We start from the raw sequence: 124,348 nt of genomic DNA on the forward strand, positions 1-124,348 counted from the left end.
CTCTGAATTCAGTAAAATTAACTTCCAGTAGTGGCGGTTGTTTCCTGTAAGGACGAAAAAACACACTATCGTGCAAAAAATTATATTTGTAATATTTTCTCCTAAAATAAACAGGGGAGAGAGTATTTCTGACAAGCTAATTTCTCATGTTAAATCCTATCAGTATTTTCATTTTCACAGTGTATAGACCTATATGTAGAACTTTTAATATGACAGAAACTAAATTGATACAAAACTCGTCAAACGTATGATAGAAAGGTATGTATCAGCTTTATTACATTTTCTGTTAATACTGAGCCTGCCGGAACCCGAAGTCTGGCCAATTGGGTTCGTAACGCACGTCACCAATGCGTGCCCGCCGGCAGATGTGTGAGCGTTTGGTCGCACGCAGCTGAGGGATCAAAGGGTGGCGGAAATATTCTTATTTGGAAATTACACGGATCTGGCTGTTAGTAACGGTGATTGGACCATTATCTGTGATCGCAGTTTCCATGGTTACTAAGCGAAACAAGTGAAGGGGAAGTGCTGAAAGTCGGGAAAATGTGGTAGGCCTAGTGTCATACGTACGAGCAATTCCGGACTCACGGATGAATTGACACAACACTACCCAAAGACACGGATTTTATTTCCTGCATGACAGCGGAGATTTATTTCCCCGCTGTGTCCTCGGTTCTTTGCTCGTCTGTGTTGTCCATGGCCTTCTGCTTGTGGAGGTGTTGCAGTCCACGGTTTGATTCCGAGGTCAAGTAACTCGATGCTTTTAATGAGGACGTTGTGGCTTATTTATAGTTTCTAAACTCCCAAGTCTTGAATGCTAGAACTTTCTAGTCATTATTTTTAACTGTGTTGACTTTGTCGAATATGGATTCTTATAATTTCTTCTCTTCCAGTATAGTATCTTCTCACTCTAAATACGATATCTCCAGAGTCCAGGTTATTTGTTCTTCTTATTTTTCTCCCGTTAGCACATAGTGGTATTTCGGCTTTCCATCTATATAATTAGGTCTTAAAGGCCTAACTCCTCTGAAACTGGGAAAGAGAAAGTCCTAGAACTTGACCCGGTTATCTAGTTACAGAGGATGTTTATTTTATCCCGGCAACTTTCCAGCTTTGTCGCATTTCTATTGTCATCTCTCTAGAGTACACAAATTAAATCTGTTACTTGCTTGTGCAGGTACGGCGAAGATGACATGTTCTTCTTCTTCTTCTTTGGTTCTACAGCCGGGTTCCAGCCTTGACCGCCCCAACGATGCTTTTCCATGTCCTTCGATCTAACACCTTTGTTTTCCATCCTCTAACACCTGCTGCTATTATATCCTTCTCCACTCCATCCAGCCATCTTAGCTTAGGTCTCCCTACTTTTCTGGTGCCAAAAGGTGTGGTGAGAGTCAATTTCTTGCAAGGATCATTTTCATCCTTCCTACAGATATGGCCCAGCCACCTGACTCTCCTAGCTTTAAGGGGAGGCAGAGGTGAATATTTCAAAATCCACAAAATTTATCCGATTTGTTTGAAATTGATCATGGATACTAAGTATGTTATTAGTAATGGACATACCAAGTTTAAACTTTCTAAGTACAATAGTTCTGTAAATATTAATACTTTTATAAAACTTTATATCGTTTGATATAAAATGCTCCATGCACCATATTGTAAGAAATTTTCAATATTTCTTTTTATTTATATGTTCAGAGAAGGTATATAAATAATGATAATTATTAGTTTATTATGGGAATAATATAGTAATACAGTTATCTTGGTTTTAATTTCATACTTTTAAGGGTACAAAATCAAAAACTAACATCGGAATATCAAAATAAAGATAATAAAAATGGAAAAAAACAAATTTTCATTTTTTCTTCAGTTTGTTCGAAAATTTCACCTCTGCCTCTCCTTAATGACATATGTTCAAGTAACATACAAATTAATTATAATAACATCTATAGGCCTAAAGGTTATTCCCAATAATAAATAAATATATATCATACCCAAACAAAGTATGAACATTACCTTCACCGTTTAATTCTTTATTGTTGTTTTTGATATTATTAGGGTCTTAGAGAAAACATGAATAAGAAATAAACATTTAATACAGAAATAAAATTTGTCATACCTTGTATAAGTATTAACTTATTTTATGCGTTCTTTTTACTTTGTTATTTATTTTAGTATTTATTTAACTTGGGATATAGTAGGTCTAATATTGTGTTTCTATTTTTAGTTTGTAAATATTCCGACTGAAGTTTCGCATAACTGTAGTGTCCCAGTCGTAGGCACTTCTGCAGTTTTCTCCTGTATTCCAAAATAGTTTGTTTCGTTTATTGTAGACAACTGCCAAATGTGTATAAAAGGATACACTTTCCTATGATTGATATATTATAATACTTATATGCTTTCCTAAAGTCAATAAATAAAATATTTTTATGAGTAAGACATCCTAGTTCTGCCTAAAAATTATTTAATGTCTTGTCTTTCCTTACAAAACAAGAGCATATGCCATTGTATAATATTCTTAATATAGCTAATTGTAAGTATGTGAATGTATGTATGTATTATGTATGTATGTATGTATGTAATTTTAATTTAATTATGGTTTATTTAACGACGCTCGCAACTGCAGAGGTTAGACCTATATCAGCGTCGCCGGTGTGCTGGAATTTTATCCCGCAGGAGTTCTTTTACATGCCAGTAAATATCTACTGACACGAGCCTGTCGTATTTAAACACATTTAAATGCCATCAACCTGGACCGGGATCGTACCCGCAACCTCGAGCATAGAAGGCCAGCGCTATACAAGTACGCTACCGAGGCCCACTGTATGTATGTATATATTTTATGTTTTTATTTTAGTAGGTTATTTTACGACGCTTTATCAACATCTTAGGTTATTTAGCGTCTGAGTGAGATGAAGGTGATAATGCCGGTGAAATGAGTCCGGGGTCCAGCACCGAAAGTTACCCAGCATTTGCTCATATTGGGTTGAGGGAAAACCCCGGAAAAAACCTCAACCAGGTAACTTACCCCGACCGGGAATCGAAGCCGGGCCACTTGGTTTCGCGGCCAGACGCGCTAGCCATTACTCCACAGATGTGGACTGTATGTATGTATGTATGTATATACATTTAAATAAAAGCGTATTTATTTACTTACCTTTTTGTGTTATCAGCTATATAGAGTGATTTATATAGGACTAACACATTTCTTTCTTCCTTTATTTGAAAACGAATGATGCTAGCCACAATTTGTTATACATCAAATGTAGAGTATCTTTGGGAGATTACTAACCTCTATAGTAAATGTTGAAAATTCTTTATTTATTCGGCTGGAAATTCACTTAATGATCAGTTTTTAACTTCAAATTAAGCAGGAGGATTACCTGTCACGAGATGCGCAGATGTTTATTCTTTATTCTGTATATTTATTGTCATCAAAATTATTATTCTTTTAGAAATCCAGTTGTTTCCAATTTGTTTACCAGTCCCAGTATTGTTTCTTTGGAGGGATTACGTACACCAAATTCACTCTGGTATGCCCTTTGAGTAGCTGTAATAAATTCGTAATCCAGTATTGCTTCACAAGGAAGAGCCGTTGGTTTAATGTGTACTGCATTTTCATTGACTAAAACAAAATGTCGAAAACAGCTGCCAACAATAAGGAATAAAGAATTTTGAGTTGGAGTAACATGTTATTTCAGTGATATCTGATCATGTACGTACTTCAATTTAATAAAGATTAAAATCCTCTGTTTAGGGTTGTAGGCCTAAGTCTATTGTACTGATCTTTCAAAATAAAAATAAAAAAATCTATTAAATCATCAATTTCTTAAAACATCTTCAGAGCTAGAAATTCTCTGTTTACCGAGACACTTGGTTAAGAAATGGACAAGAATTAGGAGGTGGTGATAGATCTGCGCTGCTACCGACTTCTACCTCTGAGAGATATTTTATAGGACAGTGATAGAAGAACCAAGATCCCTTTCAGAAGTTACGGCAAAAAGAAAATGTAAACCCATACCTCTGCCTCGAATCTGAAGAGACAGATTAAGAGAAAAGATATGTGATAATAAACCATACTTCAAGTTCTCAAGACGTCATTTCCGCCCAGCCTACTTTCTGGTGTTGCATTCCTTGTCTCCGGGTTACGGTTCCTTTCCTACCTGTAGATAGCTCTGACGTCGCCGAGAAAGGCAGGCAGGGTCTGTGAGTCAGTCAAGATGGAGGTGCCAACGTCTCGAATTCCTTGAGTGGCCTCCAGAAATGGTGCAAGGAGTGTGTGGTTATGGTGTTGGTGCAGTGCAGTGTTGTGTAATGGATCTCTTGTAGTTATAACACCGACGAGACGTAAATCCAGAGGCTGGAACAATTTTAAGGTAAAAAGAAGAGTTTACGAATATGCATGATAGCAGATGATTGTGTTCTCAAATGTTCCTGTACAGTTTGAGAGGCTTTCATATTTCTGTGCTGGAAAGGGTCGCTATGGAAACATAAGCGTGACATTTGTTTGGTTGTATAATCTCTTGAAGTGTTAATAAGTGGCGAGAGTGTCAAATAAGCTAATTTTGTTTTTCCGTATTGTTTTCTGTTTTCGTAAAGTGAAGAGCTGAAGTTGTATTATAAATTACCGTTTCATAATTTAGTTGCAAGTTCTACCACAGCGCTGGTCTAATTGTTAAATATACCAAGGTTGGAATTCGGTACGTCATGCATTGTTGTGAGTTACTAGATTTCCCGTTATGTGTTAGTTCCCTAACTCACAACGAGACCTTCTGCAACGCCTACAACTTACAGGGGACCTTGCTCCCGATTTATACTGCTAAAGACAGAAAAAATATTGAAGTAAAAATGTGTATATTTTAATGATATATAATGGTGAATTCCACCGTGGAATTCGTGGAATTAATTAAACATAATTGCCTTACGAGATTGAACCATTATTAAGCTCTTTCATCCTCACTCTGACATGGATTACGAACCAATATAAAGAAAAATCACAAATAACAGACTTCCTTGTCATATGGTGAGCATTACGCAAGGACCGCTTAAAGTAACACCGTAGAAACAAACACAAGTAGCATAACTGCATTCTGTATGAGAAGGAATTAATTTTCCACTTTCCTATCTCTAATCGAACCCGGGTCCAGTAAGTTTATGATAGTTGAAAATCATAAAGAACTATCCATTTGGTCAGTTCCATCCTTCACTATTGCCAGGGCTGTGAACAAATAATTAGAGGGACTCGAACGCACGACCTTCGGCTCGTAACGTAGCGCCTTAAACTCTATGCTACCATGTATCCCCACCTAGTTCTCATTGGAGTGAAATATAGATCCATGTTCTTATTGGGATTCGAGCACAGGTCCTCTGTATTTAAGGCTAGAGCTATAGCAGATGTCACCCCTGAAAATACAAATAAATACAAGCGAGGAACTATTTCTCAGTACTGAAGTTGTAGGTGAAATCAGACAATATACAGTAAGATACATTTATTGCTAAGTAACCAAGTACACACAGACTCCAGCCAGGATGTGTACAGAGATTCAATTGCTCATAACACGTAACTGTCACCGAGGACAGTGCAGCACTTTCCGTTAGCTGTCAGGCTTCATTGTGTCAATAACAAAGCGAGGAGGGGAAACTTCAACGCTAGACTAAGCGACGAACACTGAGCACTGCGACCAGAAGTGACTGCACATTGTCACTCATAACTTCACGTATCATAAATGCTTTTCCGCGTTCCTAGCGACACATACAGTGGAACGCGGTTCGACTCTTAGTGGGAAGTGGACATTTATCTTCATTCCGTGTCAACTATGCTTGTCCATATCGTGTATTTGCTCAGGGTTACGCTGCGCTGAACATAGGTGTAGAGATGCTTTAGAATATCTAATTTCGTTCATAATGGTTGCAAGAGCGAAGATAAATCAGGTCAAAACTTATTATTATTATTATTATTATTATTATTATTATTATTATTATTATTATTATTATTATTATTATTATTCATAGTGTTCTGCCCAGGGTAGGTCTTTCACCGCAAACTCAGCATTCTCCAATCTTTCCTGTTTTCTGCCTTCTTCTTTGTCTCCGCATATGATCCATCTTAATATTATCTATCATCTTATAGGGCCTATCTTTTTCTGACCCGAATTTTTCTCCCGTTCACCATTTCTTCCAGTGCATCCTTCGGTAGGCAGTTTCTTCTCAGCCAGTGACCCAGACAATTCCTTTTTCTCTTCCTGATCAGTGTCAGCATCATTCTCTTCACCCACTGTTCCTAACACAGCTTCCTTTCGTAGTCTGTCTGTCCATTTCATACTCTCCGTTCTTTTCCATATCCACATTTTAAATACTTCTAGTCGTTCCTCTTCACCTCGTCGTAATGTTTATATTTCTGCCCATACAATGCCACATTCCACATAAAGTACTTTATTAGTTCTTTTTCCAGCGGTCAGCAGAAGATGCTCCTTTTTCTTTTAAAAGCTTCCTTTGCCATTGCTATACTGCTTTTGACACCCTGGCTGCAGCTAATGTTACTGCTTGTAGTACACTCCAAGTATTTGAAGCTGTCCACTTGCTCTACTGCTTCATTTGAAATTCGCACGTTTACCTTCTTTATTTTTCTTCCGATAACTATGTTCTTGTTGTCATTTATCTTCATCCCTTACTGCTCACAGCTGTCATTTAGCTCCAATAGCATACCCGTTAGTATCGTCTCCTCTTCTGCTAACAATGCCATATCATCAGCAACTCTTATGACTTTATTCTTCTTCCTCCTACTAATCCTTGCAGTGAATTTCTGTGAAGTCCGGAGGGCCTAATTAGTCAAATCCACTCTCCTCACCTCCATGCTGGGGCACATTGGGATCGTTTGAGATGCGAAAGAGGGAGTGGTGTATGGAAAGCAACGGAAAGCTACAGCATTTATATTTCCCAAGGAAAACTGCAAACATAGGCCTAATAATAACATTATTATTATTATTATTATTATTATTATTATCAACATTATCATCATCATCAACATCACTATCATCATCTTAAAATTCATGTTTTATTTTTCAGTCAAATTTGCGATCATTTATCGAAAGTAGAACGATGATGATTCGAACTTCAAACGAGAGCTGGAAAGTTCCGAATATTTCGGACTCTGTTCCAAAAGCTGATGGCTATTTCGCTCGTGTACCTATTCAGCAATTGAGTTTAAGAATCCGTTGAATTTCAACCAATCAAAGCCGTCTACCACTGCAATATTGTCGATTTTGTTTAGGTCTATCAATTTTATCTTGTCGCTGACCATTCACAATTATTTCCACAAATGAGTGAGAAACACAACAACCCTAATTATCAATAAACTCAGAAATAATCCATCAACCTCAGTTCCCTTGCCATCGAGTACACTCAATAATTAATTTATTTTTATGAATGTTATTTTCATAACTGTACATTTAACTAAATTTCCATCATTTTAAGGAATGTTATTGTTGTGGATAATTTGACAAACCTGTACTTAATGTAGTGGTCGTCGTTTTAATTACGGTGTGCAATAATATGTACAATAAGAAAGTAATGTCTTGTAATGACACTCATTTTCTTGTGTCCCACAATTTGTCTTCCCACGGGTAATTTCTCTCTTACAATCGTCGCTATTCTGTTCCTCACCATACTGCTGTGTTCATTTTTTTCTCATGCTAGAAATCTTTTCATTGATATTTATAACCAATCTTACGCAATCAGTATGAATTAATAAATATGAACAGGGAACATGCATATAATTTTTCATGTGAAAATTTCTTTGAAAACTTTAAAAACTTAATCTTTCTTCATAAAAATGCAAATATAATATGATAAAAATTGTAAAATATCACCCGGTTCGAAGACACCATTTTTGGGGTGACTAAATGACACAATATACCAGCTGTGGATTTGTTTTTCCTTCACTTATTTGTTTCTTTCATTTCAATAATTGTTTCTCCTTCATTCACTGTAGAAATTTACTATATAACATTTATTCTTGCTGAAAACAAATCTTATATATGGCATATTGTGTTATGGTGTAATAACGCACCTTTTAACCACTTTCGCAATACACTTTTGTGATTCTCGTGCTTGACTTGGACATCTCCAACAGCTTCATTCCCACGTTCTAAACCAATTTAAAGAGATGGCGAACAATTTTTTAGAGATAGCCTATTGGTAGTATGAAGATTTGCCCTGGAGTGAGCATACTATTGTCTCAAGAATTCATTGGCTGTTTTCAAAGATATAATTTGAAAATAGCCTCAAAAGTCGATTCGCAGAGTTTCCCTAATATATCCCAGTCAAGGTCAACTTCATAAAATCTTGCATGGGCCTAAGCGGTTACATCTGAGTTTATACAAAATGCATATTGTTCAAGCTTTAAAGCCAAATCATTGCCCACGGCATGTACCATGCTTAATTTGATTGAAATCTTCATCAGGCCTGATGGAGGATTAAGTACGGATTAGCACAATAGATCTCAGATCGTGGTGCTTGGTCGGATGTACCACTATTTCTCACAAATACATAAATATACAATAATCGATTGAAGTCAACGATGACAACCTCAAGGATGTGCTGTTATCAGATGGAGCTAGTCTTCACATGCCAGGCCATAATAAAATAAATAACATTCAACATGGGGCGTAGAAAACTCTCACAATATTCATGACCTTATGCGGGATATTTATAAATTAAATGTTTAGTATGGACTGATGCATAAAAAGTGTATGGGGTCTTGCATCTTTGCAGAGAAGACCAACACATGAGGTTTATCTTGTAGGTTTAACTACGGTCATCGGTAATATTTCACAAAGATGGTGCGCCTCCTCGCTGGAATACATATATTTGTTAGAGAATTTTTGACGAGAAATTTCCTGGCCGATGGATTGTTAGCGATGGACCAGTCGCCTAGTTCTAACGTTCACCAGACTTCACACCCCTAGATTTCTTCCTCTTGTGTACAGATCCCCTGTTGGTTACATTGCATCTCTTTGCACCAGAATAACTGCAGAGATTAAGAAGTCCCCCTTGGTGTACTGTAAGATACTTTCCAAAAGAAAGGACATTGTATTGACGTTTTAAGAGGTACACATGCTGCATACATTGCACTCTACTGAAGAACATAATACAATTTTTAGCCACGTAATAATTAGATAAAAATCTCGCTACTCTGTTTTTAGAATTATTGCAATTCATTATTGAAATAGGGACGGAACTTTCTGGAAACTGTACGTATATTTTCTTTGGTTAACTGAATGTCGACCTTCCACGCTCGAAATGCAGGTTCAAGAGAAATTTATTATGGAGAAAGGCGTCAGGACAGGTTTTCTAGGATTACTGTCACATCCTTTCCATCATCATTTCTTCATGATCCACAATCATTATCATTACCGATATAGTCAACAACGAGAAACTACTACACTGTATAATTTTCTAAACAAACCAATTTATGTCATTCTAAGGCTTTCGCTCCGTTGAGCAGGTAACGGCAAGGATACCGACAATCGACGCTGACGCCTGAATCCCTGTGCGGGTGACGTTGTAGTCAGTGGTGCAACTCAGTGTGAACCCAAGCGTCGCACGTGTCTCGTCGCTTTCTCTCTCGGGTTGCTTCCTCATCCTTGCGTTGAAGTCTCCGCGCCTCTGCGACAGAATTGCGTGTCTGTGCAATTAGCAGCCTTGTTGGGAACGCAGCGACGTTACTCAATGAATGTTCGCATTTTGTGGAGCAGAACTTGCCACAACGAGTAGTGGTCCACAATCCGTTGATGAGATATACCTTTCCCTCATTTTTTTTTCGAAAATGAGACCTTTTGATTCGTAGTAGCCTATCTATTTTTGTCAAATGTTCAGGTCATGTTTTTCTAAGCTTTATAATATGTATCGCCCTTACTGTATTAGTGCAACCTAGTTTCGTTCATTTGTTACCTATACCTGGTTCTAATATATATTTTTTTATATTTTCTTGTAACTCCGTATATTTAGACGTTGCCATATACTGTATATTGATTCTTCATCCTGTATTTTCTTGTAACCTCAAGCTATTTAGTTGATAAGCCTAATGTATTGGTTCCTCATTCTGTCCTTTCATGTAAACTCGAAATATTTTGGTGATGTATATTCATGGGAGGAGTGATAGTAGGAGGAAGAATAAAGTGTGTAGGATTTGCTGATGATATGGCGTTGTTAGCAGAAGAGGAGATGATACTAAGGGATATGCTACTGAAGCTAAATTACAGCTGTGAGCAGTATGGAATGAAGATAAATGCCAACAAGACGAAGACCATGGCTGTCGGAAGAAAAGTAAAGAAGATAAACTTGAGAATTCTAAATGAGGCAGTAGAGCAAGTCGGCAGCTTCAAATACTTGGGATGTACTATAAGCAGTAACATGAGCTGCTGCCAAGAAGTCAAAAGGAGAATAGCAATGGCAAAGGACGTTTTTAATAGAAAAAGGAGCATCTTCTGCGGACCTCTGGAAAAAGAACTAAGGAAGAGACTAGCGAAGTGGTTTGTTCGGAGTGTAGCATTGTGTGGGGTAGAAACATGGACATTACGACGAAGTGAAGAGAAGGGAATAGAAGCATTTGAAATGTGGATAAGGAGAAGGATGGAGCATGTGAAGTGGACAGACAGAATAAGAAACGTAGCTGTGTTGGAAAGAGTGGATGAAGAAAGAATGATGATGAAACTGTTCAAAAAGAGGAAAAGGAATTGTCTGGATCAGTGGTTGAGAAGAATCTGCCGTCTGAAGGATGCACTGGAAGGAATGGTGAACGGGAGAAGAGTTCGGGGCAGAAGGAGATATCGGATGATAGACAACATTAAGATACGAGTATATGGATCATATGAGGAGACAAAGAGGAAGACAGAAAATAGAAAAGACTGGAGAATGCTGAGTTTGCAGTGAAAGACCTGTCCTTGGGTAGAACACTATGAATGAATGTATTGTCTTGTTTTCTTATCCTGTACTTTCTTGTAAACTCCAGTTACTTAAGTGTTATACCTTCCTCTTCTATACTCCAGATATTTAGGCCTAGGTGATATGCAATTTGCCATGTTTTGAAAATTTAGTAATGGAGAACAATGTGGGCAGAAACTGGAAAGGAAACACTTCTTAAGTGTGAAGCTTATTAAGAATCGTTCAGATAATTATATGACAATAACGGAAGAATATTATGAAATGAAAATACTATGGCTAACCAATAAATATTATAGATTTTACTAATTTTTCCTACAGAATAATATCTGTGATATTGACAATTAATATTTGAGGAGAAATTAATAAAATCTATAATATTCTCATAGCTGCAGTGCATATATTTGTACAGATTACTGTGCACGTAACTGCGGAATCCCGGCCAAACAAGTCACTTAGCTGAGTGCGCTCCTAGTAAAATGGCAGTTGACATTGGACATATACGTCAACATGTTTGCCTAACTTGGAGTCAGGCCACAAAGGGAAACAATGAAGGAGAGGGGTTCGGTCCGGTGCTGTGGACTGAATTCGGCGTAGCTCAGTGGTCAGAGCGCTTGGTACGTAGAACCAAGGACCCGGGTTCGATCCCCGGCGCTGGAGCGAATTTTTCTCCTCAAATATTAACCAATAAATACTTCACTGAGAACGTATGTTGCAAGTTCTCTGCGTCATTTGCACACTTTAATTGTGTGCACGGTCTCATGTGTTTCCATGGCAACTCTGGAATGCTGTAAGCCTGTAAGGTTCGCCTCGTGGGAGTGTCAACTGATCTTATGCTCCCCGCCCTCTTGCGCGATGGAGAAAGTGGCGGCTTCTCTTGCATCATTTATGCACTAACTGTAAGGATCCTAGCGGGGCGGCAGACGCACCGGCTGGCTCGAGGCTCAAGGCCCTGCCCTTCTCTCCATAGACCACAGAGCCTCGTCTTATTTTGTCTACTGCTCGTAATTGCTATCTTCCATGCAGAGCAATCTGAATCGTTCGTGGTTCTCCCATTGCAGTACCTCACTGCAGAATACAAAGAGTAAAACTAATAGCCAAAGTGAAAGAGTCAGCGTTGCCAAATTCTGCACGTAGAGCACGTGAAGATCTGTTTATAATGGAATTGTCTTCTACAGTGTATGACTGTTGAACGGGTTACATCAGCTGCTTGTCTATGCGGAAAACGTGAATATGTTAGGAGAAAATCCACAAACGATTAGGGAAAACGCGGAAATTCTAGTTGAAGCAAGTAAAGCGATAGGGTTTGAAGTAAATCCCGAAAAGACAAAGTATATGATTATGTCTCGTGACCAGAATATTGTAAGAAATGGAAATATAAAAATTGGAGATTTATCCTTCGAAGAGGTGGAAAAATTCAAATATCTTGGAGCAACAGTAACAAATATAAATGACACTCGGGAGGAAATTAAACGCAGAATAAATATGGGAAATGCGTGTTATTATTCGGTTGAGAAGCGTTTGTCATCTAGTCTGCTGTCAAAAAATCTGAAAGTTAGAATTTATAAAAAACAGTTATATTACCAGTTGTTCTGTATGGTTGTGAAACTTGGACTCTCACTTTGAGAGAGGAACAGAGATTAAGGGTGTTTGAGAATAAGGTTCTTAGGAAATATTTGGGGCTAAGAGGGATGAAGTTACAGGAGAATGGAGAAAGTTACACAACGCAGAACTGCACGCCTTGTATTCTTCACCTGACATAATTAGGAACATAAAATCCAGACGTTTGAGATGGGCAGGACATGTAGCACGTATGGGCGAATCCAGAAATGCATATAGAGTGTTAGTTGGGAGGCCAGAGGGAAAAATACCTTTGGGGAGGCCGAGACGTAGATGGGAAGATAAAATTAAAATGGATTTGAGGTAGGTGGAATATGATGGTAGAGACTGGATTAATCTTCCTCAGTATAGGGACCGATGGCGGGCTTATGTGAGGGCGGCAATGAACCTCCGGGTTCCTTAAAAATCCAGTAAGTAAGTAAGTGTAGGACTGAAAGATCTGTTTCAGCTTTGAAGGCTTTTGTATCGGTAGCAGTTTTCCATTTAATGACGATTTTTGTTTATGCAGTGTCGAAATTTAACGTGGACGAGGAATTACCGAAAAATTTTGTCTTTATTTCTCTACAAGATACAAGGTCCTTTCAGGTGCCGTAAATCTACAAATGGGCCTCCAAGCTTTACTTCCCTTCGGGGCGAAGACATGCTAGTGATTTTGTCGTACTTTAAAATTGATCGTGCTCTGCTGGATTTGAACCCGCGATTGTCAGATCTAATAAAACCATGATAGCCCCGTACATTTTATTATTAAGAGAAACGGGTTTTGAAGTGGATGTGGCTAGGGTAAAGGCTGGTAATATTGTGATAATATTATGATAGTAATTTTTGAGAATTTTTTACAATTTTACTGAGCGAGAGAAGGACCGGTTTTGTGCAGAAACTTGTCCACGAACATTCCCTTAATACCTTGATGCAAAAAACTCGATCTTCCTCTCGCTCAGTAAAATTGTAACAAATTCTCAAAAAGAACTATCATAATATTATTATTTATTTATTTTATCTATTTTTATTGCTAGTAAGTTTGAAATGAATACAAGTTAATAATACAATGAAAGATAAACTAGCCCACTCCTGAATGAGTAAGACTCGTGCTAAGGAGGGGATTCCAATACAGACAAAAATAAAATTAAAATTGAGAGTGAATACAGATTAAATAGTGTTTAATATGTTTAAACCCAAACTATAAATCCAATAATTTTTAAAAATTTTTTTATTAATTTGGAGAGGATTCATGGTTAAAATATATTAGTATATTAGTGTCACAATATTGCCAACCTTTACCCTATATCTACAGAGCAGTCCGCATCAGTTTACATCTATGCTTCTAACTGAAATCCTCCCAAAACAAAAATTTAAGGATTTGAGTTAAGAACTTCTTCTATAACTTCGTAAAGTTGATGCACGTAATCCTAGCCTTTCTGAAGTATGACAAACAATAGACTGTATTTTTCTGAAAAAATAATTTTATCATCTTTAAATCCTCTTAGGATCAGAATTTTAGGACTTAAGGACATCTACATCAGTTACTTTGTAAAATTGATGTAACCATGAGGAAAGGGAACGAAATAAAAAGTTGTACTTTATTGGAGAAAAAGTTGCGAATGTATTCTCATTATGTGTGTTTGTTTTCAGTTGCAAATAATTTAAAATCTGGTTAGGACTGTGGGAGATCGGTCCTTTGTAAAGAGATTAGCTTCTTTTTACACACTGTTACTCAGCTGAAAAGCCGGTGGGATGGCACAGATAGGCGAACGTCTGTAACAGGCGATTGTTCTAACTTCCCCTGCAGTGATTCGCTTTCTCAATGCTGCCGGTTACTTTACAGGAAAGAATCTCACATTTAACGGCTGATAATTGTTAATAATCCTATCAGTTTTAAATTCTTATTTTAATAAATGTAAAAATAATATTAGTAGTGATTACACAACACAGAACTGCACGCATTGTATTCTTCACCTGACATAATTAGGAACATTAAATCCAGACGTTTGAGATGGGCAGGGCATGTAGCACGTATGGGCAAATCCAGAAATGCATATAGAGTGTTAGTTGGGAGACCGGAGGGAAAAAGACCTTTAGGGAGGCCGAGACGTAAATGGGAGGATAATATTAAAATGGATTTGAGGGAGGTGGGGTATGATGATAGAGACTGGATTAATCTTGTACAGGATAGGGACCGCTGGCGGGCTTATGTGAGGGCGGCAATGAACCTTCGGGTTCCTTAAAAGCCATTTGTAAGTAAGTAAGTGATTACAGTATAGAATACACGTAAATATTTATCTGAATTTTTGAAACATTATTTAACTCCGTGTATCTTAAAAGCGCAATTTATAACTATACCGAATATCTTGTTTCTTTTATTTTTAAAAAATAACTTTATATACAACGCAAAATACATATAGGCTATACAGATGACAACACGATAGAATATTGCTAATAACTACTTAAATTTTAATTTTACAAAAGAAAGTTCTACACAAAAGCCGGTGATATAAACAATACAATATGATATGAGTGATAAAAAAGTTATTTCCGGCATACAGGGTGTGACAGTAAACTGTATTTTTTATTGACACTCTATATTAACATTTAAATATTCCGAATCTCCATTAAATTTTACGTATGAATGCGTAGAAATTTTACCCATTCACCTGTTTCATGTCTTTTAACTATTTATTAAACTTGTTTCATGGACTTCAGACTTGAGACAAATAAGTATGTAAAATCATGTTGAGTAGGCCATGAAATTAAACAAAACACTTTACTAATCAAACTTGACAACAAATGCTCAAAATGAGAACCATTCACAGCTACAATGTCCCAGTCTATGTAACTTTTCGTTCTGCAAAGGAATTTTAAAATGTTACATTTTTTTCGGATCAAATCTCTGCACATTTAAAGACAAAACTAAAATTCTTTCAGTCATTTTCTAGCATAGTAGGCTACACTGCTTTCTTGAAATGACTGAGCATATTGGGAATTATATCAGCATCTTTCCAAGAACACGCTATGAAACGTTTCATATAAAACAATTTTTATCTCGAAAAGGAAGCGAAAAACTAATAAAATTGTATTAAACACTTTTTGTTTGAAATATCTCAAAGAATAACCTCTTGAAATTAATGACATTATGGTTCACTCTGTATAACAGATTGATTAGCTTAATGCACTTTAAACCTGCTTTTATCAGTTTCACTATGCTCCCATCTAGCGACTGCAAAATAAATCACGTTATAATCCTGATGGAATTATATGGAGTAATAGTACAGTCTAGTACATACAGTCACGAAGCTCAATATGTAGGAAATATGCATCCATAGATAGTTGCTAATCACTAGGATCGCTACTATCGCCCCATTACAGACAATGCGAAATAGTACCGGCACAGTCTATTGTTTCTAGTACCCTCAAAACTCAAGCTTCGTGACTATATATACTAGACTGTGGTATAATACCTTGCAGCAATACTTCCATCTAGCGATCGTTTCCAAAAAAATAATTTTCGACTGTGGAGATCCTAGTGGTTGTTCTCTTTTATATGTTGCCATTTTATAACATAGGAATAGTCAATTTGGTATACTAGGGCATTCGATAAGTACTGGCAACAATGCTGTAAATCAGCGCTCCTAGCGGTGACCATTGAAATCTTGTTCTACGTAATAGAGCAGCGATTGTTTCATAAATTTGCAATACTGAGAGTCTCGAAGTAGCTATATTTTGTAAATACAGTGACTGTTTCTGATTTGTAGTAAACAATAAAGCCCTTAAGGTACGAATAAAGGTGCTTCATAAAAATCCAAGTTGCAGATGAAAAACATGCAACTCAGTGCTTTAGGGCATTAATAGAAGCCTCTGGGAAAGAAGTCCCGCTATACTGAACTATTGCAAGTTAGGTGAAAGCGGGGCATTCGCTTTCAATCAAGAGTTGACATCCGAAGAGCTTTAGATTGATCAGTGAGAGAGATATACAGAAATGCTGCTGCAAATGGAGTCCGTCGTCTTCCAAGAATTTGGCAATATATTGTTGACATGGCAGGAGACTATATTTGAAGTGCTTAATGTCAAAGTCCTAACCTAAATAAATTTAGTGTGAAACAGTGACTATGTTGCCATTACGTTTTGAATGTCCTAGTAGGCTATATGTGATCAGGGGTGTCACTTAAAAACCTTGTGCACCAGAGCTTTAAAAATGGCACCACATAGCTGGCAAGGGCATAAAAGTGCATTAAATTTTATGTAATGTATTTTTCACATATCAAAGGGTATTTCAAAGAATTTTTTTATTTTATTTTACTGTTTTTTCACCATATTTACCATCTTATCCCTTTAAATCCCCCATTACTTTTTTCTCCATAAGAAGGGGCAAAGAGCATGTGCAAGAAGAAGTATTTAGAATTCGTAACGTGCGACCAGGAAGTCCTGACGCGTGCGCTATGCATAGCGGGTAGCGGGTACGTGACGTGTGAACGACCTCGAGGTCGACCGATTGTCACTGTGTCAGCAGCGCCTGGAGGTTCATGTCTGCAAGAGCGCTATGCTCATATCCATAGAAGGCCATGGATTCCTCTGAACACACAATTCCACCAACAAAAATGTGGTTTTGGGCACGCCATTCTTGTGTGTAGCAATTTCTGGTACTAGACGTATTTTATTCACATTCATTGTCTGACCAAAAATTAGTAATAATTCTACGTCATAACTGATGTCTACGGAACGTATGGGTCTTGGAACATACTGCTTAACTCATTTCATTTATCTCTTATAATGCAGTTTTGTTGATAAAAGATTGGGGTCTAATATATTCATATATTGTCTCCATTTTTCTCCTCTGTTACTAGTAGCCCCTAATTCTAGGGAATGAACAACATTCAGAAGAAAATTTTGTGTAATAGACTATCTTAAAAATGTTTTTGCACGATCGTGTTTTTGTTGCCTTTACAACTATTGTTGTTAGGCCTTGAAAGTTAGAATTCCCACGTAGAAACTTGTTGCTATGGAAACCATTCTTCATAATATAAAACTATACTGAAATAGATCCATTACAGTGCACTTATTGTTACTTAGTTACCATTACAGTGCAGTTTTGCGAAGGCTTTGAAATAATATTGCTCTAAATTTATTTTCAATGCAAAATGTATTGTATTTGCAATATTTTAAAAACATGATCGTGCAAAGAATGTTGTACAATACACGCTTGTGAAGTGCATTAAAAAATCTCGGAAATTGGAAAATTCGTTCTGCTCGTTTTTCAAACTTTTCCTCGATTTTGTGAAATCACTTCCCAATCTTGCATCGTAATGTAGTGTTACAAGCTTCCACAAAGACGACAAATTGCAGAATCCATACCTCAATCCAGTTAGAGCTCTGAATCTTCAGAGTGCGCAGGAACAATTTGTATTACATTCGTAGCAACACTGAACAATGCCAATTCGCATTTTATAGAGGCAAAACCATAATTTTTTGGTATAAAAAAGTACATTAACTCTTCAAAAAAATTATTGAATTGCTATTTATTTATTTCATTTGCCTTACGACAAACAACCGAAGCGAGTTTGTGTGAAAGTAAAAATTCCATGATTCCTGAATAATTCTATATTTCAACAATGGAAACGGGCATCTTTTCGTCATTCTTTCGCCTGAAATTCATGCTTTCATGACGCTTATATTGTCAGGAACTATGTGCGAAATTTTAATTAAATAAATCTGTTGATGTCAGTAGTTCATCCATTGATGGATTTTATTAATTGTTCGTACTTTTCACGCCTTTGCATTGGCATTATCTGCTACGATACTGATGATTGACTCCAACATTTTAAGTGAATGGTACTTCGCTGCAATGCACAGTGATCCGAAACTTGAAAAGCTCTACCATTTTTTTTTTCAGTTTCTTATTGACGATTTTTGCTTACGGCATTTGATTAACAATATATTGGGCTATCTAAATTCCATACTGAAATATTTCTAATTTAATAAATACGGCTATAAGAATAGCTTGAATTTGCATGTTTCAAAATTTCAATTTTTACGCTAATGAAAACAGTACTTTTTTCCAACATTTAATATGCAATTTTATTCTTAATGCATTTTAATGTTAAGAATGACCTATTTAGAACACAAAGAAATAGTAAAAATGTAAATATAGCCTTTGTTTAAGGGGTTAGGTACAGCTTACAGCAATAACATTTTTGGAAATATTTAACATTTTTTTCCTCCATTACTGTATCTTGTAGAATAATGAAAATTGGTATGTATTAAACACTGTCCTTCTGCTATATGAAAAAAAAATATTTTTACAATTTAAAAAATTGTTTATATATATATATATATATATATATATATATATATATATATATTTTACAATTTCAAAATGGTGGCAGTTCACTGTACAGTGATGAAGCGTTTCCTACATAATTCATAAACTTGTTAACTTTTTCATGTTCTCTCTCTTTTATTTTATTACTGAAACTCATGTTTACAATATCATGCTCTTTCAACTACATTCATTAATAAATAATATATATTTTTTATTTTGTGTTAGAAGAAAGTACTGATACTTGAGCATTTTTAAATGAATATTTATTTTTTATCAGACAGTCTATCAAAGGTAGAGAAGTAATATGCACTATTGGGCGAAGAACCTACGTAAAGATTAATTTTTTGGTCCTACAAAATAGATCTGTTATGGTGACAATTGATATTAGAGGAGAAAAATTCGCTCCGGCGCCGGGGATCGAACCCGGGTCCTTGCTTCTACGTACCAAGCGCTCTAACCATTGTGAAATCCCGGCCACCCAAGTCACTCACTGAGTGCGCTCCTTGTATAATGACAGTTGACTTAATATAAAATGTCAACATATATGTCGAACTTGGAGCCAGGCCACAAAGGGAAAAACACAGAAGGAGAAGGATTCGATCCGGTGCTGTGGATTGAAATTCGGCGTAGTTCAATGGCTAGAGGGCTTAGTGCATAGAACCAAGGACCCGGGTTCGATCCCCAGCGCCGGAGCGAATTTTTCTCCTCTGATATCAATTGTTACCATAACAATGTAGTCCACACCTGTGGAGTAACGGTCAGCGCGTCTGGCCGCGAAACCAGGTGGCCCGGGTTCGAATCCCGGTCGGGGCAAGTTACCTGGTTGAGGTTTTTTCCGGGGTTTTCCCTCAACCCAATACGAGCAAATGCTGGGTAGCTTTCGGTGCTGGACCCCGGACTCATTTCACCGGCATTATCACCTTCATATCATTCAGACGCTAAATAACTTAGATCTTGATACAGCGTCGTAAAATAACCCAATAAAAAAGCATAACAATGTATTCTGTTGGACCAAAAAAATTAATCTTTATGTAGATAATTATTACCAGCCAATTATTTAAAGTTTCAAGCACAAGTTTTCATAAAAATGCGGCTAAAAATAATGAACAAAAAAATATAATTGTGACAGTTGAACACAAAGGAATAAAGTAATACAATTAAAATAATAAAAATAAATACATTTTAAAAATGAAATCTTTCACACCTAAGCATTTGAGTTTTTATACTTTTTTTTCTCTCTCTTTCTCTCTTGTATGGAGGAGGGACCTGAAGGCTTGCACTGCAGCCTGAGGCTTATTGTGCTTATCACTCCTATTCTGTGGATGATTTGGTAGCCGAACGGCCGCGCTTTTGTACAAGTATAGCACGTCGCACCGTGAACTTAACCCGGGCTATTGTATAGATGATAATGATATGTGAATAATTAATTATAGCGAAATGAGTCCAAGGTCCAACGCCGAAACTTATCCAGCAATTCTGCTTCTATTGGTTGAAAGAAAACCCAACCAGATAACTTGTTCCGACCAAGATTTGAACCAGGGTCCACTCGTTTCACGGTCAGACATGCTAACCGTTACTCCACAGCGGTGGACAAGTTTTCGTACTTACAACCACGATATTTTATTCTTTTCATTACTCCTACAGAATAACTGCTAAGCAAGGGAGTGATAATTAATTATTTTAACAGTAATTTACAGGTAATTTCAACATACATAATTTATTTTTTACATAAATAAATCAACCTAAAAAGTGTGGAGACAGAGGGTCCCTTTTGCCCCATCAATGGGCGCTCATGGTATGAACTAAAGCATTTGACTCGTAGCATGCACAGTGTGGCATTCTTTGACTTCGAAAATACTCGTGTCGCGCATCTACAGTATTTTTCACAGAATAGGAATGGTAAGCACAGGCTGCAGTGTAAACCCTCGGGTCGGTTCGAATCGGGTCCCTTTTCCGTACAAGAGAAAAAAAAATATTATATTCCCCATTTTTCATATTAGATGAAGAAACAGAATGCTTAAAATATTAATTATTGATTGTATGTTGCAGAATGGAGTGGCGTAGCAACGTCGTGCAGTACCTGGTGACGCTGCTGGCGTTATGGGGGCGCGGGGTTCAAAGCCAGTCCCTCATTAACCGCGCCCCCCATTTTCTGTCCGGTGGCGACATGGCGCGCTTCTCACTGCCGGAGGACACCCGAGTCGGATCGCCTGTGTACAGGCTGCGTGGACTGGATCCCGAAGGCTCACGCGTGCACTACAGCATCAGCGGCGAACAGCTGACTGTCGATCGCGCGTCCGGCATTGTTACGCTTCTCCGACCGCTGGACCGGGAGGCTGTGGATCTTGTAGAGGTCATCATCAGCATTACAGGTAGGAACACACACACAACGTAGTAAGACACACTGATTGCATTAGGCCTATTTATTTCCATTTACAACAAAAAGTAAAACATAACAGTTTGTTAAAATATTCGGAGTTTCCTAGTACCCGTACTCGTTACTTAAGCTATTACGTCAGCCATTGTTGTATAATCATAAAAGATGTATATTTTCCGTGGACCAAAAATATATTTAAAACTGATTAGAATCACATTTAGTAACAAATTATTAAAATTCTTTTCAGAAAGAAGCCACTGTGTAAAAATAAAAACGACCTATGTAACGAGTGCAGGGTACTGGGAAACTACCAAATATTCCCTGCACCACAACTGCGCTTCATCGAGAAACAGCCGACAATCTTTGTGAAACAAACGGCTTTACATAAATCTTCAGTGGAGACTATACGAATGATGCATGGAGTAGAAAATACACCAATATAAAAGACTACACATATTTCTTGACTATCGTTGAAATTGTTGGTGCAGGTATTACTACCGGTAATGTAAAATAATTTTCTTCATCTGTCTAAAAAAAAAAAAAAAAAAAAAAAAAAAAACACACCAAAATGATAGCTAGGTTGTAAGTACCGAACTCATTTATACGAAAAAGTTGCAAGAAGATAGTGAAATGTAATTTGTACTGAATCAATATTGAAAAGGTGACAAAATATAGTTTACATAATATTCTAATTAAAACATAAGGAAAACATATTAATAAAACATTCCAATTTAAAATGTACCGGTAACAGAAAGACGGAATGGTAACATATATTTTAGTGAATAATTCAAAAGGAATCTATACTAAGACATGCATATAAAATCAACAATAACAATAAAATCTAAAACATCATATGGAATAAAAAGTTTATGAAAAAGGTAGTTTATACCAAAACATTGGAGTGAATAATTTGACACAAAATATTATTTATACGGAGACATTCATCTGAAAACAGAATAAAAATGATTTATTTCAAACTTTCCACTAATAAGTAGTTCATACCTCTAAAGTATTTCGAATGGAAACTTGCCAGAAAATAATTATAATTGGGCATTAAAGTGTAAATGATAAGAAATGTATTGTCATTATTATGTCAGTAAAATAATAGGCAAATTTGGTTTCAGATGAAGGCATTGCAGGATCAGAACCCAACACTGTATCTCTGCGTCGAGAGATTCCAATTCTGGACGTCAATGACAATGCTCCAGAGTTCCATGGCCGACCTTACTCATTCACCGTTCCAGAGACAACCCGAGTGGGCACAGTATTGTACAGCAATATGACGATAACAGACCAGGATGGAGGCGTGAATGCAGACATTACACTGACCTGTGCAGACAATGAAGACGTGTGCTCCACATTTGGAGTCACTGCTGAGAAGGTACACATTGCCACACTCAGAGTTGTCGTGATTTTCAACTCCGTTACATTTTTCGCCAAAACGTGATTTTTTATTATAGAATTTAATAACACTTGAATCTAGTAATTTGAGTTTCATGTCTGAGGTGAAGGGTGCTTCGTTGCCTTTAATAACAAAAACAGAGTTGGGCTTAAAGAAGCCATACTGAGTTGAATCTGACGCTGTTGCAGGTCAGTGAAGGCGAGTACATGGGGGTGATCACGCTCCTGCAGCCCCTGGACTATGAGCAGCGCTCTGGCTACAGTCTGGTGCTGAAGGCAACAGACATGGCCTCTGAACCATCCGTGCGAATGACAGCGGTTGCCAATGTGGCCATCGACGTGATGGACATTCAAGATCAGCCACCCATCTTCTTGAATGCTCCATTTTCTGCAACTGTGGCTGAAGGCACTCCACCAGTAAGACAAAAGTACCTTTGTATGAATGTACAGTAAGACTTCTCTAATTGGACGCTTACGGTTCCACCAAAATGTTTCCAACTTCCAGAGGTGTCCAAGATATGGAGTGGAACAAAAATTCCTTATTTCAATTACCTGAATTTAAGTTCTGTAAAATTTTTGTATAAGGGTGTTTATTTTAAATTAAGGGGTTAGGTACAGCTTACAACAGTAAAATTTTGGAAATATTCAACATTTTTTTTCCTCCATTCCTGTATCTTGTACAATAATGAAAATTAGTATGTGTAAAACAGTGTCCTTCTGCTATATAAAAAAACTATGATTTTTTTTTTCAGTTCTCTGTGCAGTGATAAAGCTTTTCCCACATAACTCAAAAACTATCCAACATTCTGTGATGAAATTTTGTGTGTGTATTTATGCATGTCATATCTACAATATGATGCAAAATCACTTCTATGCCTTTGATAGATTGTCTGATAAAAAATAAATTCATTTTAAAAAATGGTCAAATTTCAGTATTTTCTTCAACACAAAATAAAAATAAAATATTATTTATTAATGAATGTAGTTGAAAGAGTATGATATTGTAAACATGAGTTTCAGCAATAAAATAAAAGCGAGAGAACATGAAAAATTAACAAGTTTATGAGTTATGAGGGAAACGCTTCATCACTGCACAGTAAACTGCCACCATTTTGAATTTTGAAAAAAAAAATATATATAAATAATTCTTTAAAAATCGTACAAATATTTTTTTCATATAGCAGAAAGACAGTGTTTTTCACATACCAATTTTCATTACTGTACAAGATACAGTAATGGGGGAAAAAAATGTTGAATATTTCCAACAATTCTGCTGTAAGCTTTACCTAACTCCTTAATTCGATTCACTTAAATGTATTCAGTTACTCATAAAACTATTGCAGTACTTATTGTGCTCAGTATTCAGATAATAACATATTTAAAATTTTGCAACAGTTTCAGCTTCATTTGAAATTTAAATTGCTCAGATCTGAACACATACGTACATACTTCCACTCAAACATTCTGCCATCAGGCATGACCTCTTTAATTTCATTTTGGAATTTGCAAATTAGTTTTCATATTTCCGTCGTAGTCCATATAATGCCACAGTAAGTTCTGATTCGTTACAAGAAAAGGTGTAATGTCCCACTTCTTGTACAGTTCATAATCTTCAGCTCGCAGTGTAGGTACAAGTACAAGCTAATTCTCCAAGTAGAATCTGGAATTCTGAACAAATGAACTAAGGATATAACTGAAACATTTTTATCGTTAAAATCAAAGATGAGAAGATGAACCTGTCCAACATTATGAACAAAGAAAATGTCTTAAGTTACAGGGTATCGAAAATATGGAGGATTCAAACCGTGTAAACTTATAGCATTTCGACTGGTTCCAAAGGAAATCGTCCAAGATAGAAGGATGTCCAGGATATAGACCTAGATGTGTCCAACTTGAGGGATTTTACTGTAGATCAGAATTATGGATGAAATTCTTGGGTTTGTCAGTCATGTGTTAAAATGTAATTTCTCCATCTCAGAGCAGATTTTAGACTTTTACAGTGATTGCGTTGTTAGGAACAATTTGTTTTTCCCAGCCATATATTGAGATTTAATATCTCCTACGTTTTTGTAACTATTTATATAGATCAGGTATATTGTATTGAACCAATATATTTTTCTTTGTTTCCTCTCCTCTCGTCTCCTCCCCTCTCCTCCCCTCTCCTCTCGTCTCCTCCCCTCTCCTCTCCTCACCACCCCTCTCCTATCCTCTCCTTTCCACTCCTCTCCTCTCCTCTTCACTCATCTCCCCCTCCCCTCCTCTCCTCTCCTCTCCTCTCTTTGGTTTCCTCCCATCTCTCTCCTCTCCTCTTTCTTCTCTGCTCCCTTATCCTCTCCTCTTTTCAACTGTCTTCTTTCTCTCCTCTCCTCGCACTTCTCTTTCTTTCTTCTTTTCTCCTTTTCTCTCCTTTTTTCTTTCCTTTCCTACTTCTTCCATTTTGTCTTCTTCTTGGTCTTAACTTTCTTTATTTCTTTCTCTCTCTCCTGTCCTTCTCTTTCTTCTTCCGTTTTATTGTGCCTTTTTTCCTTTCTCTATTTCCTCTTTGGTATATCTTCCTTCTGTCTTCTCTCCTTTTTTCCACTCCTTTTTTGCGCCTTCCTCTCCTCTCTTACCTCACCTCATATTGCCTCTGTATTTTCTTCCTTTCTTCTCCCCCTCCTTATCTTCTTCACTGTGTTCTCTGTCTTCTTTTCCTTTTACTATTCACTCTCCTCCCCCTCCTTTACATATTTAATATACTCCTTCCCTTTCCTTTCCTCCATCCTTGACCTCATCTTCACTGTGTTCTTGTCTCTGTAATGCCACATCGCTGAGCAGTGTGTGACTTGAAGTGCTGCTGTTGCAGGGCACGTCCGTTCTCAGCGTGCAAGCACGTGACGGGGACCTGGGAGACCCGAGGAATTTGCTGCTGACTGTTGAGGACGATACTCTGGGGTACTTCGCCCTCGTTCGTCGCAGCCCTGGTGAGAACAGCGCCATCTCTGTTGCGGACCTGATCACCTCCAACAAGTCCATCGATCGGGAACACTCAGACATCCTCCAGAATGGCGGAATATACGTCTTCTCCATCAAAGTAAGTGTGACATGCAGACAGAGCACCTGATGCAGCCGGGTGAAGCGAGACGCATTATTCTGTGCTGTTGTCTGTCTACAGGCCACTGAGCTGATCAACAACGAGCTGCCTGGAGACACGACCACTTCACAGGTGACGATTGTTATTACAGACATCGACGACCAGATCCCTCAGTTCAACGAGGACAAGTTCCACATCAACGTGTCTGAAGATGTGGGTGAGTGCAGGCTTCAGGGTATTATAATGCTGCAACTTAGAAACAAACCTGTGGACAGAAAAAATTAATAGCATGGCTTCTTTTGACGTAGACTACGTCTTTCTTCACTTTAGGTATCAGGGACAGGGATAACTTGAGAATTGATCATCACATAACAATGCAGTTCCCTTCTTATTTTTCCCTTGTTCTCCTTGTGTTTCCCTTGTTCACCTTCAATTTCTCTTGTTCTCCTTGTCTTCTCCTTATTGACGTAGTCTTCCCCTTGTTATCCTTCTCTTCCTCCTTTTCTCCCTGTATTTCCTAGTTTTTTCTTCTTGTATTCCACTTCTTTTTTCTTCTTCTATTACCCTTGTTCTCTTTGCCTTCTCCTTGCTTTCCCTGTATTCTCCTTGTTCTCTTCATTTTACCCTCGTTCTCCTTGTATGTCCCTTGCTTCTCTCACTGTATTCATCTTGTTCTCTTAGTCTTCCCCTTGTTCTCCTTGCTCTCCTCTTGTTGTCTTTGTTTTCCTTTTTTATCCTTGTCTTCCCCTTGTCTCCTTGTATTCCCCTTGGTCTCCTTCTGTTCCCTTGAATTCTCACTTTTCTCCCTGTCTTCACCCTTATGGTCCCTTGTTATTACTCTTTTTCTCCTTTTATGTTCCTTGTTCTCCTTGTATCCTCGTTGATTTCATTGCCTTATCTTGTTCTTTGTATTCCCATTGTTCTCCTTGCCTTCTTCTTGTTCTTTTTGTATCTTCTTTTTCCTCCTTGTCTTCCCCTTATTCTCCTTGTATTCCTTGTATTCCCCTTGGTCTCCTTCTGTTCTCTTGAATTCTAACTTTTCTCCATGTCTTCCCTCTTATGCGCCCCCTTTATCCTTGTATTACCCTTGTTCTCCTTTTATGTCCCTTGTTCTCCTTGTATCCTCGTTGATTTTATTGCCTTCTCTTCTTCTTTTTGTTACCATTGTTCTTCTTTTCTTCCTCTTGTTCTCTTTGTACTTCCTTTTTTTCCTTGTCTTCCCCTTGTTATTGTATTCCCTTTGGTCTCCTTCTATTCTCTGGAATTCCCACTTTTCTCCCTGTCTTCCCCCTTATCAAGAAGACCATATATATAGTCCTGCCCGTTATGCTCCTTTGTTATCCTTCTATTACCCTTATTCTTCTTTATGTCCCTTGTCCTTGTATCCCCGTTGATTTCCTTGTCTTTTCTTGTTCTTTGTATTCCCATTGTTCTCCTTGGCTTCCTCTTGTTCTCTTTGTATTTTCTTTTTTTTCTTGTCTTCCCCTTGTTCTCTTTGCATTTCTCTTGTTCTCCTTATATTCACATTGTTCTCCTTCTATTCTCCTCGTTCTCCTTGTTTTCCTCTTTCCATGTATGATTCCACTAAATCCACGAATTTTTTAACAGTCTTAGTATGTAACAAAGATGTATACTTTCAAAATCATATAAAACTATTTGTCCATAGCTAGATATTTATGAATCGAGAATTCTGTTAATTACAGTGCAGTTCACGCTCATTACTGTTTCCCTCTTGTTCCACTTACAAACTATCAATAATTTTAGTGAATGCAGTCAGTCTCTCTACAACGCAGCATTACAGCCTTCATTAAAAATAGTTGCGAGATGAAATTAATGCCAGTTTGGTTCTGATTTGCAGGTGCTGACACGCCACTGCCTGGTCTGAACATGGTTATCAATGATCGTGATGTTGGGGAGAATGCCCGCTACACTCTGCGTCTGGAAGATGTATGGAATTCTAAAGGCAAGTTCGTAGTGCACCCATCGTCTGCTACAGGCCGCACCCCCATTGTGATCAGAGTGGCGAGTGTGCAGGGCCTGGACTACGATGTGCAGGACCCCGAGCTCAGGAAGATTGTTTTCGACGTGGTGGCCATGGTTAAGAACAGACAGGTGAGCACACCTTTGAAAGAACATAGAAACATATGTCTAAACTACTACTTCTTGGATTAATATAGGCTGAATGGTTAAATGGTTTTTGTGAGCTGGCTTTCATGTTATAAGCAAACACACTTCGCTTACCAACTACCGGAATTATTCAATGCTCCTAATACAGACAAAACAACAAACAGTATAAATATTAATTTACTGAAACTAAATATTGTAAAAGTTACTTTCTCGCTGAAATTGCCTGCCTTTGTTTCCCAAACTTTTTTTTGGTACATCTTTCAAAACTTGATAGGGATTCATAGCAAGCAAATTAATTCAATTTACAAGCATAAACAATTCCTGTAAGTAGTAACATGAGCTGCTGCCAGGAAGTCAAAAGGAGAACAATGCCAAAGGAAACTTTTAACAGAAAAAGGAGCATCTTCTGTGGGCCTCTGGAAAAAGAACTAGGGAAGAGCCTAGTGAAGTGCTTTGTGTGGAGTGTGGCATTGTATGAGGCAGAAACATGGACATTACGACGAAGTGAAAAAAAAAAAAATGACTAGAAGTATTTGAAATGTGATATGGAGAAGAATGGAGCATGTAAAATGAACAGACAAAATAAGAAATGAAGCTGTGCTAGAAAGAGTGAGTGAAGAAAGAATGATGCTGAAACTGATCAGGAAGAGAAAATGAAATTGGCTAAGTCATTGGTTAAGAACAAACTGCCTACTGAAGAATGCACTGGAATGAATTGTGAACGGGAGAAAAGTTCGGGGCAGGAGAAGATATTAGATGATAGACGACATTAAGATATAAGACACTCAGAATACAAATGGTGTAAGTTCACAGAAACTTTTAGTGAGATGTTCCTTGTTTTAGAAAAAATCAAATACAAAAACAGTAGAGCAAACTAAGGTTACATTTTCCTTACGAATTTAAACTGTGTGGTCTGCTCCATCTGCCAGTTCCTTCAGAGTTCTGTCAATTCTTATTCTTGTCTTCTGTTATATTCATAAAATTCTGCATGATGTCTTTTCTCAGTTATTCGTGAAATACATTGTAACCAGTTTGTCTAAAATTGAAGTACTTATCCTAAAGCTTTATATGATTTCATTTCTATGGGATGTTTTTTGCCTACAGGGAGCCGACCTGGAGGCCGGCAGGGCACGAGTGACAGTGGAGCTGCTGGACGCCAATGACAACTCCCCGGTCTTCCCTCGTTCTGCATACCGCCTCCAAGTGCCGGAGGACACAGCCCCAGGGTCCCTAATCTCCAACATCACAGCAACAGATAAAGATAGCAAGGAGTTCGGCAACATCACATACTTCATTAAAGGATTTGGAGCAGAAAAGTTCTACACACACCCACAACGAGGGGGCTTGTATGTGGCTAATGCTTCTCGAGGTAATGACAGGCTTAAGAGTATCCTCTGGATCCTTACCTGCATAAAAATGTATTTGACAATACAATTAATTATTCTCCTTCTTGCTTCCCAATATTTTGCTATAAAATCTTCATAATCTTGGAGAGATTCACAAGTCGTTAGTGGCCCATGTCCAGTTCTTCTTCCTGGTTGCATAACAACCAGTATGAAGTTGGGAATATTCCAGTCCTGTGAAGATGCTTACCTACGCAATCGTGGCCCATTGTGAGTGAACATTGCAACAGATGATTTTCTGGGTCAATCGGGATTGTTTTTGTATAATTCAAGAGGCTTGTTCACTTTCATTTTTCGTTTTTAAGCATTATATTTTGATTATAATTTAGAGAAAATTTTCTTTTAATTATACGTTTTACGCATGAAATCATCGGCTTACAAGCAAAACACATTAAGTAAAAAATATTACCTCTGAGAAAAAGGGTTTTTTATGTGTTTAATTTTCCAATTCTAAGTTTATACATATACATTATATACGCCTTTTTCTCAGAAGTAATATTTTTGACTTAATGTGTTTTGGTTGTAAACTGACAAATGAAATATATTTATGTCACAGCACTTCTTTACATGTAATGGTGTACCTTACGTTCATCATCTGCAGTGCCACCATTAACATTTATCACAGTAACACATTCTTTGCAGTAGCCTCCACACCTTAACAAATACTCCGTTATCACTACCTATATGCCTTCTTATTTCTCGGTCTATCCTATCATTCCATACTTATCCTACATTTCATTTGCTATTCTCTATTTTTTCACTAATCCTAATATTAGCCCTTTGTAAGTGTCATCTCTAATATTGTATACTACTTTCAACCTTTTTTAGCCCTAACTAATATTCACTAATATCTAAATTACACTTTTTCCTATACATTACTTACTTACTTACAAATGGCTTTTAAGGAACCCGAAGGTTCATTGGCGCCCTCACATAAGCCCGCCATCTGTCCCTATCCTGTGCAAGATTAATCCAGTCTCTATCATCATATCCCACCTCCCTCAAATCCATTTTAATATTATCCTCCCATCTACGTCTCGGCCTCCCTAAAGGTCTTTTTCCCTCCGGTCTCCCAACTAACACTCTATGTGCATTTCTGGATTTTCCTATACATTGCGATATTTTATTATTTACCCAGTTTTTTCCATTGACCTTTTCTCCGATTTTTTTCTCTTATATTCATTTAATGTTCAAATGTTTCCTTCATATCACTTGTTCAATTCACTTAACACTTTTTTTCTATTATTGGTATAGCTCTTGTGATTCACTCTTTCTATTTGCACTCATTTTCACTATCTCACTATTCCACTTAACCAAATCTTCCTCTCACTATTACAAAAAAACACTCAATATTCTTTTCTTACTATTTCTTACTCACTGTAACTAATTCCAGTTCCATGTTAGTTACACTTCCTGATCGCATTCCCACATTTTACAATCGCCTCTATTATCTCTAAAATTTTAATTTCCAAGTCCTTAGCTGTTGCCGGTTCTGATCTTTCTTTACTGTTCATCTCAACCTTATTTCTGTCTCTCTGTCTTTCTTCCTATTTATTTTTTCTTCCCTTTCAATTTCATTATCTCTAACACTCACTGAATCTGTAAATGGGTTATCTATGCTGGTACCAGTGCTGTTTTAAATGGTTCCCTCATCTGACCGTGACTATTATTATACGTTTTATTGATTCATAAGAAATATTTTGCTTCATCAGTTGAGAGATTTATGTTCCTTTTTTTGCTATAAAATCACTTTTTCATTACTTTTGACACTGCAGTGTGCTGGAGAATCTATTGTAGTACTATTGTTTTATTGAAATTTGTATCTGTTTAATCTGTAATCGTATTGTGGATTTCTTTGATCTTTCTGATTTTGGGGCAAGCAGTATTTATTTTATAATCTTCTCCTAAACAGAGCTTGCCTATGAATACTAGATATCCAGTACATAGTTAGTTTGTTATGGCTGAACAACAGTTAAAATAGACATTCATCGACTGTTTGCAGGCTTGGATTACGAGACACAGAAGTCATACTCACTGACATTTGAAGCTCGTGATGGAGGTGGCCGAGTGTCAACAGCAAACCTATTTGTGGAGGTGGCAGACGTCAATGACAACGCGCCAGTGTTCGAGCAGAGAGAATACAGCCGCACTGTGAGGGAAGGTGCGGCAAGCTTCCAGCCACAACTCTTTGTCCGGGTGAGTCTACACAGAGTAACAAACAACACGCTTCATCAGACATACATTACATAACAAATTACATCGTGTTCTTTATTTAATTATGTTTGAATGTACGTCCGCAGAGTTAGCTTTGTGGTAGTGTGTCTGCCTCCAGACTAGCCGGCCCAGGTTCGATTCCCGGCAGGGTCAGAAATTTTCATGTAAAATTTCTACCTCAGGACTAGGAGAGATGGCAGTGCACAACTTCTAATCACTAAATTGTGCAGCAATATGTCTGGATTAAATCCAAATCTCTCCGCAGTGCATATGAAGAGAAGGCATATGTCACTGTTGATAGTGATTCGTCCATCGGATGGGGACGTCAAGTCTGGCTGCTCCCTTGGTGCTCTTCGACAGGAGTAAGCTACTTGTCGGCACTGGGTTTCCCCTTCTCCCTTCCTCACCTTCATCATCATCCTCACTCACTCCCTACACTATACTTACATGAACACTTACACATACACTCACCCTAATACACGACATAATTCTTCACAGATACACATCATGCATAATGTGGCTCGCTGAAGTGGTGTGCAACTTGAAAATGAATCACAGTCCTGCCTTCTATCCACAGTATGCGGAACCCGAAACATGCAAGTGAAGTGGGTAGGCATTAGATACACACATTTTAATATACAAGTGTACACATTCTTAATACATGAAGCCAGCTTCATTTGCTGACCTCATGATGTCCCTTGTAGATTTGTAGATTTGTCCAGAAGATTTTGTTAGTCAGAATTTTGTACATTACACTCTGCTGATTCATAATTTTGCAATTAATTTATTTCGTTTATCTTTTTATAATTCATTTTAGGAATGTGTTTCATATAAGTGTGTGATCAATAATATAGGATATAAGATATAATAATTAATTTTCAGCCTTAATGACGCATTTCAATGAAATAACCTTGAATACTGACACGAATCAACTAGAACCATCCAAAATACAATGTCACAACATATCAACTTTACATGCAGATAAATGAACCACTTAATAAATTATCTAGAATTTTAACTTAAGATTATAATAGTGAATATCAGATATTACAATATATTATTTAACACATTGCTTTTACATAAGATTACTTATAGAGACTTAAAGACTACAATTCAATACTTGCAATTTAAATAAACAGATAATATAAAACCACACAATAATACACATTAAGTATATGCAAATACGAGGGGGATCCAGGAAATAACGACCGTTTTGTTGTAATAATTAAAAAAATATATATTTATTTGAAAAAACAAAGTCTGTTACATAACTGAAGCTTCCTTTACTTCTCTACATAATCACCACCTACATTTAAACATTTGTCGTATCTGTTCACTAGCTTTAGAATTCCCGTGTTATACTCCTCTGCCACCAGTTCATTAAGCCAGGTGTTCACCGTCTTCTTCAACTCTTCATCACTTCCAAAACGCGTACCACCCAGAAAGTCTTTAAGCTTAGTGAAAAGGTGAAAATCGCTAGGAGCAAGGTCTGGACTATAGGGCGGATGATCAAAGATTTCCCAACCGAATTGATCCAGCAATTCTCGAGTTGAAGCAGCAGTGTGCGGGCGGGCGTTGTCGTGAAGAAGCACAACTCCTCTCGAAAGCATTCCTCGCCTCTTGTTTTGGATGGCTCGCCGTAGTTTTCGTAAAGTCTCACAATAACGATTTGCATTGATCGCAGTGCCTTTTGGCATGAAATCCAGCAAAAGAACACCTTTGCGATCCCAAAAGACAGTAGCCATGACTTTTTGTGTTGAGAGAGTCTGTTTGAATTTCCTCGGTTTCTTGGGTGATGATGATGCCACTGACGTGATTGGTGCTTGGTCTCTGGGATGTTGTGAGACACCCAGGTCTCATCACCAGTCACAATTTGATCAAGAAAGGCGTCTCCATCTGTGTGATATCGCATCAAGAATGTCAATGCTGAGGCCATTCTTTGAGTTTTGTGTTGGTCACTCAGTTGCCGTGGAACCCATCGTGCACAGATTTGTGGTAGCCAAGATGTTGCGACACAATTTCACCAAGCAAAGAACGAGAAATGTCAGGAAAGGCAATATGCAATTCGTCGAGTGATGTGCGCCTGTCTTGCAAGATTCTGTCGTTCACTTTAGTCTTCAGGTCTTCTGTGATGAGTGATGGGCATCCGGGTCGAGTTTCATCGTGGACATTTGTTCGCCCATTGTTGAACATTTCGCACCATTTTCTCACATTTCTTTCATTCATTACAGTATCACCATACACTTCTTTCAATTGCCGGTAAATTTCTGCAGGTTTCAAATGTCGGGCATTCAAAAATCGAATCACACTCCTCACCTCACAGTCGGCGGGATTATCAATCACGTCGTTCATTTTGAAGTAACACAAAATGCACAATGGCGACTTGTTGCAACCAGTACTCACAACATTATGAGAACACGTGTTAAGGAAGCCAGTTGACCTTCAAACAAGGAAGGGGAGTCAGCTGCACGGCGGGTATGCGCGAACGATCGTTATTTCCTGGATCCCCCTCGTAGATATAACAAGTACGGCTCCAAAATCAACAATATTAAATATGATATTTATCATCGAGTGTATATTAGATAAAATTAATTAAATTATGATCAAATTAATTAAATTATATCACAATGTAACATATATTATGAGAAAGTATACTATATTTTAAGATTTTAAGAAATAATAATAATTTATTTTATAGTAACTATGATGTACATATGCTATATTGTAATTGAAATATGTTACAACTATTTTATACTATTTTAACATCACAAACAGATGTATTTAAGGTGTATTAGACTTTATGTGAAGTTTAGATATTGCTGGCACTGTCTGATGATATCTAACACGGCGAAAACGTTTACAGTTATTCAGCATATGTATATAATTAAAATACAGATTATGTGTGGTTACAATAAAGCTATTCCTTGATTCTGTGTAATAATATTATCTTAAGTCATTAAGAATGAAAATTAATTACATCTTTTATCCTATATTATTCGTTTATTCAGATGTATGGTTTAGAAGAATATCAGTTAAGGTTTCTAGTTTGCGTCAACACACCGTAACAAACAGGTGACTCTGCTGAGTTGAATCTGTGGAGATACTCTCTGTGATTGTGTGTCCAGTGCGTGCTCTTGCAGCAAAACTCTGTACTGAGCTTGAAAGTTCAAGATAGTTGCTGATATCATTTGGAATTTTATGATTTCCCTTACTGTGTTTCCTGTTCTTTCTGATGTTTCCATTTTTCTAAACAATGTTTTGCCGGTGGTATGCCTGACTCGATGGGATTATTTCGTTTGATTTTGGACCTAATTTCGAAGCCTGCCCTGCTCGTTCATTACCAAATATACCAACATGACATGAGACCCACTGAAATATAACTGTCTTTGTTGTATTGTGTTACAACGTGTAAACATGTAATTTCGTGATAGAGACAGCTTATGTAACACACAGTTAGTATTTTTGAGGTTAAGTTTGTTTTCTGTTCATTGCCAGGCTACAGATGCTGATGGACCTGACCAAGGTGGAGGGAAGATATTTTACAGCATCCAGTCGTCCAACACCAGGAACGACGTGTTCTTTGTAGAGCCAGTGAGCGGGGAGGTGAAGATAAACTCTCCTGTCAACTCATCTGACACTTCACGCGGCCAGTACGAGCTCGTGGTCAGGGCTACAGATGCAGGTATAGTTGATGCATTTCCTGCTTATGAAATGCAATGAATTACTTAACAGACATGCTGAGATTGTGGAATTTTAAATGTTATTCATATTACATCAGTGTGAATTCAAAATATAAATGTTGTTCATTATGATGATGACGACAGTGATGTTGTTATTATTAATTCATTAATTAATTAAGCAAATGCTCAGGATATTGGATTTTCTTCATTTGTTTCCTAACATGCCAGTGAACTAACACTTCTATTTGAAATGTTGATAGCTTTGCAGTTTAGTACAATATAATTCTGCAACTTCATAGCTGAATCTTCTTTTCTGCAGAGAACACATTTTGGTGATGTATAAATTCAGTTCTGAAGAGATGCGCTGCCAAACAGGCATGTCCAGTTACTAGTCTGAAGATAGCCTCTGCTGTTATTGGAGAATTAGGAAAAAAAAGTTGTCTTTTTTTGCACCAAAATTTATTTTCACTAACATTTTTATTATTATTTAATATTGCCCGTTTATAATTTTTAATAGTAATAATTTTGCTGATTAATACTAATTGTCCGTTTTTGTAGAAACTTAATTTTGGTATAGATTTCTCTCACTCCCTTCTCTTCTGATGTCAATGAAAACAATAGCCTGAATTGCAGATTTTGAATCACAAAATATGGCTGCTTTGGTAGCTTCTAATTCACCATCATAGTGTGTAGAGTGTTTTGCTAGTGTAAGGTGAAGGGAGAAAAAAAAAGAACACAATAAATGCCTGGTCAACAATATTATTTTATTGCAGAGATTCAACTGTGTAAAAGTGTAACCACTCGATTTTGAATATAATGTATCAATAATTTCTAATTCTAGTAATTTCATTATTTCTGTATTTATGTTGTTTTTCTTTAATTTTCCAAAAGTTGAAGATTGTATTATTATTATTATTATTATTATTATTATTATTATTATTATTATTATTGTTACTACTACTACTACTACTACTACTACTACTACTACAACTACAACTACAACTGCTTCTACTACTACTACTACTTTTTACAGCTGTGTACACATTATGAGTAGACTTATATTTTACACAATGACCTGAACTTTTTGAGTATAGTAAATATATTGCATGCAACACTTCTTTGAGTACGGTATCTGCATTGTCATATTGTATGAGTTTTGTTGCTTTCTGTGTATAGGCACGCCCCCACTCCATGATGACACGCGGGTTCTGATCCGTGTGGGAGTCCCAGGCAACCAGAGACCCATCTTCCGTGGGAATAGGAACGTTGTCAATGGACCATCGAGCTATGTAGCCTCTGTGCCAGAAAATGCCGAGCCAGGCACTGAGGTGGTGCAGGTGCTGGCGACAGACCCAGACGGACAGGACTCTCTTCTCAACTACTTCATTGCTGGTGGTGCTCGGGATAACTTCGTCATCAACCAGAGGTAAGCTACCTGCATATTAGAAATAAACCGACTGGGCCTAAATTTGGTTGTGCAGTCGAATATGATTATTTGAGATAATGCAATTATGGGTAATGCAATCTCTTATTGTCAGAACAACTTTTTGACACTTATGCCAGGAACTTATTCTTCACAACCTGTTACCTAGTTTGACAATTTTCTTTCTATTCGCAATACACAATACCAATGTGCGATTTGTTATCTTCTCAGAAGAAGGGATGGCTTTCTATCTCTTTTCTCGCCCTTTCTCCCCCACCTAGCATCGAAAATATTTATTTTAAATTATTTACAAAAGAATTATTGCAATGTTAACAGTAGTGAGAAAAGAAATACTACATAAATCAAATTTAATTTAACATACTGCAATGTAGATTATTTATCATCAATATGTAATATGAGCAAAAATTGAAAAGCTGTAAGTGTACAAAAAATAAATGTACTCAGTGAGATGTAATAATGATGTAATCATGTTTGAAAATATACATATTCCCAAATTGATCTTTAAGAACGTCCAATTGTAAGAGGAGGGGGTTGTAATTGCTTACCGTGTGAACTGACATCAGGGCATTAAGTAGGGTCTGTGTCTACTGGGGCAAACATGGATTCTGCTCCTCCCTTCCTGGGTTGGTGAGGGAGATGTTAGCAGTTTTATTATTTTGTTGTACATTAAATTAATAAAACTAATTTTAAATCAGTTTTTATAAATTTTCAATTTATACTTTTTAATCTTACGAGTAGATAATGTTAATTAAATTTAATTCAGTATATGACAGATTTTTAGGTTTAGGAAACAATTGACAAACTGAAACACACAATATCTTGCAACATTATTTATTAGTAAAGGAATAACAGGCACCACAAAGTGAGGAGTTACATTGCTAATTGCTTCAGAGACACGAAGATGTAGGAAGTCTATGAAGAGGTGACCTACATTGCTACGACTGGAGCATCTAAAAGAGCAAATATTGTGGTCATCGAAAGAGAAAAAAATAAGAGTGACATTTTAATTCTGCAACACGTTTTGAAACGTCTCCTGATCAAATTCTGCAGGTTGATAAAGAAAAGAAGCAACACTATGAACCATGTTGTGATTATATGAAGAAAAAATATAGTATTAATAATTGCAAAGTCTTGGGTCTCCTTTTTTGTGCTCAGGATGTAATCACAAGGTTTGCAGTGAATGTGTTTAAAAGATTTGGAGTCAAACTTAGTGTGTTGCAAGACATTGGTTGTTAAATCGTATGAGATTCGTTGCTTATTCTGCATAACCATTTCTATAACCCGACTTAAATAAATAATAAAACATGTTCATATGAGGATAGCTGCCATATTAAACTAGTTACCGCTTATTTAATCTTTTATTTGAAAGTATTAATTATTCTTACCATTATTGTTTAGTTAACTGTCCGAAGACAGGTCTGAACCTCACAAGCGATACCAGGATACCACTTATGAGACAACTAAGCCAGGAGATAAAGGGATAGGGTAGCCAGTTCCTTTCCCCCTCCAATTCTTACTGTATTTTGATTATTATCCTATAAAATGAACTAAATAGTAGGCTACATCATTTTGGTAGCCCTTTAAGAACAGCTATTTTCATATTGAATTTTTTTCTCTTTCTATCTCTCTCCCTCCTCTACCCTCCCTCCCTCCTTCGCTCTCTCTCTTTCCCTCTCTCTCTCAATTACATTAAATGACACTCTTTATAATTATAATTTGTCATCTTCAACATTGTCTGCATTTATGGCTTCACATTATAAAATATATTATCCTTTATAGGAATTATTGTAAGTGCCAGGAAACATTCAGTGCACAAATACTGTTTTGTCATTTGGCGCCCTCCCCCCAGCACAGCGCCCACTTCTTTCACATGTAATTGAGGCTCAGGCTGAGATGGAGATGTTTTGTCAGTCAGAGGGAACCATGTCGTAAATGAACCCTGTTGTAGATGAGAATCTCAGGCAAAATTTGTGAGTCATTTCTGGCCCACACTGAATTTCAGCACTCAATAATGTCTACAATTATTGCAACCTACGTTCAGTTTGGAATTAACAGATGAAATAAGTAAATCAGACACACCAAAAGAAATACAAAAACTTCTAGCACTGGAAACGATCAATACTAGATACCCTACAGAAGAATGGCTACACATATATACTGATGGAGAAAACCTTACTGGAGCTGGGGTTACATGTACACATTTTTCCTTTTATCATTCTGTTGGCAGAGACAACAAATTATGATGGTGAAATAGAGGCTATACACATTGCTCTCCGACAATTATTAAATTTCCCCTTAAATAAATATAACAAGACTGTAATTCTTTCAGATTCTAAAGCTGCAATTCAGGGAATATATTCCAATGCTACAAAGAAGTCAACAAAAATAAGAGAATGCTACAAAATGTTAACACAACTCCAAAAAGTTAATAAGATTGTCCATCTCCAATGGATTCCAGCACACTGTGGAGTCATGGGGAATGAAACCGCAGACACACTTGCAAAGAAAGGCACAACAATAAAACAAAAGCCTAAATTTAATTTCTCATATTCCTCAATAAAACGCTTGATCACTACAAAATTTTCTCATTCATACCTACAAGAAATAGAATCAAATGCTAAAGACAAAAAATGGATTACACTACTTTCCAACCCAGATATAATCCCCCAGAGACCAAGGAAAACAGCAGTTGCAGCCTTCAGACTATTGACAAATCATGACTGTCTAGCAAGTCATCTCTACAGAATAGGTATCTCAGCTTCACCCATATGTGTCCTGTGTAACGATCCAGCAGAAATGAATGAAGATTACTTGAAGACCTGTGAAGCATTAAGATCAGAAGAAACTACAGTTCAAAAGTATTGGAAAGCACGACTGCTAATGGCTTCATTGCCAGATGCAAGGCACTAGACAACAACAACAACAACAACAACAACATAATGTCTACAATTGAAACCATTGTTAAATAAACTACTATTATTGCTACTGCTACTTCAAAAATCCATTGCTCTTTTCTAAATTTGAACTCCACACCTTAGACTTAGTAACTACTTGACCATGACTGTCTGTTGTAACAAGTGCTGTGTGTTCAGGTCTGGTCAGATCAGAGTCTCGTCTGATGCACGCTTGGACCTAGAGACAGGGGGTCCGCACTACGACATCATAGTACACGCAGTCGACTCAGGCACCCCAATCAGGGAGACGGCCACTGCAACGGTCGCCGTGGACATTGTCGACATCAACAACAAGCCACCCACATTCCCTACTAATGATGCATCAGCATTCGTCCGCTACATTTCAGAGAGAGCACCAGTAGGTGAGTAGCCATGAACACTAATTATTTCTCTTTTTCACCTTCTTTCTGTTTCCTTTATTTCGTTATTTTTTTCATGGTTTATTTTTGACACATCTCTACTGCCAAAATTAAATTTGCTTATTTAAGGCCATGAATCGGTGAAAATAGCGAGGGGGCGCGGGGGGGGGGTAACATAAAAAATGTAAATTTTGTTTTTAACTCTAAAAAATAAAATAATGTTTCAGTTTTCTAAACCTGTGCTTATTTTAACCCCAATTTAAAGGGACCATCGCATCTGTGGAACTGCAGCCCTTTAAACTGGCACTTAATAATAATAATAATAATAATAATAATAATAATATTTATTTATTCTAGCGAAGTTAAGGCCATCAGGCCTTCTCTTCCACTTAGCCAGAAACAAAAGAAGCTGATACAATTTTACAGACTAATATTTAAAGAACACTAATAAAAATTTTTATGCTCGACCATGCCGAAATGTAGTAATTATACACCTGGTAGCAGCCCTTTAATGGACCTCATTAAAGTACAGGTGTTCCACCAATCAGAAGACACCATTGTAGCACTATGAAAGCGCAAGTATCGATTATTCTCGGATATGCAATCGAAAGACAACTAGCGAAACTTCACGGAGGCTGGAAATCCAATACTGTCGCAGAAGGTCATGTTCTGTTACTATAATAATTAGCGTTAACTGTAAATAATATTCAAATAAATTCAATTTGTCATCTCGTTTTTCAATGTCTAAATCAATTTCAAGGTTATATCAAGATTAAACTTCATTTTACTCTCTAGATTATATCAAGGTCAATGACATTTGTTTCTAGGAAAAAATCAATACTTTCGTGTCTGTGCACATCTCACAATTTACGAGATATTGCACAAGGTCAGTTCCGCTCCCCAGTCAGATACGAATAACATGAATACTTATGAATAATTTCAAGTTAGAAATATGGTCGAGCATGAATAGTCGTATGAAACTTGCCTATAATGGCAATTAAGACCCTCGTTTGAAAATTATGAAACTTGCTTGCGCTCGTTTCATAAACATACTCGCGTCTTAATTACTACCATTATAGGCTTGTTGCATAATGTACTAATACAGTCATACAAGCACAAGTTGAGTAAAATAATGCAAACATACTAAATAATAATTACAAAATAATATAAGGCTAGAAGTTACACTCAATGATTAATCAAGAAATCTTTGCAATGGCCAATTCAAACCGGGGAGATCATTCTGCCGGACCCTGTACTTGCTTTGTCCTTCATTACTTAAGTTTGATTTACTTTATTTTTCTCTATACTAATTTTGAAAACTAGTTTCAGGGAACTTTAAGGTAACGACACAATATTAACTGACGAAGTTATCATAAATTGTTTATTAGATTTTTTTAAAATTGCTTTTACAGAATTCCACTTGATCTGTTTACTAGGTACTGTAAAAATTTCATGTCTATACTACTCATAGTTTTCTGAGAAAATGTTTCGTAAAATTATCAAGTTTAACATTCTTGAAATAGAATGCAATGAGAAGTCGTCAGCTGCCCTGCTTCCGTCTGTTGACAGGTGAACCTGTGCTGACAATCACAGCAGTGGATCCAGATTCTGATGCTGAGCTGGAGTACTCCATAGTGGAGCCAATCCGTGCTGCCGATAGGACGGGAGTGGCTCTCAAGTCGACAACCCCATATAACTACAAGGCCGCATTCCGGATAAACTCGACGACGGGCGAGGTGTTGGTGGCGAAGTCCTTGGACCACCAAGCAGCAGCCGTCATCATCATGACGGTGCAGGCCAGGGACCTGAATGCAGCAGAGTACGTGGAGCAGCAGGTGGCCAGTGCCGAGGTGACCATCTACGTGCAGGCATACAGTGACAGCAACCCGCTGTTCATGGCGTCGACGTGGACCCCCACGAATCCAGTGATACGTGTGACTGTGCCAGAGGAGCAGGAGGTGGGCACCACCCTGCTCACACTGACGGCCAAGGACCCCATAACTGGGAACGCGATCAGTAAGTTCGAGGAGGTGAAGAGTGCTGGGCTGCAGGACGCAGAGGACTTGGTGAGGGTGGACACTCACTCAGGGAACGTGGTGCTCCACAAGAGACTCGACTACGAGGCCCTGCAGCAGAAGGTAACATACAGAGCGATTAGTACTGTTTGAAAAATTGGTAGACTTTAGAATTAGAAGTTGTGATGGTAAGATATTTTCTGTTTTCATTTATATTCCTTTTCCAAATGAACCACTTGCTAGAATACTCTATCAGTGCAAGAATGAAGCCAGAGAGACAGAGATATACAGTAGCTTGGGTTGTGGCCATCCTGATAATGCTGCTCTGCTTTACTTTGGAAGTGTTGCTAAACTTTAACCATAATATCCTGGGCTTATTTGTGTAAAACAACACGTTTCAAATACTCGTTTTCCATTTCAGAAATGCAAAATAACTGTAGTAATCATAACAACTATAGCAAAATACAGTAAAATAATCAGTATATAATTTGAAAGAACAGAAAGAACATCGCTTTTCATCCCCTTCAACAGAATAATGAAATAGGCTGTTTTCACTTCTTGATCACTTCAAAACCTCTTTCCTCGGTCGAAATTTTTTTCATTAATTGGCAATATCCAAACCTAGCAAGGTGTGAAATCAGGATTATATAAATGGATGTTCTACAGGCCTTCCTCTGGTTTCATCATATACCTTCCCTGTCACTTGAGGCTTCTTAAGTGGTCTTGCGTTGTCTTAAAGTGTTTTCCAGAAAACATAGTTTGACTTTTATTTTGTTTCTCAGAGGGCAGCATAGTGTTCTCTGTTGCATGTAAAGGAGCCCCTCGTTCATGAATAAAGATGAATGAAAGTAGGCTCAGCATTACTTCATTTTTAACTCTTGGTAATTCATGTCACCACGATAAGAATTGGGTAGATCTCTAATGTAGAAGAGTGGAAACGTGTTGATTCATACTCTCACTAGTCATTGCATTATGTGTGTAGTAATGCTGTTGGGATTTAAAATCAATCGGCAACCAATCAACAAGACTTACTTTATATTACATTACAGCCTTATTGTACTCCATTAGGCTATATTAGACTGTGTTATTTGTTGTAGTATTGTAATGATTGTATTGGATTTTTGTGTTTGTGTGCGTGCATATGTATCTTTATACATAGACACACACATTATCATCCATAAAATTAAATACATACTGAAAATGATACAGTCATAATGATGTGCTCATGGTATTCGATTACAGAAGCAACAATTGCCATACTTGAGAGACATTCATGAACTGGTCCAATAGATCCCTGAATAGATCTTACACACGCACTCGCGCACACACACACACACACACACATTACACAAAGAACGTTTTTCATGTTTCTAGTAAATTTATAATTGCATTTGTTGGCTCCATCAATCAGTCTGTGAGTCAGTAAGACTGTTTATAATAGTAATTACCATACTATAGTAAATGTTTTACACTTGAGTGTTTGTTAATATTCATTTTCAGTCACTCAGCTTCCAAGTTCGTGCCATCACAGACGACAGTCAGAGATCCAGTGAAGCAACAGTCATGATTCAGGTGCAAGACATCAACGACAACAGTCCAGAGTTTTCTCAGGAGGTGCGTACACGTGGGGAATACTTTAGTATAATAAGATATCTGATTTAAGGTGAATTAGAGACACATCATGTACAGCGTGGCCTGCTGAACTGGTGTACACAATGAAAATGGGTCACAGTCCTGCCATCTATCCGCAATATGCAGAACTCGAATCACGTAAGTGATGTGGGTAGGTATTAGATACACACACACACACACAAACATAGATTCATCCAAGAAACAATGGCAAATATATTAAGACACTACAACTAACTTCAGTAGGAAAGATTTAGTGAAGAGTTGTGAAGCATAAGGACCAGTGATGTAATCCAAGCTATACATTGAGGTCACAAATTGGGCGTACCCCCCATGTATTCTCATTTCACTTACTTTGTGAATGTTAGTACCCCATGCTACCATGGTAACCATGCAATTATAAACAAACATGGCTGACCAGAGTCCGTTTATCATCGACCTTTCCCAACTGGTGGATTGGAAGAGGATCTGCAGGTGATCAAGCTCCTTTTGCCGACCTTACAACATCTGATAATGCTCTGGTGGTTCATCAAGGACAAAATGCGAAATAACCGCCATAACACAACGACACATTACGAGCAGCTGTGGAAGATGCCTTCAACAAAGTGACTCTTGATTATCTCTGCAAAACATCTGCCAGGACATGGCGCAGAATTCAACTGTGCTATGAAAATGAAGGTCTTGGATCGTTAAACTGTCAGGTACATGTCCATCAATCAATCAACCATACCCATTGTAGTGTCGTAATACATGGGGGTACATCCACTTTGTAACCTCACTGTAGACAATGTTAAGACATTATAGGAAACAAGAATATGCCAGAACAATGACAATAACACGAAATAATGTAATGACTCAGTAACACCATAGCAACAATATATCAACAATTCAGCAATACAAATTTACAACACCCAAATTAACATGACAGCAACAATACAATGCTGCAAGCGCTGTTGAGTAGCTCAGTTGGTAGAGCAACTGGCTATGACTCAGCAGCTGAGTGTTGGTTGCAGAGCTACAAGACGCGAGTGCTGGAGTCTGCCAAGCATCCAGAAGCCATCCTGACTGTGCGGGCCAGCGATCTCGACATTGACGACAACAAGACGGGTTATGGGGCCGTGCGCTACGCCCTCAGTGGGGAGAACGCGGGCTTATTCGTCATCGACGCTCTGACGGGGATGATCCGAGTGGCCCCCAACGTGACCCTGGACAGGGAGAAGCAGTCCGTGTTGCGCTTTGTGGTGGTGGCAGCTGACACCCCCCAAGGCGGCAGCGAGCAACGTAAGACATATGCAAATGTGAGTACCCACCATAGACAGGGAGCAGCTCATTAATAAACTCTGACAATTATGGAGATCTGTATTTTCATAAGCTTAAAATGGGCTCTGCAAATTATATTATCTCACAAAAATGCATTAAAATCCACTAGCATTATAAAACAATATACATATGTGCAATACAAAATTTATACACAAATTGATTTCCTAGAGTTAAGATAGGAAAACGTCTTTCAGATGACTTTCAAGTAACAAAGGATCTATGTCAGGGTTGGTCTGTTGTTTTCTCTCGCCATTATTTAAAATAAATATATAGGAAGCTCATGAAATATTGAAGAAGAAATGTAAGGGTATCCATATAGAAATAGAAGAAACTAATACAGTATATCTATGATGTGCTTTAAAAAGGGCATAAGTCAGAAATGTGTGGTTTTGAGTTATGATCTCTATGCGAATACAAAAAATGTACTTCTTTGGGATATGTCTGTCCTCTTCCATAATGATGTAGATATCTAGATTTCCAGTTCATCTGAATGATTTTGGACATAATTTCAAAGTTTGTCTTTGCTCTACTCAAAACTTGCAATTTGTGACCTGTTTTCTTTTTATAGATATATTCTTTACAGTTTGCTGATAACCAGTTAATTGTAGCAGAAGATTATAATGATATAGAGTAAATGACCAGAAAACTTATACAAGAATATGGTACATGGGGTTTGGTTGTTATTATGGACGAAACAAGTTATGTGGATATGAGATATATGTCAGGATTTGATTTTAGAAGCTGGAATGGGTTCAATTAAACATAATGAGAAATACAAATATTCATTCATTCATAGTTTTCTGCCCAAGGGCAGGTCCCTCACTGCAAACTCAGCATTCTCCAATCTTTCCTCTTTTCCACATTCCTTTTAGTCTCCGCATAAGATCCATATATCTTAATCCATTTTGAATCTTGTATACACTACTTTTAACACTTGAATATAATTAATTGATTAACTAGCGGACTTAATCGTGTTAATTATCAATTAATCATATATCTTAATGTTATCTATCATCTGATATCTTTTTTTGCTCTAAACTCTTTTCCCGTTCACCATTCCTTCCAGTACATCCTTCAGTAGACAGTTTCTTCTCAGCCAGTGACCCAACCAATTCCTTTTTCTCTTCCTGATATTTTTAGCATTATTCTTTCTTCACCCACTCTTTCTAATATAGCTTTATTTATTATACTATCTGTCCATTTCACTTGCTCCATTCATTTCCATAATAAAAGAGGAAGAGAGGTGTTGCTTCCTTCTTTATTATCAACGACAATAAGCATGTACAAATCCCATAACGTTGTTGCACCAAGTTCGCATGTGTTGTTTCAGGTGTCTGTGGACGTCTTAGATGTAAACGACAACTCTCCTGTGTTCACAAAGAATTCTTACTCAGCTGTTGTGCCAGAGAACGTGGTGACAGGCACTGACGTCATAACCCTAGTAGCCACAGACTCCGACGAAGGTGCTGGGGGCGAAGTCACATACGACCTGTCCAATGAGGGTGAAGCAAATGGCCTGTTCGCCATCAACCACACCACAGGACAGATCTTGACACGCAGGGAGCTCACAGGCAAGGGGCGGACAGAGCCTTATCAGCTGATGGTGCGTGCACAGGATGGTGGCAGCCCACCCCTGGCGACAGATGTGCCTCTGAGTGTGTACATTGGAGATATCTTCACTAATGATGGAGTTCCTCTCTTTGTGCGGCCCACTATTAACGAAGTCGCCAAAATTTCTGAGGCAAGGTTCACTCATATTCGCTCTGTTACGGTGACTAAATTCCATTATCCTAGTTGTTTATTATTATTATTATTATTATTATTATTATTATTATTATTATTGTTATTATTATTGTTATTCGTTTAGAATGTTTGTCAATAAAAAAAAGTCTTTTATATTTAATTTCCAGTGGTGGTAATTATCTTAAACAAAGTGTAAGTTAATGTACAGCAGCATTATTATATCCATCCTTCGTGATGTGCCAAAGCCAAAGCCAAATGTCTGTTAGTTGGGATCCTGGCTTTACTTCCCTTTTAAACAAAGTCATACAAATCGATTGCACTTGACTGAGCTGAAACCTACAGTGAATCGGTGGTAGGTCCTCAGCTGCCTTCTGATGTGTTTGTATTATCTTTCAGAATTCTTCAATTGGTTCTCCTGTTTTTCAAGTGATGGCTACAGACCCAGATGATCCCAATACACCAAATGGCAGAATTTCGTACAAGTTCCTGGATGATGGATTGGATGCACTGGCCTTCAATATTGGTGAGTTCATTTTCCCTATTTTTTCTCTACATAAGATTGTTATGACAGTTATTTTAGTTTTCTTTATGAAAATCCTGTCGTTTACCGGGACCCTCACCCCCACATAAGAAGTTGTTAAGTGATATGTTCATATTTTGCAGTGTTACTTTTCCACAGTCGCTTTTTATGATGAGTAATGAAAATCCATCTTCTTGTAGCAGACTTAACAGTATTGAGTAAGTACTGTTAAACATTGGATACAGTGTCAAATACTGTATGTTATGTCTTATAAAGTAAATGTAGGACTGAAATGTTGTTGTTGTTTTCTAATGCCAGGCGTTTGACAATAAAGTCATTTGACCTCTTCCACTCCAATATTTTTCAAAGATATTATCATGGCCAGCCACTGAAGCACAGATTTTGAGGTGTTCCGAATCCATTTCTTGGTTTGAGTTGCACAATGGGCAGTTAGGGGACTGATATATTCCAATTCTATGCAGGTGTTTGGCCAAACAATCATGGCCTGTTGCCAATCTAAATGCAGCTACAGACGATTTTCGTGGTAAATCGGGAATTAACTGTGGATTATGATGCAGAGAATTCCATTTTTTCCCTTGTGATTGTGCTATCAAATTTTGTTTGTTGAAGTCTAAGTATGTAGATTTAATAAATCTTTTCACAGAGTAATACGTAGATTTAGTAACAGGTCTGTAAGTAGCAGTGCTGACCTTCTTTGCTAATGCATCTGCTGAAATGTAGTAGGACTGAAATGTAGTTTTATTTCATTGTATATGTTTTTTATTTATTCCTGTAACCATAAGTAGGGGTTTTCTAAACAGTTTTGCACATGAAAAGAATATATTTTTCTGATTACCATGAAGTAAAATTGCTTTATTGCACATTTCATGGCCTGCTCTATTATACTTATTAATCACTTGTCACCATAGAAACATAATGCTATTATTATTTCTTTTTCCGTTGTTGTTAACTCTATAGCATCTATTAGTGCTTTATGGTTGTGCTAACAGTTGGAGTTACTTGTCAACAATGTGACACTGAAACTTGTGTGCAGGTTACTGCCCAGTGACAGTCCTGATATATTGTATTTTATATTTTTTGAAGATTGGCTAATTAATATTAACCTGGCACACTCATAGGTACTTTATTGGAACTCGAACTGTTGTATATCGTTTGTTGTAAGTTTCAGTAGAGTGACAGTATAGTACGTCTTCTGTAAATAGAATAATTCGCTTATTTTATGATTTTGTGTTCAGACAGTGACACGGGACTCATATCCACTCGAAAGCTGCTGGACCGTGAGCTGAAGGAGAACTACACCCTCATCATAGTAGTGCAGGATCATGGCGACTCTCCCCAGCAAGCCACCAGGGTGCTTCAAGTACACGTGCTGGACATCGACGACCACAAGCCACTCTTCCAGAGGGCTCTGGTATGTGTGCAACGAATCTACATGTTGAAAGTATTAGATACATTTTTAGAAATCTATCCAAAAACACCTCATGGGTGCAATGCTGTGTCACCAAGAAATGATGAGCAAGTTTGACATCCATTCATATTATGATGTCTCATTTTCATTTCATTTCATTTAATGTATTCCATAGATCTTACATTAGCATTGAAACTTTGAGATGTGGAACAAGTCAAAAGTTATACAATAATATACAATACATAACAAGCACATTAATTCAATTTACAAACACATATAATTTATCAGTTGAATAGAAGGTATGATTATCCAGAAATTTTGATAATTCTGTTCCTAGTTTTTACTTTTGACCCTTCAAAGCTTTAAGACAATTAGTCAGTGCATTGATTTATTCATTTATTCATTTATTCATTCATTCATAGTTTTCTGCCCAAAGGCAGGTCTTTCACTGCAAACCCAGCATTCTCTATCTTTCCTATTTTCTGCTTTTCTCTTAGTCTCTGAATATGATTCTTACTTATTTATGGCTTTTAGAGAACCCGGAGGTTCATTGCTGCCCTTACATAAGTTCGCCATCGGTCCCATCCTGAACAAGATTAATGCAGTCTCATCATATCCAACCTCCCTCAAATCCATTTTAATATTATCCTCCCCAAAGGTCTTTTTCCCTCTGGGCTCCCAACTAACATTCTATATGCATATCTGGATTCGCCCATACTTACTACATGCCCTGCCCATCTCAAACATCTGGATTTAATGTTCCTAATTACATCTGGTGAAGAATACAATGCGTGCAGTGTTGCATTGTGTAATTTTCTCCATTCTCCTGTAACTTCATCCTTCTTAGCCCCAAATATTTTCCTAAGCACCTTATTGTCAAACATCCTTAGCCTCTGTTCCTCTCTCAAAGTGAGAGTCCAAGTTTCACAACGATACAGAACAACTGATAATATAACTGTTTTATAAATTCTTTCAGCTTTTTTGACAGCAGACTGAATGACAAAAGCTTCTCAACCGAATAATAACAGGCATTTCCGATATTTATTCTGTGTTTACATTATAATTACTAATTAATGTCTAAGACTGATGCTGACAAACCATCTTAGCTTACAAATTATTACTGGGACGTCCATAGGAGAATGTAGGAAATCCAAGTTCCACGAGCAATGGAAACAACAACAACATTTTAAAAAATAATGTTACAACTAGTATTTGGATGTTTATGACATGTCATATTGTGATTTAGAATTTTATTTTATTTTTATTCACATTATCTAAATTGACTGTCCTTTGCCTTCTCTCTATTATGTGTTGTTTTCTATGAATGCAGGATGATGACCCACAGGTCTTGACAGTGCAGGAGGAGGTGGAGGTGGGCACGGAACTGGGGACTGTGGAAGCAGTGGACGAAGACATTGGTGAAAACAGCATGATAGACTACCTCATCACATGTAAGATGGTTTTCCTATGCTTACTCCAAGTTTATTCTTGTTTCCAGTAATCAATTTCATCTCAGTATAATAATAGCAATATCTATCAGTGGTCTATTTCTCAAGGCAATAAATTTTATAAGTGTACATGTACTGGCTTGCTTTGACTTGGCTTGGTTTTTCGAGGACTGAACCCAGGACAGATTCTTGTACTTAGGCTTACACTGGCCCATTGTGCATGCTATATGATTGTCCAAGTCCAACAAGTGGCACGGGTGGTATTCATGAATACGATATTTACAAGCAGGAATCATGCCTCAGCCCTGACAGATCCAGGTTCCACTCTCAGTAGAGTACCTAATAAGCTCGGAGCCTCATTCCCTTCCCATATCTGCATCAGAAACCCGTACTACCCCCTAGATTTCACCACAGCTGATTCCATAACTTACCTGTCAGAACGGTTTGCTTCAATATCAAACTTAGGAACTGCAGTCGAACAGTTGAACCTATTTAATATAATGTATAAAGTTTATTGTATTACAAAACAACCTCCTGAATTTACAGCTTGCCAAAATGACAAGATAACAATATACAGTATTAGTGGAAATAAAAGAATAACAATTTAAATCTAATATAAAATAATACTTTAGAAAATACAACAACAGTAATACTACATTATAACTCCAATTATCCGTCCAGACTAATTGGAGATTGGGATGATCCAGATATGCAGAAATCTGGATGAATGGATCACAAGTGAAAATCAGCGAACATTTTCGCCTTTTCATAGATAATGAGGCCAGAAATAGGATTTCTAATTGACCTTTTCTGTAGAACTACATGTAAACTGGGGTTTCAAGCCTTGTAGTTGCACAAAACGTTCTGCAACATATTACACAGTTTTTTGGAGTAAAGAAAAGTATTTTCTGTTCCTGAATAAACAATTTATAAATTTCCCTAAAATTGATCCGGATATTTGGTGTTCAGATAATTGGAGTTCTACTGTAAATTGCAATACAAATAAAATATAATACAATGTAACATAATATAAGTTAATGCAATATCATATAAATTGTCATTAAACAAGTTAATGGCTGTTCTGTTACATTCCTGTTTTCTCAGGCACCCTCTCTAAAGTATTGCAATAAAATTCAATTTAAAAATTGAAGGAAGGAAACCTATTACATTAATTCACAGACGTAATAGATGAAGTCAATGCGAATAAGTTTTGTCAAATAAGTTTTTTGATATGCACAATAGTTTGGAGAGTACCGGTACGAAATGCAATGCATTGCAACAATGTAATGCTCCTTGAGGTCATTGCTTCGCAGTACAGGTGAGAGTAATCATCCATTCCTCAAAACTTGCGAGAAGAGAATGTGAACAAAAACGTCTCAAGTAGCATTACAATGTTGCAACACCTTACATTTCATGCTCTCCAAACTATTGGACGTATCAAAAAACTTACTTGACAAAACTTGTTCATATTGACTTCATCTATTATCTCTGTGTATTAATATAATAGATTCCCTTGCACCCTGTATATAATATCGTCGTGTGAATGCAAGAACTAGGTAACTTGATTTTTCGTATTTTATGACATTGCCTATTTACTTATGTATTGCACTAAGGAATATGTCTCGTTTTCATTTACCCATTTGTTATATTGGAAAATAGATGTCGCTGGTATCTTTCGATCAGTTACCTAGTTCTTGCATTACATTTTGTACGATTTTTGCTATGCTCTAAAAGAGGTAACTAAAAAACGCAAATTTCGAGTTACCTAGTTCTTGCATTCACACGACGATATATAATAGGCCTACTCTTCATACCAGTTGACACTTGTAATCTTTATTAAATCTAAAACATTTTTCATTACCCTCACTAGTCATTCCTACAGCTCGAAAACGAAACTTCTAACATTTTATTTATAACCTACAACAGTCCTAAGTTTATAACTTGACTTTCTCTTGCCATCTCACCTTAACTATAAGTAGAAATTTACCTAATTTTTTCAAGTTATTTCCCCGTACAGTTCTGCATAATATTTATATGCTGTTCTGTTGTTTAGCTTCAGAATTTTCTCTTCTATAAATAATTTCCTTAAGTGATAACTTCTTGGACATACTAATATTATGTTCATCGTGTCTTCTTTCTGGCTGCAGAAGGGACAAACATTTTTGCCAATGCTTCCTCTTCTTGAACAGTTGAACATGAAGGTCATTTGTTCCTTTTCAGATGGCAATGAAGATGGACTGTTTGCTATCAACCGTACAGCAGACAACAAGGGGATGATCTCCGTGGCCAGGAGGGTGGACCGGGAGACTGCAGCAGAGCATCTGCTCACTGTCAAGTGCTTCAAGAAGTCTGCCACTCCCCTCAGCTTGAGGAAGCAATACAACAGACAGGTATAAAGGCTAGCACCACGTGTGCTTTATTCTGCTTTATGTTAACCACGAAACTAATGCTGGGACAAGAAAGTCATTGTGTTGCTGATTGGAGGATTATCATACAGGACATTTTCTTTAATTCGTATTGTATTGTATTTATTTACATTCCATGGTATTCGTACATCACTTCACAGCTAGAATATGGAACATGTCAAAAAAATCTTTATAGTACTGGTAGGTACTAAATATCTTATGTTTTGAGTTTGATTTTCTATTCCATAGAGAGGATATTAAAAATTTTTACTGTTATATAACGCACTCCTTTTTGATAGTACGATAGACTTGCCGATGGAGTATGAAAGTCATTTTTTTAACGTGTATTTATACTATGAACTGTTGAATTAGTTACAAAGTTTTCATGATTACATACGAGGAAGTTTATTAATGAAAAAATATACTGACAAGCCATGGACATTATTTGTAGTTTTTTTAAAATAGTCCTACACGATTCTCTAGATTTGGCACCTACTATTATTCTAATGAAATTACTCTTTTTCGTAGTAGGAATATACTGTTACTGTCTGTAGAATTTTCCCAGAATATTATTCCAAAACTCATTCCCGAGTGGAAGTATGCAAATTATATTGTTTTTAAGGTATTTGAAGCTACTTGAAACATTTTTATAGACTATGACATAACATCTATTGTTAAGGTTGTGCAGTTGTATAATTTTAGCTCCCATATTCAAATTTTGTGATATTACGTTCATCTATAACAAAAGACTACTCTGTAATTTAATTTTGGAAGTTCTGTGTAGGAATTTGTAGTACAAAAGGAACACACATAAGAATATCATTCATGTAGCAAACTGCCTTTAGATTAAGATTACATTGGTGCTGAGGGGTCTTCCTTGGCCAGTGCATTTGTACTTTTGTTACTGTGCACAGATATCCATATTCATTCATGCTGGTTAGCAATAATAATGATAATATTTTTCTCATATTTTACAGGATCCATCTGAAAGACAAGTGAAGATCTTGGTAGAAGACATAGATGACAACAATCCTGTGTTTACGAAAGACAACATCACTATTGGTAAGTGCGGAAGTTGCACACATCTCAACAGCTTTACGCGCTGGAGACCTAGGTTCGAATTCAAGTGACGTTTGTGGTAGACAAAGACTATTGTGAAAGGTTCTTTGGTTACTCTCATTTCCTTGTGTTGAAGTCTTGTTTGTTTATTTGCTTGCTTGTGTCTTTGATTCTTTTCCTCCTTTCTTTCTTTCTTTCTTTCTTTCTTTCTTTGTTTTTTGTTTGTTTGTTTGTTTGTTTGTTTGTTTCTTTCTTTCTTTTTCCGTCTTTCTTTCTTTCCTCCTTTCTTTCTTTCTTTCTTTCTTTCCTCCTTTCTTTCTTTCTTTTTTCTGTCTTTCTTTCCTTTCTTTCTTTCTTTCTTTCTTTTTTTCTTTTTTCTGTATTTCTTTCCTTCTTTCTTTCTCTCTTTCTTTCTTTCTTTCTTTCTTTCTTTCTTTCTCTCTCTCTGTTTTGTTTGTTTGTTTCTTTTTTCTTTCTTTCCTCCTTTCTCTCTCTCTCTCTTTCTTTCTTTCTTTCCTCCTTTCTTTCTGTCTTTCTTTCTCTCTTTGTTTGTTTGTTTCTTTCTTTCTTTCCTTCTTTCTTTCTTTCTTTCTTTCTTGCTTTCTATCTTTCCTTCTTTCTTTCTTTCCTTCTTTCTTTCCTTCAATCTTTCTTTCTTTCTATCTTTCTTTCTTTCTTCCTTTCTTTTCTTCTTTCATTCTTTCTTTTCTTCTTTCTTTGTTTCTGTCTTTCTTTCTTCTTATGTATTATCATTACCACAATCACTCATATACTACCATGATTAAATATATATCATCATCATCATCATCATCATCATGCGTTACGAAAAGATTAAGAGATAAGTGAAATAGATTTGTAGCCTGCAATGCACTTTTCCAAGAAATAAAACACGTAAGAAAAGTAAAAACAGAATTAAAAAATCAGATTCGGATTTCATTTTGAGAACACATGTGGAAGCATTCACATGGAAACAGATCAGAAAACCCAAAATCACAGGTTCAAAGTGTCTAACCCACAGTTTGAAGGTCACTTATGTTTTACCTATGGAAATTCAGTCAAGGATCTCCTTATAATTGCTAACTTTTTGTACTGTTTCTACATTTTCAAGCTATTTGGTTCTACATAAATTATATTCCAAAGTCATTTTTTTTAATATAATTTGAATTTGATTCAGACTTGTTTTGAAATTCGTGCATTAAAAATCAGGTGATTAGGACTTTTTATAAAAATGTGGACATTTAATACATTTTCAAAAATAAATACGGATGGGAGGACAGATCTTCAAAATATGGACATGTCCTGCTAATTATGGATGTCTCGTAACCCTAGACAGAGTTAAGTCCTAACAAACAACCTTTAACACTTTTGGTGTGATATTACCAAGGAAAAATTACGTGGCGGGTCATAAATATCAAGCTTTCATCAAAATGTAAAGAATTCAACATTGCAGAATTTTATGAAATCTTGAAAGAGAGAGACAGACAGGAAAACATAATATAGAGTAATATAAAGAGTAGTAGATAGTGACAGTAACACGAACAGATAGGCAGAGTAATGACGAGAGAGGCAAACTGTAACAGAGAGAGGTAGACAATAGTATGTATGTATGTATTTATTTACACTGCAAGTGGGCAAGCACCCGGTGGCAGTGGTATATACAATATTAACAATACACAGTTAAAATGATAAGCAATACACAATAAAATTTACAATACATAATAAAATTTACAACACATATACAATTTTATACACAATACAATAAGAATACACAATACAATTTAACACAATAATAATAAAACATAAAATAAAACACCTAATTTTACAACACAACCTACATAATTATGTATAGGTCCTACATAATTTTCAATAGTCTTTCACTTTACTCTCATCTCATTCCCTGTAGTGGCACTATGACGCATTTCACTGACACTTTAGCACACATTTCACTGACACTCTGTAACACATTTCACTGACACTATAGAACACATTTCATTGACGCTATAAATTATCACTGATCGGAACTGTTCACTGCACTGTAAAACCATAACTTCACTGACTCACCTCGCTTCACTATACAACAGTTCAAATAAGTCAAATAATTGCATTCTTATGCATACTTATAAACAGAACTACATTTAAACTAAACATTTCTAGTCTAAGGCCCTCTTACACGCTATTTTTAAATAATTTACAATTCAAACCAAGGAAGTAAACTCGTCAGGCTAGATAAATACATGCCACCTTAAAAAATTAAATGTTGAATGTCACCTTAATTTTAATTTTCACTTTATACACAACTCTTTAAATTATTCTTGAATCTCCTTAAGGAAGGACAGCCCTCAAAGACCGCTGCAGGTAGGTCATTCCAATCATTTATAGTTCTATTTAAAAATGAGAATTTACCTACATCCGTTTTCTGTTTCCTACATTTGATTTTAAAATCATGATCGTTCCTACCATAGTATGTTGGCTTTTCTAACCGAGCCGTTATGTCTACCCATGCTTTCTGACCTAGATGTGCTCTATACAATGATGTTATTCTAGTTTTCCTACGTCTGTTTTCCAAAGTTTCCCATTTAAGTTCTTTTATCGTATCGTTCCCATCTTCTCTTTTACCTTTAACAAATTTAGCTGCCCTATACTGGATTCTTTCTAAGGAATTTATCTGATATATTCTATAGGGATCCCAACACGTAGTTCCGTATTCCATTAACGGTCGCACTAATGTTAGATATGCTATTTCCCTCGATTTGGGGCTAGCCTTTCTCAAGATTCTCATAATAAAGTGAAGTGCCCTCCATGCTTTGCCTGTAACATTATCAACATGCTCTCCCCAAGAAAGTTTGGAGTTTAAATACACTCCTAGGTATTTACAACATTGTTCTTGCGGAATTACAACACCACTGAATTCGTAATTTAGACTAGTTTCCTCTCGGGTTTTACAAAATGTTATAGATTTACTTTTAGAACCATTTATTTTCATCCTATGTTTTAACGCCCAGTTGTAAATGTTATTCAAGTCTGTTTGAATAGCATCTACATCTGAATTATTTCTAATCTTTCTATAGATAATGCAGTCGTCTGCAAATAGCCTCACATTTGATGTAATATCCTGGCATAGGTCATTTACGTATATTATAAAGAGTAATGGACCCAGAACGCTGCCCTGTGGCACTCCTGAACTTATATTTCCAATTTCCGATATTTCATGACCTACTCTAACTCTCTGGGTTCTACCTTTTAAGAATTCTTGGATCCATAGCACCACTCTTTTATCTATTCCTAGCCTACTTAACTTATCTATTAATATGTCATGTGGCACCAAATCAAATGCTTTCGAAAAGTCAATCACAACTGCATCGATTCTTCCGCCTCTATCTACCTCTTCAGCTAGATCCTGAACCAGCGACGTAATTTGACTATCACATGAGAAGCCTTCCCTAAAACCATGCTGGCGGTTGTAAAACCAGTCTTTCGCATTTAGAACATGACGAATATAATCCGATATCAAATGCTCCATGACTTTACATACGACAGATGTAAGGCTAATCGGTCTGTAGTTTCCGACATCTAATTTATTTCCACCTTTATGTATGGGTACCACTATAGCTGATTTCCAGTCACATGGAATAGCTGCATTGTTTAGTGAAGAGAGATGTGAGGCAAGTTTGACAGCTGTTCTTCAGAACCCATCCTAAAAGCAATGCTCGTCTGCCTGTTTGCAGGGGTGCGGCTGAATGTCCCGGTGGACACGTCACTGCTGACTCTCGAGGCTGTGGACGTTGACTCAGACTCCCAGCCCATGACATACAGGCTCATCAACTCCACGTTCTTCTCACTGGCGCCATCTGTCATCGATACTGTGCCTGTACCAGCCAATCACAGCGCAGTATTCCGCCTTGACAACAAGACAGGAGAGCTCCGCACAGCTAGCAGCATGGTGGGCTTTGTGGATGGGTTCTTTGATCTGCAGGTGTCGGCCAACAACACGGACATCGCTGGCAAGGAAGTGACCACCACAGTCAAGGTATAATTTTTTGTACTCTTTCAAGGCGACCTGTTTTACTCTATGTGGATCCCAGCATACCGTCCCATTAACGGGCAAACCAGAGAACCGTATGCTAAGTCCTTGAATCTAACACTCACCTTTTTGAGTGTTCGCATTATAAAATGTAAAGCTTTCCACTCTTTCCCAGTCACATAATTGGTTTGATCTTCCCACTCAAGGTAATGGCTAAATTAAGCTTATAAATATTTGAAACTCCTCTCTTGAGGGACCATTTCACCATCAATGTTGAGTCAAGACCAATCACTTCTCTCGTTTTACTAAAGGTTACAAATCTATCCTTCCTTACAACGATTGCACAACTGCATTCAAATCTCGACAATGGTGGAGATACATTTGTGGTTGTGAGGGTTTCTCACCGGATTCTGCCATTTTTCCTCGTCACTCCATCAGCATTCTCCACAATTCCCTTTTCATCATCATCACTATCTTGGTAAATAGGGCATCACTTATGTTTGCGTGGTGCTGAATCGATCGACTTCCATGATAGTTCTTCCTCACAGTTTGTCCAAAGATTATCATTTTAAAACCAATATGTTTTAAAATTGATTCATCTGTCTCCCTTTAAAACCAATCTATTCATCTCTCTTTAAAATGAATTCATCTATCTTCCTTTAAAACCAATGTGTGGATCTGACTTTAAAATAAATACTTTTATCACACTTTAAAACAAATGAATCCATCTCATTTTAAAATCAAATCCATCTATCTCCCTTTTAACCAATCTGTCCGTCTTCTTTTAAAATGAATTCATCTGTCTCCCTTTAGAACCAATGTGTCCATCTCACTTTAAAATGAATACATTTATCTCCCTTTAAAACCAATGTATTCATCTCACTTTAAAATCAAATCTATTTATCTCTTTTCAAAACCAATGCACAGTTGGTCAGAACACAAATTTAACTGGACAAAATTAATAACTTCTCTCCTATCCAACAAACTTTTATGAAACTTGTACACAAGTTACAGGTAGCATATATTTTTGTGTACAAGCTCTGATGGTGTTTGCATAAGAGGAACTACCCATCTATAGAGGGTGCATTTAGACAAAATTAATAACTTCTCCCCTATCTAACAAACTTTTATGAAACTTGTACACAAGTTACAGGTAGCATATATTTTTGTGTACAAGCTCTGATGGTGTTTGTATAAGAGGAACTACCCATTTATAGAGGGTGCATTTAGACAAAATTAATAATTTCTGCCCTATCTAACAAACTTTTATGAAACTTACAGGTAACATATATATTTTTTGTGTACAGACTCTGATTACGTGAACTAACCCTTTAGTGAGGTGCATTTAGAAAATTAATAATTTATCTCCTATCTGACAGATTTTTATGAAACTTCATACAGAAGTTACAGGTAGGATATATTTTTTGTGTGCGGAATTTGATTACGTTTGTATAAGAGAAACTACCACTTTAAAGAGGGTGCAATTAGACAAAATTAATGACATCTCTCCTAACAGATTTTGTACAGTAGTTACAGGTAGAGCACAGCCTACTATATACAGTCACGAAGCTTGAGTTTTGAGGGTGCTAGAAACAATAGACTGTGACGGTTCTATTTTGCATTGCCTGTAATGAGGCGATATTAGTGATCCTAGTGTGAGCAACTATCTAATGTTTGGATATTTACTACGTATTGAGCTTCGCGACTGTATATACTAGACTGTGGGTTGAGGAAGAGAACAGCTGAGAATAGAATGGGAAGGATACACAGAAAAGTTAGTAAATGATAGAAGAAAGACCTTACAGAAAAAAAAGATTAACATAAGATAGGGTAAAGCACAAGAAATAGATCACAACTGGCCGAGGAAGTCCAAAGCCGTAAAGGGGAAAGAAGAAGAAGAAAAATAGTGCCTTGGTTTCGCTTGAGCAAAGTCATTAACAAGCTTGTTTTTTGTTTTTTAAGCGTGTTTATAAAATATTTTAATATTAAGAATGCAAGTCTCACATTTTTTTTTTCTTTAATAGTACTACTCAGTTATTAATTTGTTTAATCTTAAACTCGGGGGAGGGGAGGAATTGCTCCCAAACCCCCATAAATGACGCCTCTGAGTTTGTAATTGGAGTGAGGGTGGAGAAATGACGATACAAGTGACTCTGAGAGTCAGACTTGCCCGCAGTTGTTATATGCATAATTCTGCTTTATGTGTATAGATTTTTGTGCTGCGAGACCGTGACCTGCTCAAGTTCGTGTTCAGCAAGCCGCCCACTGACGTGCGTCGCATGCTAACCGCCTTCCAGAAGGAGGTGGAGCGAGCACTGCTGCTGCCTGTCAGCCTCAACATCTACGACACGCAGTTCTATGCCAAGGAGGACGGCAGCCTGGACTTCAGCAGTACCAGGTGAGCACTCAACTGCCCACATGATTCACTGTCTATGAGAAAAATAAGAAATATGTGGGCTGTTTGGGCAATTCCTGGACAAGCCACACTGAGAAATTAAAAAATAAAACATTTAGGTCATTCCACGTCAAACCAACCAGTCAGTCAACTTGACCTCCTCAGATTTTTATGAAAGTTTCAGAGAAGTCCTTCTTCCTGAAAGTCTAAATTATTAAAATATATTTTTAGAAAAATTGTTATCTTGTTAGGTTTTGATGTAATTCATTTTCAAAATCTGCAGAAAAAAAAAAAAAAACAAGTTTTTTCGTTTGCACTAATGTTTTCGATCTTGAATAACTCCGATTCTGTAAGTCCTACAGAGTTGTTTTACATATCATTTTAAAGGGAATTTCACGAATTTCAATTCGTTATGCCACTTGACTATCGTTAGTAATACAAGAACAAATTGAAGAAATCAAAATACTTTTTTTCAAAACAATTTGTGAGATAGTGTTTTTTTTTTAATTTTGAAAAAAAAAAAGAAAAATGTTTTCAGTATTGTTACAAACTACAAAACCTGAAACTTTTAGAGTGTAATCTTAATGGGATTAGGAGTAGTGATCAAAAATATAATGCTACAGGCTTACATCATCCAGCTTCTAAGAGCTATAAAGTTTGAAGACCTTTTGAGGTAAACAGTCTTGAAAATGTGGCTTTCAAAAATGAATGCAGATTGATAATAAAATAAGTCTGTACTGAAAACCATTACAAGAATTTTTAGATGACTTGTTTGAGATGCAAATCTGGCTTTCAGGTAGAAATTCCCTGTGAAGCAGGCTTGAATAATTTCAAGGGAAAAATTGTTCCGGGGCCGGGTATCAATCCTGGGACCCTTCGTGTGCACTCAGAGTTGGGTTTCTGGCGCCTTGTCAGCCCATTTGAGTTGTGTGGATATAAAGGGAAGAATTGTGACGGTGTCGTGTACAGTTCCTGGGGTAGCTCAGTCGGTAGAGCATTCGTGCACTAAGTGAAGGGTCCCGAGATCGATACCTGTCCCCGGAACAATTTTTCCCTTGAAATTATTCAATTTGTTTGAGAGTTTACCAAAACTTTTAAGGCATTCATTTATCACTATTCAACAATCTGCCTATTTGCGACATCTGAAAGAAAATCTATCTCAAAATGAATATATTATAGTTTGTGATTTCGCTGAGAATTATTTATTTATACTTCATTTATAAATTTATGCTCCCCTTAAAATATGTTCTTGCTGTTTTCTAATGGTGATTGAGGTGTGTATTTTCATCATCCCTCTTATATCCCAGTATAATCCAGTTGGATGTCATCTTGCTTGTTTGGTGGTATCAATCTCCTTGCAGTGTGGGAGGTAGTCTTGAGTATTGATCCTGGTTTTCTGGTGGTGTGGCCAGTTGAATCTGAAGAGGTGTTCCATAGAGCAATCATGCTTTGTGGTTATATGGAACAATGCTACTGCCACTTTTCTTAGCATGTGTAGGAGACCTGTTTGTACTCTTTGCTATGTATTTATGAAGTTCTAATTCTGTTATTTACAGTTGTATTCATTCATAGCATTAAGTTGTTAAGTAGGTACTGATTTAAATACTTAATTCAACTAATTTGACAGAAAGCAATACTATTATCTACAGTGGAAAAAACGCCATATTAAAGAATGAACATATTCTGTATAGGAAAACTCTCGATATTGGCAGAAAATAAATAAATGAATCACTCAACGATATTGGAAAGCTAATATGCTTGCCGGCTACCTAGACCAAATTCATGTTTGTGTGACGAGATCTCAACTCTAACAGTTGTGTGGCTTGTTGTTTCAGCTCCTGTTTCCAGTTGGTTGGCAAGGAGAGCTATGACCTCAACGACATGCAGTCCTTGCTTCAAGATCCGAATAATGAGGACCTTAACGAAATCTATAACAAGTACAACGTGGAAGCTGTCCAGGTAACTATTAGTAGTAGTATGATTTATTGAAAACAAATCATCTGCCCCTATACCAGCAGTGACCAAGAATCCAGAAAGCCAACATTTCTATATACATAGTGAATATAAGGGTGTTTCCGAGGTGGTGTTACAAACTTTCAGGGATGATGGTGAAGGGCACATGTATCAATTTGAGATAAGGAACATGGTCCGGAAATGACTGAGTCGAAAGTTAGAAGCAAAAATAGTTGTGTGGAAATGGAATTGTAATTTGGCACCACGTGCCCTCCTTCCTTTAACCTTTGGAACAATTGTGGAAAAATGGTATGGGCCGGATATCTCCTACGTGGGTACTTGTCCCGATACAATCTGTGAGCTTGTCTACTGTTCCCATTGGTTCATCCGTATTCGAAAATCAGGTCTGCTTCTTCCGCTCTCGTGTTCTTCCATTTCACTAGGACTGATCGACTGGACACTGCAACTTATACACATACACTGCTGTCTACAGACGTGCATATCAGGACCGACCATGTCCGTTACACATTACGCTATCTGCATTGCTTTAGTGTAGTTTCCTGTCCCCACCCCTCAGACAGCGCATTGAATGGAATACTGTAAGTAGACAACGTAAACAACGTCAGATGAATACAGTATGTGTAAGATGTACAGATGAATACACATAAATAAGGTGTACAGAAGAATAAAATTATTTCATTTCCACACAACTATTTTTACTTGTAACTTTCGACTCGGTCATTTCCGGACCAAGGTTCCTTATCTCAAATTGATACATGTGCCCTTCATCATCATCCCTGAAAGTTTGTAACACCACCTCGGAAACACCCTGTATAATTGAATTGTTAACAATTTTTAATTACGATTAAAATATAAATGGTGATTGGGAATTTGAACTGAATTCTTTAATATTTGAATGACAATTTTATTGAAGTTGCAAAATTTAAATCCAGGCTTTAAAGGTTTTGTATGTAAATTCTGGTACACATTCTCTTGCGTCAAATAATAGACCAATGACAGTCCAGCTTCTAAGAGGAATAGAGTATTTAACAACAAAAGGCATGGTTCATGAATATCTTTCTTTTCACAGTCTATTTGTGTGACCTGTTGATTATCTCTTTCGAAGCATACAGTTGGATCTAAGATCACCACTTTATGATGTTATCTATTAATATGCTAGTATTAATAGCAATAATATCTGCTTTTCTGTTGGACCTATCATTGGAAATACAATGGACTTTCTCAAAAACCTTACAATCTTCTTTACTCTTATATGAAGTGGATTGAGGTTTCTTCGTTTTTATATGTCATTGTACAAGTGTAGTATATATATATATATATATATATATATATATATATATATATATATATATATATATTGTATAAAGTTTCGCAGCATTCTTTTCCTAGAATTTTATGACTTGAAATATACTGCACCATGACTGCATGGAGCTCTTAGTTACCTGACACTGGTTTGTTTTCAGCGGTGTGCACCCCTCATTGCCAAGGCAGAGGCCTCCTGGATCCAGCTGTGGGTGCTGGCAATCGCGTGCTTCATAGGATTAGGTGCCCTTATAGCGGGAATAGTCACGTGCTGCTTGTATGGAAGGTAAATATCCATAAGAATACAGTTGTAGTCAAAATTCAATGACCAGGAACTGTTTCATTTTTTGGGTGTTCAATCATGTGCTTTGTCTTAAGGCCACATTTCAACTTCACTTGGTTTCACCTTGAACTTCAGTTGCTTTTGTAGCTGTCTTACCATATACTCAGTACAAATTAATTTTTTGAGGCTTCTTGCCCATGTGTTGGCTAAATTATACTGGGTATGTTGGAGCATTTATATTACATATTACTGTATTGGTCCGTACCTAGTATAAGTTCGACCACGAATATAATATAACACCAAGTTTTCAGATGTTCTGTATGCAAAAATAAAAATATCTCAATTAATATGGTTATTAGAGGACAAAAATTCGCTCCAGTACCGGGGATCGAACCCAGGTCCTTGGTTATACGTATCAAGTGCTCTAGCCACTGAGCTATGCTGAAATTCAATCCACAACACCGGATTAAATCACCCTCCTCCAGTGTTTTTCTCTTTGTGGCCTGACTTCATATTCGACAACTGCCATTATACAAGGACTGCACTCAATTGAGTGACTTGGTGGCCGGGATTCCACAGTATATAGAAGAATTGCTGGAACGAATTTTTCTGCTCTAATAACCATTATTACCATAACAGATAAATTCCGTAGGACTAAAAATTAATCTTTACATCAATTAATAAGACCTACACTTTGAAAATATTATGAAAATATTTTAAAACTTTCAAATGTAAAGCTATTTTTCAAGTTTTCAGTTCCAGTCTTTAGCAACATCCTATTTTAGTCATCACTTCTAGTCTTCAACATCTTCATTTTCTTTCTCTTCTTCATAATTTGAATAAGTTCTTCTTCAATACATAATTTTGAAGGCCTCCTCAGAATTAGGGGACCAACAAATCTATAATACACGTGTTAAGAGAAAAGAAAATAATTTCAGGGGCATATTTCGTTAGGACTATATTTACTAGCAGAACTGTTTGACTAATTAAGGATACAGATTTATTTTAGCTATTGAATGAATGCTTCAAAATTATTTTTTCCATCCAAGTCACACATTTCATTACTTTGATGTTACATCCTTTATCCGAGGAAATCTTCAATTGGAAATCGACTTCTAATACTATTTTTAACATGTTTTATGTTCTGTAACATAAAAATATGGTACCTATGTTAAAATGGTTATTATTTTTGCTTATCACTCTCCTACATTGGAGACGTAATAGTTAATGGCTTTATTGCCAAGAACTTAGCATTAGGTAACAACAGCAAGTTTCTATGAGATTACTACTTTGATTTTTTTATTTAGTAGAAACTTTTAAATTAGTTAATCAAGATATAATCTATTCCTGATCTGATAGCTAAAATAAATAAAATGTGTTGTATGGAACTATAAAAATTGGAGATTTATCCTTCGAAGAGGTAGAAAAATTCAAATATCTTGGAGCAACAGTAACAAATATAAATGACACTCGGGAGGAAATTAAACACAGAATAAATGTGGGAAATGCCTGTTATTATTCGGTTGAGAAGCTTTTATCATCTAGTCTGCTGTCCAAAAATCTGAAAGTTAGAATTTATAAAACAGTTATATTACCGGTTGTTCTGTATGGCTGTCAAACTTGGACTCTCACTTTGAGAGAGGAACAGAGATTAAGGGTGTTTGAGAATAAAGTTCTTAGAAAAATATTTTGGGCTAAGAGGGATGAAGTTACAGGAGAATGGAGAAAGTTACACAACGCAGAGCTGCACGCATTGTATTCTTCATCTGACATAATTAGGAATATTAAATCCAGACGTTTGAGATGGGCAGGGCATGTAGCACGTATGGGTGAATCCAGAAATGCATATAGAGTGTTAGTTGGGAGGCCGGAGGGAAAAAGACCTTTGGGGAGGCCGAGACGTAGATGGGAAGATAATATTAAAATGTATTTGAGGGAGGTGGGATATGATGGTAGAGACTGGATTAATCTTGCACAGGATAGGGACCAATGGCGAGCTTATGTGAGGGCGGAAATGAACCTCCGGGTTCCTTAAAAGCCAGTAAGTAGTAGTAATATTGTATGTCTATGGTATTAATATTTTGACTATTTGCATTACTTCATGTAGGCTTATTTCTACTAGTAAGAAAAATTTATGTGTACAGCAACATGAATCAGTTAGTACATCCCATACTGAAAAGGGCTATGCTACAATATTTGTTTTATATAGGGCTCTTAAAGCAGAGAAAATGGCGACTTTATGAGGATGAAAAGGGGGACATGTAATGCGTCACTATCCTGCACCTGTTTGTGTATGTGTTAATCTAATGCTCAGGATTTAAGAGTGAAATTACCTTTCTTCTTGCTGCCCAGTATTTGGACGTAACATCCTTTGTCACTAGATTCGTAATTTTCCAATGTTGCATGTCCATATCCTCTTCCTTTGTGCATTTAGGAGAATTCAATGAGCCGATTCGATTAAGGTGTTTACTGAGGCAATATGAACATGGCACAGCGGACTTTCGAGGTAGATCAGGAATTAATTTTGTTGTTGTTGTTGTTGTTTTCTAATGCCAGGCATTTGACAATGAAGTCATTTTACCTCTTGCACTCCAATATTTTTCAAAGATATTATCATGGTCAGCCACTGAAGCACAGATTTTGAGGTGTCCTGAATCCATTTCTTGGTTTGAGTTGCACAATGGGCAGTTAGGGGACTGATATATTCCAATTCTATGCAGGTGTTTGGCCAAACAATCATGGCCTGTTGCCAATCTAAATGCAGCTACAGACGATTTTCGTGGTAAATCGGGAATTAACTGTGTATTATGATGCAGAGAGTTCCATTTTTTCCCTTGTGATTGTGTTATCAAATTTTGTTTGTTCAAGTCTAAGTATGTAGAATTAATTTTAAATCTTTAGATGAATTTTTCCATGTTGAATTTTGGTGTTCCACTGTTATATTCCCCTTGTTCTCCTTGTTCCGTTATCCATGCTGTATTCTCCTTTTCCCACACTTAGTTCTATGTGAAAATATGCAGCATATTTAGTTATGCACCTATCAACCAGTGGCGACTGATTGACTGAGGCAAGTGAGGCCGGGCCTCAGTCACTTGGCTTAACTGAAATCAAATTTTGTGTTTTTATATAATATAGTAGTTATTTGAATGAAGCATATATCGCTGTAGAAGCATTTGAAAATTTTGATGTATATATAACTGTTTTGCAGTAAAATTTGTTCCTGAGGCCGGGATCGCTCGTGCCGGGTCTGGCTTGTGATGTATGTAGACCTGTTTTGCAGTAAAATTTGTTCCTGAGGCCAGAATCGTCCGTGCCGGGTCTGTGAATGCATTTCATGTCCTTTCGCGGGCTTTGAGTTTACGCTTAAAACGTTGTAGCTGAGGCACAATTTGGCTGGCCTGGTCAAGTTTCACTCGTCCCATCCATGGGCCGGCCTCAAGGGTAGAGTGGGGTGGGAATAGTGATGGTGACTTGTTTTCCTAACTAGGCCATAAATAACAAAATTCCAGTTCTTTGGCAGGCAGAGACCCACTCTATTCTCTTCCCTTATGTCTTAGTTTATGACATAAGCGAGGGTGTTCTACTATTGTACTTCGTAGTACAGTAGTGAATCTGGGCCAATGTTATATATTTCGGGAAAATATAAACAGAAACAAATGAGAGAAATAATGCTGGAAAGTTAATTCATTGTTAGAGTGTCCTTTTTCGAGAAGAAATAATACTGAAAGAAAGGAAGTTTTAAATAAAGAGAGAGACTACCGAAATACCTACGACATCGCTGGCAATTTTTCTGACACATAATCTTAAAACGCGAGTTTCTATTGCATCCTGGTATGGACAACATAAATGGTTATGTGGTAATGTGAGGCAAAATAGACTTCTCTTGGCCTTGTTTGTTGCTGTTAAAGGAAAAAAATAAAAAGAAAAGAAAGAAAGGGGAATTTCAACACATAATATGGGTTGCTTCATCACACTGAAACAATCACTGAAACTCACAGCATAACAGCTTATTTGGTGAGTGAAATTATTATTTTTCATTGATAGTAATAAGAATAGACTAATAATAGTAATAATAATAATAATAATAATAATAATAATAATAATAATACAGTAATAATGATATTAGTAATATAATAACAATAATAATTAATATCATAAACAAACATTTCCTATCGGAAGCACTTAAACTATGTAGTTGCATCTGGCCTCACCGAGGATTTCGATCACCGGCCGCTACTGCTATCAACAGGTGTTTGTTTCACTTCTTTATTCATATTGCCTTCTTTACATACACTCTGTCTCGTTTACTGTCATTATCCTTTGAGGAATTTGGAACAGACTCGCAGATGGAATTCGGTTGTACTTTGTACTGCAGGTATAAGCGGCAGACGAAGAGATGCTTGCTGCGTGACTGCTCGAGGGTGCCGGTGTCCAGCATCGGCTACTTGCCAGGCACAGGGCCCCCCACCATGATCATCACACCTCCATCTGCCATTTCTGAAGGACCAAGGATGTATGAGTGGGCCCATGACGGACCTGTCTTGCCTCCAGGACACGACAACATGTCCTACCACAGCTTTCCGACCAGATAATGCTACGAACGACATATGGACAAATCTAGAAGAAACAAAAATCTTTGTATTATAGCAAGTCATATTTCTTCAGTACAAACCACCTCAAGACTCTTGGCAACTTCTGGTGTGATTAATTTATAATCTAATGTTGCTGGTACACTGTTCTTGCCTAGGTCCTGTAGATGTTGGCAACTGCTAATAGTGATTTTGTTGAAACTGACGTGGAAAATCATGTTCAAGATGGCTTCTTTATTATTTTTCCTGATACAGTTACATAACACAAAATGTGATATTCTCATTGCACAATTCTAATTTATTTTCAGATGCAATTAAATTATAACATGACTGTAATGCACAGAATTTAACAATGGAAGTCATTAGTCTTCATACAGTTCAGTATATATTAACAATTTCACAATATTTTTTCAAAGTTTGACATGTGCTCAGGTGTTTCTTTTCCATCTCCTCTTCTTCGAACAAAACAGATAATTTGGATGGTGGTGAAGATGACCACCCAGACAGTCACGGTCTGTAATTGCTCTGAAGTTAGCAATAGACATATTACAGGAATTAATTGACTGTGAATACCGGTAATCTGCTTCTTTTTAGAGTTTTCATTCTCATATAGTTTCTTATAAGAATAATGAACTTTGACATTACAGTTAAAGTGATTGTTTCCATTTCTTGTTTGATTTGCCATATTTTTGTCTACCCCACACTGGGCTACAGTCTATTGTAGGGTTGTATTGTTGCGTAGTTATTCGATTTGTAAAAATAATTGTTTGTTTTTCTTAAATTCTTTCTATTCTTGAGCATGTTCCTGTTGCCTGAATAGCAGCCTTTGAATCAGAAGGTATTACAACATTGTTATGTTTATGTACTTAGCTTCGAAAAGATTGTACATACATAGTTTCAAATTTCAGTCTCTCCATAAAAATTTGTGGTACATTGTCTGTGAGGAAATCTTCTGTATGGGCATATAATGGTATGCAGTCCTTTAGTGGATATATATATTTTTTTTAACTTTATGACTTAATTATTTTTTTACTTTCTTGGTGACAGTTAAAATAAGATCTAAATGTCTTCATTATCATCGTCATAATCATTATCATCATCATCATCATTATCATCATCATCATCATCATCAGCAGCAGCAGCAGCAGCAGCAGCAGAAACACCATCACCACTATTTTCATGAACTTGATTAGGTTTAGATTTATAGCTTATTGTTCTCTTTAGGTGAAAATTGGTTCTTCCATCTTGGTTTTGGTCTGCCAGTTTCCTCCTTCTGTAATCGAATGCCTTTTATTTTGCTAGTGGCATTCTGATTACGTGATGTTTCATATTTTTCTGATATACCTGAATCTTATTCACAATATTGGAGGTTCCTGCTATGTGACGGATGTTTTTATTCCTCTGCTTGTGTGGTCTTGTGATTCCACGTAATCCTCTCAAGGCGCCTCATTTGTGCTGCTTCTTGTTTTCTTCACACCCAAAGTGGAGTGTGTTTCAGCTGGGATATTGTGTACTGTATATTTAGTACTTGTCACCATTTGTTTTCCAAAATATTGTTTAGTTATTACTTGATTATACTTTTGAAACTTTAAATGAGTTTCACTTTCGTGTGTCGAAATCAATATTTCTAAATACTGAAATTCTCTTATAGTTCAATATTACTAACTGCTTTTGTTTTTGTCTTGCTACTGGTAGTGTGAAAGAGAAGGCCTCTTGGCCTTAAGGTACTTATCTTCCTTTGGGAGATAAATTTGCAATTTTTATCCAGTTCTTAAAAAACTCTTTTTCCCTCATTATTTGACACAAAATTAAGGATTTTCATAGAATATAAACCCCTCAAATATTTTTGGAGGGTAGGGAGGAGGCAGTTTTTTAAAGCGAAAACTGAAATTCGTTTGTTTTAGTCCTTGGCCCACAATTTTTATGTTAGAACAAAATTTGTTTCACTGTCTTACTTCTAAAAGAACACAGAATAAGCTGTGAAAACAATTTTTCCCTATCTTATCCCATTGAGGAAAAATGTAATTTCATTTTATGAAAATTTCAAACATAAAAATAAAAATTTAAGATCTTGGGGCTTTAAATTAACTTTCTTAAGCAGAAGGACACTGTTTGTAATTTGGCATTTAGCTACATTAATCAGCTTCATTTTGGTGCAGGAATGATTAAAATACAGTATCTCAATTTTAATTGCACTTTGTGTTAACATTAGTGTTGTAAAATGCTGTGAAACTGAACATGGAGAAAAAATCATCTATATCCTGAGAGTATGAAAAAAAGAAAACGAAACACACAGCTTCCTGACTGTATGGAAAACAAAACAGTCAAACACTACGATCAAATTCAAATTATGACACGAAAAATATGAAAAATTGACAGAAAGTGACGGATTGACACTTGCAAAACTGCACTTCCGGTTTAAAGAAAGGGTACTTCCGATCAATAAAAACTCAGCTAATTAATTAACCAAACATTTATAAAGACAGAACTGATATATTTTTGAAAACTAGAAAGTTCAAACTTTCAGATGACATAAAAATAAAGGAATCAAATCTTTGAAGGAAAATTAAAAATTAAGGGTAGATGAGTACCTTAACTCTACCGTAATAAATAAATCACTTTTTCCATTTAGTTCAAATTGTTACGTTTTGAATGCTATTTTCGTGAATTCCCATAGATTTTATTATATAGTTGAAATGCTCGTTTCTCTGTTTTTGTACAGTTAAATTAGTTGGTGAGCTGCAATTTGTAAGTTGCCTTCAGAGTCTACTAATAGTACCTGGTCCTCAGCATGTAAGATTATATCTTTTCCTAATGTAACATTGCAGCCATTAACCCGATGATTTTACCATGCTTCATTGCTTTTTAAACTTTTGTTTTGTTTTAATTCTCTTCTCTTTAAGTGAGTCTTTTTTTGTTTTCCTTAACAGTATTGCTTAAGACCGAGTTTGCTATTCTGTGTCCCAGACTGTCCATATATTCCTCCAGCTTAGGCACTAAAAAGGGTAACATTTCACTGCACAATAGGAGCAGAATTTGCACCCCAAATGAGCTGAAACTTTCACATGTCTGCCTTACATCTTGGAGTATTTAAGAAACACGAATAAAAAAATAAAGTCTTCCCTTGATTTTAGTTCTGTGTTGCACGTTTCAACATGAAGCCATATTGAACAATTTTCGTTTTTCCATTTTACATCAGTGTGCTTGAGGACTAATTAGTTTTATGTAGGAAGAAGGTGAAGTTAACTGAAAATATGTAGTGTTACTTGATCGTACTGTTCGTGTAATGCTGCAACTTTCCTATTTTCGAAGATATTAATTTGTGTGTGGGAAAGTGAGGTCAGATATATTCTGTGCTCTGTGTTATTGGAAATTCACGTTGATGCTGGACCACAATAAGCCGAAAACAGAACAAAAGTGAATTTGTGGTAATACAGTTTGTGTGGTACATTTGAACTGAGAAATCTGTGTGGAAGGTATTCCTGATGACTCGTGGTGTTATGTAATACAGTTCTCAGACAAGTCACTACTGCTACGAATCTGCAACTAACTTGTGGGAACTTTCACTAAGTAAGGCAGAATGGGATGCCAGAGAAGTGATATTACGTCATTTCCCAATCGTGATTTTAAAATAACAACAAAGAGGCAATTGCACATTGGTAAATACCGTGTCCACTCGAATATGACACTTTTTTCTGCTATTTATTGTTGAAAAGTGAAGAGGATCTTGTATTGATGATCTAAAAACGAGAAAGGAAGCAAGGTATTGAATGGACAAATATGTTACAGACAACTTAAGAATTTTTTTTTAATGCTACCAGGTTGTCTTTCGGCATTTCTGGTCTTCTTTTCTGGCAGAGGCTTAGGTGTAACCCATTTCTAATTTAGGGCATTGGAAGTCGGAGTTACATTACCCCAATGAGATGATAGGATGATCATGATTATGTGTCGCCAGGAGAGGTCTTAAATCTAAACTTAACTTAAATTCAGACCATGGACGAGCACAAGAATAATTGAGGACCGTTTTTGCAAAACTTGCTAACTGCAAAATTTGCAAAGTTGAGATTTTGATGGAGTCGTTAACATAAGGCAGGTCTCTACATGATGTAAAGGCGTCTTAGTAAAATTGGATTATTTCTTTTCATTATAGTGTGTCAAAGTGTGATCGTTTTTTCAAAACTTGCTTTCTCCTATAAGTAAGAGTTACAGCAAAATTTGCTTACTACAGTGTTTTGTCTCTCCTATAAAATTTAATTTTTTCAGTTAGCAAGTTTTGCAAAAACGGTCCTCAATTCCTTTTAAGAAAAAATTCTTGTACTCTTAACGAGGAATCGAACCCAGGACTTCATGAACTGTAGCCAGAAGCTTTGACCACTAGAGCATGATGCTTGTCAAAACTTGAGAATATATATGACAAGTTTTTATCTCTGTAGTTTCTTCAATAGCAATGATCTGTCATTATCGGTGGCATAGTGGTCTTGACTCTGGGGACAGATATCATTGTTTAAAATCCTTTCAAATAATGATTGATTTTTTTTTATAAAAATATCTAACAGAAGATCTAAATGTCCTATTGGATATAAATATAATTGGGACTTCCATATCACACCAAGTTTGTGGTGTGTAAAAATAACCTCACAACATTTGACCATTTAATTTCTAAGCAAAATTCTCCAAAATGGCTGTTGAGTCATTTTTCAAAGCATTTCCAGTTATCAGTGGTTGCCACTCATCAGGGGCGTATTTTGCGGACTACTGGGGCTACCGCCGGTAGCCCAAGGAAATTACAAAAGAAAAAGTGTATAATATAACATAATGTAATAATTTTGTATTACCATATTAGTTTTACCACAGTAATTAAAATTAAAGTAATTGTTAGATTTATATGAGCTCTCTGCTCTCGAAAAGAAACAAGTTGTCAAGGCGACATCACTGGAGAAACCGCTGCTACGAGGGGTAGCCTGTGACCGTTCCGCTCACGCTGTCCTGTTGCACAACTGCCCATCCCACGCTCCCTTCTATTTCCATCGTGCATTATAGGCCGGATGAGTTGCCGCTCTCGTGATCGGTTTCTTCGCAGGCGCGAAGCAACAATACACTTAGTACGCTAGCTCATGAATGTGATTGTGTTCTTGCAGTGCAGTATTTTAAATTTGTGATTTGTTCGAGCGTCTAAGAGTTATATTAATTATGAATTATTAAGTTTTTAATTTCCCAATTAAGTGATATTGTGAAAAATATGGCAGAACAAGTTTCTGGAGAGGTTTGTGTTGAAAATGACTGTGTAATAGAAGGTTTATTAAAAGTGCCTTTTAACCGTCGTACATACAACGAGAAAGTTGAAATTGTGAAAATGGAAAGACCAACTCCTGAGTTAAATTTGTCCATGGACGTAAAAGAAAAACAGCGTGAGTACACACTCCATTTCACTTCAACATCATATGGTAAGTGGAATTGGTTGTGTGGTAGTTCTAAACTGTCCAAACTATTTTGCTGGTCATGTTTGATATTTAGCCGCGAAACTAATGTGTGGTCAAAAGAGGGGTTTTCTAATATGAACTCCCTTCGAACGGCAGTCCTAAAACACGACAAATCAAAAGCTCATATTTATAGTAGCATGAACTTTGCAAACTTTGGGAAGACAAGAATTGATTTATAGCTAGATAAGCAAAAAGTTCTACACACCAACCAACACAATGCTCTTGTGAAAAAAAAATCGGGAGATTTTACTGCGTCTTATTAATGCAGTCTGCTTTCTAGGAAAACAAGAATTGGCTTTTCGGGGTCATAATGAGAGTGTCGAATCAGACAATAGAGGAAATTATATTGAATATTTAAGTTCCTTAAGTGAATTTGACCATTTACTGGCCAATCATCTTGAGAGTTCAACAGTATTCCGTGGTACTTCTCCTGCAATTCAGAATGACTTAATATTTGCTATAAGTGGGGTTATGATAAAGAACATAAAATCTGAAATAGAAGAAGCACCTTTTGTGGCCATTGTTGTTGATGAAACAAGTGACTGCTCTAATCAGAGTCAACTGTCCACTGTTTTAAGATACGTCGACAGTACTGCTAATGTTCAAGAACGGTTTATGGGATTCGGGCAAAACTGCTGCTGCTTTGTTTCAGCATGTGGAAGGTGTTATAGCAGAATACAATGTCGGCAATAAGTTAATTGCACAGACATACGATGGTGCTTCAGTTATGGCAGGAAATATTAATGGCTTAAAAACAAAAGTTCAAGAAAAGTATCCTCAAGCACTATTTGTCCATTGTTACAGCCATGTTCTCAATTTAGTTTTGCAACAAACTACTTCAACCATTCCAGAATGCCGCATTTTTTTTCAAAACACTGTCGGGTTTAGCTGCATTTTTCTCATCATCTCCTAAAAGATCAGAAAAACTCAAGGAATTTATAAAAAAGAAACTCCCAAAAGTAGCACCAACTAGATGGAATTTTACATCTCGGCTTGTAAATACAGTAAAGGAATACAGAGAACAACTGACTGCTTTCTTTGAAAATATAATTTGTAATGACTCTGAAGAAAACTGGGATGATGCTGTAAATGTGCAGGCTCAAGGATATTTGTATTTTTTCACACAGTTTCAGAATATATTTCTTCTTGAAGTCTATGCTAGAGTGTTCGCACATACAGATGTGCTCTACAATATTCTTCAGACAAAAAGTCTAGACATAGCATACTGCTTGCAAGAGGTATCAAAGTTAAAAAATACTATATCCGAGTTCAGACGTAGTGGGTTTCCGTCCATATGGAGTAATATGGAAAATGAAAATTCTTCAGCCAATACAATGGAACCACCATTAAAGCGAAGAAAAGGAGATAATGAATTGAAATACAGGCAGCTGTACTACAGCATACTAGATCGTATGCACATGGAAATTACTGACAGATTTTCTGATTATGGAAAGCTTCAGTTCACATATCTTCTAGATTCTCAAAAATTTTCTGCTTATAGAGAAAACTTCCCGAATGAGGCACTAAACAAATTATTTCAGTCCTATAACAGTCACTTTGATCAAGTACGTTTGAAAAATGAATTAAGTGTAATATATTCAGCAGAAGTCTTTGATTTTTCGAACAAACCTATCCATGAAATATTACCTGCCATATATGAAAACCAGCTGAACCAAGTTATTCCTGAAGTCCTTAAATTATGACAATACCAGCTACGTCAGCATCGGTAGAAAGAACATTTTCTGCGTTGAAGAGAATAAAATCCTACTGTAGATCAACTCATACACAAGAACGTTTATCCGGCTTGGCACTGATGTTCATTGGAAAGTAATTTCTACAGAAACTTCGCAAGCAGCCCAACTGTAATTTCAATGACGAAGTCATCAAAGTATTTTCGTCCCAATCAAGACATCTGGAATTCACATATAAGTAGGTAAGGAATTTTATTATAGGGATTTTAAAATATATGTTGTGTAATAATAGGGTCAGTGGTAGCCCAGACCCTTAAACCAGTATACGCCACTGCCACTCATGTTCCATGACATAGCCTCTCTTGCCACTCATTTGCTATGCTTCCTGGAGATGGGTGGATGACATATGGAATAATCTGGAAGTGTTACAGGATTGGGAACCAGTTATAACTGAATGAGAAGTGACAACTGATTTTGCGGGTATTCACTTCTGTGATGCTGTAGGTGTTAAGCAATTGGTAGTGCACTACTGATACCCGAAAAAAAAACATGTTATTCGAAACAACTTTGCTTCCTTTAGTTTTGATAAACTGTGCTTGGATTGTGACTGTAACTCCCCATAATGTGAAGCAGAATAAGACTTTTATTTTGAGTTGGTGAAAATGAAGGCAATCCATTTGCAGTAGAGTCTTATATTCGAGTAGACACAGTAAATTAAATCCAAAACTAGCGATCATAGACATACCTGAATGTGAGTGTAATACAAGTCAATTGAGGGGATGAGCCCTGGATTCCAGCGTGCCGGCCCCTGTGCTACATTGAGATTATATATTTTGTGACTGCCCACTTGTAACTACTCAGCTGTAACCTATAGAATTTATTTGTATATTTTTGTACACATGACTCCTGTAATTTAATATTGTTACACATATTTAACTATTCTGTATGGCGTCCCTTTTAACCCATGTGAAATTGGATGCAAGCTGCATCAACGCAATAAACTTATTTTAATATAAAGTTTGTGGTTATTTATTCTTCCACAGATCCGCGATGAAATAGAATCCACATCACTTCACAGTTAGGAGAATTGCATGATATTCTCCATAGTCAGAATGCGTCTCTGCTGGCAGAACTTGGCAGAAAGATATTGGTTGGTGTGAATTATAGTCGCGACGCTGTTATTTCCGGCGTGACTCCGCCTCTTTGCTTACGTCTTAGGAAGTGAAGGCTCTATAAAATCTAGGTAGGTAGTATCGTTCGCCATTTTTGTTCTTTCGTTGCCGAGCTACCATACGAGGAATCTGTTTGCCACACCGTTAAACATTATCATGTCGTAGCTCCTATGATAATAAATCAAACGCACTGTAATTCAGCAAATAATTGAGCGGCAAATAACGTCTTTGTGTGCTTTCTGCGAACGCCAACTAAAGAGCCTAAATGGTGGGCGATTATATTAAGTATTTATCGAGCCTTAAGAAATGAATAATGTCTTCATAAGCGAATCACAAGATGCACATGTTTAAATGTAGCTGACCTGCAACACGATTGGCTGCCGGAAATTAGAGCGACGGGACTATAATAGTAATATTTAGTAAAGATAAGTTCAGTTTAAGCATTTCCTTTCTCTTTGCTTTATTTTCTCTTTAAACATGGTTTATCAAGAAGTTAATTAATGACGTGCTGTCTGTCTGTGAACAGTGATTTCTCCTAACTACTGAACAGATTTTATTAAAATTCGGTATATAAGTCAATTGATACAGATAGTATGATGCACATGAATTGCAAAGAATTCACCACTATACTCAGAGTTTGAAAACTTATTAGTTATTACTAATTTACTGTATCTGTAGTGCATATCCTGCCTACAGACTAGCCAGCCCGGGTTCGATTCCTAGTGAAGTTAGACATTTTCTTGTAAAATTTCTACCTCGGGACTAGGAGAGGTGGCGGTGCACAACTTCTAATCACCAGATTGTGCACCAATATGCCAAATCTCTCGACAGTGGATATGAAGAGAAGGCATATGTTACTGTTGATAGTAATTCGTCTGTCAGATGGAGACATTAAGCCTGGCAGCTCCATTGGTGCTATTCGACAGGAGTAGGCTATGTGCAGGTACTAGGTTTCTGCTTCTTCCTTCCTCCTCTTCATCATATTGAAGTTGGAATATCTTAAAATATGAACAGGATGCTGTACTTGGTTATATGATTTATTGGAACATTCCCATACAATTTGATTACACCATCACCTCGCTTCTTTTGATTACAATGTTTTGTTTCAGACTTGGTGTGTAGAGATAAGTCATGATAATACAAAACAAGAATGTGCAAGATATTTCGGCAAGAACACCCACTGCCTGTGGCATGTTATTCGTGACCACAATATTATTTACGAATGATTTGCTATGTCCCTTTGAGCGGTATTTGGAGATTTTCAGGCTGATACTATACGGATGTACAAACGATATGGAGCATGCATCATTTTGGGCTTTACCTGAGACAACACAGGATATCATATTGTTAATGAATAAATAACATCTAAACCTTAGATAAGCTTTGAAGTCAATGGTTTTGAGGAGTTAAAGAGAGAAATTCTTATGATGATGATGACAAGTTTGTCATTCACAGGGAATCTCTTGATCAAGGGCACCAAAGAAAGTTTTCTTTCCATTTTATCATTTCTGTCTACCTACTTTTCGTTCTGTAAGTTTCTCTCTTCCACCATGTCTTTTACACGGGTCCTTCATGTTCAATATTGGTCTGCAATGTTTGTTCCTTTCTGGCATTGAGAACTGTAGAATGTTTTTATAACAGTGTTCTTTCATATACTAAACAAAGCCATGAAATCTCAATACTTAATTATTGATTTCCTTTTTCATTAATGCAGTAAGATTTTCTTTCAGTGAATTTAATTTCTAACTTTATCTTGTGGTGTCAGCTAGAAACTTCATTCAGCTATTTGAATTGTATAGTTCGTACTTATTTATTAATATCTGTCACTGGCCAAGTTACACAATATTCCTGTATAGTTTCATTTTTGTTTTTTTTTATTCATGTTTGGGTCATGTGACTTTTTTGTTAATTGTAATTTTCACATTTGTAGCCCTATTACATGTTTGCTAGTTGGTTATGATTGATTCTAAAATTTTAAATTCATTACATTTTGTGATATATCCCATTGCAATGGATAAGTCCTCTAAATTTCTGTTCGAGACATACATATACAGAATGTAATAAAAAAAAACATGGTAGAACTTGAATAATTTCGAGGGAAAAATTGTTTCTGAGCCAGGCATTGAACCCGGGGCCTTTGATTAAACGTACCAATGCTCTACCAACTGAGCTACCGTGGAACTCTACCAGATTCCGATCCAATTTTTCCCACTAGTGGGCTGACAACCGTCAAGCAACCAACATTGATCAGTGTCTGGTAGAGTTTCTGGGTAGCTCAGTTGGTAAAGCGTTGGTATGTTTAACCAAAGTCCCCGGGTTCGATGCCTGGCCCCAGAACAATTTTTCCCTTGGAATTATTCAAATCAACTTTACAGGGAGTTATACCTGAAAGCTTGATTTGCATGGTAGAACTTTATGGCTGAACATGACTTATATGATCATACAAAGAACAAATGCTTCATTCCCGTGTTACAACTACCGTATTCCTAATATCTCATCAGATGCATATTTATGCCCTATTAGTTATTAGTTTGCCAGCACAACGAGAAAGATTTTCTTTGTAACTTTATTGGTGTCTGTGGTATGTGCAGTACTGTACCGGGCTCAGTTCAGAAAATATTTTGTACATTTTCTATTTATGATTGTATCCTCCCCCCCCACCCCCGAGATTATAATTTATTATATTATTATATATTGGTGATTTGCTGTAAGTATCAACTGATGAAAACCTGTAGTTGCTTTGCAGTTTTCTGGGAAACTTTCTATGTTTCACATCCATGGAGCAAAACTAATTTTATGTTAGGCCTACCGTTAAGCAAACGGAGTTTAGTTTTTCTTGAGAATGTCTTGATTTTCCAAAATGTTATCATTTAAGTGTGGGGAATACCCCCAAAACCTTGTTGTGTATTTTAGTTGCATCATAATACCTGCTGAAATCAGCTTCCTCCAGGTCCTTTTAATGCTATACCTGAGAGCAATATAAAGTCTGAGCGATATCTATGGACAGGGAAGTCTTTCAGATGTTTTCCTATTTGATGGGTTCAAGAGTAAGGTTTGTTGTGAAATTTACGTTACAGTAATGAGTGCACATGTCTTTCAATGTGCAAATGATATTTTACATTTACATTCTTCTGGAAACTTAGCACAGCAAAGCTAGTTTTGCAGTCAGCTTGTTGAATCAATTGCATAATTTGAGTTGTGTCCTGCTAGATTACTTCTGTACCGTGCCTGCTAGGTTGCCCTCTTGGGGTTCTTGCTGTTCCTGTTATTGCTGGACTTGGCCTCACTTTGGTCGTCCCAGTCATCGCAATTCTGCATGAACAATGAGGAGAAAAAATGTTAAATCTAAAGAGAAAAAATGATAACATGACGTTTCTTGAACATTAAGTTAAACTGGGTGAGAGAAATGCTTTTGGTAATAGAACATTTAAAATTTTTGTTTCTGTCAAAATCGTGGAATTAATGTTTCGTGTGATCTCATTAGTTCTTTTATGCTCGACCATGCCGAAATGTAGTAATTATACACCTGGTAGCAGACCTTTAATGCACCTCATTAAAGTACTCCTATTCATTATAGTTCAGTTGTTCAGCCAATGAGAAATCACCATTGTACCATTATAAAACCGCAAGTATCGATTATTCTCGGATATGCAATCGAAAGACAATTAGTCAAACGTCACGGAGGCTGGAAATCCAATACTGTCGCAGAAGGTTATGTTCTGTTACTATAATAATTAGCGTTAATTGTAAATAATATTCAAATAAATTCAATTTGTCATCTCGTTTTTCAATTCTAAATCAATTTCCAAGTTATATCAATATTAATGTTCATGTTATTCTCTAGATTATATCAAGGTCAATGACATTCGTCCCTCGGAAAAAATCAATACTTTCGCGTCTGCGCACATCTCACAATTTAGAAGGTCAGTTCCACTCTTCACTTAGATAACCATAACATTAATACTTATGAATAATTTCAAGTTAGAAATATGGTCGAGCATAAAAAGTCGTATGAAACTTGCCTATAATGGTAATTAAGATGCTCGTATGAAAATTATGAAACTCGCTTGCGCTCGTTTCATAAACAAACATACTCGCGTCTTAATTACTACCATTATAGGCTCGTTGCATAATGTACTATTAGGTATACTACTTGTCTTATAATGATAAATGAAACTGTAAGTGAAGTTAGATTGCAACTTACCCTTCTGCCACGCTCTTCCAGACAGAGGGCCAGGTTCTTGGAGTACTCACAGCTGTCCCTCTTATTATCTGCAACATAAAGCTTATGAGCTCCTTGCAGTGTCAAGTGCAGCGTGTGCTGATACAAGTGCCCTACTCACCTGAATCCAGGAGCTCGAAGCAGTCATCGACGGACTCTTCAATGAAATCCCTCATCTGGGGGTCGCGGACCTTCTTCAGCATGACTCGTGACACTTTGCCCTTGTCTGGCAGGTCCGAACTGTCCAGCTGAAGCAGGCAAGAGTGTTAACCTGTGCACGTATGCTAAGGTCCTGAGTTCGACTATGAGAGGGACTTACCATTTTCATCTCGTGGAAAATGCAGTAAATGACGCACTGGAAGAGATACAGATGAATATCATTCAGGTAAGCAAATTATATATATATATATATATATATATATATATATATATATATATATATATATATATACTAGTGGCTTGTGCAGCAAATGCTGCAAACTAAGTTCATTAGACGTTCAAATAAACATTTTTCAGATTTATTTTCAATGAAGAATACCAGACATTCTGAAAGTTATTTGCTTCCATAATAATGAAAGATTCTCTCGAGCCAATACTGAAGAGAACCACGCATATAAATATCTACACCACACCACCATTGAATATATGAAAAAGACCCAACCGCACTTGATTAATAACTATAAAAATATTTGATTTTTAATAATATTATTATCTTACGTAAGTTTTATAGCTTTCAGTAACATATTCTATATATATATATATATATATATATATATATATATATATATATATATATATATATATATATATATATATATATATACTATACAGCCGCACGCAGTAAAATATAGAAATCAAAATCTGCATCTACTTATATAACCCCAAAACGTTTCACTTTCATATCATCAATATAGCATTAATATGTATAATTAATGAAAAATAGTCACATCATGGCATTAACTACAATAATATTTCATTTCTAATGGTAATAATGTCATCAAACAACCTCAAGTTTTGTAGTTTTTAATATCCAATACACAGAAGTACCCAGAATTACACACCACTGAATCTAACCTGTAAATTATTTTTAGTAAGTTAAATTTTTAATAACCAATTTAATTTGAGCTCTAAATATGTCAGCATTCTTGCAGGTCATGGCCTTCGTGTAATATTGTTTACTGTAGTGTGTGTTTTGTTTTATTCTGAAATGCAATTAGCTAGTTCTCAAAACTGACGACAGATGGATTTTGGAAAATTATGTTCAAAATTGGCATTTTACTGAAAACTAATATTTTTCTGAAAAACTTTGAGTTCCAAGCTTCAAAATGAGGGGTCATTTATTAAAATCCGTTCAGCCGTTTTCCCGTAATTTCCATTACTAGTCAAATTATATATATATATATATATATATATATATATATAGGGTGTTTAGCTCCTATATACCTAATTTGAATTGTCTGTAAAAATGAATGGTTTAAGATACACAGGGTGTTAAAAAAGCATTAAATACTTTGAAAGGTGGCAATATTCATCAAAACAAGGAAAAATGCCTAATAAACATGTGCTTCAAAAATTAAATTTTTTACGAAGCAAGGAGATTTGTTGTGCTTACAGCATCGACTTTCTCTAAAGGAGAACCATCGAGCACATCGCTGGATGTGTTGGTGTTGTTCTTGTAAGAGTTGTTCATTTTGTTCTTGCTTGCACTGCCCTTGCCTCGAAGTCCGGATCTCAGGTTTTGGCCATGTTCACTGTGGAACCCATACCCTGTGAGAACCAGAGACAATGGTACGAAATACGGGATAGATCTCAACAAAACTGGTCATAACATAGGGTGAGTCACTATGTTATACCAGCAAAGGATAACATTTTTATGTATAAATGAAGCACTGAACCAAATTACAGTATGTTTTAATATACACATTATTTTTAAATGGATTTTTTCATGAACAAGTTATTCCATTACACTTAGCTGTTTTATGTAAATTTCTACAACATCAGTTATAAAGAGTCTTCCAATAAGAGTGTCACACTTTTAAAATGAAATTAACTATATAAACAAAAGAAGTTCATTTATTTAATTACTATTATTTTGAAGCACACTTAATGTCATTACATATGGAAGAGAACGTCAGTTAAATGGTCGCCGCTGCTTCGCTGGGATGCGCGTATACGGGTCTTCCAATTTTCAATAACATTCAAACATTAACCAGACTCAATTTCACGAATAACGCACGTGATATTGTTCCTTAGGTCATTAACTGTTTCTGGCTTGTTGGCATAAACCCGTTATTTAACATAACCCCACAGAAAGTAATCCAGTGGCGTTCAATCACGTGATCTCGAGTGCTGAAACGAGACGTTTCTGAAATCCACACCTTCCAATTGAGACCAAAAATAATCCCTTATCATAGCCCGGTATCTTACACACTTCACGTAATGCACAGAATGGTTGGCGAACGAATGTCTTTTTTAAAATAACAAATTTTAATTATTTCTATGCGTTGTGTAATGGTCTAACATTCCATGATTATTTGTCAACAACAACTGTAACCATGAGAAAAATAAGATTGCTATAGCTTCATACACACGGCAGCTGTTATAATGTTAAAAGTAGGACACTCTTATTGGAACACCCTGTATTTACGTTCTTAAAGTAGGTCAGTATAGACGTTATACAAAAAAAAAAGTCCAACAGATTTGCTGAATCGCCCTGCTGTTTTAAGTACCACACAATTTTCACTAAATGGCTGTTATTCCTGGTTGACTGTCTTTTCGAGGGCAGATCTGGGATCGATGCATTTGATGCATGCACTTAGACTCATATTGGACCATTGGGTGTTCTATAATTTTAGTATGAGAAGATTGCTCCAGTCTCATAGGTGGCTCGGGTAGCATTCGTGAATCCTATGTTGACAGGTGGGCCATCCTGCCTCAGCTCTCACAGAGAGCTCAGTTCAGTACCCGATAAACACCAGTCCTATATCAGCATCAAAGCCCCAAACCACTCCGAGAAAAACCCTCAGCAAGGTCTGCTTAGTCCAGCGCCGTGGCGTCGTGGTCTAAAGCATCATGTGTAGGACTCGCGTTATGGAATGCGCGCTGGTTCGAGTCCTCATGGGGAAGGAATTTTTCTCATGAAATCTCGGCCAGCATATGGATAGCGAAATGCGGTTACGAAAACCAGCTTTTAACGGCTGGGAGGATCATCGTGCTTTACCCCCGTACTGGTAGGATGATCGTTCATCTCTGCTGAGGTATGAGGACGTGAAGCCAGCAGTCGGCTGCTCGGTCTTGGTCTTTCATGGACTCTCGCGTCACTGATTAACTTCTGTTTTTTCCGTCACAAATTGCACAGACCACGGATCAACCGGAGGTCGACCTGGTTGGCGAGTTGGTATAGTGCTGGCCTTCTATGCCCAAGGTTGCGGGTTCGATTCCGGGTTGGTCGATGGCATTTAAGTGTGCTTAAATGCGCAGGATCATGTCAGTAGATTTACTGGCATGTAAAAACTCCTGCGGGACAAAATTCCGGCACATCCGGCGACGCTGATATAACCTCTGCAGTTGCGAGCGTCGTTAAATAAAACATAACATTCGAACCGGAGCTATCTGGATAGAACACCGGTGCACCAGCTTAGCCACAGACGGTTGCCTTGACAACTGAATGAAATGAAGCATAATGGGAAAGTATTTATTTGTTACTGTTTATTTAAAACAACAAGAAGTTGTTCAGAGACGATAACAAGGTCGTCATTGAGGAATAATGGAGTAATAAATATAGGGGAGGCCGAAGTACTTGTAGTAAACTGTAACACCACTTTATTAATAGATAATGAGAGAGCAACAGATTCAAAGACAAACCAATTACACGCCTGAAAAACTTTTTCTGCATGAATAGGCCTAATACTGAAAGCGATTATCTATTTGAAAATCTTTAAATTTTTAAGTTTTATATCATGCTATTATAGCAGGGACAGGAAAGAGCCACTCCCAAAGAGCTTAGCTTCTCCCGCTACAGTTGCTGTTGTACTTAGGTACTCATGCTGACTGCTCTGTTTACAATACGAGTTTCCCACTCTGCATTATAGTCTCTTTACATTCCCATAACTAGAAGCTAGAAGATCGGACCGTCGCCGTCGTCCAAAAGTAATCAATCAAAATACACCCAAGTTGAAAACGTAAATAGAAAACTAATTAAGGACCTCAAATATTTAAATAGCAGAGAGGTCCTTACCTCCATAGCCCTGCCGATTCCTCCAGTTGCCTCTGTCCTGGTAAGACTGGTCACCGTCATCGTCTTCGTAGCCGTCGCGGTCCTTGTCCTTGCCGCCCCGTCTGTTCTGCGTTGATCGAGGACGGTCCCAGTTAGTTGCGTTACTGAGGCACGACGCCGCGACCTCTGAGAACTCGTCCTTGCCTTTGTCCTCATCAGAGCGACAATTCAGACCCTGCAAAACAGGAGCCCCACGCTGAAGAATGAACTTGCAGCGATTTTCTTATGTCAGTTTTAGTATTATCACAATTTCGTATCCTAACGACCACATATAGTTAACATAGATTGTGTTAATGCCACATAACAAGACCGACTTTAAGATTCAATTGTAATTAATAATGCACATAAAATGAACTTAACAGCGATTTCCTGTTTAAGCATTAGGAGTTCGTATTCTAGTAGTGACATGCAGAGTAATTAGAAGAGGTAAGATCGACAAGCAAGGAGGTGACTTACATTGTTGTCTAGAGTAAAAAATGTGACGGAAGGTTTATGAAATTCCGACAGTGTGGAAAACCTCGATACATTAAACAGAGAATGGAGCGAGACGGACTTCGTGGAAAACATGAGGCACGAATTTGTCTTACACTTCTGTTTTCATGGTACTACGACTGACGTCAGAGTTTATAGAAAAATCTTTAATGTCAAAACGTTACAATTTGTCTCTCCTTGTAGGCAGAGTATAGAAGTTTCACTTCAAACGTAAACAAAACTTTCATGTACCGGTATACATTTCTATAGAACGTGATTTAATAATTTTTAAGAATTGGATACAAAGTGTTGTTTGATTACTATCTAATATTCATGGGTAGAGATACCTAATTTCCGTAAACCATGAATTCGCGTTAAAAATTTTTTTTTTCAGCTGATGAAAGTAGACATGTTATGTTTCAAATCCTTCCAGGTCAAAATATCGTAAGTTAAAACTCGCGAAATAACGCTAAATTTTATGTATACGCAATTTTTTTTGTTTTTAGCACGAATATATTCGAAATTAGTGTTTTTCAAGATACATTTTCATTTTATTTTCGTACCAAATTTTAATTTAAAGTGCTCAAAAATATATTTATTGAAAGTCACATAAATATGTGTATGAATTAAAGGGCTCGGGCGTAAAACATGGTAACTGACATTTTGGTAAAAAAATAATATGTTTAGCGTATAATATGGTATCATACATTCTGCGTTTAATGCAGTAGTTAGTTTTCCAACATCTCAACACATAACAGAAGTATACAGATCTTACTTTCCTGGTAAAAACTTTTGCGTGTATAAATGTTTACCTACCTAATAACTTCAAAACACTAAAACGTTACTTACCATGTTTTACTACCGAACCCCTCAATTAATACAATAAGCTTTCTTGAAGCCAGAAGGTAGTGATTGGAGTTATTTGGACTGACGATTTTGTTTTAATTAGGTGGTGGAACTTTCTTAAAACTTATGAGTAAAATATGTGTTTTTCATTAGCATTTTTATGAAAAATGTTTAATTTAATATTCAGACTCTATCTCAAGGCAGAATTTTGAATCTAATATTTAAACCTTATTTCGAGTGACTTTATTTTTAAATATAAAATAGAAATAGTCTGAATTTTTTGTGGTGCCTATTAATTCATATTATTCACGTACAGAATGGGAGACTGTTACACAACAGATAAGTGCCGATAGAAAACTGTGAATATTGTTAAAATGTACAGAGATCCTTAAGATTCTCTTGATGATACAGATCTCTCTCTAGTCTTTGTAAGAATATTCAGTAATGTATTGAGCTACTGCCAGGAAGTCAAAAATAGTAAAGGAAGCTTTTAATAGAAAAAGGAGCATCTTCTGCGGACCTCTGGAAAAAGAACTAAGGAAGTGCTTTGTATGGAGTGTGGTATTGTATGGGGCAGAAACTGCCTGCTGAAGGATGCACTGTAAGGAATGGTGAATGGGAGAAAATTTGGGGTATAAGATACCAGATTATAGACAATTTTAAATTATGTGGATCATATCTGACGACGAAGAAGAAGGCGGAAAAAAGGGAAGATTGGAGAATGCTGGATTTGCAGTGAAAGACCTGTCTTTGGACAGAAAACTATGAATGAATGTATTTTGTACAAGAGTTACAAAGTTGTATATGCAATGTATCTTATTTATGTCTTTTGTGCGAAATAACTCCGAAGTTATTCAAGTTTTTATACCGAAATGTAACATTTTTATTCACCGTAAAATGAGCCATTATTGGAGGAAATTTTCAAAATGTATTCTCGTAGGCATAGGCGGAGAGAGAACCGTTTCCTTGAGGAGGGGGGGGGGGCAAAGCAAAACCATAGAATCCCGATATAACGAGGTTACGGGGGATATCATTTACTTCCTCCCCCGTTACAGCTTGACCGTCCGATATACTGTAGTATATCGGACTATGATCATTTAATGAAAGTATTTTTGGATTGCATGTTTCTTACAGTGTTACATCCATATCCACGATGTTTCGGACCGAGTTGTATAGGGCTTCAACTGTAGATCTACTACAAATTATAATAGGGCATAACCATAGGCAGAGTTATGGGAGGGTATGTGGGGGCACTGCCCCTCCCAAATTTATCTGAACTCTTTTTTTTCTATTAACATTGCAAAATATTGAATTCAAAAGACTTTTCTTGCTTTTGTTTATGAATGGAATATTATTAATTTGTAAATGCTACCATCGTACCATCTTCCTGGAAAATGGCTGTTTTCACAAAAATATCTTTGGACTATGGTTGTTTTATGAAAACTACCGAAAATTTCCACTCCTTTGACATGGGACTATGGTGTTTTTTTTTTTCACTAACACCTAATTCAGTAGATGCCCGCTGCAGACTTCTAACACATGAGTACAGGCTGTTATAAAAGAAACATTGCAGTGCTTCCATTCCTCAAATGAGGTATAGAAACTCTTATACATTCAGAAATTTAAAATAAATATTATAGTCCAGACACATGATCTGAAGACATTAATTCGTCAATTTAAGCATAGAAACTTAATCATAAACAAACGCAAGAAAAGTCTTTTGCATTCAATATTTTCTAATGTTAATAGAAAAAAAAGAGTTGAGACAATTTAGGGGGGGCAGTGTCTCCCCTGCCCCCATAACTCCGCCTATGCTCGTAGGTATGCAATGTGCTTCAGTAGCTATGTGCAGACCATACCGGGTGTATGTGTTTTTTTTTTAAATAAAAACGTATTCAATTTACTAAAATTATTATGTTTCATGTTCGTCATTCCCGGATAAATTAACTCGATTATAAATGTCAACAAATCCCGTTCAATGGTTTGACAGAAATTGCTATATGCAGTAATAGGCTATCCAGATAGATGGATTAGACGTGACTAAAATCATATTTTGGGCTTTAGCAAGTAAGCAAACGTATTAACTAAAGTGTCCTGCTATTTTGCGTTTGATAATAAATTGTACTCACATTGCTTGTCGAAACTAATGCCATCACGGCAACCACCACGCACCAGATTGGACTCCTCATTTTGGGAGAAAAGTAAGGACGCGGGCTCGGTTTTTAATAGTGGCGTCGCGGTCCATCAGTTGCGCGAGGACGTGATGACTGATGACAGCCGGAGACAGTAGACAGTGATGCTTTGGGGTGTGTCGTGCTGACTGATGTTCCATGACCACGAGCTCTGATCGCTCAGGGAAATTATCATTCCTCTTATTTACTACGCGATTTGAATTGAATTGTCCTATTTCTATTATATATTCCTTCCGGATAAATACAGGGTGACTCAAGAAAAACACCGAGTATTTTTAAATAGGGAAATCAACTCTGCCGATGACTTGTTTTGATATTGCGGAACGGTAAAAAGGTGAACTGTAGATCACGAAACTTCAAGCTATGAAATTATGTGAATTATCTTATTCTTATTATTTCTCCCGGATATACAGGGCAGAAGTGAAGTAACCCTGCAGATTTTCAGAGAGAATAGCTCATGTTGTATGAAACAAAAAAGTGTAATACCATATTTGTGGGAAGTTCGTAGTTTTCTCAGAAAAAAAGTCCCTCCCCCCGTAAATGCTTAACAACCTCTTATTCGGTAACTATTGCGAGTAGGATCGTGAATTTTGCCTTTATCGATAAAAAAAATTAATAAGTAATAATTGAGTATTTCAATAGCGTGGACGGTTTTCGTGTAAATTTAATATAAAAACCATTAATTTCAAGTCACTGAACGATTCAACCTGATTGCAACGTTGTAGCCAGAGAGCGAGGTGGGAGGTAGTTCACCTAGGCAGACAGACCTGAGTTCGTTGACCTCTTACATCTGTATTACGAGAAGAAAGAGCAGTGTGTTAGCGGCGATGTTGCCAGACTGCTAAAACTTCTAACTTAATTTTATAATTAACTGCGCATTTAATCACAAACCGTAATATAGGGTTTATATTCATTTAAGTGTACCCTATTGTCCCTTTCAGTCTGCAGGATCATTTCACTTCCACCCTGAATATATACCGGGTGTAATTCTTGCTCCTTATTTACTTACTTACTTACTCACTTACTTACTTACAAATAGCTTTAAAGGAACCCGGAGGTTCATTGCCGCCCTCACATAAGTCTACCATCGGTCCCTATCCTGTGCAAGATTAATCCAATTTCTATCATCATATCCCACCTCCCTCAAATCCATTTTAATATTATCCTCCCATCTACGTCTCGGTCCCCAAAGGTATTTTTCCCTCCGGCCTCCCAACTAACACTCTATATGTATTTCTGGATTCGCCCGTATGTGCTACATGCCCTGCCCATCTCAAACGTCTGGATTTAATGTTACTAATTATGTCAGATGAAGAACACAATGTGTACAGTTCTGCATTGTGTAACTTTCTCCATTCTCCTGTAACTTCATTCCTCTTAGCCCCAAATATTTTTCTAAGCACCTTATTCTCAAACTTCCTTAATCTCTATTCCTCTCTCAAGGTGAGAGTCCAAGTTTCACAACGTAACCCTTGCCCCTATTTTTTTTAAAGTTATGTAGTCCTGCACATTCATGGGCAATGCCGTAAATACAAACCTGTGCTCCTTGATGCGGTGTGCACGTCATTTGTGGAGGCAGTTCCGTGCATACAATTAAGTGTTCTGTTGTTTATCAAAGTCACCGGTAGTGTAGGGGTAAAGCGTCTGTCTTGTATGCAGGGAGATTTCCCTATACGAAGATCACCTGAATTCTATTGTCACCCCTTAAAATGCAGTGTTGCCTACATCCCGAAAAATAGGGATAAGAGATACAGATTGTTATAAATTCACGTCATAACAAGAGTCACAGATTCAAATTTTGCCAGCCACAAAACACATTGCACTTTTCTTTGGACATCCATCTTGTATAATTAATTGTAACAATGAAAATTATTGCATTTGTTCGATTGTTACCGTCTTTTGTTTCCTTCAGTGTCTCAAACCTACAGACGATAAACTTTGAGGGTTTTATTTTCTTCTGGCACTAATATTACATTTCTAGCTCTATTCATTCAAATAATATAATCCTCTGAAACCTCACCATGACTTTTTAGGACACGGTGTACTTAAGGATATATGTATGTGAAGGACCACAAATATTATCAGAAAATGCAGGCTCTAAATTTCTAAAATTTTATAAGAAAATGAACTCACAATTGGACAAAAATTACAAGGTACCACAACAAGACTTATTAGAGCTTAAATATCTGATAAAAGTATAAAAAAAAGGTTACTAATAATATTTTTCAAACCAGTTTTGTCAAAGTATGAAAAAAAAAATTCTGCAGTTACATCATTTGGTAACCATAACATTGTTATGGTCTCTCTGGCAGCTTTATTATTTTTCCTGCACGTAATAAACACTTATTTCTGAAAAGTAGACTACTCTCAGACATGTAGAGATGTTTATGTCAATACAATTAATTTTTTATTTGTCCTATGTAAAATATATTAAAATTTACATAATGTTTCGTGACCTAATTTTTCTATTTTCAAAGATATGGACATTATTGTAGTCTATCTTTTGCATAAATGCATGTTAAATCAGTGCACAAAATTTCAGAATTCTGTCTCTAATGGTTATGAGGTTGTGAAATAATGTGTAAAAATTTTGAAATTTTGGACAATTTAATTTAAAGTAAAAAGTGAATTGTAAAAAATATTATTAGTAACCTTTTTTATACTTTCATCAGATATTTAAGTTCTAATAATTCTTGTTGTGGTACCTTGTAATTGTTGTCCAATTGTGAATTCATTTCCTTATAAAATTTTAGAAATTTAGGGCCTGCATTTTCTGATAATATTTGTGGTCGTTCACGTACATATACCCTTAATAGTGTTCCCAGAACGTTTTCAACAAACTTCTCTATACACAGCGGGCAATTTATATTTCATGCCAAGCTGATTTTTATACAAGAAGCGTAATAATACGTATTCTCGTCCTTTCGGCTGACAGCCCCCGCGGGCGGATCCCCTGCTTCCGCCTCATCGGACATCCGTCAGCTGATTGGCAGCTTGTTCCGCCCGGTAGTCGATACAAATACCCTCGGAGCGCGGACCGGGTGTCTCAGCATGCGGCACTCCGTGGTCCTGTGGCTCCTGGCCGCGGCGTGCGTACAGGTTCGTATCAGTCCCTGCTGGCTGCTGTTTAATGGGGACGATAAAGTCAGTCCCTTATTGCATAAACAATCACTGAAATAAAAAGGACTGAATTTCAATTTATTTATATTAGCCAACATTGTTAAATCTTTAAGATGTCGAAGAACACTGGGAAAACGTGATGTGACAGTTGGCAGTATTGATAACCTAAAGTCTTTTACGTTAATTTCATTAACGTCATTGTCATAATGTCAGTTGTATATTATCGGCATTATCGCTATTATTATTAAAATCAATTGTCATTATAATAATAAATCACTGCTATAATTATCTTCATTGTCATTAATATCGCCAATATCAATTTTATCATCACCAGTACATGTTATTATATTATCAAGGAATTGCATCTTTATTCTGTTTATTAACAAAACACAACCGTTCTCATGGCAACATCTTAACAATTGCTTGATTACGCACTCATGATAACTGATAGAGTTATAGATTTGCTTCTGCAGCTGTTTCCGACAGTTTGCAACAGTCATGACGTCATGTGCATGTGCACATCGAATTTGCTATGTGTAAAATTGAAGTGCGCATGTTAATGATGGTTTCAAACCGTTGGAAACTGCTGCAGAAACAAATTACGGATGAAGTTTGTATTTTGAACACAAATTTGTTGTGAGGAAAAATGTACCTATACTCTGAGATTATTATTAAACTTAGAATTGAAGTTAAATAATAAACATAAGATAACCTATACATGTGCATGATACGCCATTTGAGATTTAACTAAATTACGTGTTTTATAACAATTATTGTTATTATTATTTTTATTGTTGTTATAATCACTGCCTTTACATTATTTTGTTCTCAATTTTTATTATCATTATCATTATCACGATTATTAAATGCCTAATCATTTTCACAGTTATTCTGATAATCATTTTCAACATTATTACGATCATTTTTATTATCATTATTAAAACATTATCATCATAAACGTCATGTTTTGATGCAGAATACTCCTTCCTCCGCACCGAATATGAGCACCAGTTCTGGGATCTGTAATGAAAGAAAATAAAAGTCAGAATTTCAAACGCTCATTGTAGCAACACTATGGGTCACTGCCGAATGCTAATATTATTAGTAGTTAGGCCATGAACCAATGTAACTTGTGTGACCAAGTCCAATGACACTACCTCCCCTTGCTTCGGGCATGAGGGCACCGAAGTTACATATAAAATTAGCCGCGCCCCGCGGTCTCTCTCAGTAATATCTCGGCATCGAGAGCAGCTAGAGAGCTGTGCGACCACACGTTTGATTTGTAATCGCTAGTTCTGCAATCCTAAATAAAATACAGTATCCTACACCTACAGAATTAGAGAAAGTTCATATTAAAGTATTTTATTAATGTAATTCGAGTATAGATTATTCACGCATTCATTGCGCTTTCCTTGAATCCCTTGTCATTTTTTGTTTCCTTCAGGCTTTACCGCACGACAACGCGGTACCGGTCGTGCCCGATCTGGCCGCAGCACTGGAAGATTGTTCCAACCCCCCTCACCTCGCCCTCCTGAAGGCATCTCGGGATTCGAGCGGAGACTATGACGACTACGGCACTGAAAGACGAAGCTCGAAGAGACGATCTGACGACGACGATGACGACGATGGCGATTCTAGCGGCGATCGCATGAACTCAACTCGAGTGACGCGCAGCAAGGGGAAAAATACTTCCGGCTACCAGTCGGAGGAATCGGACATCAGGGACAGGTTGCCTAGCAACGGCTACAGCGGCGCCAATAACAGAATGAGCAATTCCAGGAGCAATACCAACAGGAGCAGCAGCCTGAACCACGTGGTTGAACGACAGCGAAGGGCCACCTACAACACCGGGAACGACTCTGTATCGGCGGTGAGTACTGCATGGCCTGGTGCATAAGCACAGATGTCTCAGTCTAATGTGGTCCGTCTTTCGTGTGCGTAGCAACGGTACACCTATCGACCACGCAGTGCGTTCAGTTGACGTGGTAATATGTTATGTAGTCACTCAATTCAACCTAGAACATGCTGAACTGCCCGCTGTTCTTTTCTATACACTTGCACCAAAAAGTAATGGCACACTCAATGTTTTCCCTATAAGATCTGTATAAAGGGCAAGTTCAAGCTAATAAAATGTTTATTCCTTAATATAATGTAAAACTAAAAATCTTTCACAGAAATCACAACAACAATAACAAAAAATAATTATTTTGCCTGCTCGAAACTTAGGTACGCAGCGAACCTTACAAGGGAAGGGTTTCGGCTCGAACAGGAATTTTTGGTTAAAAATTTGTATAGAGGCTTACCTCACAATGGTGATGAAGACCATAAAAGCATTCATTTGTGTAACTCTCCGTTTGGTTGGTATTGGTCAATACACTTCTTTAAAAATGTACATGAGGATTTTCTATAAAATGTATGAAACAGCATGAGTAGAGCAATAAGCACAACACGCAGAAGCAACACCTGAACAATCTGCTGAACCACACTCCAGTGCTGAAAAATCAAATGCCACCTGAATTATATTTTTGAAGTCCGAGACTTGTTCAGGATTCACGTAACCAGGAATACTGAAGCATAGGGCGATATACTGGAGCAGACAACTGGTTATGAATAACAGAGTGCATTCTCATTATAAACACTCGATTTTCCAAGTTAAGTTCTGGATTCTCAGCAAGAGTCCTTATGTAATGTGTTATCCTCCGAGCATATATTTTGTATTGTCTAAGGAAATAGATATTCAGAGGCTGGATATGTTTAGTTTTTTTTTTTAGGTGGAATGACCATACATTCCATGTCTTAGCCTTGGAATGATTCATTTATAAAGGTTGTGTCCTTGTGCGCATTCAATGAATCACACAACAGTGTACGCTTTTGACTAGCTGCAATATTTTCAGACAGAACGTTGGAGAAAAATGTTCTTAAAATGGGCTTTAGACATTTTACCACTCGCACTCGCACTAGCTACTAGGCTAGGCTAGGCTAGGCTAGCCTAGGCTTACGGGTAAGGTGTCCCATCCCCTTAACTTGTGCAGTGCTCTCCCCACCCCTCAACTTGTACAGTGCTCTAACAGACAAACCACACATTACACAAACTAATGCTTTTGGGAGCTTTACAGAGATGTAAAGATGGGCCTGTATACAAATTTTGGATACGAAATTCCTGTTCGAGCCGAAACCCTTCCCTTGTTAGTGTAGTCAGCCGGTGTGAGTTTTGGAATGCGTCTAGCTTGAGGGTCAGCGCAATAGATCTTGAAAGGTCGCAGTGCTGGGTCGTAGTGCTCCCTCGAAATTCCATTCCATCTGTCCATTGAAGCGTATAGTTACACAGTAGAAGAACGCGAGCACGGTTGTAACATGCAACAGGTTACTTTAAGAAAAGACTAGTCAGTGTTCTTCGCTGATGAGTTTTGTGTTGGGATTAGTTAAGGTTAAAGTGTAAACCAGCGGCGACCAAAGCGGGTGTCGTGATTACATCGTGTAATCAGACATTCAAACGGGTACGAGGAGTTTCCTGTACATTGCTGTGTGTTTCATTCACGTACTGAAGGCAAGCAGTGGCGGTATCATGTCGCTCCACAAATTCTGTCTCTACAAGCAGTAAGAGGTGGTTTCGTAAAGAATGAGAAGGAGAACTTTTTTGTTGTTCTGTCGGACAAAAGTAATATGTTCACTTTGCTCAACGCTTCAATTAGGAGTATATAGAAACATTAATTGCCACGCTGAATAATGTATTATTATTATTATTATTATTATTATTATTATTATTATTATTATTATTATTATTACTGACCACTAAGTATGTGTTTCTATAGTTCTTCTGTACGTGCATGAATATTAATATTTTTAGATCTTCTCCCTAGAACGATACAATTATTAGGTTTTATCTCAGTTTTAATCTTCTTAATCTATAGATGAGGGTAACTATTTATTAGTTATTCATTTAATAATAAAATTATAGAAAAACTGATTCAATATTATGTGCCAACGAACTGTTGGCCAGGAATTGACATGTCGTAAATCATAGCCAGGAAGTGAATGTAAGTTAGCTACCTAATAGGGTTTGAAATATCTCGTGCTCTAGAGTCTTTTAATAGAACAAAATTTCTCAAAACAGTGATGATTAAAATAGCTTAAATAACTTGTCCATAAGAAGTTTTTAATTTTGAAAAACTACGAATTTCTCGACCAAGTATCGAGAGAAGAATTTAGAAAATTCCTGATTATATTCAAGAGGAAGGTTAAAAAAGAAGCAAGAAAAATCGTATATTATTCACTGGCTCTAGATGACAGCAGTGACATTACTGATACAGCAAAGCTTGAGATTTTTATCCGCGGGATTGATCAAGATGTTAGTACAGGAACCACCACTGGTTGTAGTTTTCATGCCAAGTACCTTTCCTCCGTCTGCTTACTTCATAGGCTGTCAGTCGCACGTAATCACTGCAACTCGAGTTTTGGTCGCCGCTGAGTGTAAACCAATAGTTAAACGAACTGGAATCACTAAACCCTTACATACACAGTCAGCTAAAATCATTCACAATGCATATACTGTATAGTGATTGCAAAAAGTGTTCGTACTCTTAGAACATTCAGATTATAATACACTTTAAGGGGAATCGCAGGATCTGAGAATACAATAATGCACTAATTATGAACAGTGAATTCTGACTCTCACGAAATATACTATCTATAAAAATAAGGAAATTAGTACAATATAGTCCACACCTGTGGAGTAACGGTCAGCGCGTCTGGCCGCGAAACCAGGTGGCCCGGGTTCGAATCCCGGTTGGGGCAAGTTACCTGGTTGAGGTTTTTTCAGGGGGTTTTCCCTCAACCCAATACGAGCAAATGCTGGGTAACTTTCGGTGCTGGACCCCGGACTCATTTCACCGGCATTATCACCTTCATTTCATTCAGACGCTAAATAACCTAGATGTTGATACAGCGTCGTAAAATAACCCAATAAAAATAGTACAATATAAGGAAAATTAAATTAAACTCCATAATGATACATAAGTCAGCGCAACAAGTGATCGTACGCCTGAAGTAAGCATACTAAAAGAAGAGGTGGAGGGGGAGGTCTTGTCAGTACTCGTTTGTGTGCCTCTGTGAGTGCAGCAGTGACGGGGAGAGAGCTCCGTCAGCAGTGAGTGAAGAGCTGAACGTCAAAACGGGGAGCAACCGTAAGGAAGCAGGTGAGGAGACGAGAAAAGTTATTATTAAACTGCATAACCAGTGCAAATCGTTACGTGAAATATCAGAACTTATTGGGAGACCTCGGTCTACCATCCAGTCAATTTATGATAGATTCTGCGTATCAAAGACCACGAAAAACGAGGCAAGAACTGGACGATCTAAAGTTCTAGCCGAACAAGATGAGCGCGTGATCATTAGGGAAATTAAAAAGGATCCCAAGATTAGTGCAGTAGAGATTGCCGCGGATCTGGAAAGACGAGGTGTGAAAGTTTCCGCAATACCTGCAGAGCAGAAGGTTGTCATGGTCGCGTAGAGTTGGATGAGTAAGAAAAATCCCATAAAACGATTAAATTTCGTGAAATACTACCGAGATAAAGAAATTGACTATTAGAAAAAAGTACTTTATTCGGAAGAAAGCAGATTTAATGTTTTTGGTTCGGTTGTGAGACGTAAGGTGTGGCGACAGAAGAATACAGAGATGGATCCTTAACACTTTGTGCCTACAATAAACATGGAGGCGGGTCAGTGCTAATTTAGGGGTGTATGAGTGAGGCGTCGGTAGACTGCATTTTATCGATAGTGTGATGGACCACAAGATGTATAGAGTTTTCAGTCATAATATTGTTATTTGTAAACTTTTCGGACATCTCATTTGTCTTCAAAAACTATTTTTAATCACGTTTGTAGATGTATGAACACTTTTTGTACTCAATGTAGGTATTTTAAGGAAGACAATGCCATGACTGACACACCGTAGCTGCCACAGTACCAGTTGTACTGACGTCAGAAACACAGATTGCAGACCACGTTGGACTCTGGCATGCAGTAGGCATGGATAGCCAGTGAACGTATACATTTCCATTCGTTAGGCTAGCGCCTTGCAGACAGCGTCATTAGTGAACAGTTATTACAATAGCGAAATAGCTCAAATGCACTTTGTTCACCATAACAGGTACAATTACTTAACTTTGACGAATAGTGACCTAACATGCCTTTATTATTATTATTATTATTATTATTATTATTATTATTATTATTATTATTGTTGTTGTGCTAAACTGTAATTGGCCTTGTGCTGTTCTTTTGCACGTTAATATTCTAAATAAAATAAATAAATTATTATTATTATTATTATTATTATTATTGTTACTATTATTATTACATTATTATTGTTATTATGATTATTATTACTGTTATTATTATGATTAATATTATTATTATTTTTATTATTATTATTATTATTATTATTATCATTATTATTATTGTTATTACTACTATTATTATTGCTATTATTACTGTTATTATTATTATTATTATTATTATTATTATTATTATTATTGTGCTAAACTGTAATTGGCCTTGTGCTGTTGTTTTGCACGTTAATATTCTAAATAAAATAAATAAATAATTATTATTATTGTTATTGTTATTATTACTATTATTATTTTTATTATTGTTATTATGATTATTATTATTACTCTTATTATTATGATTACTATTATTATTATTGTTATTATTACTATTATTATTGCTATTATTACTCTTATTATTATGATTACTATTATTATTATTGTTATTATTACTATTATTATTGCTATTATTACTCTTATTATTATGATTATTATTATTATTATTATTATTATTATTATTATTATTATGATTACTATTATTATTATTATTATTGTTATTATTACTATTATTATTGCTATTATTACTGTTATTATTATGATTACTATTATTATTATTATTATTATTATTATTATTATTATTATTATTACGTTATTTTGTATTGCAGTGCTTCGTCCAGTGCGTGCTGTCCAGGATCAAAGTGGTGAGTACAGGTTTAACTGAAATGGTTGTTTTACTTGGCATCAGCAATTATTTAATACTTGTCACATATTTGAATGAATACCAATATACAATTATTAAGCCTTCACACCTAAAATTATTAATAATCATGGTATTTGAACATAAAGCTGAAAAAAAATCTTCATATTTGTCATAATTATTTTCAGAATTGCTATGTTTGTCTGAACTTTTTCGATTCCGGTAGTTATTTGCTTTAGTCTTTCATTCCATGTGTTTGTCTTTCTTTCTTTCTTTCTTTCTTTCTTTCTTTCTTTCTTTCTGTAGTATAGCCTACCGTTTATTTATGTGCCATTCTATTCTTTTCCAATCGATTCTCTGTTCCATTCTTTCTTTGTTTTTCTTTCCATTTCTTACTTGGTTATTTAGCGACACTGTACCAACTACGAGGTTATTTAGCGTGGATGGAAATTGGTGATAGCGAGATGATATTTGGCGAGATGAGGCCAAGGATTTGTCATACATTACCTGAAATTTTCCATATGATTGGGGAAAATCTCGGAAAAAACCAACTAGATGGAATCGAACCTGCGCCCCAGCCCAACTCTGGATCGGCAGGCAAGTGCCTTAACCGACTGAGCTACGCCGGTGGCTTCGTTCTTTTTCTCCTTGTTCCATCTTATTTGTAAATTCTATGGCCCTCCATGTTATGAGTTGTGTGAGAGACTGACAATTCCTCCCAATAGAAAAACTCCTATTTATAAGTTTATATTTATTCCTTGATTCCTTTCATTAATTTATTCTGAAATTTATTATTTCTCTGTTATCATTTCTTTATTTCTGCCTTTTTCTTGTGTGTTTATTTCATTACTTCTTTCTTTATTGCTATATTTCTTTCTATGGTTTTTTTCGTCCGTTCTTTCATTATTCTTCTGTGGTCCTTTTTAAATTTTCTTTTTACTACTTCCTTTTCTCTTTTCTCTGTTTCTTCCATTCTCTCTTTCTTAACTTGAAACGTTTATGTAATTGATATTCAAGAAATCTGGTCAAAATTTTTGTTAATACGGTGACTTCACTAATCACGGTAGGCCTTGGATGACTGGAATTATGATGTGTTTGAAAAAACGTAGTTTTGAATCCAGCCAGCCGTGATAAAGCATAAAAGCGAACCAAATGAATTTGACATCATTATGAATTCATTATCATTCGTACACAAATGGGATGATTAATAAATTAGTAAATTATAGACACGGAAATAGTTAATTTTAGCACAGTCTAATTTATTGTTAAGTACATAACTGTGGTATTAATTTACAAATGAATTTACCTGTAATGGCATATTATAATTCATTACGATAATTTCAAACAACTCATTGGCGTCATACCTGAGATGTGTGAATCGTTTCGACTGTCAACTGCATTGTTGTCTGGAGACTAGGCCTCATAGAATGAGGGAGCGATTATGAAGTAGTTAACGAGAAGGCTCTGCCTTGTTAAATTTAAATGCGGGGAGTATGAAAACAGAAATGAAAAGAAATATCAAATTTTTATTTGAAATCCCAAACATTCTTACAATCTCAACCATGCTCACAATAACAATCACGAACAGCATAAACGTTTCACAAAATGTTTGGTATTTTACTAATATCCTGTTATTTTATATGTTTATTTCATTACCTCTTTTTTAGTTATCTATTCCTTCCTATGATTTGTTATCTTTCGTCCGTTCATTCATTCATTCTTTCTTAGTCTTCCATTTTATGTTTTCTTTTCTAATTCTTTGTTTCTTCCATTCTGTGTTTCTTTAATCCTTCTACTTCGGCACTTATTTTATTTATTCATTTCCATCTTCGATACTTATTTTATTTAACTTTCCTTCTTTATTCCTTTCTTTCTTTTATTGCTTCATTCGTAGACATTGCATTTCTTTTCTCATCTCTTTCGTTACTCTTTTTCTTTTACCGTGAAACGTTTATGTCCGAATGTCAAATGTTTAAAATGTTACGAAAATTTCAACAACTGAAGTCAGTTGCTTGGCAACAACAATGAATAACATCACACTATTTCCCTCCCCTCGCTGTTATTTATACTCGCTTTAACATCTTTGGTCATATCGCGAGATCACACTATTCTGACGGATGATTCAGATAAAACAGAGTAATTTCATTGAAAATACTTGTAAAAATATATGGTATACAATATTCAATAAATGTATAAAGGAAAGTAATTATTAATAATACAACACATAAGTTTTATTAAATTCATTTCACTCTCAATCATATTCACAATCCTTATAAATAAGAAACAATTCCTTAAAAATCTAAATATCATAATAACACTCAATCAAGAGCATATACGTTTTAGGTAACTGCAGGGATGCTATGAATATCCTGTCCACTCCTTTTTTTGGCGTGAATAACGCATATCTTTAAAATCAGACCGACACATGGGGTACCAGGACGGAAACGGCGATGTAACGTTTGCAGGGTGATCCATACCGACACTGTAATTCCGTGACTAATAACACGATTGAAATAAATGTGGTCTCTTCGATCGGATATACGACTAGGATGCGAGCATGAACTTGGCCCGCGGCGACTAGCGGCCATTTTGGGCGTGGGCGAAAATTTCTGGGCAGTATATCTCGCTACTCCGATGTGCTAGGGTCCTGAAAGATCTCGTCTAAATCTGTCGATTTAAGCCAGACGGATTCACGTCTATTTATCTCATTTCCTTTTCTTTCGCTACTTCCATCCCTTTCTCTTTCACCTTCCCTTCTTTATTAGGGCATCTCCATTTCTTTTATATGACAGTCCCTGTGTTGTCGTCTGCGTAGGTGGATGATCGTGGGTTCCCATCGCAGGCCACCCTCGTCGAGTTCTTGGAGGACTCGCTCAAGGACGAGCGGCGTCGCATCGCTTCTGTTCGGAAGACACGTGACTGCTTCCAGCACATGCGCTCTGGTAAGTGGCCTGAACACTAGCAGACAATCATTAGCATCGTGTAAGACCATTTCATTCGAGTCCCATGTCCATCGAGTTTTAGCGCAGATCAGGGGTCTGTATTGTTTAATCAGCTTCCAAATCAGCCGTCACATTTAGCATGAATACATTAAAATAATGCGAGTGTCATTCTTCAGTTGATAATTCAATATTGATAGGATAACTAAATACTGGGTTTGAACTTATCGTTTCATTCCGTCGTTAATTGAGCCGGGATTTGTGAAATTAGATATGCTTATTGATTGATTTATTCAATTAATTAATTTGTTTGTTTGTCTATGCTGATGACGTGAATATGTTAGGAGAAAATCCACAAGCGATTATGGAAAACACGGAAATTCTACTTGAAGCAAGTGAAGAGATAGGTTTGGAAGTGAATCCCGAAAAGACAAAGTATATGATTATGGCTCGTGATCAGAATATTGTACGAAATGGAAATATAAAAATTGGAGATTTATCTTTCGAAGAGGTGGAAAAATTCAAATATCTTGGAGCAACAGTAACAAATATAAATGACACTCGGGAGGAAATTAAACGCAGAATAAATATGGGAAATGCCTGTTATTATTCGGTTGAAAAGCTTTGGTCATCCAGTCCGCTGTCAAAAAATCTGAAAGTTAGAATTTATAAAACAGTTATATTACCGGTTGTTCTGTATGGTTGTGAAACTTGGACTCTCACTTTGAGAGAGGAACAGAGATCAAGAGTGTTTGAGAATAAGGTTCTTAGGAAAATATTTGGGGCTAAGAGGGATGAAGTTACAGGAGAATGGAGAAAGTTACACAACGGAGAGCTGCACGCATTGTATTCTTCACCTGACATAATTAGGAACATTAAATTCAGACGTTTGAGATGGGCAGGGCATGTAGCACGCATGGGCTAATCCAGAAATGCATATAGAGTGTTAGTTGGGAGACCGGAGGGAAAAAGACCTTTAGGGAGGCCGAGACGTAGATGGGAAGATAATATTAAAATGGATTTGAGGGAGGTGGGATATGATGATAGAGACTGGATTAATCTTGCACAGGATAGGGACCGATGGCGGGCTTATGTAAGGGCGGCAATGAACCTGCGGGTTCCTTAAAAGCCACTTATAAGTATTTGTTTGTTTTTTTTTTATTTGTTTGTTTGTTTCTTTCTTTGTTTATCTACATAATTTGCCGATTTTAGCTACATGTTTATGTGCATATTTGTCACTTTCACATGATATAAAATCCAGACTGTAGTCTTTAAAGTGTAAAAAAAAAACCTGCAATTGTTGCAATTTAGAAGGGACATCTATTAAAGACCCTGTCAGCGTGTGGGTAGTTTGTAATCAAGTGGCAATGCTTTTAAACAAAGTGCACCTCGTTTTTCCCGGCCTTGTATAGTTATTATTACGTAGGCTACCAGTGTTGTGTCTAATGCACAACAACGCGACTCTTTCTCACGTCCGTTCTTGCTTCAGACGTCGAGGAGGACAACTGCGAGTACTCCAAGAAGCTGGCGGACTGCCTGGGACTCATCTTCACGAAATCGGAGGTCGTACAGTAGCAAGCTTTTTAATTTGCCTGTCGTAGTTCAAGCAGTTGGTAAACTGTCTACCGCAAACAAGCTATTTTACTACTTACTGTTAGCAACCCATTACAGTGAACGCAAGATGTCTCCGAGCCTGCCCTACGTCAAAGAGGAAAGTGGACGAGATAAGGGAAGGTGTCAAAGAAAATGGTCAAAATGTTGATGTTTAATTTTGTTTTTATTTTATTCTCTGATGTTTAAATATTATATTTCCAAAAATTTATTTCGAAATTTCATCATGAAGTGCTCCAAATTAATTATTAAATGCCATGGTCGCAGGCACTCTTCTTCATATTCTTAGTTAAAAAACTAACCGTGCATTTGGACAGACGTCTCCCTTTAAGAAGAAACAAGAGATGCTGTAGCGCGGATTGTTTTGCGTATATGTTAAAACTGAAAACATTGACTACTCACTGCTGTGTTACTCTTATATTCCTGTGAAGTAAATGAGTCTGACAGCGGCACATGGTTTTCATAACGGTCGTCAGGCTCGGAGATATTCTGTGACCACTGTAACTTCTCGCCTGTTCCCAGAGCCAGTGTTGCCAACTTAGCCATTCTGTGACTAAATATAGCATTTATAAAGTGACAGCCATAGAAATTCTAGAAACGCTTATAGCCTGAATAGCCTGAAATATAGCTTATTTTATATATAATTGTCTGGCAGAATATTAATGTATTTAAATTGTGATTATGGTGTTAACAATTATTCTGGAATTCATTGAGTGTTGTAATTCTTTTGTAACATGATTACTTCTCTAATAAACCAAGTCTGTGATATTAAATTTGTTCTGGATTGGAAGCAGCTTCTGCAGTATTTATCATGTGGCAGAAGTATTAATTTCACAAAAAATAAAATATAGATTTTAAATTTTCAAATAAAATAGGATCATGTTCTGTAATAATTTACATGTCTGTTATTGGTCTTGACTTTATAATCTCTGGTGATTATCTATTGTAAATAAAAGTACAATTTTTTGTCAATTGATATTAGATTTCTTTATCATTAAATTTCATTGAGGTTCTGGCTGATAACATTTATTTATCAGGCAATACAGTACATCTCATTTGACGATATGTGTCAGAGAAAGAACAATAATGTTTTATATATCTGGAGTCTGACTAGTGTAATATGTTACTAGTCAGCGACGTATGCAATGAGGGTGGAAAGGAACCATTCTACCCATTATCTTTTTGCTTATTGCCTCATCAGTGATGCCTTATTGGTGTCACTAGTGAGAAACTTGTGAAGTGGACAGACAGAATAAGAAATAAAGCTGTGTTGGAAAGAGTGGGTGAAGAAAGAATGATGCTGAAACTGATCAGAAAGAGAAAGAGGATTTTGTTGGGTTACAGGCTGAGAAGAAACTGCCTTCTGAAGGATGCGCTGGAAGGAATGGTGAACGGGAGAAGAGTTCGAGGTAGAAGAAGAAGTCAGATGATATACAATAAAAATATATTGATCGTATGCGGAGACAAAGAGGAAGGCAGACAATAGGAAAGATTGGAGAATGCTGGGTTTGCAGTGAAAAACCTGTCCTTGGGCAGAAAACTCTGAACAAATGTATTAATATAATTGTGCGTTTAATTGTTCGTACCTACATTATATTAACAGCAAGTGGATGTAAATTACGTGTCTTATAAGTGGTGTAATAATAATAATAATAATAATAATAATAATAATAATAATAATAATCCGTGGCGCTACAGCCCGTGAAGGGCCTAGACCGACCAGCCGGCTGCTGGCCTCACGCCCACATGCCGAAGCAGAGGTGGACGATCATCCAACCAGAATGGAGGTATTGTGTGGTTAGCACAATGATCCCCCCAGCCGTTATAGCTGGTATTCGCAACCGGATTTCGCTACCTATCGTAGCTCCCCAAGTGCATCACGATGCTGGGTGGGCACCGGTCCCATACACTGGCCGAAATTTCATGAGAAAATTTCTTCCCCCATGAGGACACGAACCAGCGCATAAGTGGTGTACAAAGATAAAAATAATATGTGTGTGTGTGTGTGTAACTGGAATATGAAGTGGAATAACCGTCGCCATAGAAGAAAATAAACCGTAATAAATAAAAATAAATATATAATATAAAATATTTTATTAATATTATTACCGGTAAAAAATACTTAATAAATGAAAAAAAATTAAATATATCAAATGCATCCGATTTAACTTAAATCGTCATTTTTCTTATCGCGAAATTTACACCAGAGACCAAGTACAGTATATCCCAATTTACGGTATGTGATATACTTCTGTTCAAAAGAAATGAGGGGAATACACCACAAGACATAATCTGTACGATCCTGTTTAAAATATCTTGCATCCCCAAGAAAAAACTGAAAAAAAAAAAAAAAATTGCCACACCTCACACAAAAATGGGCATTCTGACCACAAAAATCTTCAATTAAATCCCTGACATCTCGACAACCAAACATCGCTGAGAGGCATGCTTGGCACATCTACATTCCTAAGGACTTACTACAGGTAAAGTAATTCACAAAAATTAGATCACCCACAAATGTTGATCTCCGATCGAAAAGAGGTAAGAGGTTTTGTTTAAACTTCTCCTCCAATATTCATACTGCAAAGAAATATCACCGGCAATCGGTCTCTATACATCACACCACAATAAACTCACAATGATTAGCTTGTAAGCACTGGAAATTTCTGAAAATCAGTAAAAGTGGCCTTCAGCGGGAGAATTTCTCGCAATAAATGAAGAAATAGCAACACCTGCAATGGATCAGATATCTTCCCTGTTCACTGTGATCATACAGAACCATCAGTAAGCCTACTGTGAAAATACTGTAAAATTATAGCAGACTGTTATTCAGTGTAGTCTTGGAGGTTCATGCAGGAGTTAGGGCCTACTATCATACGCTTTACTTCTGGTTACCAGTACCTGTATCTTATATATGAAAACACTGAAAGATTATGGCAGGCTGTTATTCAGTGTAGTCTTGGAGGTTCATTCAGGAGTTAGGGTCTACTATCATACGCTATACTTCTGGTTACTAGTACCTGTATCTTATATATGAAAATACTGAAAGATTATAGCAGACTGTTATTCAGTGTAGTCTTGGAGGTTCATGCAGGAGTTAGGGCCTACTATCATACGCTTTACTTCTGGTTACCAGTACCTGTATCTTATATATGAAAATACGAAAGATTATAGCAGACTGTTATTCAGTGTAGTCTTGGAGGTTCATTCAGGAGTTAGGGTCTACTATCATACGCTTTACTTCTGGTTATCAGTACCTGTATCTTATATATGAAAATACGAAAGATCATAGCTGACTGTTATTCAGTGTAGTCTTGGAGGTTCATTCAGGAGTTAGGGCCTACTATCATACGCTTTACTTCTGGTTACTAGTATCAGTATCTTATATATGAAAATACTTCAAGATTATAGCAGACTGTTATTCAGTGTAGTCTTGGAGGTTCATTCAGGAGTTAGGGTCTACTATCATACGCTTTACTTCTGGTTACTAGTACCTGTATCTTATATATGAAAATACTGAAAGATTATAGCAGACTGTTATTCAGTGTAGTCTTGGAGGTTCATTCAGGAGTTAGGGTCTACTATCATAGGCTATACTTCTGGTTACCAGTACCTGTATCTTATATATGAAAATACTGAAAGATTATAGCAGACTGTTATTCAGTGTAGTCTTGGAGGTTCATTCAGGAGTTAGGGTCTACTATCATAGGCTATACTTCTGGTTACCAGTACCTGTATCTTATATATGAAAATACTGAAAGATTATAGCAGACTGTTATTCAGTGTAGTCTTGGAGGTTCATTCAGGAGTTAGGGCCTACTATCATACGCTTTACTTCTGGTTATCAGTACCTGTATCTTATATATGAAAATACGAAAGATTATAGCAGACTGTTATTCAGTGTAGTCTTGGAGGTTCATTCAGGAGTTAGGGTCTACTATCATACGCTTTACTTCTGGTTACCAGTACCTGTATCTTATATATGAAAATACTGAAAGATTATAGCAGACTGTTTTTCAGTGTAGTCTTGGAGGTTCATTCAGGAGTTAGGGTCTACTATCATACGCTTTACTTCTGGTTACCAGTACCTGTATCTTATATATGAAAATACTGAAAGATTATAGCAGACTGTTATTCAGTGTAGTCTTGGAGGTTCATTCAGGAGTTAGGGCCTACTATCATACGCTTTACTTCTGGTTATCAGTACCTGTATCTTATATATGAAAATACGAAAGATTATAGCAGACTGTTATTCAGTGTAGTCTTGGAGGTTCATTCAGGAGTTAGGGTCTACTATCATACGCTTTACTTCTGGTTACCAGTACCTGTATCTTATATATGAAAATACTGAAAGATTATAGCAGACTGTTTTTCAGTGTAGTCTTGGAGGTTCATTCAGGAGTTAGGGTCTACTATCATACGCTTTACTTCTGGTTACCAGTACCTGTATCTTATATATGAAAATACTTCAAGATTATAGCAGACTGTTGTTCAGTGTAGTCTTGGAGGTTCATTCAGGAGTTAGGGTCTACTATCATACGCTTTACTTCTGGTTACTAGTACCTGTATCTTATATATGAAAATACTTCAAGATTATAGCAGACTGTTATTCAGTGTAGTCTTGGAGGTTCATTCAGGAGTTAGGGCCTACTATCATACGCTTTACTTCTGGTTACTAGTACCTGTATCTTATATATGAAAATACTTCAAGATTATAGCAGACTGTTATTCAGTGTCGTCTTGGAGGTTCATTCAGGAGTTAGGGCCTACTATCATACGCTTTACTTCTGGTTACTAGTACCTGTATCTTATATATGAAAATACTTCAAGATTATAGCAGACTGTTATTCAGTGTAGTCTTGGAGGTTCATTCAGGAGTTAGGGTCTACTATCATACGCTTTACTTCTGGTTACTAGTATCAGTATCTTATATATGAAAATACTTCAAGATTATAGCAGACTGTTATTCAGTGTAGTCTTGAAGGTTCATTCAGGAGTTAGGGCCTACTATCATACGCTTTACTTCTGGTTACTAGTACCTGTATCTTATATATGAAAATACTTCAAGATTATAGCAGACTGTTATTCAGTGTAGTCTTGGAGGTTCATTCAGGAGTTAGGGTCTACTATCATACGCTTTACTTCTGGTTACTAGTATCAGTATCTTATATATGAAAATACTTCAAGATTATAGCAGACTGTTATTCAGTGTAGTCTTGGAGGTTCATTCAGGAGTTAGGGCCTACTATCATACGCTTTACTTCTGGTTATCAGTACCTGTATCTTATATATGAAAATACGAAAGATTATAGCAGACTGTTATTCAGTGTAGTCTTGGAGGTTCATTCAGGAGTTAGGGCCTACTATCATACGCTTTACTTCTGGTTATCAGTACCTGTATCTTATATATGAAAATACTGAAAGATTATAGCAGACTGTTATTCAGTGTAGTCTTGGAGGTTCATTCAGGAGTTAGTGTCTACTATAATACGCTTTACTTCTGGTTACTAGTACCTGTATCTTATATATGAAAATACTGAAAGATTATAGCAGACTGTTTTTCAGTGTAGTCTTGGAGGTTCATTCAGGAGTTAGGGTCTACTATCATACGCTTTACTTCTGGTTACCAGTACCTGTATCTTATATATGAAAATACTTCAAGATTATAGCAGACTGTTATTCAGTGTAGTCTTGGAGGTTCATTCAGGAGTTAGGGCCTACTATCATACGCTTTACTTCTGGTTATCAGTACCTGTATCTTATATATGAAAATACTGAAAGATTATAGCAGACTGTTATTCAGTGTAGTCTTGGAGGTTCATTCAGGAGTTAGGGCCTACTATCATACGCTTTACTTCTGGTTATCAGTACCTGTATCTTATATATGAAAATACTGAAAGATTATAGCAGACTGTTATTCAGTGTAGTCTTGGAGGTTCATTCAGGAGTTAGGGCCTACTATCATACGCTTTACTTCTGGTTATCAGTACCTGTATCTTATATATGAAAATACTGAAAGATTATAGCAGACTGTTATTCAGTGTAGTCTTGGAGGTTCATTCAGGAGTTAGGGTCTACTATCATACGCTTTACTTCTGGTTACCAGTACCTGTATCTTATATATGAAAATACTGAAAGATTATAGCAGACTGTTATTCAGTGTAGTCTTGGAGGTTCATTCAGGAGTTAGGGCTTATATGTTGTCACCCATCATTTGCTCTTAATGTTTTGTGGGAATATTGCGGGAAAACGTCAACCAATTATCTTCTCCCATATACACGATTTTGTTATGTTGATTATGAAGACGTACGTCCAGAATTGTATGACTTATCTGAAGAGGTAACTGAAATCGATAGGAAAGGACTTGTTCTGAAATATTGTGTCAACAACAACGCTAACAATAAATTGTAATATTTGTGATAAATAAAAAATATATTAAGTAACAAAACTTTTAACAATGGACTGCAGGTAAAAACTGTGAAACTTGAACATTTAAGCCTCATACCAAGGACAGATGTAATACATACATGAATAATTATAGTAGTTATTTGAGTGGGGAACATAGCGGCGATTGTCTTGTATTTCCTGTTGTCAAGGCAACAGTTCTAGTCTCCCGACCAGAATCTTTCCGTTCCCTTAGCGAATGCTCGTCTGAAAACTATGGCATTGGTCTGGATGTAAGATTACATGTTGATTTACTCTAGTTTTTGTTCGCTATTCAATATCCCTTCAAGCTAAAGGCTATTTGAAGTCGACAAGAAGATCGTTTGTCTACGATGTACTAATAGTAAGCGCAAAATAACTATTGCTATATTGTATAACTTTTGACTTGTTCTATATTTGAAGTCCACAATGCTGATTTAAGATATACGATATGCAAAATTAAAATATCTATATACCTATCACTCTTTGTTCTCTCATGAGATGTCCATGTTAATGCATGTTTTGTCATTTTATACTATTACGTAGCTATATTCGTAAGCTCCGCTGAGCCTGTAAAGCGATTTGCCCCCGAAACTACCGCATATCTTTCGATAATAAAATATATATCAGTATCGTACTTCTAAGAAAAATCTAAGGGTTGTTATGCAACATGTATTACAAGGTCAGTTACTGTTGTAGATAATAATTCTAGTTCGAGAAATAATAGTTGCTTGGTTGCTAATATTTAATTGAATGTAATCATTCTATTAGTTACATGTTAGTAATTTATGTGTGGGAAAGAGTCGATACAAATGAGAGGACATGCTCAGTATGACAGGGTTATAAATAAAAAAACGGATCAATTTTACGTTAATGCTCTAACAGAAGAGAAGTTAGGTTCAACTAGAAGTCCTTATCCCTAATTTATGCCTTGTGATTGGTACCTGTTAGGAAAACCTACGGAACGAAATGGACGAGAAAAAAATTCCTACATTTTACAAGAAATTAAAGATAATTGTCCGCCCGTGGTGCGAACAGCCCATAAATGGCTACGTGAATTTGCTTCATCAGAGGTGAACGATCATCGAACCAGAATAGAGGTATCATGTGGTTAGCACCATAATCCCCTCAGGCGTTATAGCTGGTTTTTGAAACCAGATTTTCCAACCTATTTCACATGTCCCATACTCTGCCGAAATTTCGTGAGAAAACTCCTTCCCCACGAGGTGTTGAACCAGCGCGCTGAAAGATAATAGCAAAAAAAATTATCTCGTAAGCCACCTAGAACTTTTTCGTGTACATTTAAACTTATTACGGAGGTGTTAATTATGACTAGACAGATAAAGAGAACACTTCCAGAAACTTTTATAGAATGGGTGAATACTGCTTCTAAAATATCGCGTGTTCTTCTGAGTATAGGATACATTGGTTCAGCATTGCCGTAAGAAACATATTAATGAAAACAATGAAGAAATAACTTAATCTGTGGGCCATGTTTAGAAATTAGCAGGCTTTGACAATTTGTAAAACAAGAGAACATCGGTTGCTAAGTCGAAGCCAGCCTATTCCTACCACGGCCCCCTGATTAAGTTCTTTCTTCCTGTTTTTACACACAGGTTTCTTATAGCAATGTTAACTCACCATTCCCTATACCCAGTAAAATACGCGGTAGGGGTCTAAATGAATGAGCAACTTATCTAAATCTGCACCGACAGTAATGCTGTAGTTTCGCGGGCGATGCAATAGTCGCTTGCTATTAAGTGGCTCACTTGCAAGACATTGGGCGCTTAGAGATGTCGCTGCAGTTGCTTTTCGTCTGTTTTTCTAATAGACATCTGAGCTCAAAAAAAATTCCATTCAGTCCTTAATAATTTATTTTATAATTTTTTAAGTTTCGTGTAGATCCTACTGTAACTTTCTAATACGTACACCCATTTTCTACAGCAATTTTGTTAGGATGGTTTGCATATGCCAATCGTGAGATATATAAATGTAAATACTTTTGATTATGTAGGCCTATCTTTCTTCTTTCACTTATCGGTTTGCTTAATGAAATGATATTTAGCTTTCGTCAAAATTCTTCTCCTTTAGTCGAACCTTAATATGCGAACTTTTGCAGCTGTAAATAATGCCTTCATTGTTCTTAAACTATTAGAAAAAAACACATCAGCTTTCACTAGGTTACGCACGAATGAGTAACCCTTACTATATCTCACAACAGATTGCAGACTGAGGTGAACTGTATGCATGTAACACCCGACAAATGACCTTGAACCACGGGACGTACGACAGGCGCACGTTTCTGTACGTCTCGTGGTTTCATATACTGGGAACTCTGTAGTTTACTGGTTCAGAGGAAACCTACCACAACGATTGGATATTTATCAAGCTGTCCTTAGTTTGAGGTCAGGTTAGTTTCGTTTTACCGCCAGCCCAGCGTTCACGTACAAAACAATACAAAAACTCAACAATAAATACACAGAGGTTCAGGCGACGCCGTGCTTGCCGTAGTTGCCGTCAGCCTGGAAGCCGTGCTCGGGGTGGGCCGAATAGTTGACGATCTGCAGCTTGCCGTGCTTGTTGTAGAAGCCGTAGTGCCCCCTCACGTGGCCGTGGTTGTCGCGCTCCTCGTACCGGAACTGCCTGTTGTGCCTGCAGAGTGTTTTATTTGCAGAGTAGAATAGGCTTGTGAATAACTAACTTCAAGGAAGAAAGTGAACATTTCATTTCCCTCGTCAATTTAAAATCAACACTACACATTAGAGAAAAGATGTAGGTAAATTTTTCCTTCGAAATAGAACTATGAAAATTTACTTGAGTTGCCTACAGTGACTTTTGAGGACTGTCTTTCCGTAGGGAAACTCAAAAGTAATTTAAGGTGTTATGTAATTTAGGTAAATAAGTTGATATGTAACTAATTAAGTTTGCACGTAATTAATCAATCTGTTACGTAGTCCTAATTAGAATACGTATTAAGTTAACATGTAACTAAATCTATCTCCAGTTAATCAAGTTGATATATAATTAACATAATATGTTATTAATTAAGGTAATATGTAAATAAGTAAGATAATGTTTATTTAATTAAGTTAATACATAATTGACTAAGTTAATGTATATTTAAATACGTTAATGTGTAGTTAATTATGTTAACTGGTAATTAATTAAGTTAATGTCCAATTAACTAAATTAATATGTAATTTATTAAGTTAATATGTATTTAACTAGTAAATGTGTAAATAATTAAGTTATATACAATTAATTAAGCTAATAACTAATTAAGTCAATGTGTAGTTAAGTTAATGCCTAAATAATTAATCCAATGTATAATTAATTAATTCAATGTGCAATTAAGTTAATGTTTAATGAATTAAATTAATGTGTAATGAATTAAATTAATGTATAATTGAGTCAATGTGTAATTAATCAAAATTAATGTGTAATTAATTAAGTCAATGTGTAATTAATTAATTTAATGTGTAATTAGTTAAGTTAATGTAGAATTAATGTGTAATTACCAAAATCATTTAAAAAGGTAGGAAAATTGAAATGCCTTGGAGCAACAGTAATAAATATAAATGACATTCGAAAGGAAAGTAAACGCAGAATAATTATGGGAAATGCCTGTTATTCGGTTGAGAAGCTTTTGTCATTCAGTCTGCTATCAAAATATCTGAATGAAACGCGGCAATACACCACGCTACTTTGTGGAAATTTGGAAAGTCTCGGACTATCCATTAACAAAATTAAAACCATTGTTATCTTTGTAATTAGGGAGTCCTTGCATATATTAAAAATCATTTATACAATAATTTTAGAGGTAACATTTAAATGTTATTTTGATTTCTTGTTCATATAAATTTGTATTTTTTTTTTCAATATTTATTGTAGGTATACTTAAATACTACATTTTTAATTCCCGCTGTTACTATATTTTTGTATACCTTGTATTTTTCGGCAATCTGTAAATTCAGTAGGTTGTTTAATAATAAATTATATAAGCTATACCGGTTGTTCTGTATGGTTTTAAACCTTGGATTCTCATTTTGAGAGAGGAATAGAGGTTAAGGGTTTTCAAGAATAAAAATACTAAAATGTATTCCAGGGAGTTGGGATATGATGCTAGAGACAGGAATCTTGCTCAGCATAGGGACCGATGGTAGGGTTATGTGAAGGCGGCAATGAACCTCCGGGTTCCTTAAAAGGCATTTGTAAGTAATTACCGATAAGTCAACGAGGGACAAATACACAACAATGGAAAAGAGAAAAATATCATGTTTACTTACCTCACCACCCGCAAATGCAAGCACTTAACCATACAGTACGATAAAGTAAGTGAATGAATGAATGAATAAATAAATATAAACTAAATATATAAATATAAACAAATAAACCAAAGAATAAACGAGTGAAAGAATGAATGATTGAAAGAAAGAAGGAATAAATAAATAAATTATTTAACAATTAGATAAATAAAAATAAGCAAACAAACCAAAAAATGAACAAGTGAAAGAATGAATGAATGAATGAATGAATGAATGAATGAATGAAAGAAAAAAGTGAATGAATGATTGAATGAATAAATAAATAATAAATAAATAAAAATAAACGAACAAACCAAAAAATGAACGAGTGAAAGAATGAATGAAAGAAAGAAAATGAATGAATGAATGAATAAATAAATAATAAAACTGACTAATAAATAAATAAACAAACAATCAAACAATTAAATAGTATATAACTAAATAAATATTTGGATACATTTCCAGTTGATCGCTATTTTGTATTTTTGTTTAAAATAAAGACTTAGTGGTTTTTTACTATTTTTTCGCTTGTATAACTCCGGGTAAACAGATTCGCAGGTATTGAATATTAACATAAACGGACAGACAGATGTCATGTCCAAAACGACTTTCTTGTATGCGTAATTTAGCCTGTTAACGTGTATTACTGCAAATATTTTGAAATAAAGTAATTTACAAGGATCACAAAACTCCCTGCAACTATTAATATGATAAAATAGTAAATCCGTAAACGCCGTATAACTCTGCAACCAGCGCAATAAACTTGTAGAAGAAGTTGCCGCATGAGCTTGGCGCATTACATCAAATTCTATAGCTTCAAGGCCCAGCCAAATACGATTAATGGACTTGAAGAGCGCCTTATAACGTTGCAACTTGCACAATGTATGAGTAGAAGAAGTTGCCGCATGAGCAAGGGACATTACATGAAATATCTTCCACGAACAGATGTTTTCTTCACCTGACATAATGAGGAATATTAAATCCAGACGTTTGAGATGGGTAGGGCATGTAGCACGTATGGGTGAATCCAGAAATACATATAGAGTGTTAGTTGGGAGATCTGAGGGGAAAAAAACCTTTGTGGAGGCCGAGGCGTAGATGGGACGAAATTTTAAAATGGATTTAAGAGAGGTAGGATATGATGGTAGATACTGAATTAATCTTGCTTAAGATAGGGACCGATGGCGGGCTTATGTGAGGGGGGCAATAAACCTGCGGGTTCCTTAAAAGCCATTTGTAAGTAAGTGGTTACGATGTTTACTAGATGATTTTCATCGAGCTGTGGCCCACGATTTATTTGAAAGCACACAACCACCAGTCACGTAAACGTTCCATACAATTGTGATTAATCTACGAATGATTTATCATATTATTATGTTATTACATTTTGTTTCTTACATACGATGGTCCCCCCCCCACTTTATGAGCTAGCTAATAGTTACGGCCATTTTCGGCTTTTCCATTCAAAATTTTCTGGGGTTACTTCAATGGAATAGCGAATCTCGTAGTGAGACAAATGCCCAACAAGCTTGGAGTTCGCATATTCAGATTTTCTCAGCCTCGATCTCCCTTGCAAGGACGCGTTTTGACGTACTTTTTAATGTTTTTCCTCCCATTTCGAATTCTAATTGAGGCAGTAGAGCAAGAAACAGCTTAAAATACTAGGAGTGTACTATAAGCAGTAAAATGAGCTGCTGCCAGAAGGTCAAAAGAAGGATAGCAATGGCAAAGGAGGCTTTTAATAGGAAAAGGAGCATCTTCTGCGGACCTCTGGAAAAAGAACTAAGGCAGAGACTAGTTAAGTGCTTTGTGTGGAGTGTGGCATTGTATGGGGCAGAAACATAGACATTACGACGAAGTGAAGAAGAGTGATCGAAATGTGGATATGGAGAGGAATGGAGAGTGTGAAATGTACAGACAGAATAAGAAATGAAGCTGTGTTGGAAAGAGTGGGTGAAGAAAGAATGATGCTGAAACTGATCACTAAGAGGAAAAGGAATTGGTTGGGTCACTGGCCGAGAAGAAACTGCCTACTGAAGGATGCATTGGAAGGAAGGGTGAACGAGAGAGAAGTTCGGGACAGAAGAAGATATCAGATGATAGACAACATTAAATAAGATATATGGATCGTACTCGGAGACTAAGAGGAAAGCAGAAAATAGGAAAGATTTGAGAGTGCTGGGTTTGCAATGAAGAACCTGCAGTCGGGAAGAAAACTATGAATGAATAAACCCTATTGCATTCAAAACATTACTTTAACACTGAAGACGAAAGAGTCTTCAAAGAAAACTAAACCCTGTAAATAATATGACTGAACAAAGTGTGTGAATTATGAATTCCCTGCAACACGCATGCGCGTGTGCCCAGTGCTCACCCTTTGCCCGTGTCGTATCCGAACTTGTAGGAGTGAGGTCCATGCTGCCCGTGCATCTGGAACTCCACCCTGTCTCCGCCTCCACCGCCCCCACCGCCGCCGCCGCCGCTGATGTCATAACCTCCGGCGCCCGCTGTGATCCCGCTGAACCCGGTCTCGGACGCCACCTGTAAAATCGTGCGTGCTCTGTTATGAAGAAAACTGTTCACGTATCTGACATGTAAACAGCTGTTAGTCCATGCTGTGCTTCGCGCTGCACTCGGTGACAAATTGAGTGCTGCTTAGCAAATACTCGTATGTGGCTTGAAGTTTGGAACGAGTAGTCCTGTGAATGTCAAATATTTAGTCTATATAAATCTTCTAAAATTACATTTTTTGTTTACTTATTTATTAATTCATTGATCCATTCATTCATTAATTTATTCAATAATCATTTATTTATACATGTATTTACTTATTTATTTATGTTTGTTTGATTGAATGATTGATTGATTGATTATTGTTTATTAATTCATTCATTCATTTCTTGTTCGTTATTTCATTTATTCGTTTATTTACTTATTAATTCATTAATTTTTTCTTTCATTTACTTATTCGCTTTCTTATTAATTTATTTACATATTTACTCAGTTATTTATTCACTCAGTTAATTTGTTACTTATTTACATATTTACTTATTTATTCATTTATTTATTATATTTATTTACTGTCACTTGTTTATTTATTTATTTATTTATATATATATATATATTTATTTATATATATATATATTTATTCGCTTTCTTATTCATTTATTTATTTACTCAGTTATCTGTTTACTCAATTATTTTTTTACTTATTTATATATACTTATTTATTTACTTATTTATTTATTTATTCGCTTTCTTATTAATTTATTTACATATTTACTCAGTTATTTATTCACTCAGTTAATTTGTTACTTATTTACATATTTACTTATTTATTCATTTATTTATTATATTTATTTACTGTCACTTGTTTATTTATTTATTTATATATATATATTTATTTATATATATATATATATATTTATTCGCTTTCTTATTCATTTATTTATTTACTCAGTTATCTGTTTACTCAATTATTTTTTTACTTATTTATATATACTTATTTATTTACTTATTTATTTATTTATTCGCTTTCTTATTTATTTATTTATTTATTTACTCAGTTATTTTTTACTTATTTTTGTATTTACTTATTTATTTATTTAATAATTTATTTATTCGCTTTCTTATTCATTTATTTATGTATTTACTCAGTTATTTTTACTTATTTATTTCACTTATTTATTTATTATATTTATTTACTGTCACTTGTTTATTTAATTAATTATTTATTTATTCACTCATTCATTTACTCAGTTTATTTATTTACTCAGTCATTCATTTATTTATGTACTTTTTTATTTATTTACTTATTCGCTTACTTATTGATTTATTGATTTATTTATTTATTTATTCTATTTATTTATTTACTCAGTCACTTATTTGTTTATTTATTCATTTATTTAGCCTATTTATTTACTCATTTATTCATTCATTCATTTATTCCATTTATTTATTTACTCAGCCACTTATTTATTTATTTATTTATTTATTTATTTATTTATTCATTCATTCATTTATATATCGTACTGTATGGTCAAGTGCTTGCATTTGTGGGTGGAGAGGTAAGTAAAGATAACCCTTTTCTTTTTTATTGTAATTTGTCCCTTGTTTCCGAAGATGTTTTTGAGCTATGATATACTGTGAGTTTGTAACACTGCGATTGTGAATGTCTAGTATTGGAAGAAGAATATGAAGAAGAATAAAAAAGAGGAGAAAAAAGAAAGAGAACAAAAACAATGTTAGGAACAGTAAATGAACGAAAAGGAAAGCGGCATAGAAGAGGATGAGCGCAAGAACAAGAACTTAAGAATCATAAGTGTAAGAAGGATGTAAAAACAACGAAAACAAACAATAAAAATAATAGAACATTTAGGAGAAACTAATAAAAACAATACCAATAGAAACAAATATAAAATCAACGTTGAATAGAAGAAGGAGAGCAAAATAAGAAAAAAGAATAAGAGAATAAAAAGACAAAAAGGAATGAAAATACAATGAAACCTACGAAGGCAGTAATAATAAAAAGAACAAAAATGATAACAATAACGATAAATATACAGAAAAAACATGAAGAAAAATAAATGGTTACCGATAAGCATAAATGAAAGAAAGGGACAAGAAGAAAAATAAGGAGAGTAAAAAAAATAAAAGGCTGTATGAACAAAGTAGAAACAAGAACGATCGTTAAGCAAACAATAAAAGGTACAAAGGATGAACAGAGTTAATAAAGAACAGAACGAAAAAAAAAGGAAATAAGCAAATAGAACAAGAAGAAGGAGAAGAAGAAAGATAAAAGTAACAAGAACGAATACAGTATGAGGACAAGGAGAATATGAAAGGGCAAAGAATAAGACGAACACAATAAATAACAAAATATACAAAAAGAGCATAATATCAAGAGAAAATGTGAGATGGAGGGGAAACAAGAATAAAATGAAGAAAAAAGGTAATGAAAGAACTAAACTAATGAACGAACGAGAAAAAGGAAATGAAAATAAAAATATGGTAAGAAGAAAAAGAAGATGATCAAGAGTCAGGAGAAAAAGAGAATAGAAAGAAAATAAAAGTAACAAGAAGAAATATAACAGAGAATTAATGCGAATATGGAGACACAAAGAACAAGCGGATGGAAAAATAACAAAATTATCCAAACCTAGAAAACATATGAAAAGCAATATAAGCAACAAAGCTAACATTAATAAAAAGGGCAAGAACAAAAGAAACAAAGAAGTACAAAAAGGACGAGAAGAAAAAATAAGGAAAAAATGACAAGAAAAGGAAAAATAGAAATAACAAGAACAATTAGAATAATACAAAGAACAAGATCAAAAAGAGCAATATAAGAAAACAAACATAACGAAAGAAGGAGAACACAATTATTAAGTTAAGAACAACTAAAGAGCAAAAAAATACAAAGAATGTGAATAATATAAGAATACAAAGAATAAACATAACGAAACAAAAAGGTAAAATAAACAAAAACAAAATATGTAAAATGAAAAGAACAGGTTGGAAGAACAAAAAGGAAACAAAATGAGCGAGAACAAAAATAACAAAGCATTAGAAGAACAAGAAGAAAAGAATAAGAACAAAATCACGGAACAAAAAAAAACAAAAGTAACATAAAGAACAAGAAAAATAATAATAAGATAATGGAACAAAAAACAAAATGAACAAGAACAAAAATAACAAAAAAATAAAGATAAGAATAGTATTCGAGTTGGAAGAACAAAAATAATGGAACAAAAAGAGCAATAAATAACAAAATAATGGAACAAAAAACTTAATTAACAAAAGCAAAAATAACAAAAAAAAAAAGAATAAGAATAGCATTCGAGTTGGAAGAACAAAACTAACGAAACAAAAAATGAACAAGAAAAAAATAACAAAAAGAACAAGGAAACACAATAAGGATAACAAAATAACGCAACAAAAACAAAATCAATAAGAACAAAAGTAACGAAAAAATGAAAAGTCACAAAAATAACAAAAAGAACAAGTAAAAATAATAAGAATAACAAAATAGCGGAAGAAAAACAAAATGAACAAGAACAAAAATGACAAAAAACAAGAAGAGCAATCAAGTTGTAAGACAAAAATAACTAAAAAAGTACAAAATGAACAAGAACAAAAATAATAAAAATTCAGAACTAGAAGAAAATAAGAACAAAAGTAATGGAACAGAAATAAAAGAATGAACAAAAACAATAGTAACAAAAAACAAACAGATGAAAAGAATAACAACAAAAGTAACGGAACAAAAAATGAAAAAGAACAAAAATAACAACATATAGTAAGAAGAGCAAACGAGTTGGAAGAACAAAAATAAGGAAAGAAAAATACAAAACGAACAAGAACAAAAATAATAACAATTCAGTACTAGAAGAAAATAGGAACAAAAGTAATGGAACAAAAATTAAAAAATGAGCAAAAACAATAGTAAGAAAAAAAAAGAAAAAATGAAAAGAATAATAACAGAAGTAACTGAACAAAAAATGAACAAGAACAAAAATAACAACATATAATAAGAAGAGCAACCGAGTTGAAAGAACAAAAATAACGAAACAAAAATACAAAACGAACAATAACAAAAATAATAACAATTGAGAATTAGAAGAAAATAACAACAAAAGTAATGGAACAAACATTAAAAAATAAGCGGAAACAATAGTAATAAAAAATAAAAAGAAGAAAAGAATAACAACAAAAGTAAAGGAACAAAAAATGAACAAGAACAAAAATAACAACATATAATAAGAATAGCACACTGGTTGGAAGAACAAAATTAATGGAACCAAAGGAACAACATGAACAAGAACAAAATTAAAAAAACAAAAAAGAAGAAAATAAGAAGAACAAAACTAACAGAACAAGAGGAATAAATTTACAAGAAGGAAAAGCGAGAGAATTAGAATGACATTAAAGACAAAAATAACGGAACAGAAAGAACAAACTTGACAAGAACAAAAAGCAGAAAAATGAAAGGTTGAAATCATGTGTGAGGAGAAGAAAAATAACAACAAAATTGACAACAACAAAAATAACGAAAAACAACAAGAAATAACGAAAAAACGTAAGAATGAAAATAACAGGAGATACGAAGAAATAGAAGATACGAAGAAATATAATAAGAACAACATGAGTGTAAGTACCAGAAGAAAACTTAGAGTGATGAAGGAATAGCAAGAGCCTACAAAAGAAAAAACGAAACAAAATATAAAATAATAACAAAAGGAATGGAGAAAAGGAACAAAGTGGAATGCAAGAATATGGTATGAAAACAAGAGAAGTCGGAATGGAAGAACGAGAGAACAAGAAAAGAAGAAAAATAGTAGAATTATAGACATTGAAAGAATTTAAGAAGAAGGGTAAGGGAGGACAGGAAGGAAGTAAACAAAATGCTGGAAAACAAGATCGACTTACAACAACGAAAAGGGACAACAAGAGAAGTAAAGAATTATTATGAGAATAAAATAGAATCGGCAATAAGTTGTGTATGAACAAGATATAAAAACGAATAATAAGAAAACGAGGAAAGGAATAAGTAGAAGTGGGAGAACAAGAAATGAAAACACAGAAAGAGACAATAAAAAGGGGGAAATAGAGACTTAAGTACACGAAGAAGATATGAAAGCATAAAAAATAAACAAATTGAGTACAAGGATAATAGGAAAAAAGGCAAAAGAAGAGAGCAAGAACGATATGTAAAAAATACAAATACTGTAGTCTGGGCAACAAAGCAAATAAGAAGAGAATAGCGGTAATAAAAGGAAAAAGCACAAATTTAGGGCAGTAGAGGAAAAAAGGAGAAGCGAGGTGATTTTAGATTGTTTATGCATGTTATTGGTGCCACGGATGAAGAGTGCAGCCTCGTTATGATTCCGGCCCGGTTCGGGAGTTACTAAGCAAAAAGCAGAAGAAGAGTGAAAGCGAAGAGGTGCGCGCGTCTCTTGATTTGCGGTGTCCTCGTTTGCTGGACGCGCTTTGTTCTCCTCGGCGAGTGAAGTCTTGTGCCACACCTCAAATTCCGGATTCTCACCTCGGTTTTTACGAGCCAGCCTTTCATAAATTCTTCAAAATGCCTCAAGGAAACTTCAAGCTGCGAGCTTACAGCATTTTCTGCTTGGGTTTCCCTAAGATTAATGAAATTGTAAAATATTGGCTGAAGTGTACTTTTCCAGCTCTTTTTAATTCTCCGAAATTACTCTACGATGTAATTGACAGATACTGTAGCGATTAGAAATGTAATGTCTGAGAGTGGAGACATCTACATGATATTGTCTTGTAGAGCAGCTCAAGAAATTTAAAGTATCTCGGTAGTGTATACAATAATAGTTACGATATTTTAAGTTTCATATTACAATACGAGTTTGATATTAACGTTACGATGAGTATTTCGTGCAACGTTTTATCCAGTTTGATAAAAGAATAACTTTTCATAAAAGTAATTATATTATTTTAATAGTTTTGAACTTGTCTTTTGTGGAGAGGGGATTGTATTTTATTAGTTTCTTCCTGCGAGAGGCGATTCGTTTATGCTTATTTTATTAGTTTTGAGCACGATAGGTTTTTGTTTATAGCTGACAGAAGAACAGCAGCACTAGGATAAATAAACAAACATTGTTGAAATGAGTTCAAACGAGAATTCAGGCTGCAAATTCTTCAATTGAATGTTTAGTACCATCGAAATTCCCTTTAAGATATGAAGTGGAATATAAAAAACTTGAGGATTGGTGTTACAAGAAAAATGTAGAAATGTTTATAATTAATGTTTATAATAAATAAAATCAATTCCAATTTGTTTAATTTAATGTGTGGTCCACATTACGCAACCAATTAGGTATATCAGTATCATTACGTAACTACTGTAGTTGCAACATTTTTATTCGTGCTGTAAAGTCCACATTACATAATCAAAATGAGTATTTTCCGTCTTTGGTCGTAAAATTCAGTATTTGCTGGATATCAAAAAAATATATACGATTTTATAATGTTATGATTATTTCTGACACTAAAATGGTCATTTTTAGCTAATTATGTGTCCATTTAAATGTTCGGTAAATATTTTAAATTCCGTTTCCTTCTTTAATATGTAAGAAATTTAAGTCTCATTTTCTCAGAAGTGATTAAAGCTACAGTTACACACATCTCCTAAAGTAGAGCAATACATGTGTGGATAAGCATTCATTAGTACAATTCATATTTTTTTAGTTGGTTGTTTAACGACGCTGTATCAACTACTCGGTTATTTAAAGTCGATGGGATTGGGATAGCAAGATGGTATTTGGCGATATGAGACCGAGGATTCGCCAAAGATTACCTGAAAATTCGCTTTACGGTTGGGAAAAACCTCGGTAAAAACCAAACCAGGTAATCAGCCGAAACGGGAACCGAACCCACTCCCAAACGCAACTCCGGATCGGCAGGCGATCGCCTCAGCCAATTGAGATATGCCGGTGATTAATTCATATATTATACATTTATTTAGATATTATTTAATAGCATGTGAAAAAATTTTAGTTTCATTCTTCACACAGTAGATATAAATTTCTTACATTATAGTTGCTAAAGTTAAATAATCCAAATCTTATCAGTGGAGATAGAAGCAAAGAGCGAATGTAGGTACAAAATTTTAATTCTAATCCTTAAATACTTTCTGAGAAAAGAGATGTTTGTACGTTCAATTTATTCCATTATATATTACAAATACATTTTATCTTTCCACGCTCGCATGTGGGCTGATGCGCTATGCACTATCGTAGGCTATCCAGTCTACTTCCTGCGAGTGTGGAAAGATAAAATGTATGTACTATATTTATCATATTAAATATTGTTAAATCAACTGTAGCCACTATAAAGTTAAAAGTATGCATGCTTAATTTTTATACTATTACAATCATGCGTAAAAATACAAGAAAATCCAAGCAAAGTAAATGGCATATGATTAAGTTATTAAAGTCAGTCTGGCTATGGTCCTAATATCCGGTCCCGTTAAATGTCCATCTAATCGAACCATATCGAACATAATTGCTCGTTATTAATGCTTCATAATGACGTATTTGAAAGACTGTGGGTCCAGCAATTTCAGTATGTAATGTATAAGAATTTAATTTCAATATCTATGTCTGTTTTGACTCACCTTCATCGCCTTTCACAACGGAGAACCGAGTTCAAATCCCGACCAATGCAAGTGAAATTTATCGTAAATAAAGATTCTGTTTGGGCAAGGTCTAGAAAGGTATTCCCGTTTCCCCTGCTCGCATTCCTATTCTCAATTAATCATCGTCATTCTGATGTCACGTGGTTCACAGCAGACAACGTCAATGGGGGCTACGTCATATACATTTTTCCAGTAGCCTATTTCTAAAGCCGAAGAAGTGGTTTTTGTCATTTCGTGTGTCTGTTCGTCTGTGTAAGCATACAGCATTTTTTCTTAACTACTGGACAGATTTCTAGCTTTTATTTGAATGTGCATTTACTACGGTGCTGGAGTGACGTGCAAAGCGGTGCTCACGCTAAACAAATTTCTACCTGCTCATTTGCT

The 124,348-nt window shown here is 36.1% G+C and overlaps 3 protein-coding genes across 3 annotated transcripts; 2 read left to right on the forward strand and 1 right to left on the reverse strand.

Annotated features, from left to right (window-relative positions):
• The first annotated feature begins 4,230 nt into the window (after window positions 1-4,230).
• Cad74A (cadherin 74A) lies at window positions 4,231-69,150 on the forward strand. The gene is made up of 26 exons (XM_069830285.1): window positions 4,231-4,370; window positions 20,915-21,237; window positions 22,367-22,623; window positions 22,833-23,060; window positions 25,489-25,716; window positions 25,798-25,933; window positions 27,575-27,828; window positions 28,948-29,212; window positions 31,249-31,442; window positions 34,956-35,142; window positions 36,317-36,566; window positions 39,677-39,900; window positions 41,467-42,035; window positions 43,413-43,526; window positions 44,555-44,839; window positions 46,192-46,602; window positions 47,001-47,127; window positions 48,381-48,556; window positions 49,884-50,004; window positions 52,222-52,391; window positions 53,384-53,468; window positions 57,191-57,492; window positions 59,697-59,884; window positions 61,717-61,840; window positions 63,319-63,443; window positions 67,816-69,150. Exons 2-26 carry the CDS (start codon window positions 20,916-20,918, stop codon window positions 68,030-68,032), a joined length of 5,559 nt encoding a protein of 1,852 aa, XP_069686386.1. The 5' UTR covers window positions 4,231-4,370; window position 20,915; the 3' UTR covers window positions 68,033-69,150.
• A 10,282-nt stretch (window positions 69,151-79,432) lies between these two features.
• On the reverse strand, window positions 79,433-85,039 carry Obp59a (Odorant-binding protein 59a). Its single transcript, XM_069829995.1, has 6 exons — window positions 84,832-85,039; window positions 82,207-82,361; window positions 80,914-80,949; window positions 80,716-80,842; window positions 80,577-80,644; window positions 79,433-79,684 (listed from the first exon to the last, which is right to left on the reverse strand). The coding sequence occupies exons 2-6, from the start codon at window positions 82,282-82,284 to the stop codon at window positions 79,604-79,606; spliced, it is 390 nt and encodes a 129-aa protein (XP_069686096.1). The 5' UTR covers window positions 82,285-82,361; window positions 84,832-85,039; the 3' UTR covers window positions 79,433-79,603.
• A 6,391-nt stretch (window positions 85,040-91,430) lies between these two features.
• On the forward strand, window positions 91,431-104,229 carry LOC138702654 (uncharacterized). The gene is made up of 5 exons (XM_069829980.1): window positions 91,431-91,478; window positions 92,944-93,369; window positions 98,491-98,526; window positions 101,338-101,464; window positions 102,951-104,229. The coding sequence occupies exons 1-5, from the start codon at window positions 91,431-91,433 to the stop codon at window positions 103,034-103,036; spliced, it is 723 nt and encodes a 240-aa protein (XP_069686081.1). The 3' UTR covers window positions 103,037-104,229.
• The last annotated feature ends 20,119 nt before the right edge of the window (window positions 104,230-124,348 follow it).

Source organism: Periplaneta americana, chromosome 7, assembly GCF_040183065.1.
Source record: "Periplaneta americana isolate PAMFEO1 chromosome 7, P.americana_PAMFEO1_priV1, whole genome shotgun sequence".
NCBI lineage: Eukaryota > Metazoa > Arthropoda > Insecta > Blattodea > Blattidae > Periplaneta > Periplaneta americana.

Bases quoted from the DNA above. Each gene is read 5' to 3' on its own strand.
- LOC138702654 (XM_069829980.1), top strand. From the start codon at position 91,431: ATGCGGCACTCCGTGGTCCTGTGGCTCCTGGCCGCGGCGTGCGTACAG. The intron at 93,370-98,490 runs GTGAGTACTGCA...TTTGTATTGCAG, and splicing joins GGAACGACTCTGTATCGGCG to TGCTTCGTCCAGTGCGTGCT. The intron at 101,465-102,950 runs GTAAGTGGCCTG...TTCTTGCTTCAG, and splicing joins CTTCCAGCACATGCGCTCTG to ACGTCGAGGAGGACAACTGC.
- Obp59a (XM_069829995.1), bottom strand. From the start codon at position 82,284: ATGAACAACTCTTACAAGAACAACACCAACACATCCAGCGATGTGCTC. The intron at 80,645-80,715 runs GTGAGTAGGGCA...TTTATGTTGCAG, and splicing joins CTTCGAGCTCCTGGATTCAG to ATAATAAGAGGGACAGCTGT. The intron at 79,685-80,576 runs GTAAGTTGCAAT...TTGTTCATGCAG, and splicing joins TGGAAGAGCGTGGCAGAAGG to AATTGCGATGACTGGGACGA.
- Cad74A (XM_069830285.1), top strand. From the start codon at position 20,916: ATGGAGTGGCGTAGCAACGTCGTGCAGTACCTGGTGACGCTGCTGGCG. The intron at 43,527-44,554 runs GTGCGTACACGT...TGTTGGTTGCAG, and splicing joins GTCCAGAGTTTTCTCAGGAG to AGCTACAAGACGCGAGTGCT. The intron at 53,469-57,190 runs GTAAGTGCGGAA...GCCTGTTTGCAG, and splicing joins GAAAGACAACATCACTATTG to GGGTGCGGCTGAATGTCCCG.